The sequence below is a fragment of the Phalangium opilio genome, unplaced genomic scaffold, assembly GCF_054372755.1.
Source record: "Phalangium opilio isolate 3A_F unplaced genomic scaffold, DU_Popi_V2 ptg000037l_1, whole genome shotgun sequence".
NCBI classification, from domain to species: domain Eukaryota; kingdom Metazoa; phylum Arthropoda; class Arachnida; order Opiliones; family Phalangiidae; genus Phalangium; species Phalangium opilio.
In genome coordinates, this window is record NW_028324160.1 from 265,491 (window position 1) to 401,108 (window position 135,618).

The window sequence follows — 135,618 nt, forward strand, 5'->3', positions numbered from 1 at the left end:
GTCATATTCCTGCAGCTCGATGGCCCACCGAAGGAGCTTGCTTCTCTGATCCTTCAGGGTGAATAACCATGTTAGCGCCTTGTGGTCCGTGACAACAGTAAAATGACGACCTTCCAGATAAGGTCGGAATTTGCGTATGGATTCCACTACCGCCAAGCATTTCTTTTCCGGAATACCGTAGTTAGCCTCAGCTCCTTTAAAAGGCTTACTATAGTAAGCTAAGGGCACTTCCCGTCCCTCCTGGACCTGGGACAACATGGCTCCAAGAGCATAATCGCTGGCATCCGTCGTCAGTATGTAGGCCTGCCTATTTCAATGGCAGGTTCTATCGTCTGCTCGAGGGTCGGCTACAATATTGAATTCCAATTTTACTATGCAGTGAAAATATTTTAATAATAAAATGTCAAATAGGAACTTCATAATTAATACTATTTGATGCATTTAAAAAGGATAATGATCTTGTTAATATTTAAAATATTTTATGGAATGTTATCACATACTATTTAGGAAACAGGTCGGGAAATTCATATCACATATTTAGGTTAAATGTTAAAATATCGCAAACAGTTGACTAGATAATTAATTCACCATTTTTTACATGTTTTCTTAAGTCAAACGGCATCAATTTCCTTGGTATGCGTTGCTCGAAAAACTCGGGGATTAATATGCCGGGATGAAACTCTATCAGTTTAGTTGAAATTTCTTGCCATAAGTTTTCATCAAAACTAACCCTTTCAATTGAAATACCTTTAGGGCTCCACACAACAAAGTCACACCATTCCCTCTCTGTAATGGCCATTTGCATTTGCATTTGGTAATAGTATCTATTATTTTGCTTTAGAACCAACTTATTATTTTTAAGTGAACAACCAAGGATGATGGGGGGGGTGGATACGAATTCTGAGAGAAATACGCGCCGTAACTTCGGACGCGATTGGGTCTGGTGGGACGCTAAATATGGGGGAGGAATACTCGGGACGAAAGGCAGGTGAGCTACCTCAGAACTAGACCCTATTTAGCGCCATCGTGTAGGCCTAATTTTGCATGTATATTACCAAAGTTATTTTAAACCTTTTTCTCATAAATAAAATTTGCAATTGAAACATTAAATTTTATATAGAGTTAATATTTAATAATTATTGTTTCGAAGTTGTTGCTAAAATAATAGTGCTCATAGATGACGCTGCAATAGGGAAACGCCGGTAGGAATTTCTTTGACGGCGCTAAACGCGTCTGATAGCGTTCTTTGTTCCGCTTTCAAGGGGATTGAAAGGATTATAAGATGAAATATTTTATTAAATAATGTTTTTAACTTCTAACTACGGTGTAAAATGATCATTTTTATGCGCGAAAGAAGAAAAGGTTTAATAATCAATGTAAGTTTTTTCAAACATAGTAAAATCATGTTTTGTTTCATCACAATGCGTTAGTAGTTAAATTCCATTTTTTTCATCAAATGACTAATCTTTTCAATCGTCCTTGAAATAGGAATTAACAACTCTAGGTGACGCCCAGCGCGTTCAAATAAATCCCTACCGGCGTTTCCCTATTGCAGCGTCATCTACGTACACTATTATTTTTGGAACAATTTCGAAGCAATAATTATTAAATATTAAGTCTATATGAAATTTAGTGTATCAATTGCAAATTTTATTTATGAGGAAAAGGTTTAAAATAACTTTGGCAATATGCATGCAAAATTAGGCCAACACGATGGCGCTAAATAGGGTCTAGTTCTGAGGTAGCTCACCTGCCTTTCGTCCCGAGTATTCCTCCCCCATATTTAGCGTCCCACCAGACCCAATCGCGTCCGAAGTTACGGCGCGTATTTCTCTCAGAATTCGTATCCACTCCCCCATCATCCTTGGAACAACAAAAGCTATTTTTTTGGGATGGTTTCAATTGATCAATTTCTTCAGGCTTAATTTTTCGAGGATTTTGGAACATTTAATTTCAACTATGCCTTCATTTGGTTGAGCAACGGGATCTTTTACTAAGCCATCCGGCGATGCAGCGAGACCTGGATATTTTGGATTTTCCCACAAACCTGTCTTTTCAATAGTTACGCCAAGGGGCGAGGTTTTCTCTTTCAGCCATTTTTCATATTCTTTGAGAGCCTTGTCTTCGTTTTTGATTTCATAAGTCATTTGCTCTTGTTTGAATGAACTTTTCCGGCCACAGAATGCCTTTAACCAAATTGAATGTGGGCTTAAAATTTATGCCAGTGCAAATCATTCGTGAATAAACGTCTCTACATTTTGAGTAGGGATGCACCGATATGGGTACAGCCGATATATCGGCCGATATTATCGGCCCATAAAAAAATAATATTTCTCCATGAATATAGCAAGAAGTTATATCAGTATCTCAGAGAGAAGATATAAGATGCCTTTGTATTCGCGCGCCATAGTCCCAGTCCCCCTTTCAAAATACAAGGGGGCGACGTAAAAGGAGGCGCCGGGCTATTTCGCTCTCGTCAGTCGGAAATTTTCCTCACTCGCGTCGTCGCGCTGACGTGAGTTTTCAAGAACCAATGAGATGCTGGTTGTAATTTAGAGACGGGGATTGACTGCGGACCTACGTTAGGACTGGAGATAAAGCTGGAAATCTGGCGAATTTATATCTTCTCTCTGAGATACTGATATAACTTCTTGAATATAGTTTCCAAGAGTAGAATCAGCATTATTTAGGACCATTTACGTTTTTACTTCATTTTATTAGAGATATTGTTTAATGTGGTACCGCTACATATTTTAGCCTTAACCCCCTAACTTAAAAATGGTATGGCCAATCCTTGCTTGGTTTTTAGTAAAAATGCAGCTCCTTTCTTTGTTTAACAAGAAGTAGCGTAATAAGCAAACTTGTGGACCACAAGTGAAAAGTTCAAACAGTACATAAGTGACACCAAAAGCATTAGAGGGCCTCAGTGCTGATTTCGATTGTTTGTGGGAGGTGTGGGAAACTAGAGAAATTACTTTCTCATAGTCGTAAACAACGGAATAAAACTGAGATTGTCTATCCTTTCCCTATTGGATTCCCCTCGCTGGTGTGTTCTTTCTTGTCGTGTTTTTACTTCGAATCGCATTGATATATTAGTTTAAAAAGACTTTACGAAAACTCTCACTATGGCGAGTGCTATATGGAAATATTTTACGAAAACTGTCGATGTATCGAAATCGAAATGTAATTCATGTGATCGGCTTGTTTCCAGAGGCGGACTGACTGCAAAATCTGCTACTACTTCAAATATGATTTCGCATTTGAAATTAAACCATATAGAGGAGCATTCCAAATTTTTAGAAGAAACTCAAAAGTTGGCCCAAGTAACCAACCGTAAGCAACCAAATATTCACGCTGCAGCATCATGTTCTTCCCAACTCACACTAAGTGAAGCAATTGAAAGAAAAAGAACGTTTGATCCTGATCATCCTCGCGCTAAAGAAATTACGAAATTAATTTCAGAGTTAATTGCCACAGATTATCAACCGTTTTCTGTGGTTGAAAACATCGGCTTTCGGAAGTTGATTTCAAATTTGGAACCACGGTATAACTTGCCTTCTCGGCGATATTTTAGAGATACAGCACATCCACAACTGATGCAAACAGTGGAACAAAAAGTAAGAAACCTACTGGAAGAAATAACCATGCTAAGTTGAACTTCCGATTTGTGGACATCAAACGCCAACAATGAGGCTTTTATAAGCTTGACGGCACATTTCATCGGTCCTGATTTTGTCAAAAATGATGTAGTGTTGGCGGTGAAAAATGCACCTGGCCAGCACACATCTGCATTCATAAGCGAATTGTTCAACTCAATTTTTGCACACTGGAACATCACAGATACGAAAATTCACGCTGTTGTAATTGATAATGGTAGTAACATAGTTCGAGCCGTAAAAGATAGCTCTTTCCACCATCTTCCCTGTATGGCGCATTCCTTACAATTGGTAGTTCAAAAGGGCGTATTAGTTCAAAGGAGTGTTTCGGACCTATTGGGCATGGGCAGAAAGTTAGTCGGCCACTTTAAACATTCGCAACTGGCTTGTAACCGCCTAAAACAAATTCAATCGGATTTGGGAGTGGTTCGGCACGCGCTTATTCAAGATGTTCCTACCAGGTGGAACAGCAGTTTTTATATGCTAGAAAGATGTCTAGAACAAAAAGATTCGTTGACAACCTACTGCACCGAAAACAAGCTTAAATGTTTCAGTCCATATCAGTGGTCGTTAATCGAAAAAATTGTTAAATTACTGCAACCTTTCGAAGAATTAACAAGAACTGTGTCTCAGATAGACGTTACCGCTTCTGTGAACATTCCAGCGATATACGCTTTGGCGAAATTTTTGTCAAGTGACGATAACAACTTTAGCGGCGTTCTGACTATGAAATCTGAACTTTTGTAAAAACCCCATCACCCATTTGACTAGAAAGGTATCGGGAACATGCTTGACAATCACATCTGAATGCTTAGCTGGTCATGTAGACAATTGGGAAAGCCAACCAAGATTCGGATTAGGGATTAACTGCTTGGAGAAATTACTTTCTGGCAGCATCTATGTATTTTTCCGGCGAAATACCTTCCAAGTTTCTGCGAGTTTTTAAAAATTTAAATATTAGAGTTTTCTCATCCAGAATGTATTTTGTTTATCAACGGATGTTTCATCCTGTAATTGAAAAGGTATTGCTTGGATATTCGCAGAAAGTTAGAGCTCATTTAAAATAAATTGTATCATAGCTGTGGGTCAGCGAACAAGAAAAAATGCTCCTATCAGATCCTTCGAAGAAATACACCTTGTGTGGTGATGGGCGTGCTGATAGCCCTGGTTTTTCTGCTAAGTATGGGACATATACGTTCATGGATGCAGAAACTAACAAAATAGTTCATATTGAACTCGTTCAAGTACTAAAATACCTGGTTACTTTTATTGAATTTTTATTCAATTACAATCTCTGGTATTTCAGTCAACTGACTTAACTGCTTCGAACCAGATGGAACTCGAGGGTTTGAAAAGAGGCTTGGAATTTTTCTTTAACATGATGATTGGCGTTGCCAAAATTGTCTCCGACCGTAATCAGGGAGTAATTGCTTTTTTGAGAAAGATGCACCCTGAAATTGTGCATGAATTTGACAACTGGCACTGTGCCAAAAGTAAGAGTTAATGCAAAACTTAAAATCCTGGGAGTTTTTTTATTAAAGAATTGATTTGGGAAAGAAGTGTAGCAACGCTTTATATTTAGAGAATAACTATTTGGTTTTATGTTTAGACATAAAGAAGAAATTAGTTGCAATTGGGAAAGTGAAAAAATACAATGCCATAAATTGGTGGATACCTGCAATTAGTAATCATGTTTATTGGGTTGGGGCAACATCGACGACCAAAGAAGAAAGAAATGCTAAGTGGACCTCTCTACTTAACCACATTACTAATGTTCACGAAGGCCATGGCGAAGAATACCCAAAATGTTTGCATGGGCTAATTGTAGAGCAAGATACGAGAGTATGGCTTTCAAGAGGTGAGAAGTTCTAATACAAGCATCATGTTGACAAACCTAAATGTTTTTCTTTTACTTATTTAGGAACTAAACTATTTGACGAGCTCAGCAAAGTCATAAATTCTCCATACACACTTGCAGCTATTTATCAGCATTCAAGCAAATATCAGACATACTCGGTGGAAGTATTTCACTCTGTGCTGAATTCTTTCTGCCCTAAAATGTATCATTTTACAAAAGATTCCATGTGGTCAAGGTTTGTCTCCTCCCAATTATTTTTAGGTGCCAAGTATATATAAATGTGAAGATAATTTCGAAAAACAGGGTATGTCTTGCTGCGCTTCATTACAACGAAAATGGGCAAAAAAAACAAGCTGTGACAGCTGAAGGAGACGAACGTTATTACATAAGCTATCCGAAAGCTAAAGCTGGTGCTCCTACCGTGAAAAAAGTCTTAGAGGAAAGCACCTATGGTAAATTGAACTTCTGTGTTTCTCAAGTTGTCAGTGTGTATACGAAGCTATTGCACTTGCAGAATATGCCCAAAAATTAATGGATATGGCTTATGAACAAGCTGTTACCCTGCCAGTGGCAAGTCATTTGGTCAGTTCTCCTTCAGTTGTAGCAACTCTATCATCTCTGTATAAGAAGGATGTCAGCAAAGCTGATTTTGTTGCAAAATTCAGAACAAGATTTCAAATAAAATGATTTACTTATTTTTCCCAAATTATTATCCTAACTGACTGACTGATAATCAACGCCCAGCCCAAACCGCTTGCCCTAGAAGGCTGAAACTTTGCAGGAACGTTACTCATAAGTAGTAGGCGCGTACTAAGAAAGATTTTTCCAATCCGACGCCATCTTAAAAAATGGCGCCCAGAAATGTAAAAAATATTCTCTTTGCAATAAAGTACGCACGTTTCAAGCGATTTCGCAAATATTTAATACACTGGTTTACTTTAACCTTAAGACGGGCTAAATGGTCTTTCGGGTTCGATTTGTCGCCATCTTTTAAAATGGCGCCCAGAAATGTAAGAAAATATTCTCATTGCAATAAAGTCCGCGCGTTTCAACCGATTTCACAAATATTTAGTACAATGGTTTCCTTTAACCTATAGACAGGCTGAATGGTCTTTCGGGTTCGATTTGTTGCCATCTGTTTAAATGGTGGCCTAAAATTTAAAAACCCTTCTATATGGAATAATGTCCGCATGAAAAGAAATGAAAACTGTCCCGATGGGCTGACGGGCAACGCCGAGTGCCTTCGCTCCTAGGGTGCTACAAAAATATTAGCCATCACTAAAATCTCCCCATTCTTTACATCATTTTGATGGAAGTTCTTATTACACGCGAGCGACGCCGCGGGTTAAAAGCTAGTTAAAACATAAAAGGAGACACACTTGTGTTAATAAAATACTTTATTTAAAAACAAAATGAAAGAAAAGTTGTAATTGTTCATCCTAGGATATTTGAACCCATCTTCTGAGGGCCATGTTTCCCGAATTTTTGCAATGGCACAGCTAGGGATAGGGGTGCGTCGCTTGCGGCCTAAGCGCTTAAAAACAATCCTGACAAACTGCCGATAAGCAACATATCTATAACGCCTAAAAATAAAATCGTCATCAGGCTTAGTTTTCGACTCGCTTGAAACAACAAAATCCTCGCAGTGGCCTGCCTATCTTATTAGAAAGCTGAATGCCTACTCATGTATCGTCTGCTTTAGCTTGTTTAAGCCGCGTTTTGTTTGCGCTCCTGTTTTTCTTGATATTTTTCGGGATTAACTTTGAGTTATTTCTGCGCGATTATTTTCTATAGTATTCCTTAACTCGTTTTTCAGTATTTTTGCGCCTTAAAGTGTTTCTGTCAGGGTTTCTGATTGATTTTCGGTCCCCCAATAGTTCCGCTTTACTAAGCCCGGCCGCCTCATGGGCTGTTATTTGTGTAAGTGTCGCTGTAATGCGCGATTAGGACGTTAAGGTGATAGACTGTGGCACTCTCTACCCGGACTACCGTCGTCATGGTTGTCTCGCATTCACCTATCGTACTCCTAGCAAAGTCCTTTAACGTCACTTCAGCCCTCTCAGACTCGTCAATAAATTCCCTGCACCCTCTCGGTTCTGAAGACCCTGAACTTCTAGCTACAAATCTTCAATTAACATGTGACAACTCATCTAAATCTCCGGTCATTCACTCAACCTCTCCCTAATCACAGCCTTCACCAAATGACCCTCCCGTTGAGATTGCCGCCTCCTCCATTTCGAATACCGGTCTTAATCATTCTGTGAAGAAACATCCCCGTTCAAAGCGTACTCGGTTATGTACTAAACTGAAAACCCCATGTCGAAAAGCCAACTCTTCTTTGCCTAAGCGCACTAAGAATCTGTGCACAGTGTGTCAACTGAAAGTGGAAGCCTCACACAAGGCTTTCCAATGCGAACTGTGTCTTACCTGGTCCCACATTACCTGTGTGGATGTCCCTGAGGAAATATACTCTTATCACATCAATACAACTAACTTTGTTTTTTTCTGCCCAGTCTGTGCTTTGAAAGGCCCCCCTGTACTACGTTCAGTTTCGAAAATTATGGTTGACCTTACTGATCTCAAGCTACGGCTGACCTCACTTCCAAAGGAAGTCTCGGACATTCGCGCCCAATGTGTGGCTCTTGCTACCCAACTACAAGATGTCACCGCTCTCCCTGTTGTCAAGCCTAACACTCAGCCCACTCTTGAAGACGATGTTCCTGACCACTTAGCTCTCTCTGACCTCTGCTCTCAGTTAGACACCCTTCAATCTCATATGGCAGCTAGTCAGTCTGAGATCGAAACTCTGAAGGAGGGTCTCGACCGCAATATAGCCATCTCGACGTCCTAGCGAAAAGATGTTATTCAAAACCGTGCCCACAATCTCATAATGGCTGACAAATTCTCAACCTTCTCTCAAAAGCTTGAAGAGGTCTGTCCATCCACCGACTTTGCCGATGCTCCAGCGGCCTTTAGCGTATGCAGGCTCACTAACCTCAATGCCCAAAAAGAGTCTGACACCACCCCCATAACCGGTCCGTCGACCTCTACCACCTCTACTGCGAGTCAAACGTCTCTCCAACTGGATCTCGGTGTTAGCCGTCACACTGCCCAGACTGTCAACTCTGACCTGCCTATACCGATTACTGGCGTCCCCACTCGCCCAACTGTGTCATTCACGCATCATCAAATGCCTCTTGTTGGTAACCTACCCCCTCCTCAAGCTCAACTGGATCTCAGTGTCAGCCGTCACGCTGCCCATACACAGACTGTCAACGCTGACCTGCCTATACCGGTTACTGGCGTTCCCGCTCGCCCCATTTGTCATTCAAGCATCATCAAACGCCTCTAGTTGGTAACCTACCCACTCATCAAGCTCCGCCTATTACCACTATGTTACCAACCGATAGTGGCACTACTCATGGCGCTCCTCCGCATTCAGTCTCTGGCCCCCAACCATTCCCTGCCCAGGGCCCAGGTTTCCCACCTCTACCTCCGTCGATTCGGGTACAAGGGGACTACGACTTCAACGCCAGGAAATTTAATGCTTTACTATTCAAAGTAACTGACAATGACAATCCCCATGAAGACATGAGCTTTGCCCGTACTATTTTTCAAGATATGGGCTTCAAACCGACTGAATACAATTCCGTCCGCATCTCCCGTATTGGCCTTTTCCGCTTGGGTCAGGCCCGCCCCATGCGCCTTTCCTTTCGGTCAGAGAGTCACCGCCAGTACTTTGTGCAATGTGTTCAGGATTGGCGCCACCTTGGTAACTTTGCCTATCTCGTCTCTCACGACCGTACTGTCGCCCAACGTCATCATCATCGCGCCCTCGTTGATGAAATCCGCCACTTGAAAGCTCAGGGTCATTCTGACCTATGTATTCGGCAAGGTCAGATCACTTCCTATTCTACAAATGCCCCGATTCCGGTACCGAAGCGTCAATCCTCGCGAGCCGCGCCTGCGTTAAACTACTCGAACCCCCCAGCGTTACTTACCACTCAAGTTTAATGATTTACTCCTTCAATGCTCAGCACCTGTACAATAAGCGCGATGAACTGTTAACCCTTGCCTCTACTAGTAACCCCGACTGTATCTGTATCACCTGGGCCTCTACTAAACTGGATGACGCTATATTTAACTTACCCCACTACTCTTTCCTCCGTAAAGACCGTCTCTCTCGTCCTGGAGGTGGAATTATCATCTATGTGAAGGACTTAATTCCATTCCATGAACTTACAATACCTGAGCAGTATCAAGAATCCCTCTGGATAGAACTGAAACCACCCAACTCAGCCGCGTGGCTTACTCTGGGTTGTGTGTACCCCCCCCCTAATACTCCAAGGGACCAAACCACTGAACTGTTCCAAAACATACAATCCATTTCATCAACGAAATTAGACCTTATTATAACTGGCGACTTCAACCTCCCACTTCTTAATTGGGACACCCTCACCACGCTAAAAGATGCCTCCTACGAACATGACCAACTCTTACAACTTCTTGTGACTTCGCCCTAACTCAACACGTCCGGTTTCCCACCCGGTATAGTCAATCGCGTGCCATTAGCGCCAATATTCTTGACCTTGTGATCACCCCGTCTTATATTATCCCGGAAATCGTGGAACTTCCGCCTCTTGGAGGTAGCGATCACGTAATACTTAGTACTACCTTCCCTCTACCGCGCTCTACACCCTTCCGGCGCCACTTCCGTCATGACTTTGACTATTCTCGGGCGGATTTTCTAGCACTCAATACCGCGTTGGGAAGGATTAATTGGAAGCCACTCGATAGCCTAAACATAGAAGAATCTTGGATGCAAAATCAGACCCCGCGAACTATAGACCCATTAGTCTGACCTGCTCAATTTGTAAGGTCCTTGAGAAATGTATTCGTGCAGCCATAATCCAACAGGTCAACCCTTACCTTAGTGACTATCAACATGGTTTTCTCCATAACCGCTCAGTTGAAACCAACCTGCTATCTGCTTTTCATTCTTGGACCGCAGCCCTTAACAATAGTAAGCGCGTAGACGTCATTTATTTAGATTTAGCAAAGGCTTTTGACTCTGTCCCCCATACTGCCCTCCTAGCCAAACTCACTACTTATGGTCTTCCGAAAAATATTCTGGGTTGGGTGTCCAGTTACTTACTCCATCGTACCCAGGCAGTTAGGGTGGCATCCTCCCTTAGTGACTTACTTCCGGTGTTGAGTGGAGTCCCGCAGGGAAGCGTTCCTGGCCCTCTACTATTTGTCCTTTATGTTAACGATCTTCCGCAAGTTCTTACCTCACATCCCCGCTTATACGCTGACGACCTCAAGATCTTTCGCGTTATTAATAATTATGATGATGTTGCATGCCTACAGTGGGATCTTAACTCTCTCGAAACCTGGACAGTCCAAAACGGCCTTGCATTCAATACCGATAAATCCTTAGTCCTGACGCTCCAACGTCGCCCCACAGACTTATCTACTCCCTCACCATATAACCTCCACGGTCATAACATAAAGAGGGTCAATGAATGCCGCGATCTTGGTTTAATTGTCACCCATAATTTATCTTCGCGATCTCACGTTATGCATACGTGTAAGCGTGCTAACAGTCTTATATCTGTGATTAAGGCCAATTTCCCCGGTATTTCCCTCCCTCTCTTAACGCGCTTATTCCAGTGTTATGTGCGTCCAATCCTAGAATTCGGAAGTCAAATATGGAACCCCAGTACCAACAGGGATACTGATATGCTCGAAAATGTTCTTGCGCGTGCTTCCCGCATTCCTTCTGCCCTGCGCTCTAAACCTCGGGTACTCCGTTTGTCCGCTCTTGGCTGGACTCCACTCTTTCTCCGTCGTACCTACCTAGTGAGCCTTTTTAAAATCCTATCCCACTCCTCCCAGAAATATTTTTTATTTGCTTCCCATAGTAAGGGTACTAGAGGCCACAGCCGTAAACTTTTTCTTCCCCCTTCCCGTACCAATATCTTACGTAACTCCTTTTTCCGCAGGACCATTCCCTTATTGAATGCTCTCCCTGATTACCTAGTTTCCATTACTTCAGTGAACCAATTTAAGAGTCATTTAAAATTATTCCTAAATATATAAACTTAAACTTCGCCCCAATTTCCTGTTATTATATTTCATATTGTTTAATTTGTTTAATTTAATTTTAATTAATGTTACTTTTGTATTATATTATCTTGTAATGTAAAGTGTACATAAGTATTTGCAAAAAGTTTCGGAGCTGTAAGACCTTTTCTTTGGTCCTAGCTCGACAATAAAAACGGAGCAAAAAAAAAATGAATGTTATTCTCATTTTCGTCACTAGTGTCGTCTACATACGCGTAGTAGGCTGGCCCAACCACATCTAAATCTAAACAATTTAGTTTAAATTTTCTCCAATCCACTACGCATTCCAAATGCGGTGTTAACTCTGTCACCTTGACCATTTCCCGACAACACAAACTTTCATGTACTGTATCCATTGGGATACAATTGTTACAAATACACCTAATATGAAACAAATTAATTTTCAAATCCATGAAGCGAAACTAACGTACAACTAACCAGTTTGTGTTTCCCACACGTTGCTGGGCATTACCAAGATCAATATTTTGGTCATTTTCATCGTTTTCACTATCATCATCGCTATTAACCAACAAGTTGGGAAAACCAAAATATTACCTCTCCGAGTCAAGAGGTCTACTACTACAAAGTTATTTACTTAGATATGGAATTATTTCTCTTTTTTGAAGTAAAAATTTACGAAATATTGAAGCAGTATTCCAAGCATAGCGAATATACAGTAAAGCAGACGACATTTTACATCCAATAAGGATAAATCTTGGACACATGGAAATCAGTTAATGGCAAAAAGAACAGGAAATGAAGTCTACGCTTCAGCTGTTTACCCTATATTCTGATAGCTACATTCACAACTGGTTAGCAGTGTAAACACTATCATCTCGTCTCACCTCAACAATATTCTTAGTTTGCCAACATGAGTGTTAACGTTAAATAATACCAAAGCTAAATTGTAGCTAGACGCACTGATAGTCAATGCGCACCATAAAGAGAATAAAAACTCTGTAGCTTAGCCCTACTAATTTAACTGCCACCATGATCTTTTCTTCTATTATAAAATCTTAACCTGATTATTTAAGAGTGTATTTAACTTTCGGCTCACTCTGAACCGTTGATGTCTCTTCATTTCAGACTCGAAAATCTAAACCCAAAGTTTACTTCACCTCAGGCCTCAATTATTTACTCTATATTTCATTAAGCTTATTGCAAGTAATACTAGATATACCCGCCGGAGTCTAGATCTTAGCTCTCTTCATGAAATTACTAAACCAAGGATTATTCTATATACAGATGTAGTATAGCTTAAGTAATATATAAACAGCCATTTCAAATAATAATATTAAAAAAATCTTTGGAATATCAAAATGAAACAGAGCTTTAAAGCTACAAAAGCACTAAATGCATCATAAATACGAAAAATATTTCATCATATTCACTTTATATTAAGGATAAAAAGAATATTATGGTTCTGTAGGATTTCTTTACACATCAAAACAAAACGAACTTCTAACGCAGCGCACTGCGGCACTAGTGTAATAACGGACGGACACACACATACAATAACATAGACTGCTTTTTAACTCTTTCCGTATTAATTTTGAATTGAGAAACAAGATTATCTTAAATATTAAAATAAATTTAATTAATATTTAATATTTTCTTCGTTAGTTATTCGCCTTATTGAACGTTACGTCGTTTTAAAAAAGAACAATTAAACATTCTTGAGAGACTTTACTAATATTGGCGTTCGAAATGAAGCATACGCCGGTTGCTTCGCCTTACTAAAATAGGTAGTATATAAGGGTTTCGAATCGCAGCTTTGGATAAGAACAGCGCAATTGCGTGAACCTTTGGTAAAAGCCCCACCTTAGGGAGGCCGGACGTTTCTCGTAACCCTGGCCGATCGCCGCGTATGTCTTAACCTTAAGGATGATGATGGAGTAGAAGCCAGGTGTGCAGACTGGTGTCCATGTGGGATGGACAAAAACAATGACCAGAAGATGGTGGTGTGTAGAAACCAGTGTGTACAGACTGGTGTTCCATGTGGGATGGACAAAAACAATGACCAGAAGATGGTGGTGTGTAGAAACCAGTGTGTACAGACTGGTGTTCCATGTGGGATGGACAAAGACCAGAAGATGGTGGTGTGTAGAAGCCAGTGTGTACAGACTGGTGTCCAAGTGGGATGGACAAAGACCAGAAAATGGTGGTGTGTAGAAGCCAGTGTGTACAGACTGGTGTCCATGTGGGATGGACAAAGAGCAGATGAAGGTGGATTATAGAAGTCAGTAAGATGGACAAATGGCCTGAGGATAGTGGTGTTAGATAGGCAATGGATAACAGCCATTGTAAGTGGAATACAATTTTCCAAATTTCCGGGAACTGTAAATGCGGTCCGGAATTTGGGAAAACGTTTGCTCCGATTTGAAAACTGCGAACGCGGTCCCCTGGGGTGTAAGTCAATAACAACAGACTGACACACAGACAGACAGACAGACACGTCGAAATTAGAACCTCTCCGTGACATCCGTCACTCGGAGAGGTAAAAACTCTGGGTGGTCAATCAATAACGGCTCAAAAGCGTATGGTAGGACACCCAAATCTTCAGTTGGTGGTTCCATACCCTAAATTATGTTCAAGACTTCATGGGGGATAAGATCATGAGACACCAACTTAACGCCTCCAAAACCCCCATTGCATAACATTGAAAATATTGTTCCTTTTGCCTTTCTAGATTATTATATCCGTATTATAGGTTCTTAAGAAAGATTAACCGATATATTTTCCAAAATATTTCCCTGATGTGTTGCCTACACATTGCAAATATTTGCCCCCATAATTTTAGCAGCAGCCATAAACTATAAAGGATGCAAGTGTTGTTAGCAAAAACCAGGCATATTTACACTAAGCCTTGGCCACTGGAGAATTCATTAGCATTTTTTTCGCGAAATATTCGACGATTATGTGATTATTATCAGATAATTTAGAATAAATGGCGTTCGCGGACGTAAAAACTTACCAGAAATTAGCTTTTTTTGAGCAGACGACAATGATAATGAATGATTTCCACAAAAAAAATGAAAAAAAATCCTCTCTCCATAAATGGCGGCCGATCACGTGATGATATTATTTCCAGCGGAAAACGCCGCTGACTTTGCTAGACATCTGCGGCGCTGAAATGAAAGCCCTAATTGTAGTTTTGGAGTCGGAGTCGGCGTCGGGAATCGGGATCGTCATTGAGTAGCCATTTTGCGCCCGGTTTGTGTGTTTGTACCGCGTTGCATTGATCTCGCGAAATAATACAAGTTTTCGGTGAAAAATTATTATAAATCTAGAAATAATTAAGAGAGTAGTTACGTAAAGCACTTACAGAATCGTCTTTAATAAAATGTAAGTGTATTTAATATGTTTAACCGAGTTTATTTTCAATCTTTTCGCCAGTAAACCGTTGTTCCTTTGTTATTCTAGGAGAGCGATAGCTCTCTTAGATAAGACTTCATACCGACTTTAATGTATAAGGATGGTTTTTTGATTGGTTATAACTTTTTTTGTATCGTATTAACTGCTTTGAAAAATTTCCACAGAACTACAATTCGGGCCCTCAATATGTGGTTAAAATTTCAAAAAGATCCACTAATTAGTTTATTTTATAAAAAATAAAGTTGCTAAGGGTGGTTTTCATTTGCATAAATTTGTCAGTGTTTTTGGTGAAAAAGTAAAATTTTCCCATAGAAATAACATGGAGTTTTTTTTCAAATTTAGCCATTTTGTGGCCACCCTTTTGAAATGAAATATTCGTTTGTTACGTTTGGGAACGGTTTTATATCAAAATTTAAACCTTTTTCTAGGACCATTTTTAAGGTTTTTGAGAAAAATTAATTTTAAGTATGTTTAATTTTAAATTTTAAAAACTACCCCAATCTGCGATATTTTAGCATAGATAATAGTCAGTTTATGATGTTAGCACGGTTAAGGCTATTTGGTCCAATTTTCGTAGTGGTAAAAAAACAAGAGAACCTAAGCTTGTGTTAGCTAACAAGTTAAGTTGGAAAAGTACCCCACACATATATATTAAGTTAACAAGATTACCTACGACTGGTAATTAAGCAAGAAAAACATGGCGTTTGAGCTCTTGTAGGTGCTTTGCCCGGGTGCTTGTAGGTACTTGTGGGTGCTTGTAGGTACTTGTGGGTGCTTGTAGGTGCTTGTAGGTACTTGTGGGTACTTGTGGGTACTTGTGGGTACTTGTGGGTGCTTGTGGGTACTTGTGGGTACTTGTGGGTGCTTGTAGGTACTTGTGGGTGCTTGTGGGTACTTGTGGTTACTTGTGGGGACTTGTAGGTACTTGTGGGTACTTGTAGGTACTTGTAGGTGCTTGTGGTTACTTGTGGGTACTTGTGGGTACTTGTAGGTACTTGTAGGTACTTGTGGTTACTTGTGGGTACTTGTGGGTACTTGTAGGTACTTGTGGGTACTTGTAGGTGCTTGTGGTTACTTGTGGGTACTTGTGGGTACTTGTAGGTACTTGTAGGTACTTGTGGTTACTTGTGGGTACTTGTAGGTACTTGTGGGTACTTGTGGGTACTTGTAGGTACTTGTGGGTACTTGTAGGTACTTGTGGGTACTTGTAGGTACTTGTGGGTACTTGTAGGTACTTGTGGGTGCTTGTGGGTACTTGTGGGTACTTGTAGGTACTTGTGGGTACTTGTAGGTACTTGTGGGTGCTTGTGGGTGCTTGTAGGTACTTGTGGGTGCTTGTGGGTGCTTGTGGGTACTTGTGGGTGCTTGTATGTACTTGTAGGTACTTTGCCTCCTCCATAGGATTAACATTACACTAAGTTTTGGAAGCTCGTAACTCTGGTTATATTAGTATACAGACATATCCTTTGATTATGTAATAGTCCTATTTGCCCCTTCCCTCCTTCGTAAACATTTGCTCCATAGGATACTCCATATACACCTACGGCACCATAGTCCTCCCAGCATCCTCAGCGGTTAGGTAGGGTCGTACTGGACGAAATTGTAAAGGGCGCTCCCTCTATCTTCTAAATAGAAGCTAGTTCTCATACAAATAAAATGGCGCTACGCGGCAGCACTTAGCAATCGCCTACCAAGGTGTGGCGAGGTATCGCTACATAAGTTTTTATCGGGGAAATAAGGTGAAACGTTTTTACAAGAACATCTTTATTCGATACAATCCAAAACTTTTTCCTCTCTTTTTACCGAACACTCCTTTGACTCCAAAAAACCCCAAGAAACCCCAAATCCTCTCCGGTGGTCGAGCGAAAGGGGTGAATCATCTTTACGGAAAGTTTTCCAAATAAGGGCATGAAGTTCATAAAGGGACCTTCCCTAAAGTCACAGTGAGTAACGTAGGGACATTCACCGAAGTCCCCGTTACAACACCCCCCCCCCCTACCAAAATTGGAGCACAACTGCGACAACACTCTTCATTATCTTCATTATACAATAGCAAGAAAAATTTTAAACAATGACAAAAATTGGCCAAACCAGAAAATAAAACAAAACAAAAATACAGTATATTGAAAATCCAAATACTAATTGAACAAACACAGTAACTTATGGTAACAAAAAAAATTAAGAAAAGCAATTTATACAACAAAAAACGAGTTAAGCTAGAACACTGATTGTAATATTTAATCTTATGTTTTACTACGTTTGTATGGCCCAGATGACCCGAAAAAACATCCTGGGGTTCATCTACCAATTCCTGAATAACAGAAAGGATATCTCTCTTTTCTTTACTCGTTATTTGACTATCCCAATTGTGGGCTTCTTGTTCTACTGAAGCGACAGTACTAATCATCCCATTTCTATTTTTTAGTGGGTAAAGCGTTTCGTCTGAACCAAAACAATAAGACGAAAGATGGGGTTTGACATACAACCCGGTATATAAACAAAAATCCCATCCGAGTATAAACTCACTTTCTAACATTGGCGTAACTATTACGTCAAACCTCCAAGATTTATCTTGTATCTTAACAACAATCCTAGCTTTTCCAATGATTTCCAAATTTCCTTTATTTGCTACCTGCACCGTACCACCATTCCAAGGTTTCAATTTGTTATTACCCTTCGCCTTGTCCCACACTTCTTTGGGTAACACCGTTACATCCGAACCACTATCAAGAACCGCAAAACCATCCCAGGATCCCACTGAAACGGGAATTTTTGGTCTACCTTGCTCTTTTATAAGTTTTCTCACTGCTAGAATATTTAGGTCAATCTCATCTGAAGGCTTTAACGCCGCAAATGGTGACATTTCATCCCATGTTAGGTCAGCCATTTCTTTACCTATTCTAATTTCATTCGGGGAATCTTTAACGACTCCTATTAAGCTAGAGTGAAATTGAGGACGCTCGTAATCCCCCTCCTCCAAACCCATTTGATTATTCACAAAACTTAACTCTCCATAAGCTACTTCTACCGCATTATCCGGCTGAAAGTCAGGGTCCCGCCCCTGACCGATAGCCGATACTTTGGGCATAGACGGTCTTTGGTTATCGTTCACACCAGGACAACTAAAAGATCTATGACCGAACCTGTTACACTTGTAACACTGTAAACCCGAATCTGGTTTTCTCGGTAAATAATTATTGGCTTGAATTTGGTTATTTCGAGTAACCGGATTAGGGGGCTTCCCATAATTACCCCAATTTTCGCTTCCACCCAAATTTTTCCTATTTACGTTATACCTTTGATTTGTTTGAGCGTTAGGTCTAAAATTTTGACTGTTCCTATATGTTGAGCTATTGTCACTACCAGACAACGAGGGAGGTCTAGAATAGAAAACTCTATCATATTCTGTAATTTGTTCATTTAGACTTTGTGCCCTTTGAGCTGCCTCCTGCACTTCCGAAATTGATGGGCTAGGCGATAAACGCATAATTTGCAATAGATGCGGGTTCATTCCGCTTAATATTTTACTAGCGATGCTAGTTGAACTCATTTTCGGTTCAATTTGGCGACATAGGCGCTCCTTTTCTAACATATACGTTAGAACGCATTCATTTGGCTTTTGCCTCCTACACGCTAATTTGTCTTCAAGTTGATATCGGTAGTCGATACCAACAAACGCCCGGCAAAAACGGTCCCGAAATTCCTCCCATGTACCTAAATCGACATTTGCCCTGTCCCACCAAAGAACTAGATCACCCTCTAACATGCATTCCATTTTTTCAAATAGTTCCTTATCATTTAATCGCGATAATCTTCGGTACCTTTCCACGTCGTTTAGAAAACCCAGGGCATCTTGTCCAATGGCAAACCTTGGCATCGTTATATTGGCACTAGATGGACTCGTACTTGGACAGTGTCCAGCTACATCAGGACTAGATCTAGTTTGGGGAAATGGCTCCACAATAGATCCCGCAGTGTCGAATGGTTCGGCACCAGCGTTCAGGTCACTATGAACTTCATAGATTTGAGTATCCGAATTTGACGAGCCCTGGGCTCCGCGTAACTTCTCGAAGTTTGGTGCTTCCAAATCCGCGGCCGCGTCCTTTTGAATCGAGGTTGCGAAACTTTCCAATGCCGCGGTGTTTAAATCTACGAGCTTTCTTTGCTCATTCAACAATTCTTTCATCATATCGCCCATTTGTTTGGTGACCTGGGTAGTTACTGCAGTCAGTATACTATTCAATTCATTTGGAGTAAAACTCGAATTTGACTGGTTTCTCGCCGTACTCAGCCCTTCACTATTAGTCTGACTGCTGTTTTGGTCGGTCACGCTAGGTTCATCACCCATTTTTGAAGATTGGTTACGCGTCATCATTATTCTTTTGTTCTTCCTATGGTCCTCGACTTTAATATATTTAAATATACTTTTGGGTCGTGCAAATTTTCTTATAGCGACTTCAATTGTTTATATCCTTTGACTGTTCTTAACCAACGTCCTATTTCTTTGTCTTTAATTACCGTCCGATTTAATTTACCGTCCTATTTCTTTGTCTTCCAATTACCGTCCGATTTAATTTACCGTCCTATTTCTTTGTCTTCAATTACCGTCCTATTTCTTTGTCTTCAGTTACCGTCCTATTTCTTTGTCTTCAGTTACAGTCCTCTTTGTGGTCACTAGTCTTCAATTACCGTCCGATTTGTTTTCACTATTGTTTTCACTAACCGTCCTATTTGTCTCCACTAACCGTCCTATTTATTATTTACGTCCTATTTATTAATCTTCATTACCGTCCTATTTTTTTAATCTTCATTACCGTCCTATTTATTAATCTGCCCCGCGCCTCCACCAAGTTATGTGGCGAGGTATCGCTACATAAGTTTTTATCGGGGAAATAAGGTGAAACGTTTTTACAAGAACATCTTTATTCGATACAATCCAAAACTGAAGTGAAGTCTTTTTCCTCTCTTTTTACCGAACACTCCTTTGACTCCAAAAAACCCCAAGAAACCCCAAATCCTCTCCGGTGGTCGAGCGAAAGGGGTGAATCATCTTTACGGAAAGTTTTCCAAATAAGGGCATGAAGTTCATAAAGGGACCTTCCCTAAAGTCACAGTGAGTAACGTAGGGACATTCACCGAAGTCCCCGTTACAAAGGGTAGGGGTGTGCGCGAGGTACATTGGGAGATATACGGTTCTGCAGGTCGCCCATCATCATTTCCAATCCATCTCAACTCCCTTATCCCTGTCCCAACCCCAGCGATTTCCAACCACTAGCATAGCCCACTCGATCGCGCTCTCTTTTCCCCGGCTACATATTTTGAAGATGGCACTTTTTAGGGGTATTAACTTTCTTGGATCATCTTTGTGAACTTTTAGGGTAGCCCTGGCTATATTTTGTTTAAGGTTTTAAGCTTAATATCAAAGAGTTTATGCTACAAAAAAAGTTTGAAATTGACAATCTCGGATCGTCTTTGTGAAATTTTAAGGATATCCGAATTTCATATTGAGCTTATGACAATTTTGAGCTAAATGTTAAAAGGACATAAATCAGCATTTTTAAAAATTTTTAAAAATTGTCAATTTGGTCCTATTTCTGGAATTTTTAGGGGGGCGCCTCGCGTTTCAATAAATGATTGTAAAAAATTGTATTATGTTAATTACAATAAGAATACAAACTTTTAATGATATACGTTTTTTTTGAAGTATCATTATAAATAAATGTCTGATTGAGATAAAGTTATGGTCCCCTTTATACATGTTTCTGCTAAGTGCAGATTTTGAAAATGTAAAACAGTTTCTTAACATTCTTAATTAAAATGAAGACTGAAGGAACAGATATTAATCAAAAATGTCTTGATTAGAATCAAGACCTAAAAAGTATCGATAAGACTGAGGTTATCACTTGTCTGAAGGATCAGATATTAATTTTTCTTTTTAATTGAAACTTAAATGCATGCTTAAGAAAAAACAACGTTCCATTACCGTTTTCCGTTGAAATAAATTATTTTACTGCTAATCAATTTCAAAAATTTACTTATCTCGGCTTTTCGACCACAATTCCATTCCCCGAAAACATTTTATCATTACATTAATTAGTTTTGGGAGATAACGTGTCAAAATAACCTATAAAACAATAAAAAACTGTAATAGCGGTCTGTTTAGCCATGAAAACAACCTTTTAAAAGTTACAAGTACTATATAACCCTTTCGAGACTAACAGGACCTGAGCAAACTATAGCTTAACCTGCTACTAGTACGACCAGGGAGAATTGATGTAAACTGGAGTTGAAATTTCATCATGTGCGATCTGCGGCCCTGAAACTCTCCCATAGTCCCAGTGTGTGCAGAACATAATTTTTTCGCTGTTATCTGCCAAAATCAATCTTTCTAGGTAGTGTCGCCTCCTCACTTGAATTTTTCATGATATATTTAGGTTTGAACGAACAAAATTCTAGATTACTATTTTCACTACCATGTCCCTCTGCTAACTTGAAGCAAACTTTCCTCTCTTTTTGCTGCTCATTACCGGTGCCATTCCCTTGACTTTCTATTAGTTATAACTAATGAGTTTATTTATTTCAAACAAAAATATTAAAAAATGGATTCTTTTTCCTTTTGTGCTACTTTGAATTTACAAATGTATATAACGTTGTGCCGTGCCATGTCAAATAGTCTCTAACCATTGTTAGAAACTAGAGAGAGAAATTGGGCAGTAACACTGATCATGCCCTGAACTATGAGAAAGAACAATACGACGGTTGACTAAAGTACACTTGATATTACATCATTTTGCAAAAACCGCGAGTAAAAATCTTACTGTCCCTATTGAATTTGGCGCCATTGGTTTTAGAATAATTAAAATGTTCCACTGCGAAGCGTGCCGGTCTCGAATGGGGATGTAACGTCTTTAGGAACCTTATAAAACGCTAAACCATACACGTACTCTCCCAAAAGTAATTAATGTAATGATAAAATGTTTTCGGGGAATGGAATTGTGGTCGAAAAGCCGAGATAAGTAAATTTTTGAAATTGATTAGCAGTAAAATAATTTATTTCAACGGAAAACGGCAATGGAACGGTGTTTTTTCTTAAGCATGCATTTAAGTTTCAATTAAAAAGAAAAATTAATATCTGATCCTTCAGACAAGTGATAACCTCAGTCTTATCGATACTTTTTAGGTCTTGATTCTAATCAAGACATTTTTGATTAATAAACTTAAGCCTTGGCTATTTAATGAGTCATTTCGTTGCATAAATTCAGGCGCAATTGTTTTATAGGGTGGTTTTTTGTTTTTGTTTTTTTTTCTTAGCAAATCATGGATACCAGACCACCATGTCCACCTGGTCCCCCAGGACCACCAGGTCCTCGTGGTAGACGCATGAGTGGCATTCCTAGAGGCGCTTTAAGAGGCAGAGGTTTTAAATTTGTTAATTTTATATAATTTAAATTATTATTATTAATTTTATATAATTATTATTTTTATTATTTAAATTTAATTAGTTTTAATAAACTTTAAAAAAACAAACATTTTAAATAGTCAAAGAAGTATAATCTTTGAAAAATTTAGTATTAACTTAAATGAATTAATTAACGCGTCTAGTTTTTTTAGTTTTTGTTACGTTTTCAATTTTTTTTTTCTGTATCATTTATTGTCATTTACCAAATTTTTTTATTAAATATTTTATTATCTATTTTTATTATTTCATTTTATTGTACATAAATTATAATTATATAGTTTACCCTTAATATAAGACCACACTCTGTAATACTATGAAAAGTGCTATAAGCATGTTGCATTATAGAGTTAATAAAAAGTATTTGAATTGAATTGAATTATTATTATTATTATTATTATTATTATTATTATTATTAAGTTTCTACCTTTATTCTGTGCGTTTCGTGACATTTTAATTGGCTGTGGCACCAGTTTGTCATAGTAGTAGTTAGCCAAATCCACTCCGGTTTATTCCGCCGTAACGGTTGCACAGAATATGCTATAGCCTAGTAGAACATTAAACTCTGAACCTCCTGTATCGTCTGCTACGGTATGCCTGCTTCTACATACTCTTTTTGTGTTTGTGATAATCAGTTTTATGGAATACAAAAGTGTCATTTTTGCACTGGACTATGCAAGCGCCGTGTACGTAAAGATTGTACCCCTAATTCATATATAAACAAGATGGCCCCGGCCATATTAACGTTTTGCCTTGGCTAGCTAAATTTATTGTAAGGTGACCCCGGCATATATACTTTACGGTTATTTTTTTTCTTTTAAATATCAAATATCATTCCAATTATGAATAAAAATAATCTAGCTTGATTTTGGGTTATAGATTATGAAACAAGTAAATAATCAACTTCTGTCCTATGAACTGGAACAATTTTCTTGATATTTTTGTTGCAAACCTAATATTTGTGGGATAATTGATGCGTTTGGGTACTAAAATTATTCATTGATTGCACGCTATTAGCAATATGCAACAAGCGCTTAGAATTAGCCCCGAGTCATGTTCTCTTGAAACTTGACGCAATAGAAATGAAGTAATTTGCATAAGCCCTAAAGAACAACGCTAGACGGGACACGGAAACGGATGGTGGAGATAAAGAACAGAGAAAATCGTACTGAATAGAAGGCAGGTCCGATATATATTACCGCCAAAAACAACCTCATTCCTTTTTGTTTATGACGTACTAAGCGTTAATTAAACAGAGAAGCTGGAACCGAAAAAACTTACAAAAATCTCATAATATTTGTGCCAAAAAAGTTAATTTAAAAACAATTTTATATATTTTAATTTAGTATAAAACAATTTTAGAACTAAAAATGGGGTTGAAGGGAGGCCCAGCTTGCCAGCTAGGGTCGGACCAATACTTTTCCGAACCTCTAAAACGCGCGAAAGTAAAAACTTAGTAAGGAAATAATTTATAAATAAAAATGTGGTTGAAGGGACGCCCAGCCTGCCAGGCAGGGTCGGACCAATACTTTTCCGAACCTCTAAAACTCGCGAAAGTAAAAACTTAGTGAGGAAATTTTTCTCAGGCGCACAGGATTGGCAACTCCCTATGTTCGACGGCAGCTTATTCAATATAAAATTTGTTCTAGCTTTGGTTCTCAGCACGACCCTGGTTCCTATTTTGCGGTAATCTATAACCTAGTTTTAAGCGTGCTGACAACACACGAAAGAAATATTTCGAGACAAAAGACGAAAAAATACTGATATTTAGGATTTAAAATCTCGACGTTTTAAATCGGAATGAAAGAACTTTGACTGGTAGATGGGCCCTGATTAGTAGGAGATTCGAACACCAACTGCCTCTCTAGTAGAGGACTGCAAAGGCTTTGGGAAAACTCCAACTCCATAGAAAGCCAAGGGACTCCCTCATTTTTGGTCGGAGTTGGAGTTGGGTAAAATAAACCATTTGGCTTTGGGTGGCTTTGGGAATATTATCTCTGAAAGGGAACGGAGTCGGAAGGGAGTGGAAATATTTCGAAAACTTCTACGGGAGTCGGTCGGGACTGGATTATTGTTGAATTCAGATTCCGCGCCAAGAACGAAAAAAAAGATTCACTAGTGCTACCGTCCGGAGAAAACGCGAAGCTTGATCTAGGGGAAAAAAATGGCAGGCCTGAGGCCTGTAGTAGCATCAGCGGGAGTGTATGTGACGTTTAAACTTATAATTCAGTGCCAAATGAAAATTAGTACTCGAAATTTCTTGCAATGAATGAACCACAATTTTCAGAAGAGAATATTTTCAAAAATGGTAAGTGTTGAAAACCTAATCACCCTAATATTAACCAGATTAGTTATGTAAACTCTTAAGCCTTGGTGATAACATGAGTATAAAAATTGGTAATACTGTTTTGTTTTGTTTAGTACCTGTTGCTCTCTCTCTTGTCAAAATTGCTACGAGTATTACACATATTTTCCAAAAGATCCTACTGAAAAAATTCAAAAAGCTCTTCAGTCAAACTTTAATTGAAATGAATTCACACAGTATGGAATTACAAACGAAAAAAAAAACACTTGTTGCTTTAAAAAAAGTCTAATTTAAAAGTACCGAAGATTGGCTTTGAAGTCAACCCTTCTTATCCATTCTTGGGGTGTTCCCCTGACGGTCTAGTCAACGATAATTTGGTCGAAATGAAGTGTCCAGTCATTGGTGAAAAAGGAAACTTAGAAACAGTCCTCAAGAAAACTCCTTACGTAATCAAGAAGGACGGAACATTTTCTTTGAAACCCTAACAAATGTATTATGGGCACGTGCAACTTAGTTTGGCCCCTTTAGGACTTCAAAGTTGTCATTTTGGAATTTATTCCAAACTGGAAGATGACTGTTTTGTTATTGATGTGCCTAAAGACCAAAAATTTACTAACAATCTTTTACCAAGATTATAAATTACTTATTTTAAAAGGTTTTTTTGCTTATTTTAATTACTACATTCCAAATTATTCGAAATGGAATAAAAAGGACGGAATGTAATGGCGCAAATAAGGCTGAAGAGATATTTTTAAGTTCCTTAAAATGTGATAGAATCTTACAAATTTATTAAATAAAATTGTTTTACAAAATGTCAGGAGTCTTGGTTCATTATTTATTTGCATTTTTTTTCACGGGTTTTAACAAGCTTGGGAACTGCGTAAGAGTTAATTTAAAATGATTTGAGGTCTGAACTTTACTTATTCCAAACAAAGCTGATAGAGCGGTGAATGAAATCAAATGCCAAGTTTTAGTTTCATGAGTGTCAAAAATACCCTATCTCGAGACTCGTACTTTCCCCCATTCTAGGCCCTCTCTACCTTATTTGTCCATGAAAAAGGGGTATGAACTTACTGTTAATATTTTTAATGATCGCATCAAATAGACCAGTACTTTGTAATCCTGTTAATGAAATTATAGAGGTGGCATTCAATATTCCATTAGAAGCATTAACATAACATGTATGATTTTCCAAGGTGTTGACCATAATGCATTTACAGGGTTGCCACGGAATATTCAAAACCAAATTCCCTGACCTTTTTCTGAGATTTTCCCTGACCTTTTAGGCCGAAAGTGTAAATGTTTACAGCACGTTTTAAGTGCTTATAATTAAATAAAGTCTCTACATTTAAGTTTTCCAATGTATTTTTCACACCAAAACGATTAAGAAACATTTTAACTATAAATAACAGTCTGGTAGATTTCTTTAGAGAGCATTAACTTTAGAAAAACAATTCTAGACATTTTTAAGGATTGCTCTAGAGTTTTCTGTGTTAAGAGAGGATGAGAAACTTTCATTACTCTTTCAATAAAGACTTATCCCCAGAAATTTTACCTACTAAAATAAAATTCCCTGACTTTTCCCTGACCTTTTTGGCCCATTTTCAAATTCCCTGACTTTTCCAGGTTTTCTAGGTTCTCCCTGACCCGTGGCAACCCTGATTTATCATTGGGGTTTGGAGTGGTGCATTTGTCGGTCGTAGTTTCCTCGGTAGTTTGTTGAACCGCATCAATCCCCAATCTTTCAGCTAGAATTTCTGGGTCTGCTGGTCCATTTATTTCAGCTGTTTCACTTGCATGCAAAGTTGGAGATTGTGAGAGCTGATTCCTTTTTTTTCAGTCTTTCCAATCTCCCATTAGCCTTGAACTTTTGTTGATCATGTTTCCTTAACGGGAGTTTTTTGGAAGGAACAGCCAAGGGTCTAAGCCTGGGAGGGTAACTTAACTTATCTACAATAATAACTCTTATTATAATTAGTTTTAAATTAATATTATACGCTTAAAACATACCTGAATGTTCATATTTCGGTTGAAGGCGGTAATCCTCTAATTTAAAATGAAGGGAGCAGACAACCATGGACTTGGTGTGTGGCTTACCCATTTTTAAAGCTATATCCCATTGTTTCGACAATTTAACGTCGCGTGGAAATTTACACCCATACACGCTGCAGTATTTAACCATTGTTTAATTACGTTTAAATAAACAGCATAACTGACAAAAACTAGCCAAATTATCGTTGAGCAGATAGTTGAGTTGTTGATTTAATTTTATAATTATCTTTGAGCAATTCAATTTAATTAACTTTAATTAAACCATGAGTATGTTGATTGCGTTTGTCATTAATCATGGTATCGCCGGGATTAAGTTACATTTAAACACCTGATTAAACTATCTAATCATCGATCATCCGTTAAGCCTTGGACCTTGCAATAGGAGCCTGGAGGCAGAGAGACAACAAACTAATATTTATGACATCTCATGTTGCCCTCTATTTGGATCTTTCAGCAACTATCGTTAAATTTATTACTTAAAAAATATAATTTTTTTTAAATATAATAATCATATTAGCTAATTATAATTATCTAACTTTAAATGAGTATGTTTCATTGATATAAATTACATTGCAAAAAATAATTTGGCGGGCGCTACGCAAGCCTCCGGAAAATTCTCTCTACTCTCTCTCCTCTCCCACTTACAAAATCCAGTTGCAGCTGGTTGGCGCGCGCCGGGAAGGGGAGGGTGGGTGGGTAGGGGATCCACATCCTTCTACCCGCTCGCTTCTACCTCTCTCTACTCTACAGTCTAACTTAACTCGGGTTTTGTACTAAGCGAGCGTGGGTCAGTTGGTTGAGTCACGGATTCAGGCGCCTTCACTGGCGTCTAGTATGGATCGGCACATCGCAGGTTCGAGGCCCCGTACCAACGGAAAAATAATTTCAATTGAAATAAAATACGTCACGCCACCTATGAGGCGTAACGTGAACTTCAGGTGAATTTTCAGTTAAAAATCGCGGGAATTTCAAAATATTTATGACGAAACTCCTCAGGTCACAGCAAAAAAAAGCCAGCCAGCCAGCCAGCAGCGGTCAGAACAATAGTTTTCCAGCTCTAAAGAGCGGCAAAACTAAAAAGGACTTGGTTTGCCCAAGCTTAAAAAACAAAACGATAAGAGTTTTTTCCAGTTGACTGAAGCTAAGATATTTTATTTTTCTATATAATTTTAAAGACAATCCGTATTTTACTACTCTTTAGAATTTAATTCAATCTCCTGGTGTTACTGGTAATGGATTTTTTTCCTAAAAATTAATTGAAATAAAAAATTACTTATCTCAGATTTTTCATGATAAAAGTTTACGAAAATGGAATTGTTGTTGAAAAATCTGAGATAAGTAATTTTTTATTTCAATTAATTTTTAGGAAATAAATCCATTACCAGTAACATCAGGAGATTGAATTAAATTCTAAAGAGTAGTAAAATACGGATTGTCTTTAAAATTATATAGAAAAATAAAATATCCGAGCTTCAGTCAACTGGAAAAAACTCTTATCGTTTTGTTTTTTAGGCTTGGGCAAACCAAGTCCTTGCATAGACTCACTCAATAGTCTGCCTAAGCATGGATTTATAATAGAAGCTTACGCTTCGTTGATATTTAACTCACCTTAAAACGCGCACAACATTTATTCCTCGTCTGAAATAGTACCAGCCTGGCACGCGCGTTTGTGACGTAGAATTTGAGGCAAATTCAGAGGGGGGTGGAAGTTTTTCACGTGATCGAGTTCTAATTTTTAATAGCTCGCGCGAAATTATTTTTGGAAAAGCGCGCGCGCGCGCACGCGCGCCGAAAGAAAAAAGTTTGCCTCAATTTCTACGTAATCAGCCCCCCAGTCCCCATCCGCGCGAATTTTTATGACATAAATGTTGTAACCCTCGGTAGCAATTAACTAAAATAATAGGGGGATTTTACCGAGCGCCATAAAAAGAATCAAAGAAAACTCACATTTTTGAATCCAAAGTAGAAGAAGAGTCTTCAAAAATTTTATTAATATAAAGAGAAAGGGATAAACCCAACTAGACCGTACACTTAACAGTTTATATAACAAAAAGATCAACCGCTCTGTCCGAGAGCTGACTAGTGACTGAATTAACAGAAAAAAATCACAGAGATTCTGAGGAGGAGGAGCATGTAACATGGAGGCATATATACCCTTCCAGACCCAAGGAGTAGAAACTCCAAGGAATCTGGCAGCCATGTTACAATGTGTTTAAAATCAAAAGGCTACAGCGAAATATCCATGAAGCGTAAGCTTCTATTATAAATCCATGGCCTAAGTAAGGCAACTTAAGCCTTGGTCGAAACTAACATCTAAAATATAAATTAAAATGGTATCTTAAGTATAGAATTTCAACCGAGACACATAATTAAAAGAAAATTAGACCCGCCAGAGAAATTTTTAATAAATATAGTGTTATATTTATTGAAAAATATCAAGTTAAAGTTTCAAGGCGGTGAAATGGCAAATTAGCGTCGTCTGCTGTAGAATAATCTTTTGAGGTACTTACATTTTTAATTAAATTAAAATACTTAGACTTAATTAATTTTGATGAAACTTGAAAAAGGCACACCTTGAATAGTTACTTGTTAATTTGAAAGTATTCCGAAACGTAACTTCGCTTTAGGTTTTAAATGATTCGATGTACAGGAGCACCAAAAACCCCATGTTATTCCTATGGGAAAATCGGCGAAAATCTGTGAATTTTCATTTAACATTACGGGAGGGTGTGGGATCTTATCTAGAAGGGCCTACCGGCCCTCTAGAATACTTTACCTGTACGGAATGCAAAGCCACTACTCGCAAATCAACGTTTTAAATTTTCCTATGAACTTTCAAAGTTTAGTTTTGTTAAAATGTTTAATTCTTCGTAAGTAACTTTTCATCACCACGGGACACCAGATTAAATAATTTACCTTAAAATTAAATTTAACACACATGTATCAAAATAGAGACTCGAAGTAGTACGATCAGAAGTTTATGACTTCTTATCCAGGGAAGTATTGGACTCTAACCATATCCGGAACCATCTCTGTTAGCCAACTTCTTATTAGGTCCGATCACCGCGCCACCTACGGCATTTCCCTCATTTTGAGTTGGCAGGCTGATTTGCGCGCCAGCAGCGGGCAAGAAACGAAACTTTAAGGTGTATCCTGTGGTTTGAGGTAACGAATCGGAAACGGTGACAAGAACAGCTGTTTTAATAGACTGCTAGAAATTCCGGTCAAACTAGTGTGGGGTCCTAGGCCCACGGATTGTTATGGATTTTCACCGAGTTCTAGCCAGACGGCTTTTCAACGATTGGCGCTGAAGAAGTTTTGAACACGCCCCACAGTTTGAGTGCCACAGCCTCTCGGCGTGGGACTTTTTTCAGTAGATTAGATAGTTTTTCTAGTGGGGAGGAAACTTTCGACCCTCTTTTACGATTGCCATAGGCAATTTTGACTTGCAGGGATGGATACTATATAATGCCTTAGTGTCCAATACTTCCCAGGATAAAAAGTCATCAACTTCTGGTACGATCAAAGCATTTAATTAAACTTAAGTTCAGTTAATAGATAATCGATACTTTCAAATTAATTTCTTATCTAAACAGTACTTAACCTCTGTTGGTCACAGAAAAATCGCCCACTATTATCCATTTTAATTCGTAAATATTCCTGTTTAATTAATCATTATGTTTTCGACTCAATATTTTTTTGTCTCGCAAATTTACTTTATAAAATGATCGCAATGTTAACTATTTATCAGTAGCAAATTGTTTAAAAATTGTAGTATTTAAATTGCTTTCAATGTTACTAATTATTTTGACTGATTAAAAAAGGGTGCCAAGGTCGACTGATATATATGATTATTAAATATGATCCCTATTTTTTGAGAAAAATAATTAAATTCAAGTTTTTTAAAAATTCAATTTTGAAAGAGTAATTAACGTTTTAGGACTGATTACAATTGTAAAATGAAAGTGGTGCTTTAGTAGGAAACTGATGTGGTAGGTAAAAGATTCCTGTGTTTAAAAATTATTACGTATAGGCCTAAATTTAATGTATATACTTGAACTTTGCGTTCAATTATTTTGATCTCTTAACTATTTAAGTATTTTTGTCATGGGTCTAAAATTTTGAAATTTGTAATTCAGTTCTTGCGTAATTATTTCAAAGTCGCATCTCTGATTTTCTTTTTCTTTCTTATCTGTATATACTATGTTACAACATCGGTTGTCAGCACGCGCAAAGCTAGGTCTCTATGTAACCCAGCTTTGTGCGTGCTGACAAGAGACGAAAAACTTCAGGATTTAAAATATCCGCGAGTTTTTTAGCTCGAGTGCACGGACCTCTAGGCCTTAGTTTCAAATACGTGTGAAATACACCCTTAAAGAAAATCGTTCAAATTTCCTAACCGTTTTTTGAGGATTGACAGAGCATTCTGGGTAATCAGTATATTAATCTGATTCGTTTAGACGGCTATGGGCCGATTTTGCGCAGTAGTGGCTAGGAAGTATTTAATGGCGGAAGTCGGGATCTGAAGTTTCGAGTTAAAATAATTTAGGAACTGGTTTAGAGCTTTACCACAAGCTCACAACTTAATTACCTTGTTGTTTTTGAAATGGAGTCTGAAATCGTAGAAAGGTAAGGAGATTTCCTAAGCTTGTCATTGAAAATTTTGAAATTACACAGTTTTAGATTTTGGCAAAGGCTTAGTAAAGTTTTTATAATTTCAGACCTGCTTTGGCAAACCTTTCAAATGAAGTTTACGCCATTCCAAAAGGAAACTGGACGAAACTTCTCAAGAATATCCCTAATACTTTCAATGATCAAACTATTCATAGGCACCATTTTTCAAGAAAGAGCGGGAAGCATAAACTAAAAGGCTATCGAATGTTCAAAGCGCAAAAAGTAACCAACGTTTTAATATCTCACGAGAAGAGTAGATCAATCTCTCATGTCAAATCTAAAGTCCACGCTTCATATACTGCTAAATCCATTTATTCTGTTCATATTGTAATGGATTCTGTTAGTGGCAATATAAAGAAAGGGGCTTGTGAATGTAAATCAGGACAAGGAGGGGTTTGTTCTCATGTGGCTGCAACATTGTGGTTTCTCTGGGACTGTATCATGCAAGGTTTGACATTCATTCCGAACGATGTTTCACGAACTGACATTGCCCAAAAATGGGGGAAGCTGAACGTGAAGAATAATTTGTCCACAACGAACTTCAGTATTTTAAATTTTACAAAGCATACTCCTGGGAAAGAAGTTAGTAAAAGAAGCTCAAGGAAGCTGTGTGTGTCAAATTACGTTTCTTTGCCTGTTAACCCTTCTTTCGAAGAAAACAAGTCTCAACTAGAGAAGTTGGAAGTGGATTTTAAATCTCAAAACAAAAGGAGAATGTGGCAGGTGATCTTAAGACAGGAAAATCATATGCCATCAGAATTCATTCCAATCACCTATGGTCATATTGTTAACCAAAATGAATTTGTATTGACGAGTCTTTGAACAGCGAAATAGAGAGGCTAAAACTACCTACGCAGCTTATACATAGAAGTTCAGAATTGGATTTTCCAGAATCAGTTAAAGTGACTGTAGAAGAATCAAGGAAAATAGAAGAATACACAAGAGAGCAGTCTTCATGCCAATTATGGAAAACTGAAAAGAAATCTAGGGTGACTACATCACATTTTGGGTCAATCATTAAAAGAAAAGCGAAAGTGACCCCACAATTTGTTGCGACAGTTCGTGGCGGTGTAGATATAAGCAAATTAAAGTATGTAAGAGAAGGCTTAGACAATGAATCAACTGCTCTTCAAAAATATTGTGCAATGAAAAACAACAAGGTTAAAACCTTCAAAGTTGGGTTAATTATTAATCCAGGTATGCCTGCGTTAGGTACGTCTCCAGATGGGCTCATTTATGATGAAGATATTAAAGAGTTTGGCCTCATAGAAATTAAGACCCTAGCAAAGGCTAAAGAACTCGGACTCAGTATTGACGAAGCTATTGCTGGAAACAATCTGAAAACCAAAATATGTTTGAAAAGAGACGTAACAGGAAAAGTCATTTTGAACCGCACTCATAATTATTTTTATCAAGTGCAAGGCCAGTTAGGCATAACTGGTTTGTCATGGTGCGATTTCTTTGTCGACACAGGAGTGGACTGTTTTTGTGAAAGAATCCAGTTTAACCAGGAATTATTTTTTGAATCAATGTTGCCAAAACTTGAATCCTTTTACTTTGATCATTTTTTAATTAATGTTTAGCTAAATTGTGATTAACATTTGTGATAAAGGTACAAAGCTTTAAAGAAACTGTTCCTATTTACATTTAACAAAGCTAGTTGTGATAAAAACACAAAGTACAAATTCCTTCGTTGCTCAATAAAAACTTTTAAAATTCCATATCCACTTGAATTGGGCATTCTTTTCTGTCTAAAAGTGGTTCATTTATAAAATTTTGCAGGTAGCAACAAATGTACCAAATTTTTTCTAAACTTGCATGCATTGAATTGGGAAACGTAAATTTAAGAATACGGAAACTTTTAATCTCTTTGATAACTCTTTCTATGTGAATTCTTACATTCGCAATTTCTCGAGTTCTAACTTCATCTGATAATGATAATAGTTTCCTACCACCTAAGAATGGGGGAATGTTTAGATCTACTCCTTTGGCAGCTAATAGATCATGTATTAAAAATCCTCGGTCCGCAAGAACCATGTCACCTTTTTCCAATTTTTCCAGAAGACCACTTTTGGCAGTTATTTCCACATCACTTTCTCTACCTGGAGCTAAGGGGGAGATAAATGATATAAAACCATTTGGCGTAGCTCCTATAAGAGCTTTTGCTGTCGTATGCCGCTTGTAATTTGAGTAGGTATCGCACTGAGTACCATAGTCAGAGGGCCTTTCAATAAAAAACTCTGTGCAATCAATGATAACCCTGGTTGTTGGAAATTTTTCCTTAAATTCATTTGGCATGTACTCGTTTATAACTTGTCTTGATGGCCAGATAGGGATGATGGTTAGCTTTCTGTATAATAAATCTAACCATGTAGTTATGTAATTACTAACACTAGTCAGAGATATTTGAAAGCGGTAAGCCAAGTCTTGGTTTAGAAGCCCAACTCTCAGTTTACATAATGTTAAAAATAACTGGTCCTTAAATTCTATAACCATAGGCCTTCCTCGAGAAGATTCATTCCTTTCCGTTGACCTTATATAGCCACCTCCTTTACTATAGAGTGAAACATTAGGTAACGCTGGTTCAATTTGTCGGTATAGAATATTCAGATCTTCAAGGCATGAAAATCCGGTATAAAATCTTAACATCTTATCACTTTTCGAGACATTTTCCAAACGAAATTTATTATTTTGACTTTCGGACTCTTTTTTCTTAACATCCTCTTGTAATCGCTGAAGTTGTATTTTCAACTGGGCGTTCTCTGTTCTTAAACAAACAATGGATTTTTCTGATTCCTTCAAATCCTGCTGCAACTTTTTCTCGTTGATCCTAATCAAATCCAACTGTTTTCGAAGTTCATTAACTTGGATATTAATACCAGAAGAATATGGGTGTTCTGTAATGAAATTACAAATGTAATAACCACTTATGTATTTTACTATTCTTGCCTTAATAAGCGGAAGATATCAATGTCGCAGCTGAGGAAAGCTATACTTCTCAAGCTCTAACAGTGGCATCTTTGCTCATGGCTAGAGGAATACCTAAATGAAACATTTGCAGATTATTTTTATTGTTTACAATGGTTTTGACAGGGCTTGTTTCTTGCATGGACACTTTAGAACCCAGCTCTACTTCCGCTCCTATCTCCATAAGAATTCCTTTCGGATCGCTATCCAACACAACTATGTCCGAGATGAAAATGTTTTTTGGCAGTACATAATTGCCGATATATATTGGAACTTTGTCTTCATACTTCCGTTTTCCATCGTGATTAAAATGAAGGCCACAAACAGCACTATATTTTTTTGGTTGCCATCTTAGTTTTTTCGACGATCTAGGTTGATTATCACCATCCATATCAAAACTAAGCTGAATTCTGGCGATCCATTCTTCCTTAAGGGCAACATCATTAGGAAAAACAGAAAAACTTATCTTTTTATCAACTAGGTCACGGTGAACACGTGAATAACTCTTGCAGTTGTGTACACAACATGCTGTACCACGGTGACTAGTCATTGTTAATAATTTGTTTGTAACCACTTAAGTTCTAATACACTAACAGTTCACTAAGCCTTGAACTTTTTTGAAATTGAAAGAGCAGACGAATAAATTTATTCAACGAAACCTTTCGCCACTAGATGGCGTTGGTACTCTATTCGAAAAAATCCCGACTCGGCGATATAAGGTGTCCAGCTTGTTTATTTTCTTTAAGGGTCTATTGCCTACAGCCTCCTAAACCAGGGTTTATACAACGTTTGGAAAACAAATTTCCCTGAGATTTCCAGGTTTTTCCCCTATATGGAGTATCCTATGGAGCAAATGTTAACGAAGGAGGGGGGACGGGGGCAAATATGACTATTATCAGAAGAAAATGAGCAGAAGTTTACAGTCGGAGAGAAAACGGGGATACGCGTTTTTGTTATAATTCGGTTACCGTATCTCTCTCTCTCTCTTTCAAGGACAGAAATTTGCGAGGCACGACGAGTTGCGCGTGGTGCCATCTATGAAAATACAAGATTCAAGAAAAATATTTTTCGATCGTTTCCAACTCGCGGCAAAGACTAAATAAAAGGTTTTAGCTTAGCTATCACGTCTATGGGTTTTACAGATTTCAAGGTATTGGGGCAATTTTTTTATTTTGTCGTCCGCTATTCTGCTTCGACGTTGTGTGATGATAGTCATTTCCGATTTTTTAACACTCGGTTTTCACTGGGCGAATTCCTTTTCGGAAAAAAATTCGCAGAAAAAGCAAAAAAGGTAAAAACCGCCACGGAAATTTTTATCCTGTGTGGTCGGTTTCCACTGGACGAAACCGTGGCGGAAATAAATATCTGATAAGCCCCGTGTCCGAACTGAGCGATTGAGCTCATTCGATTTCCTTCATATTAACATGTTTGTAACTTTTTAATTTTTTTTATCCCAAAGATAAAGGATACATCCTTGCTCTTCAACCAAAATTTTCGATTCTTTTCATTTTAATATTTAAATAACATCATAGTTATCTAAATCAAATGATGGTAAACAGGTTAAGCCTCGGTTAAACACCGCAAATTTCAAAATGGAGGCTCCCTAGTAACACGCGCTCAATGTTAAACACGTGACTAGCATACCCTCAATGATTGGTTTGTGCCTACGGAAAAAAACGCGGCTCGGGAAAATTCGCAAAAATAGAAATAGGACCCGCAACCAGGCTTGGAAATAAGGTTTATTTCTGAACTAGTCCTCCGGACCAGTGACCCCTGATGTCTTAAATATGAAACTGGTCCCGGGACCAGTGACCCTTCCCCAATTTATTTTTCTACTGGTCCCAGGACTTGTGGTCGTTCTCTCTTTTAAAAAAATCTCTCTCGGCTTAGGGTTGTGTACACAACTGGACTCCTGGAGTCGAAATTTATGTTAAAATTAAAATAATTAACGAGGTCCTCATATCAATTTTTAATAAAAGTAGGAATTAATAAACTAGTCATTGGGACCAGTGACCCTCGCGTTTTGAATAAAAAAAGTGGTCCAAGCTATTAATAAACTGGTTTTTGACCTGTAAACCTGTCTTGATGGACCCTAAAAGGCACACCTTACACACTAGCACACTTTACACACTCTTCTGAAAAACGCTAATTCGTACATTGAATATCATTTTTCACACTGCAAACTCGTACTATACATCCTAGCTGTCAGAACGATGCACAAAAGCTTAGTATACAGCATTTAAATTAATATCAATTGAAATAATAACGTTGTTCAGAGTAATTAGAGAATATTAAAGAATTTTGGTATCTGTACGAACTACGAGGACTTCTATCAACCTTAGTGCGAAGAATCCTGAGTCGACGGAGGTGTGCCTTTTCCATGCCGTGCACACCTCTCTTCTCCTCGGCGGTGTATTTTGCACACCTCGTCGACGACCAAGGCGAAGAATCTTGGGCCGTCGAGTTTTAAGGATGTGTGCCTTTTCCATGCCGTTGCACACCTCTCTTCTCATCGGCGGTATATTTTACACACCCCGTTGAGAAGTCCGATGACTAAAGTTATGTTCGAAGGCATAAGAAAAGAAAAAAATGTTTGCGAATTTTATAAGTACTAACAATCTATGAAACTTGTAATCATTTATTTGGAGTGTGATATTCGGCAGAAGCCACAAAACTAATGTAATTAAAGAATTTTGCTGCGAAGAATCCTGAGTCGACGGAGGTGTGCCTTTTCCATGCCGTGCACACCTCTCTTCTCCTCGGCGGTGTATTTTGCACACCTCGTCGACGACCAAGGCGAAGAATCCTGGGCCGTCGAGTTTTAAGGAGGTGAGCCTTTTCCATGTCGTTGCACACCTCTCTTCTCATCGGCGGTATATTTTACACACCCCGTTGAGAAGTCCGATGACTAAAGTTATGTTCGAAGGTATAAGAAAAGAAAAAAAATGTTTGCGAATTTTATAAGTACTAACAATCTATGAAACTTGTAATCATATATTTGGAGCGTGATATTCCGCAGAAGCCACAAAACTGATGTACTTAAAGAATTTTGCTTTTTGTACGAGGTGTGCTATCATTCATGCCCTTGCACACCTCTCTTCCGACCGGCCGTGTATTGCACACCTCGTCGACGACCAAGGCTTAGTGCGAAGAATCCCGGGCCGTCGAGTTTTAAGGAGGTGTGCCTTTTCCATGCCGCGCAAACCTCTCTTCACATCGGCGGTATATTTTACACACCCCGTCGAGGACCAAGTACGATGGTATTTTGATTTTAAAGACCAAAATCAAATTTCTTGATTTTGATACATTTTGAGATTTTATTTTTTTAACATTGGCAACAATGGCAATAAAAATATCTGAAATTGAGGTAGTTAGAAGAGCGCACGAGACACGCAATTCGCAAAAAAACAAATAATTTCACCCCCCCTTCAAATGAAAGGCATTTGTATTTTAAGAAGAAATATTTGGCTCTGAGGTCGAAAATTTGAATTAAGGGTCTTGTGGAAAATATCGTCTCTTTTCACAGGGAAATTATTTTATTTCGAAAAAGGGTGCAGTACCAAGCCGATGTACTAGTTTCGATCATAAATGCCTCCAATATATTGAGCAACTGATACGCTAAAATTAGAGAGTTCTTCCTTACAAACGAAGGTGCTCTTCCAGCACGAATTGAGCTTGCAAGAAAAACACATGAGGAAGCGAGCTCTCACATCTCGAGGAGCAAGTTTAGTACTTTCCTTCCATTTATCACCGAAATACAAATGGACAATAATGGTATCTCATACTACGCCACGTACCTATCTAACCAAAACTAGCACTATCCGTAATAAGAACAAAGTAAACTTTTTAATGATAACGCCATTTATTTCTAATGTGCTGAAGTTAATTAACGGGCAGTTTCACTCTAGATTTTTATTTTCATTCGAAAGACCACATAATAAGATGTTATATATGTATTGACAACAACGCAGTCAGATACCAAATATTACATGCTACGATCAATTAAGTTAATTTAGCATAAGCCTACTACTAATATAAAATAGAATAACCAGACAATGAGGTACTGTAGTGTATGAAATCCTTTCGTATTGCAAAGTATGATTTTCAAGATTTCGTATTGCAAAGTATGATTTTCAAGATTTCGTATTGCAAAGTATGATTTTCAAGATTTCGTATTGCAAAGTATGATTTTCAAGATTTCGTATTGCAATTTAATTCGCCTTGCTCTCGAATTCACGCTTTTATTAGTACGAGAGTTTTTCCCTACTACACTGCCGAGTGGGGGGGTTGAAATTATTTGTTTTTTGCGAATTGCGTGTCTCGTGCGCTCTTCTAACTACACAGAAAAAAATGTGTTAGGAAATTGAACACAATCCCTGAACATCTTCATGCAACACTCTCCTATACATGTTCAAAAATGAGAACATGTTCAAATAGAAATCTGTTCTTTTTTCTAATGCATTCAAGCCATTTTGTGTTTGATTTTGAACGTGTTTTTATTTAAGTGTTCTGCCTCTGAACATGTTAATTATGCAGAAAATGTGTTCAGGAGCTGAACACAATCCCTGAACACCTTCATGCGACTCTTTCTACTATACATGTTCAAAAATGAGCACATGTTCAAGTGAAAATATGTTCACTTTCTAATGTGTTCAAGACGATTTTTGTTTCGGTTTTGAACGTCTTTTACGTGTTAAGCATACACTCTAAGAAAATGGGGCGCGTTTTAACACCTTTAAAAGTAGTTTGGGGCCAAATTTGACATCATTACAGGTGTTCATTTGCACCCCTGAAAGGGTTTAATAACACTTATGGAGCAATTGGTGCTATAAAATGGTGCAACAGAGGTGCAGTTTAACACCTTTTTAACTCTTATATCGAACTAAAACTTAATTTTTACTCTCACATGAGTGTTGTGCAATTCTTTAAAGGGTGCGGCATAGCACCTTTCAGAGTGTCGCATAACACCTTTCAGAGTGTCGCATAACACCTTTCAAAGTGTCGCATATCACCTTTCAGAGTGTCTCATAACACCTTAAAGAGTGGGTGGTTTATTAGCAATCAGTGGTATATTCACAGCAAGGTTCCACTTTGAGTTAAATTAAGAGGAAAGTTCTTACATGCAGAACTATACCGCTTTAAGCAATGCTTGCAGGGCCGGATTAAGAGGGGGGCGAGGGGGCACTGGCCCCCGGGCGCAAGTCTTGTTGGGGGCGCATAGAGTTAAACTATTCCCTCTTAGGGACATTTGCTGTTCTGTTTTTTTCGACTAAAGGGGGCGGCCCCCGGTGCAAAATTGCTTAATCCGGCCCTGAATGCTAGTTCTAGCATTCAGTGTGAAACTGCATAAAAGTTGGTAATTTTTACCGACTTAATAGCCTCTGAAAAAGGCAGAAAGTTTTTAATTACTATAATTTCATCGGGTATTAAGTTGGTTTTGGAGGCCATAATATCCAAGCAGTAGATATAAACGTTCTTGTTAAATTTAATAATCTCTTTTCACTAAGAATTTTTCGAGCACCAGAAACGCGTTTGACCTAATCTACTCTACAATATTTAAAAAAAAATTTCATTTTCTACTCTAATGATTCTCAAAATAAAGATAAGACATGTCACAAAAGTTGGCGTCTGTAGTCGCCCTACTAACATAGTCTCGTTTTTTTGTGTCGCACAATACTTTTAAGAGTATCGCTTAACACTTTCAAGAGTGCAGTAGCGTTGCTAGGGTTTGAAATTTGGGGGGGTGGGGGGGGTTTAAGTTTATTATTCGTATATTAAAGATTTACAAACTTTTATTAATAAAGAGTACGGAACCGATCAGTTAGTGACTATGAGACAATTGTGGATGAAAGAATTTCACTCGTCTTTTATAAGTTCAGTTTCCGTTTGCTTTTAGTCCCCACTACTGTTTGATATTGAAATTCATCTCTACAAAGATGAAACTGAACGAAATTATCATAATAATTTTTTACACTATATTGCTACAAAATTTTAGGGGATACGAGCAATTTTTTAGTAGAATTTACGGATTATTTTAAGGGGGCTAACTTTGAAATTTTAGGGGCGCTAAAGCCCCCAAAAAGACTTAGCGACCCCACTGCAAGAGTGTCGCATGACGCTTTTAAGAGTGTCACCTAACACGTTTCAGAGTGTCGCCTAACACGTTTAGCAGTGTTTTACAAAAGTACAATACCCTCTGATTACGAATTTCTTTGTTAATTTTATTTAAAGGATAAAAATATATTCTTTCATGAATATCATCTTTAAAAAATGCTTAACAATCAAGTTTTTCAATAATTTTTTACTGTTTGTATTGACTTTAATATTAAAACATTAATGAAAATGAAAGACCTTATTTAAGAAACCCGCAGTACTATAATTTTCCATTTTTAATTTCAAAACGGTTTTAAAAAGTTTTATTTTACACCGAATTTACACCTTAAATTGGCCCCACAAAAACTCAAGGTAATAAAACTCTCTTTGGGTGTTTTTAAGGTGTAAAAAAAGTGTTTTCTTAAATTACACTTCCCTTTCTTAGAGTGTACGAACATGTTAAGTACAGTCGCCGCAATTAAAAACTTTCTCTCTCGCGACGTCTTGTTTCAACAATAAGCCGCAAATTATTGATCTGATACAATTGATAAAAAAACTTATCGTATATTGTTGTTTTAATAAAGATTTGCGGCTTATTGTTGAAACAAGACGTCGCGAGAAAAAAAGGTTTTAATTGCGGCGACTGTACCTCTCTCATTCTAGAGTCCAAGAGAGATATGTACGAGAATTTCTTACTTGTAATTAATAATTAATAGGTATTACTGTACTGAGGTTTAAGTTATTTTGCTAGTAAAAGGACTATTAAGTATTGAAATATATATTTGTCTTGTAATAGTTACTTAAAACTTACCCACAAAAAGGATTACACCTTTAATATTCTGAAGGGCCAAGGCTTAAAAATCCTGCCCAAAACTTATGTGCTGTTACTTTCGGGATCGGTTTTCTTATTAGCACATTAGCAGCAGTAAAGGTTGCAGACGAATTTTAGGGAATATTAAAATTTCCCAAACATAAGTAAATGCAATTGCAAAAATGCTTTGTCAGAGAGTTCGTCTCATCGTCTGCGCTTTGCCAAGAAACGTTTTCAAGGCGTATAGTTAAATTAAATTCGCATTCCAAATATTTATTATTTAAAAATATGCTTACCAGTCTGGTGATTATTTTAGAGGGGTCTAAGTTTGAAATTTGGGGGGGGGGGAATAGGGGGCTTTACCCCCCCCCCCCCCCCGAAAAAAAGGCCTAGCGACGCCACTGAATCATTGAATTGTATAATTACTTCAAGTTTAAATTCATTCCTGGGCGACAAAGAAAAACCATGGATATAAAGAATGCGCGTGAGGAAATAGGTTTTCACGCTATATGATAAGCAACTTCCTATCTCCGACGGGACCTTATTCGGTGTATACTCTGTTCCAGCTTTAGTCGTCAGCACGCACAAAGCTACGTTACATAGAGATCTAGCTTAGAGTGTGCTGAGAACCAAAGCTGGAACAGAGTATATATCGAATAAGCTTCGACGAAGTACGCCTTCAACTACAAGGTTTACAGAACATGAAAACAAATGATCGCGTTCGCTGTTCCTAAATTTTTAATGCGTTCATTGTGAAAGTGTTAAGATTTTGTGTTCAACTGTTACAATTTTTCCAAATAGAAACAAAAATTAGAAGTTGAACGCCAAAATTAAGCGAAGTGTTCAATAAATTACACTTTTTCATCACTTAAACATATCAAGAAACCAAAATCTGATTTTTGAACACAAAAATGTGTTCAAATCATTAACACACTTTTTTCTGTGTACCTCAGTTTCAGATATTTTTATTGCCATTGTTGCCAATGTTAAAAAAATAAAATCTCAAAATGTATCAAAATCAAGAAATTTGATTTTGGTCTTTAAAATCAAAACTAAGAAAAACCATATTTTTTTTATGATCTCATTTTAAAGATCTCTCCAAGAGGTATCTAACGATGGTAAAATATTCCAATATATCACTTGTCCACATGACCAAAACCCGCCTGGAATGGAACCCCCCGAAATAATAATTTTCATTTTATATTTTTAATAACTTGACAATGCTTCGTGATAGAACCTCGCTGATTTCACCGCTGAATAGCCCTTGCTTTACTGTGCAAGGCGGCAAAATTGTGTTAAGAAAAAATCAAAAGAACAGAAGTTATGGCTCCTTAAGTAAAAGGGTCCAGAAATGAAAGAATATTTTTTAAAAATAGTGGGTTTTTGAAAAATTGGCATTATTCAAAAAGTTCTCAAAATTTTAAGCTAAAAACTTGGAAACCTTAGTTTCTTAATGGTATCTAATGGTGTACCAAATTTGAAAAAAATCGATTGACCCATGGTGACATCACTGGTCGAAATCGCATGGAATGCCCCAGAAGTTTCGCGTGAACTTCTCCAGAAATGAGTTTTTCTCGATGGAAATGGTACTTATTGGCGAGTAAAACTAATTAACAATTAGTTCTAATTATTGTTCATCATTTTGATAGGATTTAATGGGGAAAAAGATAAAATCAATTTTGCAGATTTTAAATTTTCTGAAACTTCTCCAGAAATGCGTTTTTTCTCCATGGAAATGGTACTTATTGGTCTCTAAATTTAGTTAATAATTATTTCGAATTACTGATCCCGACTATAAGTCTAATTAAAGTTTCCAATTATGTAAACTTGGATTTCGACCCTTTGGCTACGTAAAACAAGTTGAAAATATTCTTCAACTATTATCACCTTAATAATTATTATAAGAAATTTGACAAACACCTTATGAGACACGATATTAATCCTAAGTAAAACTACACAGAAAAAAGTGTGTTAATGATTTGAACACATTTTTGTGTTCAAAAATCAGATTTTGGTTTCTTGATATGTTTAAGTGATGAAAAAGTGTAATTTATTGAACACTTCGCTTAATTTTGGCGTTCAACTTCTAATTTTTGTTTCTATTTGGAAAAATTGTAACAGTTGAACACAAAATCTTAACACTTTCACAATGAACGCATTAAAAATTTAGGAACAGCGAACGCGATCATTTGTTTTCATGTTCTGTAAACCTTGTAGTTGAAGGCGTACTTCGTCGAAGCTTATTCGATATATACTCTGTTCCAGCTTTGGTTCTCAGCACACTCTAAGCTAGATCTCTATGTAACGTAGCTTTGTGCGTGCTGACGACTAAAGCTGGAACAGAGTATACACCGAATAAGGTCCCGTCGGAGATAGGAAGTTGCTTATCATATAGCGTGAAAACCTATTTCCTCACGCGCATTCTTTATATCCATGGTTTTTCTTTGTCGCCCAGGAATGAATTTAAACTTGAAGTAATTATACAATTCAATGATTCAGTGGCGTCGCTAGGCCTTTTTTTCGGGGGGGGGGGGGGTAAAGCCCCCTATTCCCCCCCCCCCAAATTTCAAACTTAGACCCCTCTAAAATAATCACCAGACTGGTAAGCATATTTTTAAATAATAAATATTTGGAATGCGAATTTAATTTAACTATACGCCTTGAAAACGTTTCTTGGCAAAGCGCAGACGATGAGACGAACTCTCTGACAAAGCATTTTTGCAATTGCATTTACTTATGTTTGGGAAATTTTAATATTCCCTAAAATTCGTCTGCAACCTTTACTGCTGCTAATGTGCTAATAAGAAAACCGATCCCGAAAGTAACAGCACATAAGTTTTGGGCAGGATTTTTAAGCCTTGGCCCTTCAGAATATTAAAGGTGTAATCCTTTTTGTGGGTAAGTTTTAAGTAACTATTACAAGACAAATATATATTTCAATACTTAATAGTCCTTTTACTAGCAAAATAACTTAAACCTCAGTACAGTAATACCTATTAATTATTAATTACAAGTAAGAAATTCTCGTACATATCTCTCTTGGACTCTAGAATGAGAGAGGTACAGTCGCCGCAATTAAAACCTTTTTTTCTCGCGACGTCTTGTTTCAACAATAAGCCGCAAATCTTTATTAAAACAACAATATACGATAAGTTTTTTTATCAATTGTATCAGATCAATAATTTGCGGCTTATTGTTGAAACAAGACGTCGCGAGAGAGAAAGTTTTTAATTGCGGCGACTGTACTTAACATGTTCGTACACTCTAAGAAAGGGAAGTGTAATTTAAGAAAACACTTTTTTTACACCTTAAAAACACCCAAAGAGAGTTTTATTACCTTGAGTTTTTGTGGGGCCAATTTAAGGTGTAAATTCGGTGTAAAATAAAACTTTTTAAAACCGTTTTGAAATTAAAAATGGAAAATTATAGTACTGCGGGTTTCTTAAATAAGGTCTTTCATTTTCATTAATGTTTTAATATTAAAGTCAATACAAACAGTAAAAAATTATTGAAAAACTTGATTGTTAAGCATTTTTTAAAGATGATATTCATGAAAGAATATATTTTTATCCTTTAAATAAAATTAACAAAGAAATTCGTAATCAGAGGGTATTGTACTTTTGTAAAACACTGCTAAACGTGTTAGGCGACACTCTGAAACGTGTTAGGTGACACTCTTAAAAGCGTCATGCGACACTCTTGCAGTGGGGTCGCTAAGTCTTTTTGGGGGCTTTAGCGCCCCTAAAATTTCAAAGTTAGCCCCCTTAAAATAATCCGTAAATTCTACTAAAAAATTGCTCGTATCCCCTAAAATTTTGTAGCAATATAGTGTAAAAAATTATTATGATAATTTCGTTCAGTTTCATCTTTGTAGAGATGAATTTCAATATCAAACAGTAGTGGGGACTAAAAGCAAACGGAAACTGAACTTATAAAAGACGAGTGAAATTCTTTCATCCACAATTGTCTCATAGTCACTAACTGATCGGTTCCGTACTCTTTATTAATAAAAGTTTGTAAATCTTTAATATACGAATAATAAACTTAAACCCCCCCACCCCCCCAAATTTCAAACCCTAGCAACGCTACTGCACTCTTGAAAGTGTTAAGCGATACTCTTTAAAAGTATTGTGCGACACAAAAAAACGAGACTATGTTAGTAGGGCGACTACAGACGCCAACTTTTGTGACATGTCTTATCTTTATTTTGAGAATCATTAGAGTAGAAAATGAAATTTTTTTTTAAATATTGTAGAGTAGATTAGGTCAAACGCGTTTCTGGTGCTCGAAAAATTCTTAGTGAAAAGAGATTATTAAATTTAACAAGAACGTTTATATCTACTGCTTGGATATTATGGCCTCCCGACCCGATGAAATTATAGTAATTAAAAACTTTCTGCCTTTTTCAGAGGCTATTAAGTCGGTAAAAATTACCAACTTTTATGCAGTTTCACACTGAATGCTAGAACTAGCATTCAGGGCCGGATTAAGCAATTTTGCACCGGGGGCCGCCCCCTTTAGTCGAAAAAAACAGAACAGCAAATGTCCCTAAGAGGGAATAGTTTAACTCTATGCGCCCCCAACAAGACTTGCGCCCGGGGGCCAGTGCCCCCTCGCCCCCCTCTTAATCCGGCCCTGCAAGCATTGCTTAAAGCGGTATAGTTCTGCATGTAAGAACTTTCCTCTTAATTTAACTCAAAGTGGAACCTTGCTGTGAATATACCACTGATTGCTAATAAACCACCCACTCTTTAAGGTGTTATGAGACACTCTGAAAGGTGATATGCGACACTTTGAAAGGTGTTATGCGACACTCTGAAAGGTGTTATGCGACACTCTGAAAGGTGCTATGCCGCACCCTTTAAAGAATTGCACAACACTCATGTGAGAGTAAAAATTAAGTTTTAGTTCGATATAAGAGTTAAAAAGGTGTTAAACTGCACCTCTGTTGCACCATTTTATAGCACCAATTGCTCCATAAGTGTTATTAAACCCTTTCAGGGGTGCAAATGAACACCTGTAATGATGTCAAATTTGGCCCCAAACTACTTTTAAAGGTGTTAAAACGCGCCCCATTTTCTTAGAGTGTATGCTTAACACGTAAAAGACGTTCAAAACCGAAACAAAAATCGTCTTGAACACATTAGAAAGTGAACATATTTTCACTTGAACATGTGCTCATTTTTGAACATGTATAGTAGAAAGAGTCGCATGAAGGTGTTCAGGGATTGTGTTCAGCTCCTGAACACATTTTCTGCATAATTAACATGTTCAGAGGCAGAACACTTAAATAAAAACACGTTCAAAATCAAACACAAAATGGCTTGAATGCATTAGAAAAAAGAACAGATTTCTATTTGAACATGTTCTCATTTTTGAACATGTATAGGAGAGTGTTGCATGAAGATGTTCAGGGATTGTGTTCAATTTCCTAACACATTTTTTTCTGTGTATTTATTAAAATTTTAAGGATTTGTTGTAAATGATAATTACAAGATAATTATAAAACTTCTTCAGGTGTTTAATTGTGATAATCTAACCTTAGGTTTAGCAAGATAAAATGTAGGCCCAAAAAGTTTAAAAAAAAGTTTTGTTTTTGAAACCTATTCAAATTTGTTATCTTATCTTCACACTACCTTTCAGCCTTTGCTAGTGCTGTAAAGTTATGTTGTGAAAAAGTGCACCCCTTGGTTGGGAAACCTTGGGTCTAACTCGCAAAAAATTATCCACCTCGTAATGTTAAACTCCATATAGATTAAAATTACGAGATTGGATTGAGTATAAATAGAAAATCCCTGATGTGATTTATTTAATGGGTATGAAATTATGAATATAAAATACATGACTGGAATTTCTTAATAAAATTATAGAGATTTAAGTAGTAAACTACACTTCCTTAAGGATGTCCAAGGGTGAAACATTTTTAAATATCGTGGAATAATTATTAGAGTGGTTGAATAGATCGGTTTTTATCCTGATTAGTTTTTTCAACTCAAATTTCTTATAATAATTATTAAGGTGATAAGAGTTGAAGAATATTTTCAACTTGTTTTTACGTAGCCAAAGGGTCGAAATCCAAGTTTACATAATTGGAAACTTTAATTAGACTTATAGTCGGGATCAGTAATTCGAAATAATTATTAACTAAATTTAGAGACCAATAAGTACCATTTCCATGGAGAAAAAACGCATTTCTGGAGAAGTTTCAGAAAATTTAAAATCTGCAAAATTGATTTTATCTTTTTCCCCATTAAATCCTATCAAAATGATGAACAATAATTAGAACTAATTGTTAATTAGTTTTACTCGCCAATAAGTACCATTTCCATCGAGAAAAACTCATTTCTGGAGAAGTTCACTTGAAACTTCTTCTACACTTCTAAGGAATCTCAGGCATCCAAAGAATGATGAAGTTTCGAAGATTTTTAATATAGAAAAAAAGGTTTCAGTTTTTTTTACTGTGTCAAATTATCGGTACTTATATTTCATGTTATATACTTCGCCAAGAAGTTTCTTTACAAATACCATCGTACTTGGTCCTCGACGGGGTGTGTAAAATATACCGCCGATGTGAAGAGAGGTTTGCGCGGCATGGAAAAGGCACACCTCCTTAAAACTCGACGGCCCGGGATTCTTCGCACTAAGCCTTGGTCGTCGACGAGGTGTGCAATACACGGCCGGTCGGAAGAGAGGTGTGCAAGGGCATGAATGATAGCACACCTCGTACAAAAAGCAAAATTCTTTAAGTACATCAGTTTTGTGGCTTCTGCGGAATATCACGCTCCAAATATATGATTACAAGTTTCATAGATTGTTAGTACTTATAAAATTCGCAAACATTTTTTTTCTTTTCTTATACCTTCGAACATAACTTTAGTCATCGGACTTCTCAACGGGGTGTGTAAAATATACCGCCGATGAGAAGAGAGGTGTGCAACGACATGGAAAAGGCACACCTCCTTAAAACTCGACGGCCCAGGATTCTTCGCCTTGGTCGTCGACGAGGTGTGCAAAATACACCGCCGAGGAGAAGAGAGGTGTGCACGGCATGGAAAAGGCACACCTCCGTCGACTCAGGATTCTTCGCAGCACAATTCTTTAATTACATTAGTTTTGTGGCTTCTGCCGAATATCACACTCCAAATAAATGATTACAAGTTTCATAGATTGTTAGTACTTATAAAATTCGCAAACATTTTTTTCTTTTCTTATGCCTTCGAACATAACTTTAGTCATCGGACTTCTCAACGGGGTGTGTAAAATATACCGCCGATGAGAAGAGAGGTGTGCAACGGCATGGAAAAGGCACACATCCTTAAAACTCGACGGCCCAAGATTCTTCGCCTTGGTCGTCGACGAGGTGTGCAAAATACACCGCCGAGGAGAAGAGAGGTGTGCACGGCATGGAAAAGGCACACCTCCGTCGACTCAGGATTCTTCGCACTAAGGTTGATAGAAGTCCTCGTAGTTCGTACAGATACCAAAATTCTTTAATATTCTCTAATTACTCTGAACAACGTTATTATTTCAATTGATATTAATTTAAATGCTGTATACTAAGCTTTTGTGCATCGTTCTGACAGCTAGGATGTATAGTACGAGTTTGCAGTGTGAAAAATGATATTCAATGTACGAATTAGCGTTTTTCAGAAGAGTGTGTAAAGTGTGCTAGTGTGTAAGGTGTGCCTTTTAGGGTCCATCCCTGTCTTATTTCCTAGCCTGCCCGCAACGCAAAATCGCAAAATTCGCCAAAAAAAGAGGAAAGAAAAATTTCCTTTTCCGCAAAATTTTGCGAAAAACGCACGAAAAACGCCCAGTGAAAACCGATTGTAAGGTATGCTTAACATTTTATAATGATTTAGTTGTAAAAATTATTATTTTTGAAGTTTCTAGTGTTTAATTAATATTTATTTTATTTCTTTATCTGTTGGTAGATTATCCCGAATTTATTTAGTCCAACAATGAATGAAGCGAATAAGCCTAGGCTTAAGGTGTTCCTAATGACAAATGTCAGTAATTTTATAAAATCATCAGAGGATAGACTTAATTTTCATGCAACAATGTTTAAGTCAGAGAGTGTTAATGCGTTTATTTGTAAATTAACGGCGCTTTTTGATAAATTGAAAGAAGAATTTAAGCCAGCAGAGCCAAAAACAAGAAAAAGGAAGATAAATCAAGAAAAAGAAGGGGAAAATGTAGAGAATGAAGAACAATTATCAAAACTGCGTACGAATAAAGCTATGGCCAGTTTAACAGTTTCTTATTTTAAAGAAGCAATAAATCTCAAGAAAGAAGTAGAATTAACCCAGTTTGACCATGTCGATGCTTTTAAGGTCCTTAATACTATCACATCCAACACATTCATTTTTTGCAAAATTCTCTCAAAATCTCCGGAAAAGCTGCAAAATCTTGATGACATTGAGAATACCCAATTAAAGAAGAGTCAATATGAAGTTCCAATACCAGAACACCTACATGAAAACTGGGGTAACGAACCTGATACTGGATTATATTTACTTGGAGGAGGTGCCATGGGCGAGATTTATAGACGAACGTTATGCCACTAAAACAAAAAAAGAAACTTAAAACAACAATTAGCAGACAATGCATTGAACAAGTGCACGGCTTTGTTGAGAACGACAGCTTCTGAAAAAGAAAAAGATCTGCCAATAGAACTCAAGAATAGAGACAACGGCAATATGTGTTACCCAAAAACCAGTTTTTTGCCATTTATCAAAAGTCTAAACAAAATAGTGGCTAGTTTGCTAATAAACATTCTTTACTCAAGTATGGGACAAAAATGATAAAGGTATTGTCATTTTGAAAATGGTAGTTAAACTAGGGCAGGTCACTTCTGGTTAGGGTGTGTTGTAATCAAAGTAAAACCATTTAATCAATCTTAACATGATTTATTCAATATAAACACGATTAAAACCATCTAAGCGCAATTAAATCAATTTAAACATGAATTAATAGGATTAAGTCCGTTGAGGACGTTAAACAAGGAAGTGATCTGCATGTTTAATGAGTTTTTTGGGATCTTAATTACAGTTTTAATTTTGACGCGGGTGTGTGCGGAAGAAAGTTTTGCCTTTTTAAAATCTGAGCAGCAAAGGAAACTATTTTATCAAGCTCTTCCAGAAAACTTTATAGACAAAGAAGTTTTGGAGCATTTTTACCAAGAATGGAGTCGTAAAATGGTACATACAAGAATTCAGGAGTTCGTTTCCAGTAACCGCAAAAACAAAAAAGGCGGGCAAACTTTGAGGGACCAGCTTTTTCGAGGGGTCGGACGTTCGGCATTTTAGTGTACGGGATTTTGAGATTTCAAGATTTTGACAAAGATTTTGAGATTTTGCCGCAGATTTTGAGATTCTGACTCAGATTTTAGAAATCTGGAAATCTAGTCCAAGATTTTAAGATTTCGGGATTTTAAAGGAGATTTTCAGATTTTGAACGCGATTTTCAGATTTCGAAGAAGATTTCGGGATTTTGTTCAGGATTTTCAGATTTTGAAGGAGATTTCGGGCTTTGGAACAAGATTTTCAGACTTTGAAAGAGATTTTCAGATTTCGAGGAGATTTTCAGATTTCGAGGAGATTTTCGGATTTCGAGGAGATTTTCGGATTTCGAGGAGATTTTCTGATTTTGATATTTTAGGATGAGATTTCGCGATTTTACGTTAAGATTTCGGGATTTCTAGATTTTAATGTGAGATTTCGGGATTTTAGGTGAAGATTTCGGGATATTCAGACTTTAAAATGGGGATTTCGGGATTTTCAGATTTTAAGGTAGGGATTTTGGGATTTCTAGATTTTGACGTGAGACTTTAAAATTTTCAGATTTTGACGTGAGATTTTAAGATTTTTAGATTTTGACGTGAGATTTTAAGATTTTTAGATTTTGACGTGAGATTTCGGGATTTCGAGATTTTCGAGAGAGATTTTAAACAGATTTCAAACGAAGTGTACGGGATTTTGACAAACGCCCGACCCCTCGAGCTTTTTGCTCTAAAAGAACGGGGAAAACAAGAACGCAAACCAAAAATTAAACAAGCTAGAAAAACCAAAGAGAAACAAGGAAAATCAGTTGCTTGCGAATCTCAATCAAAACTTCAAATGTTGCAATCCATGAAGAAAAAAAGAACCTCAAATAACGGCGCTAAACAGACTGATTCCATTAAAACTATTAACACGGTATGTTTTCCACTAATAAAGGAAGGAAGAAAGCCAAGAAAGGCAGCTAAAGAAAAATCAGATGGAAAATTGTCCCAAACCAAAAGTACAAAAATAAATACACGTAGAAAACCAAAAACGGATGTAATTAGTCAGAAATGTGATACTAAAAACTCTCTTAAGGTGGAAGTCAAAGGTTTTAGCTTCAAAAAGGGTCATTTTTTTGTCAGTAGTTTAAGTGAATGGTTTTTCATAGAGCTTCACGGTTTTTTTAAAAATTACTTTGAAATCTTTTCTATCAGTGGAGCTTAAAGAAAAAATTTAGCATTATTTTAAAATTAGTTACAAACATTTATTTCAAGTAGTATTTTTCTATGTCGTTTGTCGATACCTCTCATCAACCCGTAAAGCTATTTCTTCCAAATAAATTGCATTTTATAGCTAATCTAAATATCTATCCACACAGTTTCTAGAAATGTTTAATTCTAAGTGGTTATTTTTTAATCTTAAATAAACCTAAAATAGCGATAGTTCGGCTAAAATCCAGAGGATGTCGCTACCCTAAAGATTTTTTTTTCTATTCGCTATCTTCATTGGGATCTTCGAAACCTGAAGAAAGGATGTGTCTTACCCTTTGAAACCCCTTTTATCGTAGAGAAACACCTTCCTTTATCTATGCTCTTATCACCTCAAACATCGCTGACGGATCCGCTAAACTCTGTCCACTATAAAATTGAGTTGTCCCAACACAATGGCGAAACGTGTAAAGATGGCACCATAACGCGTTAGCACCAGCATCATTCTTGTACCGTGTACTTCGATTACAAGAAGAGGATAGACCCTTTCGACGAGAAAAAACCGGTTGCGGGGGAGTGGGGTCAAAAAGCGAGATGAAAGGCAGAGTTTTACCCCGCGCGTTTCTCTCTTAGAATTATCAAAATGGTGTATAGACCATTTCGATGTAACTGAAAGGGAAAGACATCGAGATAAAACTTTGCATTCTCCCCTTTTACGGCCGATACAGAGGGTTGCCTACCCCTATTTTTTACGTCGAAATGGTCTATTCTTTGAAAACGCCAAATTTTCCCCAGGGAATTTTAGGGAAATTTTTCGGGTATTTGTATGTTTTAGCAGCGTGTAAAGCGATCATTTTGAGAGGTTTCTTTCGCGGCGTACGATACTTTTATGGGATAGTGAATAGTCTAGTTTTGTACTTGTTGAAGGCAAAATGGGTAGTAAAGGTAGAAAGACTTGTCGGAAAGAACGTTCCCGTAAGCCTCGTTATCAAAAGTTGAGGAAGAAGCTCGCTTTGACTTCTAATTTACAACAACAGTCCCAAACGTAAGAATATATATTCAACCCAATAACCAAAATTTAATTAGAGTAATATATATTGAACTTTGTTGCATTGAAATTAGGCAATCGGAGGTGGTGGCTGAAGAAGCCTCGCTATCGCGAGAACCTGAAAATATAGAACAGTCAAGTTTTAGCAACTCTTTTGAAAACAATGAAACTGTTGAAGAAGTCTCTATGTCGCAACATTCTCAAAATATAGACCAGCAGTCGAGTTCTAGCAACTTGTTTGTAAACAATGATATTGCAGTTTCCGAGGAGTCAACTGCGGTGGATTCTTCAGAGGAAATAATTTCAGAGAATTTCGAGTCTTATATTGGAATTGATGAGAGAACCCTCCCAAATTTACTATATGAACCATACACACCTCCACAACGGAAATTTATACTGCCAGAAAATTCCAAAACGTTCACGGAACTAAATGGAAATCGAATAGTGGACATCAAGCACTTTATACAATCGGTTAGGTCATTGGACGTACACCGGTGTGAAGCCAGCAAAAACGGCGCCTTCGTTTTTCATATAGAAACTAGAAAAGGGCTAATCTCCGAGCTGACTTTCAAGTGTGACAAGTGTAAGGAAGTCAAAATTATAACGACGACGAAACTTCACGACTCAATTAGTGGCAGGCCCAAAATTCACCATCATGGAGCCAGTCAATCCTCAAATGATGAAAAGAAAATTCTGTCTTTGAACGCCTTATCAGTTTGGGGTTTCGTTTCTATCGGTAGTGGTTACGAAAATATGGATGAAGTGTTGTCGGTAATGGGTATTCCGAATATGTCAAAGCCAACGTACCTAAAAAAAGAGGCAGAACTCGGACAGGTAAATTATTTATATAATTCATCAATATGCATCTAAAAGCTTTAGGCTACAAGGGCTCTTTTACACGAAGTCACTGAGGCGCACCAATATTTGTCTCGATCTAGTAACGGGGATGCTTGCATATAAATACTTTATTATATTTCAAGCCCATTCCATTGGCACGCGTAAAGTGACCTCGTGTAAATGAGATGTGCCGAATTCCCGAAAAAAAAAATAGTCGAATGTCCGACCTCTCGTTCAAATTTTCAAAACACCGCTCCAACATATATGCTTATTTAATTTTAAAAATTTTATAGTTATGGGATTCCGCCTTGGCAAAAGAAATGATTGAAACAGGAAAACTACACAGAAAAAAATGTGTTAGGAAATTGAACACAATCCCTGAACATCTTCATGCAACACTCTCCTATACATGTTCAAAAATGAGAACATGTTCAAATAGAAATCTGTTCTTTTTTCTAATGCATTCAAGCCATTTTGTGTTTGATTTTGAACGTGTTTTTATTTAAGTGTTCTGCCTCTGAACATGTTAATTATGCAGAAAATGTGTTCAGGAGCTGAACACAATCCCTGAACACCTTCATGCGACTCTTTCTACTATACATGTTCAAAAATGAGCACATGTTCAAGTGAAAATATGTTCACTTTCTAATGTGTTCAAGACGATTTTTGTTTCGGTTTTGAACGTCTTTTACGTGTTAAGCATACACTCTAAGAAAATGGGGCGCGTTTTAACACCTTTAAAAGTAGTTTGGGGCCAAATTTGACATCATTACAGGTGTTCATTTGCACCCCTGAAAGGGTTTAATAACACTTATGGAGCAATTGGTGCTATAAAATGGTGCAACAGAGGTGCAGTTTAACACCTTTTTAACTCTTATATCGAACTAAAACTTAATTTTTACTCTCACATGAGTGTTGTGCAATTCTTTAAAGGGTGCGGCATAGCACCTTTCAGAGTGTCGCATAACACCTTTCAGAGTGTCGCATAACACCTTTCAAAGTGTCGCATATCACCTTTCAGAGTGTCTCATAACACCTTAAAGAGTGGGTGGTTTATTAGCAATCAGTGGTATATTCACAGCAAGGTTCCACTTTGAGTTAAATTAAGAGGAAAGTTCTTACATGCAGAACTATACCGCTTTAAGCAATGCTTGCAGGGCCGGATTAAGAGGGGGGCGAGGGGGCACTGGCCCCCGGGCGCAAGTCTTGTTGGGGGCGCATAGAGTTAAACTATTCCCTCTTAGGGACATTTGCTGTTCTGTTTTTTTCGACTAAAGGGGGCGGCCCCCGGTGCAAAATTGCTTAATCCGGCCCTGAATGCTAGTTCTAGCATTCAGTGTGAAACTGCATAAAAGTTGGTAATTTTTACCGACTTAATAGCCTCTGAAAAAGGCAGAAAGTTTTTAATTACTATAATTTCATCGGGTATTAAGTTGGTTTTGGAGGCCATAATATCCAAGCAGTAGATATAAACGTTCTTGTTAAATTTAATAATCTCTTTTCACTAAGAATTTTTCGAGCACCAGAAACGCGTTTGACCTAATCTACTCTACAATATTTAAAAAAAAATTTCATTTTCTACTCTAATGATTCTCAAAATAAAGATAAGACATGTCACAAAAGTTGGCGTCTGTAGTCGCCCTACTAACATAGTCTCGTTTTTTTGTGTCGCACAATACTTTTAAGAGTATCGCTTAACACTTTCAAGAGTGCAGTAGCGTTGCTAGGGTTTGAAATTTGGGGGGGTGGGGGGGTTTAAGTTTATTATTCGTATATTAAAGATTTACAAACTTTTATTAATAAAGAGTACGGAACCGATCAGTTAGTGACTATGAGACAATTGTGGATGAAAGAATTTCACTCGTCTTTTATAAGTTCAGTTTCCGTTTGCTTTTAGTCCCCACTACTGTTTGATATTGAAATTCATCTCTACAAAGATGAAACTGAACGAAATTATCATAATAATTTTTTACACTATATTGCTACAAAATTTTAGGGGATACGAGCAATTTTTTAGTAGAATTTACGGATTATTTTAAGGGGGCTAACTTTGAAATTTTAGGGGCGCTAAAGCCCCCAAAAAGACTTAGCGACCCCACTGCAAGAGTGTCGCATGACGCTTTTAAGAGTGTCACCTAACACGTTTCAGAGTGTCGCCTAACACGTTTAGCAGTGTTTTACAAAAGTACAATACCCTCTGATTACGAATTTCTTTGTTAATTTTATTTAAAGGATAAAAATATATTCTTTCATGAATATCATCTTTAAAAAATGCTTAACAATCAAGTTTTTCAATAATTTTTTACTGTTTGTATTGACTTTAATATTAAAACATTAATGAAAATGAAAGACCTTATTTAAGAAACCCGCAGTACTATAATTTTCCATTTTTAATTTCAAAACGGTTTTAAAAAGTTTTATTTTACACCGAATTTACACCTTAAATTGGCCCCACAAAAACTCAAGGTAATAAAACTCTCTTTGGGTGTTTTTAAGGTGTAAAAAAAGTGTTTTCTTAAATTACACTTCCCTTTCTTAGAGTGTACGAACATGTTAAGTACAGTCGCCGCAATTAAAAACTTTCTCTCTCGCGACGTCTTGTTTCAACAATAAGCCGCAAATTATTGATCTGATACAATTGATAAAAAAACTTATCGTATATTGTTGTTTTAATAAAGATTTGCGGCTTATTGTTGAAACAAGACGTCGCGAGAAAAAAAGGTTTTAATTGCGGCGACTGTACCTCTCTCATTCTAGAGTCCAAGAGAGATATGTACGAGAATTTCTTACTTGTAATTAATAATTAATAGGTATTACTGTACTGAGGTTTAAGTTATTTTGCTAGTAAAAGGACTATTAAGTATTGAAATATATATTTGTCTTGTAATAGTTACTTAAAACTTACCCACAAAAAGGATTACACCTTTAATATTCTGAAGGGCCAAGGCTTAAAAATCCTGCCCAAAACTTATGTGCTGTTACTTTCGGGATCGGTTTTCTTATTAGCACATTAGCAGCAGTAAAGGTTGCAGACGAATTTTAGGGAATATTAAAATTTCCCAAACATAAGTAAATGCAATTGCAAAAATGCTTTGTCAGAGAGTTCGTCTCATCGTCTGCGCTTTGCCAAGAAACGTTTTCAAGGCGTATAGTTAAATTAAATTCGCATTCCAAATATTTATTATTTAAAAATATGCTTACCAGTCTGGTGATTATTTTAGAGGGGTCTAAGTTTGAAATTTGGGGGGGGGGGGGAATAGGGGGCTTTACCCCCCCCCCCCCCGAAAAAAAGGCCTAGCGACGCCACTGAATCATTGAATTGTATAATTACTTCAAGTTTAAATTCATTCCTGGGCGACAAAGAAAAACCATGGATATAAAGAATGCGCGTGAGGAAATAGGTTTTCACGCTATATGATAAGCAACTTCCTATCTCCGACGGGACCTTATTCGGTGTATACTCTGTTCCAGCTTTAGTCGTCAGCACGCACAAAGCTACGTTACATAGAGATCTAGCTTAGAGTGTGCTGAGAACCAAAGCTGGAACAGAGTATATATCGAATAAGCTTCGACGAAGTACGCCTTCAACTACAAGGTTTACAGAACATGAAAACAAATGATCGCGTTCGCTGTTCCTAAATTTTTAATGCGTTCATTGTGAAAGTGTTAAGATTTTGTGTTCAACTGTTACAATTTTTCCAAATAGAAACAAAAATTAGAAGTTGAACGCCAAAATTAAGCGAAGTGTTCAATAAATTACACTTTTTCATCACTTAAACATATCAAGAAACCAAAATCTGATTTTTGAACACAAAAATGTGTTCAAATCATTAACACACTTTTTTCTGTGTAGAGCGACAACTGGCTATCGACAACGGCGATTTAGAAGATGGAATACCGTTTATTACGGTGATTATTGACGGTGGCTGGTCGCAACGAAGCCTCGGACACAGATATTCAGCAAAATGTGGCGTGGCTTGCGTAATTGGCGCCAAAACGAAAAAACTATTATTTATTGGGGTAAGAAACAAGTATTGTTGCGTTTGCTCCATGTACAAAGAAAATCCAAACCCACCCCATCACAAGTGCTTTAAAAATTATGAGGGATCGTCTCCCGCTATGGAATCTGATATTTTGATTGAAGGTTTTCAAAAGAGCAAAGATATTCACGGCGTGGAATACAGAACAATTATTGGCGACGGTGATTCTTCAGTGCACAAGAAATTGAAAGAGTCCGTTTCTTACGGCGCAAAGATAAAAAAAAGTGAATGCGCGAATCACGTTGTAAGAAATTATCGATCCAAGTTATATAATTTGGCGAAATCAACTAAAGAGCTTTCTCAGGTTAGAATAGTGAAGATGGGGAAGGGTGTAAGAGGCGCTATTGCTAATGTGGCGAAAGAAATGAAAAAAGAAATATTTGAGAACAAAAACAGTACAGAGAAAACCTTGGACCTCGCTACAACTTTTAAAAAATTCGCGGACCAGCTAAGAATGGACGTGAGAAATGTTCATTGTCACGTGTTTGGGCGCCACACATGGTGTAGGGCTTACTATTGCAAAAATGTTGGAAAAGACAACTCGAAGCATTTATCCAAAGTCATAGACATGAAATTGTTAGAAGCGTCCCAACGGGTTCAAGATCTGGCTTCTTCTCTTCTGGACAACGAAACAAACAACTTGGCCGAGAACTACATGTCCCTGGTCGCAAAGGCCGTCGGTGGGAAACAGATTTGTTTCAACAGAAGGGGGTCTTATTTTACCAGGTGTACGGCGGCTGCCTTGCAATTCCATTTAGGAAGAGAGTGGCATGTAAAAACAGTCAGAGCTATAAATAATGCCAGCCCTTACCAAACAATTAAAAATCACGCCTCCAGAATTGAAAAACAGAAGAAGTTGAAGAAGAGGTCACTAGCGAAAGAAATGGATGAAATGGAAGAATCAGTGAAAACTAGCAATGTCGACCCGAAGAATTATGGTCCACATTCAGAGAAGCCAGACATGGATACGGAAAATATGGAAAGAAGAAGAAATGAAATTTTGAAGGAATTGTCAGTGACCCCGGAGGAAAGAAATGTCATAGAAAGAAGTACAGTAGACCAGGCTGCATGTGACGAATGGAAAATGCAAAGGTCAAAGCGCCTTACCGCTTCAAATTTCGGGAAGGTTGCTAAGAGAAAGCCAGATACTGGTTATGGTACGCTAGTGCAACAATTAGTTCATCCGAAGACATTTTCAAGCTATGCTATTGAATGGGGCAAATCGAAAGAAAAGGATGCCATAGAAGAGTACCAGACAATGAAGAATGTATCGGTAAAGCCAAGCGGATTGTTTGTTGATTTGAAAAATGGGTACTTAGCCGCTTCTCCGGATGGCCTAGTTGGAAATGATGGCATTATTGAAGTAAAATGTCCTCACTCAGCTCGACATATCCATCCACGTGACGCACCATCAAAACTACCAGCATTTTGCTCAAAGCTGTTAAATGGACATCTTCAATTAAAGAAAACCCACGATTATTATATTCAAATCCAAGGCCAACTTCACATTGCAGAAAAAAACTATTGTGACTTCATAATTTGGACCCCTCGGGGCATGGAAGTAGAAAGAATTTTCAAAGACAATAAATTCTGGGAACAGAAGCTAGAAAAACTAAAAGAATTTTATCTAAAATGCATGCTGCCCGAGATAATAGATTCACGGTATTTGCGATCAATGCCAATACGTGAACCCGAAAATCTACTCGGAAATAAAGAAAAAATAAAAGCCAAGGTACATACTGAAACCAAAAAAGTGACGAAAGGGAAAGTTTCAAACAAATGTCAAAAAGTGGAGAAGGATTCTTCGAAACCAAAAACAAAAAAGGGTGTTTCTTGCAAACCAGAAACAAAAAAGGTAGTTTCTACCAAACTAAAAACAAAAAAGGGCGTTTCTTGCAAACCAGAAACAAAAAAGGTAGTTTCTACCAAACTAAAAACAAAAAAGGGCGTTTCTTGCAAACCAGAAACAAAAAAGGTAGTTTCTACCAAACTAAAAACAAAAAAGGGCGTTTCTTGCAAACCAGAAACAAAAAAGGTAGTTTCTACCAAACTAAAAACAAAAAAGGTGGTTTCTTCCAAACCAAAAACAAAAAAGGCGATTTCTTCAAAACCAAAAATCAAGGCGAAGGTGTGTGTTAATTCACAAAACAAGGCGAAACCACTAAATGAAACAAAACCCCAAAAATTTGAAACTATTCGGAAATCATGGAAACGTAAATCCAATCAGCCAAAGGATGTGGGTAGGATAAAGCGCGCCAAAAATAACCATTTCTGTAAAGGAAACTTTTTTTTTCCCACGTTATGCTGAAAATTCCAAATTTTTTAAAAGTCTTGTCCCAAATTTATTTCTACTTTTGAAACCGATTTGAAAATGAATTAAAAATTATTTCGTCACCATACGCAAGTATATTTATTGTACTTTCTTAGCCTCATCGTATGATGTATATAAACGATTGTGCTCTTAGTTGACTAGAGATGTTTCCAGAAAAAGGGGCTCAGGAAGGTTTTGGTAACCGAAGGGAATATGGAGTTTACGAAATAAGGTCGGGAACACCAAGGTGATAGGTGAAATCCTAAAACACCTGTCAAAGCTACTAAAAGATAACATAGTTCACTCTAAATTTCCATGGTCACTAAGTAGGTGGGTAAGCTTTATGCCTATGACAGAAAGAGCTAACATGAAGAGTAGATTACTATAATCGTACACACAGAAGTATCATAGTGAGACGTACAAAAATTCCCTGGGCTCACGAATTATTAGAATCCACATTTTGATGTAAAAAGGAACATTTGCGAAGGTCACAAAATAACCATTCTGGTTTTTAAAACGAAAACTAGATTATAAGGGAAGCTCTCCGACTTTATGATACCCTTGCTAGTGCTGAAATGATGAATCTCAACCGGAAATTTGACTGTAATTAGCTCCTCGAGGTTTGATAGTTAAATGAAATTTGAGTGACTAGCTCCTTGTACTTCTAGTTATGAACTTCTAATACTAAGCAAAGGAAACTGGTTTATCTAGAGAGTTTTCTTTCGTCCTTTTATAATCCTCAACTCGCCGAGCGACCCCCTGTGTTGAAGTGTCTCGGCTGGTCCGGCGCCTCCCGCCAATGTCGCCAGTGCTGTATTGTTATGCCTTGTCAATCACGGCTTAGGATTGTAAATTCCAGTGTTTTCGCGCGTAGAATTCAAACAAAAATATATTCTGGCAACACCGTCAAGAGACGAGTTTCAGCGCCATCTAGTATTTTTTTCTCGAAACACGAAATTATTTACTTCCACCTTAAGTCGCCCCAAGGTTGTAAAACAAGGTTCACAAGGTAGTGAGTGTTGTGTGTTAGGGGAGTCTCCAAAAAAGAGTAGCATAAACCACTAAAAAGGGCAAGAATTTACTATTCCAAAACTAGTGAAATGTGATATTGAAATGAAAAAAAAAATTAAAATTATTTGACTGTTAATAAGATTGTGATATATGCCAACCAAATAAAGGGCGACCCATTCCTAATAACAAAATCAGTATAAAAACTTTCAATTTATTGTGACTAGTCCCTTGAATCAAATAAAACAATTTACTGTTGAAATATGAAAAATGTCATTTTATACAGATATTAGCTCAATTATTTTAGAAGTCCAGTGCATTAAAAAAAAATTACATAAATTAAATCAGAATTTCCATATTTATAATTGCCAGGTGTCTTAGATTAAATTTTAGATTCTCGAACACATAGTGGTTGATCCCTGTACTGCCTATTGCCGCGATGGCTGCCATGCACATTCACTAATGTAAAAATAGCTTTGCACGAAGTTGGATAGTTTGATGACAATTTTCCATTAGAGGAGTATTTTAATTGAGAAAACAGACTTTCGACTGAGCTCCCGTTGATTCGAATAGGCGAAAGAAAGTTTTTTGGGTAAAGTTTAAAAAAATCTTTCACAAATCCTTTTTAACCAAAAACTGACACTCTTAACAAGTCCCAAGTTTGCCAAGAAAGAAAAACTTCTTGTCTTGTGTTGTTTAAATTGATTTCTGGATTTTCTGTTAATATTTCTACAGCCCATTTTTCAAAGTAATTTTAACCCTCTCTGATAGATTTCATTACACTAGAATCTTCACAATTAATCCTCATATGTGATAAACATCCATTTTCAAAAAGTTGATTACAAGCTAGGAGATATTTATAGGCTTCAAGGGCACTTTGTTTACTTTCTGTAGAACCAACCGATCCATTGGCGTATCCAAAAAGTTCGCGCAAAACATCCTCTTGTTGCATTACTTTGGATGGGGAAACGTTTAGTCTGGTCCGTCAGTCTCGTATTAGGTAACTATCTAGTAAATAGCGAGCTCTTCGTAATTGACCATTTTTTACTCTTTCCTTATCTCTCTCTGAAACTTCTTCCAAATGGCGCCATCCAAATTGTGTGCCATTACGTGAAAACGCTTTAGGGCCATCATTTCTAGAAGCGAACAGCTGACCAATCATATTTTTTAATTGATGTGAGGGACAAATGATCCAATATATATACAGGGTGATTCAGAGATGTATGCGTTCCTTGCAACAGTAGATTCCTTGCAAAATTTGGAGTCGAATTTTCCTGAGCGGTTTTGGTCTAAACCGAACCGTTACAGAGTTACAAGCCCTTAAACTCCGGGCCCATTTGGGCCCTAATACCCCCTTCAGACGGTTCGTAAAATCTTGGTCTAATAGGAAAGCTTGTTTAATACTCTTGTTACTTTTGAAAAAAAAACAAACAAACAGGTCGTAAAGCGATTTTGGTTAAACGAAATTCAGGTTTTCTGAAGAAACATGCGATATCTAACATTGCCCCTTACTATCTTTCTCAAGCAAGCGTTTAGTTTTAACGTGTCGTCTGAAGAGGGTATTAAACAAGAAGTGAAGAAAGAAGTTTAAAATGAGATATTATCGGTGATTGCCAATTTGAGAAGTTCTTAATTTCAAATTCACATTTTTGCCTCCAAGCTTCGGCTAGAGCTTTCCACCCTCTTCAGACGACGCATAAAAAGTACTTTCAATAATGTTTTTTGGATATTTCTTTATTTCGATGTAACAAACGAATTAAATTGAAACAAAAGAATTAAATTGCAAAAAAAGGTCTTCAACGACTTATGAAAGAAGTTGCTCAAAATGAGCACCATTGGCGTTGATGCATGCCTGAGCCCGACGTCTAAAAGACCCTTGCACACTGTTTATCATTTCCGGATGTTCTCGAATGTTCACCGCAGCATGTTGAATGCGCTCCCAAAGAACGTCTCTTGTTGGCACTGGTAGTAAACCATGGCTTTCATGGTTCCCCACAAGAAAAAATCCAGTGGATTTAAATCTGGAGAACGGGGAGGCCACAGCACTGGTCCAGCGCGTCCTATCCATCTTCCTGGGTATTGTTCGTTTAGAAATTCCCGAACCGCACGACTGTAGTGCGCGGGAGCACCATCCTGCAGGATCCACATGCGTGCTCGGGTAGCCAAAGGGACGTCTTCCAATAGTAAAGGTAGATCTTGACGAAGAAATTCCAAATACGCTTCACCAGTTAAACGTGGTGGAAGCATAAACGGACCAACAAGATGGTTGCCAACAAGTCCGGCCCAGACATTTATGGAAAACTGGTGCTGATGACTTCCTTCTCGAGTTAGATGAGGGTTTTCTGCAGTCCAGTAGTGCAAATTGTGAAGGTTTATTATGCCTGTTCTGGAAAAATTCGCTTAATCCATGGAAAGAATGCTTGACAATTAGTAAACGAGACGTTGGTTTCGTTTACTAATTGGTGAAAATACAAATTTCCCATGGCGTAGATTACGGATTTAGAGGACTCTCAAACGCAATGAAATAGGCCAGTTATTTTTTATTGCAATTTTTCCTTATGAATCCGGTTTCTATTAGACCAAAATACCTATTAAAAGTCATTTTGGGCTTATTTTGAAGTATTTAAACGCCTTTAGTTTCCCTGCTGAAGCAGTGAAAATTTATTTGTACTCGATAAATTATTCTGAATAGATAGAACTTATTAAAGTCCGCAATGGCGAACCGAGCATTTAATAACTTTACGAATAACGAATACGCGGACATGCATTTGTTGTTAGGGGAATGTCGTGGTAACGCGAACGAAGCTGCGCTAAGGTACGCTGGACGATTTCCTAGGAGACGAGCACCAGACCCTCGCACGTTCCTCAATGTTGATCGACGATTACGGGAAACTGGCGCGGTTAATCGTGGCCTAGGCGTTAGGGATCGCGGTATTGTTCGTGATCGCCAAGAAGACGAGATAATAAACTACGTCATTGAGGACCCAACGGTAAACACCCGGCAAATCGCTCATTTCACGGGTATACCAAAATCCCGCGTCTGGAGAGTTATTAGATCGAACGGACTAAGGCCTTATCATTACCAGCGAGTTCAGGAGTTAACACCAAATGACTATCCACAGCGAGTTAATTTCAGCCGTTGGTTATTACAACGCGACGCAATCGATCCGAACTTCCTGTCAAGCATTCTCTCCATGGATGAAGCGAATTTTTCCAGAACAGGCATAATAAACCTTCACAATTTGCACTACTGGACTGCAGAAAACCCTCATCTAACTCGAGAAGGAAGTCATCAGCACCAGTTTTCCATAAATGTCTGGGCCGGACTTGTTGGCAACCATCTTGTTGGTCCGTTTATGCTTCCACCACGTTTAACTGGTGAAGCGTATTTGGAATTTCTTCGTCAAGATCTACCTTTACTATTGGAAGACGTCCCTTTGGCTACCCGAGCACGCATGTGGATCCTGCAGGATGGTGCTCCCGCGCACTACAGTCGTGCGGTTCGGGAATTTCTAAACGAACAATACCCAGGAAGATGGATAGGACGCGCTGGACCAGTGCTTTGGCCTCCCCGTTCTCCAGATTTAAATCCACTGGATTTTTTTCTTGTGGGGAACCATGAAAGCCATGGTTTACTTTTCACCAGTGCCAACAAGAGACGTTCTTTGGGAGCGCATTCAACATGCTGCGGTGAACATTCGAGAACATGCGGAAATGATAAACAGTGTGCAAGGGTCTTTTAGACGTCGGGCTCAGGCATGCATCAACGCCAATGGTGCTCATTTTGAGCAACTTCTTTCATAAGTCGTTGAAGACCTTTTGTTGCAATTTAATTCTTTTGTTTCAATTTAATTCGTTTGTTACATCGAAATAAAGAAATATCCAAAAAACATTTATTGAAAGTACTTTTTATGCGTCGTCTGAAGAGGGTGGAAAGCTCTAGCGGAAGCTTGGAGGCAAAAATGTGAATTTGAAATTAAGAACTTCTCAAATTGGCAATCACCGATAATAGCTCATTTTAAACTTCTTTCTTCACCTCTTGTTTAATACCCTCTTCAGACGACACGTTAAAACTAAACGCTTGCTTGAGAAAGATAGTAAGGGGCAATGTTAGATATAGCATGTTTCTTCAGAAAACCTGAATTTCGTTTAACCAAAATCGCTTTACGACGTGTTTGTTTGTATTTTTTTTCAAAAGTAACAAGAGTATTAAACAAGCTTTCTTATTAGACCAAGATTTTACGAACCGTCTGAAGGGGGTATTAGGGCCCAAATGGGCCCGGAGTTTAAGGGCTTGTAACTCTGTAACGTTTCGGTTTAGACCAAAACCGCTCAGGAAAATCCTACTCCAAATTTTGCAAGGAATCTACTGTTGCAAGGAACGCATACATCTCTGAATCACCCTCCAAATGCTCCATTAACACCCATAGTTAGTTTCATTAATGCCAAATTTTCACTAGCTCCGTCGCAGACCAATCCCAAGGTTTTGAAACCGTATGCATGCAAAGCTTCAATACTTTGATAAAGACAGGCTACTAGTAGTTTTTGTTGGAAAGGGAAACTTGATGCGAAGTAAGGGCCAATAACATCATATCCTGATGTCATATCCCGCCATAGGAATTGAAGGACATACTGTGCTGGTGCTATTGTTCTCTGAGTAGTTTTGTAGATATCAGTCAGCTGTGGGTAGTCTTCTTCGTCCATTGCATAGCCAACAAATTCATGGGATTTCGAATTCCATTTGACTTTGTCAATGACCTTTACCTCATCAAATACTAATATACCCAGTTGTACCTTTTCTTCTTTCCAACTATTATACTTAATTTCTTGTTCAGCTAGGTATTTTTCAACCACTCCTGGAGGATGGTAAAATTTCTTTGTTTTATCTCTTAGAGTTGATTCGCTAGGGAGGTTGAGGATTTTGAAACCTCTCAATGCTCTGTAAGCAGCCTTGCTTCTGCTAGCTACAGCTAGAGCGATTCTCAGAGTGATCGAAGACCATTGCCCTCTTTTCTTACTGTTCAATGATTTTGCCTGATCGGAAAGAAATTCAGTTTGGTCTTGGATATGTTTTAATTCAGATTCACGCTCCCAGGAAGCTTTAAGTAAGCTTTTACTGAATCCACTGGTGGTATTCAGAGTTTCTTCTAGATCCTCGCTGTAGCTATCATTTATTTTGGAAATTATTTCAGATAGTTGTTTTGAATCAGAACATCTCAAGTCAAGTTGTCTCTTTTCAATCTCTTGGCTTAGTATTGCAATTTTACGCCTCATCATAAATCTGGCCTTTGGAACTCTAGAGTTACGTTTTTTTTAACTGCTAGGCGTTAAGAATTTAACAAGAAAATTGCTGCGAATACACTGTCTTTTAAAAATTCTTGTTGGGGTTTCTTCAGCTTTTCTCTTCTTGGCTCTATATATTTAATTGGTCAATACTGCACAAAATTTGCATTGTTTACTTTTAATTTTGGGTTTTTCCTCAAGTCCTTTATCGCCCTGACTGTAGAAAATCTCACACCTTATTGACTGGTATCGAGTATGAGGATACTTATAAGACACTAAACTTTTAGGTAAAGTACAGGTTGCATACTTGACTTTAGTTTCATTCACACCAGGACAAAAAACATGGCCTAAGTAACCACTAATCATAAGTAAAACATTTCGTATGCTTTTTTCTTCAAGTATCTTATAGTCATTTTTAAGTTCAATTATTTTCATTGGTTTGAAAATAACGTACAAATAACATAGTCCATCTTCATGCGCGACTAACTCAATCGGATCTTGATAGTAATGAGAATTTATCAAACCAATATTTTTCATCCTTTTAATGGATAATAGTCCCGTTTTGTTATGGCATTCTTTAATCTGTAATTACAATTATGGAAAAGACTATTATTTTCTTAACTTTCTATTAATAATATATAATATATAACTTATACCTCATATTGTAATTCGGAGGAAAAATCTTTTTCCACAATTTGCCGTACTTCCTCTATAAACGGTGCAAGCGGCTTAAGTTGACCAGTCCGAGTGTACAAATCAAATACTGGTATTTGTACGGTGTTCGCAGATTTATTTAACTTCGTTAAATTTGATTTAATTGCAAAATTAATTTCTTCTAATTCCACATAACATTGAGTAGAAGAATCTTTCAATGGTTTACTAGCATCAACCTTTGTTTTTGTACAAGTATCGCGAGGTTTTGCTTCTTTTAAAATATTGCAATTTACTGATTTGTGTTTTATTTTTGGCCTATTCATTAAATAAAAATTACACTGAGTGGCTGCATCACTAACTTTACTTAAATCCGAAATAACACCACTGGTAGACGCCATCTTTAACCGAACCAGCCGCGAAAAGATGCTCGAGCTTTTAAACTTGGTTTTCCGTGTCTGCCGCTAGGTAGCGTAATTTTAACCATCGAGGAGACACACCGAGGGAGGGGTAGGGGAGAAAATATTTCCTCTCTTAAAGGACTTGCATGCACAAAGGGCTCTACGGGACACTGTAAACTTCTGCTCATTTTCTTCTGCTATTATATAATCAAAAGACATCCCCGTATCTCTAATATAACCAGAGTTATGAGCCTCCAAAGTAGTGTAATAATTTGGTGGGAATATTCACGAACATTTTGCTCAATTACTCGGCCCCTAATTGACGAAATCCCAAGTTTATAGTATTGTTGGATTGGGGACAAATAGGACTATAACATACTATAAGGACATCCCCCTATCTCTAATATAACCAGAGTTATGAGCGGCCAAAGTTTAGTGTAATGTTAATCCTATGGAGGGTATTTTTACAAACTTTGTGCTTAATTTCCCGGCCTCTGTTTGACGCAAATTTCCCCGATTTCCCTGAATTTTACTAAATTTTCGAAATTACCCTTAATTTTCGCCGAGGTTTTGTCAACTATTTATTTCCCTGATTTTACCAGGTTTTCCAGGTTTGTATGAACCCTGAACACGTATTTAAAACTAAGGCCCAGAGGTCCGTGCACTCGAGCTAAAAAAACTCGCGGATATTTATAATCCTTTTTTTCTTTGTCACTTGTCAGCACGCGCAAAGCTAGGTTACATAGAGACCTAGCTTTGCGCGTGCTGACAACCGATGTTGTAACATAGTATATACAGATAAGCTGTCGTTCGAGATAGGGAGTTGCCTATCCTATAGCGTGAAAACATATTTCAATCTCACGCGTATCCTTTATCCATGCCTATCTATATGGCGTACATTATAGGCATGGATAAAGGATATAGTAGTACGTCACACCCTTCCAAGTCTTACCCCTGTTCTGGTAACCATATTGAGTACATGGTCTCAGCTTCATTCCTGCTTTACACATACCAGTATGGCAGCGTCAATTATGTCACGAGACTCAACTCCTCCTCCAACTGAAAGCTCTCTATGGGACCTAGTGCATTAGGTCTGATTGGTTCCTGCCTTTGATTTCTTTTTGGAGAAATTTTAAATTTCCCGACTTTGTACCCCACGGTCCCCACCTCTTGCCTTAACACTAAGCCTCCTTTGACAGCAGCGCCTCACCAGGCCTCCCTCGCTTTACCTCCTCGAATCTATGACCTACCTCACTCACTTCATGACAAGCTCCAGTTTGTAACCAGTGACAAACTTATGGTGAACATATCTCATGAACTTATGGTAATATGGTATGTCTATATTGTCTAGGAACCCTATTCTAGATTTTCTAAGTCAAAATTTAGAAGTTGATTTGAAATTCCGAAGACACGGTTTTCAAAATCCCGAAACGAAAGAGCGCGCGTTTGGGAAATACTGGTGTATCCTTATTTGACGCATGCGTCGTGGTACATTTTTCATTATTTTTAATATGATTGGTCAAAATGTACATAACATTTTATCCGGTGGTGCTCGTATATCGTAATGCTGAATGCGTTTTGAACGTGACGTGATTACTTAAGGGTTGCATTTTGTTTTGTTTGCTCTTTCCGTTCTGTCATGTAGCGAAGATTTACAACGAAACGTTCTTTATATCTAGTCTCTGATTTGCCAATATCGACCGCCTTTGAATAAGATGATCTCTACGTCTTTCTAGTGCATCTCGCATAGCGTTGACTTTTTCTGAAATGAACCAAAGACATATGGTTCAACCAATTACATTAAACAGAATTGAAGTGATCACAAATCAATAAGATCTATCACAACTACTCATATAACTGTAAGTCTCTCGCATAATACCTCCATACTAGGGGAAGTAGCAATACCAAAAACGTATTGATGTAAGAAGAACATTGAATCAAAGAGAGTATAGAGGAGGAGTGGAAAGTGGGGCAAAACTTGTAGCCATTTTTTATCGCCCATCTTCAGAGCGCAGTAACGAGGAGTTTCCGTTTAGAACGATAACCTGACGCGACGGCAGACCAATCAAAATCGGGCAAGCCCGAAACTCTCTCGTACCTCTAGTTATATTTAGTGGCAACATGAATTTTAGGCTTGTGGAGCGGAGGAGCTTCCACTCCTCCCCTTTAATATCTCTGGTTGAATATAGCAAATTCCCTAACCGTCCTCGACTACTTTGAATGTTTCCATGGGAGTGGCTTATAATTTCAAAACCCGAGCTTGCCATCTATCGGCCATATTCTCTTATATTTTGGGATAAAAAGGTGGTTAAGTAAATAATATTTTAACACAAAGCTAGAAAAACGACATACCTAAAGAAAGATCAATTAAATAAATACATTCGTAACTTTAAAAACTTAATTCCACTAAATTAAAGGGGAAAAAATGAATGACAAATTTAAGGTAAAAATACGAGCTTTCAATATCTTACAGCATTAACTTCTATATAACCCATACCCTAAAGCCCAAGATTAACCAATCAGTTTCATGCATCTGTTAAATTATCAGGTAAGGATTATAAGTATAAAAATACTAACCTAAAGATTCTTTTACCTTGGTGGTGTACATCTTAAGATGCTTCTCCAGCTTCTTCACTTGCTCAGAGAGGCTATCGTTCTTTTCACGTAAATCCTATTACGTTAAGGAGAAATAATCAAGCATGGTATGAAGTTGTCAAAAGTAGAGCATAACATAAGTATTAACTTACATTGTTTTCATCAGTTAAACGATTGATTTCTTGTTGTAGAGTGGCTTCAGTTTGAGCTTGGGGTGGCCCCTTCAAGTTCTAAAAAAAAAACCGTTTTTAAGAAAAACAAATCGTAATATAGAATATTATGCATAACTAACTTGGCTTATCAGTTTTTGTTGCCTTTCATTATCTTCTTGCAGCCTTGAAATTTCCGCTCTTAAATCCTTAGCTAAACCATTTTTGCTCAACTTTTCGCCTTCCAGTTCACTCTCAAGATGACGTATTAGGCGTTTTTGGGATTCGAAAGCCACCAGAAGCTCGCCATCTTCATTTAAGTCTCCCTTCAGAATGGAATGATATATATCGCTTTAAAATGAGACAAGGCTATATCATATTAATAAAAACTTACTTTGTTCGCGTAAGCTTCTTCAAAAACGTTCTTTATATCTAGTCTCTGATTTGCCAATATCGACCGCCTTTGAATAAGATGATCTCTACGTCATTCTAGTGCATCTCGCATAGCGTTGACTTTTTCTGAAATGAACCAAAGACATATGGTTCAACCAATTACATTAAACAGAATTGAAGTGATCACAAATCAATAAGATCTATCACAACTACTCATATAACTGTAAGTCTCTCGCATAATACCTACATACTAGGGGAAGTAGCAATACCAAAAACGTACTGATGTAAGAAGAACATTGAATCAAAGAGAGTATAGGGGAGGAGTGGAAAGTGGGGCAAAACTTGTAGCCATTTTTTATCGCCCATCTTCAGAGCGCAGTAACGAGGAGTTTCCGTTTATAACGATAACCTGACGCGATGGCAGACCAATCAAAGCCAGAAACTCTCTCGTACCTCTAGTTATATTTAGTGGCAACATGTATTTTAGGCTTGTGGAGCGGAGGAGCTTCCACTCCTCCCCTTTTTACCTCTCCGTGTGACGTAGTCCAGGAGAGGTTCTGTAACGGCCGTGTCTGTCTGTCTGTGTGTGTGTGTGTGGGGGGGTGTGGTTGTGTGTGTCCGTCTGTCCGTTGTTACACCCACGTGACCGCGTTCGCAGTTTGCGTATCGGAGCAAACGTGTTCCCAATTTCCGGACCGCATTGACAGTTCACAGAAATTTGTATTTCTCTCCGTTGGCTACTCTATACCTGAGTTCTCACACCACCATGTTTGGTCTTCGTCCATCCCATATGAAGACCAGTCTGGTACTTTTCTGGCTTCCACCACCACCATCTTCTATTCTTTGTCAATCCCACATTGACAATAGTCTGCACTTACACTGGCTTCTAACACCATCATCCACTGGTCTTCCGTCTATTCCACATAGACACCAATCTGTATCATTGGCTTCTAACACCACCATCCACTGGTCTTCCGCCTATTTCACATAGACACCAATCTGTATCATTGGCTTCTACTCCATTATCATCGTTTGGTTTTAGGATATACGCGGCGATCAGCTAGGGTTACGAGAAACGTCTAGCCTCCCTAAGGTGGGATCGGCCACCAAAGGTTTTCGCAATTGCGCTTTTTCCTTACTATTATAATGGAAACGAATCGTATATATACCCCAAAATTTGAAGAAAGTGGGCAAGAGGGGTACCCTTCACTTTAAACGTCAATATTAGTAAAGTTTGAGATGATAATAGGTATAACGTTATTTTAAACGATTTAACTATTATTAATGTTAATTATTGAAGATTAAAATAATTAAAAATAATTATATTTATTTAAATATTAAAGATAATCTTGTTTCTCAACTCAAAATTAATACGGAAAGAGTTAAAAAGCAGTCTATTTTTTTGTCTGTGTGTGTCTGTCCGTTGTCACACTAGTGCACCGATTTAGCAGTTCGCTTTGTTTTGATGTGTTAAGAAATCCTACAGAACCTTTTTTTTCACTTTTTCCATAATATAAAGTGAATATGTGGAAATCTTTTTCGTAATTACGATGCATTTAGTATTTTTGTAGCTTTAAAGCTCTGTTTCATTTTGATATTCCAAAGATATTTTTTAATATTTTTATTTGAAATGGCTGTTTATATATTGCGTAAGCTATACTACATCTGTATATAGAATAATCCTTGGTTTAGTGATTTCATGAAGAAAACTAAGACATAGACTTCGGCGCGTATAACAAGTATTATCCGCAATAGGCTTAGTGAAACAAAGAGTAAATAATTGAGGCCTGAGGTGAAGTAAACTTTTGGCTTTGATTTTCGTGTCTGAAATGAACAGACATCAACGGTTCAGAGTGAGCCGAAAGTTAAATACACTCTTAAATAATAATAATAAGGTTAGTAAAAGGGCTAATGGTAAACGGGTAGTAACTACAGACTTATTATTCTCTTTATGGTGCGCATTGACTATTAGTGCGTCTAGCTACAATTTAGCTTTGGTGTTATTTAACGTTAACATTCATGTTGGCAAACTAAGAATATTGTTGAGGTGAGACGAGACGATAGTGTTTACACTGCAAACCGGTTGTGAATGTAGGTTTCAGAATATAGGGTAAACAGCTGGAGCGTAGACTTCATTTCCTCTTCTTTTCCCCATTGACTGATTTCCATGTGTCCAAGATTTATCCTTATTGGATGTAAAATGTCGTCTGCTTTACTGTACATTCGCTATGTTTGGAATACTGCTTCAATATTTCGTAAATTTTTACTTCAAAAAAAAGTGAAATAATTGCATATCTAGGTAAATACGTTTGTAGTAGTAGACCTCTTGACACGGAGAGGTAATATTTTGGTTTTCCCAACTTGTATATCTCTGGTTGAGTATAGCAAATTCCCTAACCGTTCTCGACTACTTTGAATGTTTCCATGGGAGTGGCTTATAATTTCAAAACCCGAGCTTGCCATCTATCGGCCATATTCTCTTATATTTTGGGCTAAAAAGGTGGTTAAGTAAATAATATTTTAACACAAAGCTAGAAAAACGATATACCTAAAGAAAGATCAATTAAATAAATACATTCGTAACTTAAAAACTTAATTCCACTAAATCGGGAGGTACATCGCATTGTTGTCCGCTTTGCTTTTTTACCACTACAAGTCGCTATAAAACATTTTATTGGTCGGAGTCAAAATAAATGCAGACGAAGTTTCTCAATGAAGTATAGTGCGAGGATGGTACCATAGACTAAAGCTATCATTCGTCGTTCTTAATAACATTAACCCGATTTTGTCAATACTGATTCCATAACTAAAAAAGAGAGACATACCCATAATTTTTTTCGCATTCTCCTTAGCTAGCTCGCGCAACTACAATTAAAAACAAATTAAACAAAATCTTTTCTTGAAAACAGTCACTGCAATATCAATTTATACCCTAATGGAGTCTTGCGCCAGCTTTTCCTCCTTAGGCGTATCAAATTCCTGTCCATTCTGCATAGTCTTGATTTTATACAGAAGTCTTTCATTTTCAGTCATCGGTTCCTTCAACATTGCATTTTGTCTCGCTACTTGCTCACCATCCCCAGATAAAAGCACTTTCTCTAACATAGCCTAAGTACAGTACTTGAATATTAACTCCAAATGAAGTTGGTTACCATTTTACAAAATTTCACTTTTAAAACAGAGTATGAAATTTTCGGACTTAAAAGCCAAGTTCAATATCCATGACCTATTTAAGTACGTGTTCACCACAGCCTACTTGATAACTTTCAGTCCATACTTCGCATTGAGTCACAACTAAGAGCATTAAACACAGATGGACAGGAATGGAGATACGGCGCGTGGTTCCTTTAGGGCAGCGCGTCTCTAGAACTCGACCAATGTTGAAAACTTTTCGACTCAAAACCAAAGCCAAACATGATTTATGAGTCGAAGAGTTACTGGACTCTCCCGCTAGGGGCGAGGACAGGCGATGCCATTAGAAGAACGGGGGGTTTTAGCTTATCATTCCAGTACATCCGTGCTTAATGGTCTTAGGTCCCAAGAAATGATAGACTTTTTCAAAACATTATCCAATTTCCCTGACTTTTCCAGGTTTTCCAGGTCGTGCACGAACCCTGTTCTAGCACCATCGGGATGTTACAAGACCCCGCTCAAATTACGATAAAAATAACTTGATTGCTTCTATTATAAAACTATAAGATCAAGGCGACAGCACCATCTTATTTCTTTCTTACAATATCCTGAATACTTTCTGGCTATAACTGCAATTAATACCTCGGAATCCATGGTATCGGAGACATCATCAAGAATAACTTCCGTAGCATCCGTCTGAATACTGAGTAGGCTGAAATCCACCGCTGTTCTCTTGTGAGTTTGATAAGGAAGATCCAGATTTCCCCCTCCCACTTTAACACGTGACATTTCATTCTGCATGCTTTCGCAACGTTGTTCCATACGCGCGTACTCCCGCATTAATTTTTGGTAAGCCTTGCGTTCCGATTCAAATTCATCCAAGAGCATTTTTTTCTCATTTTCAATTTTAGATTTCAGTATTTCTGAAAATTAGAAATGTGTGATGTCTATTAAGATAAAAAAGACAACTGGTCAGTGGTGTGCGTGTACCATGAATTTATTCATTAACATGAATATACATCTGCATTGACTAGTTAAACTACATATTCAGGGATGGGAGGGGCTTAGTTTGAGTGACGTCAGAGAATTGCCGGCGGTTTGTTTTTAAAGCTAAAGCTCTTGTCATTCGAAAGGCTAATTATGCTTGTAAATTGATCAACTACCGCGTTAATTTTACCTCCAAAACCAGGGAAAAACCCAGCAAGATCACCATTTCAGATGTTGGTAGTTAATTTTCAAACGTTTCATTTTCTTTATAGCCAAGGCTTAGCACTTTACCACCAGTTTTCAGTTTTAGATTAGGATAAACATTGCACGCACTTAATATAATTTCCTTTAAAAGATCAATATCACCTTTGGACATCGTGTTGAGATATTTATTTACGTATCGGCGATCATTTTAAATATTCACTTGTCAGTTGACGCAGTTTGGTAAACCTGACCGAGTCTCGATTTTGATTGGCTACCGCGATGACGTTAAACGCGTTTGTAATAGAAAGGTCCCTCCCATCCCTGAATAACATGATAGAAAGGCTAATGATACACATATATATTCATGTTAATGAATAAATTCATGCGTGTACTCGTTAAGTTCGAGCACCGAGCCGAGTACTCGATTCGATACTAGATAACAACCGGAGCCTCCGGGATGAACTAGGCCCATGCGTGTGGCGAAGCGAGAATATTTTTTTAACTAATTTAGTTCACCGTGTTTTCCCGTTTGGGGGCGCTGATACGACCGAAAAATAAACAAAGTTCAACCCCGTGACCCTGTCGGCTGCTTAAGTATTTGAGCCAAGGTCTCGGATTGTAAGTATACGTTTTTATAACTCTTACTGAATTATTTTAATTGAAATAATTTATTTTGTTGTCATCAATACCATCTAACCAAAATATTCAGTAAAAAGTGAATAGCCCCAAAAACATTTACGTTAATTTTAGGATGAAACTTTTCTCTATCATAAAAATTTTATGACTGACCCCTAAAATATCAACGATAATTTAAGGAAGACCCCTATCACAACGGAAAAATAAGCGCCATCTATGGTGAAAATATTTTTCCTAACAAACTGGATATTTGCCCACATAAAATTTGACATGCATGGGCCTAGTTCATCCCGGAGGCTCCGTAACAACATATTGAAATACTCGAGGACAGTCTGGGCAGTAAGGATATTTTTTAAACTAGTCCTTGGGACCAGTGACCCCCTAGTGTCCTCCTAAATAATAAACTGGTCTTAGAAAGAAATGGTCCCCAGCCTTTGTTCTCCTATAGATTTGCAATTAATAAACTGCTCCCTTGGACCACCAACCCCCACTTCTTGAATTTAAAAACTAGTCCAAGCAAGGAAGTGTGCTATTTCCCAGACTACTCGAGGAAGGTTTGAGTAGCTTTTAAACTTCTTAAACAGTCTACAAATATGCAAATCCAAGGCTTTGAACTTTAGCAGACGATGTGCTCATGAGCATTTATGTTGAAAAGAACATTATTAATGTTTAATCGTTCACTAACAATCTTTAAAACCTGTTAATTGAATATATTCGTTATTTTAAGAAATTTACTCGATTAATACTCGACAAGTAAATACTTGGGACTCGATAAGTACTCAAAAAACATAAATATGACCTAAATACTTGTTCGTGCTCGCGTATAAAAGGTATAGAAATTTTGTTCACTAGTAAGATTATCAAAAAACAAACTTTATTTCGATTTAAAACAAACAACACGCTTATCTTTCAGGTGTGGTCGAATGGGCCGCTACCTTTACCTCAACGTTTTCGCGACTGACTATTTTTCAAAACATGTTTTCAACTTTTCGTAGGGGTTTTGGTCCAATAAATTGGGGGAATCAAGAGGGGAATCAAGGAATAATTCGGAACATGTAGCTGGCGATATTAATAAATGGGGAAACACTGTTAGTGAACAATCCCTAGCGTTAGTTAATCCATGCCTTAATTGCCTGTCTTGTCAAAATCTACATTGGTTGGTAACATACCGTGCTTAAAAAATTTTGCTTTAGGGCTATGAGGAGTGTCATACGCATGGTAATTTTTTCTTATTAGGTAATTAATGCTTTAACGGTAAACAAATTGTGCATAACGTTCATAAAACAGCAGTCAGTATAACCAAATGTGGATGAGAGGGAAAGTATGACAATGGCCATAGAGCCTGTGTTAAAAAACGCGGACATCAAAGTTTCGCCAATAACTATTTAGTTTACTAGTGACTGATGGACTTGCAAACTCGCGACTGAAAGTAGTTCAGACATTTATGCTCCTTGGTTTAACCATAACCCACTCGATCACGCGAATCACGATGCAAGCTGATCGCGCTATAGCTAAATTACCGAGATTTATTTTAAACGTATCTAGTTTTATGTGCTCTTCTATTGCTTCGATAACCTTACTTAAATCCATATTATACCTTCAAATACCTTTTAAAACCTTACCAGCTACTCTAACTGTGTCCTGACTACAAACACAAATCGAGGAAGTTCTAGCATACAAAATAGCAGACGACGGTAACCTTGTAACCACGAATTAACACAAGACCTATTTTAAGGGAGTGTACAGGCCCAGTATAGCTACGCCAATAAAACGGTCAACTACGGCGAAACTCTGATGACTCGCGACTTTTGGCCATTTTCATACTTTTCCTCTCATCCACTTTTGGTATAACATACCGGTTTCCAATGCATGGACTACAAAATTTTATAATTATGAGCATATATAGGCCCGCATTTGACGACATTATCTAATTAACAATGGTTAATGGTAGAAAAGACTTACTTTTATAACCTTTTTAAGTATTTTTTGACAAGAGAGCTTTAAGTCATTTCTATTGACATCCTTCCATCGACTAAGTACTCCATACCGATTTAAGAAGTCCAAATAAGTCCATCTAAACAAGATGGCCCAAGGGCTGGGCCTTAATAGTAATTTTACACGGCTCACGTGACCCCCCGTATAGTTGATTTCCAATAAATCGTACAACTAAAAACATTTCTGAAACACAATCGTGTATCCCTTTAATTTCTAATAACGTCACATTTCAAATAATATTAATGAAACTAAATTGTGCACCCCACTAAAGTATAATTTTTAAAAACCATACGAATCAAATAATGTATTTAAACAAAATCCTGGATCCCCTAAACCAGAAATCACTATGACCGTAAAGCGTCCCCTCTGTTTTACGAAACCTAACCTAACCATCCAGCATAATCTCTGATGAATCACGCGCACAAAGTGCAGTAGTGCACGAAAATTATCATCTTGTTTCCCTTCACTCAAAAAAGCCCGCGAGATTTAAACTACCTTTCTTTCCTCTCTCTCCGAGCGGGATGCCCCCTCTCCCTCTTCCCCCTCTCACTAATATACCAGGCAGGCAGTTCTCTCTCTACGCGGAGCTTCGTATCGCCACCGCGTACGCTAGCGATCTCTCTCTCTCATCGTAAGCGTACGTTTCGCGGACGCGACCGGTTTCCCTCTCTTATCGTAAGCGTTCGTTTCGCGGACGCGTCCGGCACAGGGACAGGGACAGGGGTTTTGGTGCAGTTTCTTAAATTTTACCGGAATTAAAATTCCGTGTAAAATTAAAAAGTGAGAATATAAAAATATACCATTTGAACCATTTTGGTAAGTTTCGTCATCAGCAGGGCTGTATTGAAACATGCGCGGTAACGTCATAAACTGGACCCGACAGATTCGGCGGGTACTGGCAAAGGCTTAAAAAATTGGGACTCGGGCACCCGTTAGTGTCCTAAAAAATGTGTACCTAGTTCGAGAAAAACAAATGAGTATTGAAGTACTGTATTCGGATAATTTTCAAGTCCATCTTCTTATTCAATCTGCATTACTAAGCCTTTGACAGCGCCTCACCAGGCGTCGCTTTACGAGAATCTATCACCTACGAGCTCCAAGTGACAAACTTATGGGGAACATATCTTATAATAAACTTATGGTTTCGTTAATGATTCTGATGTTATTTTAATATTTTATTAATCTAAAAATGGGTGTCTATTCTGACCATTCTATTCTAAATTGACACATGAAGATCTTTAAATACCTGGATGGAAATCCAGCCGCGCTTATTCTGACAGTTTCCAATACACCAAAAGCCCTGAGTTGTTGAACAGCTCGTTTAGGATCAAATTTAAAAGCTTATTTATCGTCATTGGGTTTAATACATCTGACATAGTGAGGCGTAGTTGCGTTCAAAGTTGCCATAAGAAGACCCAATGATTCTTTAAACTGAAAAGTTAAAAAACCATTCAAATTAATACAAGATTCTTAGATAAATGAAGGCAAATAAGAGAGAACAGCAGTAAGGAAATAAATCATAGACTATGTAAGAGTTAAGCCACGAAAAGATTTTTTTATATAATTCATTTTGATTGGCTGAAGATATGAAATCATAAACTTGAGTCAGTAAAAACTGGATCACAGATCCAAATTTTCCTAGCCAATTTTTTATGGTGACTCAACTCAAAGCTTCAATTCACACGATCCAACTGCTTCATTCAACTCGAGTTGACTCAACAGGTTCAGTCAAAAAGTTGGATCGTCTGAAAGAGTCTTAATATTGACTCAAGGATTCAAACACAGTTATAACCAACTGACCTGCGAGCCCACTGTCATTTTATTCTGTTTTTGGGATTTTCCAGACCCTTGAGCGGCTGCCTTGACAGAAACTGTTTTCAAACCTTTAGTGGCTTTTGTCGGATCAACTTCTTCAAACAGCTCCGCAACTAACTGAACCTACGCAAATTGAAATATAAAAACGGTATTACTTCAATTTTAACACTATCAAGTTATAATTAACAGTTGAAAATAGCGCATTCTCAGAGTTGACTATCACATTAGAAGATTTAAAGGGACTGGCTGGAGCTGTTGGGGTGAAGGGTAGTTCAAACTGTTTGTGTAGCATATTGCTACACGCCACCGCGACGGTGGCACCATTCCTTGTGGCCAAAGAGTAGGGTGTTTTTTTAAGGCGGACTTCACCAAAACCGCTACGTAGAGCCCCTTTAAGTAGGAATGAGAAAGCCACAAACCTGACTAGCTTTCAATATATTAATTTGTTCTTCCATAACAGTATCACGATTTTTCTCTAGGAATCCGGAACAGTCGTACGTCACTTTGTCGGCAAAATGGCGAATTAGGAATGACGTTTGTGAGAGTCTAGGTTTCTCAAAATGCTCCCATTTTTTACACTGCTCAAATAGTTTCTGGCACCAAGTTTTGTCACTGCCTTTAGGCATCTATCACAAGAAAATTAAGTTAAACAATTAAGACTTTCTAGGCTAATTTAATGGACTTCTGATAGTAATTATTGCCCGCTATGACACTGCTTTTAAAGAAGACACACGACAAATAAAGTTCTTGAGCGTTACACCTGCCCAGCAGTTGCAGGGCAGAGATTTGACGAAAAACTCGTCAATAAGTAATGAATAACAATGAAACAATGAAAAAATACTATAAGGTCATTTCATTTCTGTGACATAGCACGCAACAGGGTTAAAAAAGTGTCCACGAAAGACCACAAGTTCGCCGAAAAGTTTTAGTGAGCGGTTTCTTACCCTGCATTCTTCATCCAGAAGTCCAAGAATGCCAAGTTTACTTTCAATGAGATCAATACATGGCTGATTATCGTAATATTCAATTAATTTCCATTCAATTTGGTCTCGTAAATATTCTTCTTGTTCGAGTTTAAAGACATGCTGAAGAAAAATGATCGTAATTTAAATTTTTACATACTAGAGTACGAGCCAAAGTTTTTAAGGTATGTTCCGTAAGTTTGTCACTGGTTACAAACTGGAGCTTGTCATGAAGTGACGTAGGCCATAGATTCGAGGTAAACCGACCCCTGGTGAGGCGCTGTCAAAGACTAAATAGCCTAGGAAGATGGACTGCAAAATTAACCACCGAGTGTAGTAATTCTCGCTTGTCGTTCTCGAACAAGCTCTCAATTCGAGGGGTCGGACGTTCGGCATTTCAGTGTACGTGATTTTGAGATTTCAAGATTTTGAGATTTTCCCCAGATTTTGAGATTCTGACTTAGATTTTAGAAATCTTGAAATGTAGTCCAAGATTTTAAGATTTCTGGATTTTCAATGAGATTTTCAGATTTTGAACGCGATTTCCAGATTTCGAAGGAGATTTCGATATTTTCTTCAGGATTTTCAGATTTTGAAGGAGATTACGGATTTTGAACGCGATTTCCAGATTTCGAAGGAGATTTCGGGATTTTGTACAGGATTTTCAGATTTTGAAGGAGATTTCGGGATTTTGAAGGAGATTTTCAGATTTTGAAGGAGATTTCGGGATTTTGAAGGAGATTTCGGGATTTTGTAGGAGATTTTCAGATTTTGAAGGAGATTTCGGGATTTTGAAGGAGATTTTCAGATTTTGAAGGAGTTTTCGAGATTTTGAAGGAGATTTTCAGATTTTGAAGGAGATTTCGGGATTTTGTACAGGATTTTCAGATTTTGAAGGAGATTTCGGGATTTTGTACAGGATTTTCAGATTTTGAAGGAGATTTCGGGATTTTGTACAGGATTTTCAGATTTTGAAGGAGATTTCGGGATTTTGTACAGGATTTTCAGATTTTGAAGGAGATTTCGGGATTTTGTACAGGATTTTCAGATTTTGAAGGAGATTTTCAGATTTTGAAGGATATTTCGGGATTTTGAAGGAGATTTTCAGATTTTGAAGGAGATTTTCGGATTTTTGATGAATTTTTTTACAAGTTCAGCAAGCTAATTGGACCAAGTCATCTCGCGACTTATTGCCACTTATCTAACGCCTTTACAATGCATAGAGGGGTGGTGGCTAGCCCCTATGCCTCAGCTAACCTACAGCGCCCTATACTAACTATTACCGTTAACCTCTGCAAGTTTTGATGGTAAGGAGAAACCGGATTAGACCGCGGAGGAAAACTCCTTTAACAAGCGGGGAGAGAACTTGCAAACTCTACGCAGAAGGATTTCTTCCCATATTTTTCACCCGGTGCCACAGCCCGGGATCGAACCCGGGATCCTCTGGCTGCGAGGCAAAAGCGCTAACCGCTACGGCACCCCACGGCACCCCACCTTTGAGTATTTGCAGGGGATATCAAGATTTACTATTAACTTCCGGTGTTCAAAGGATATTGCGAGATTTTGAAATATAGACTATAAATTTGTTTTAATTTACCGTAATGAATGCCGGAGAAAAATCGACAAAAATAGTCTAATTTGTAATACAGTACTCTTATATAGCGCAGGCGCCAAAAAGCGAGATGGAAGGCAGAGTTTTACCCCCGTGTCTTACCCTCTTAAAGAGTTAGTGCCATAATTTTCGTCATCCACAAACTTAAAATGCGAAAAAATCCTTGAAAAATCTAGTTTATTATGATATGTTTACTTTTGTATTTGGTTTCGTAGAAATTTATAAAATTGCAATCAAAGTTTTGTGTTTGGAAAAGGTCTAGTTAAATTTTGTTTCGCTTGATGACGTAGAAAGGAGAAATTTTCTCTCTTGATGTCACTCACGTGACGCCTGTTAGTGTCTCAGCCCCGCGTTAAGCCTATTTTATTCAGATTCGCGTGGCAGGAGTCTCGGGCGCTCGCGCTTGACTTTTCCGCGAGATGCCGTGAGTGACGTAGCAAGGAGAAAAATCCGCCAAAAATCTTCTCCGCAAATTTGCTTTTGCCCCCAAATTTCAAGTTTTTTCTGTGTTTTCCCTCATATTTAAATATTTATTAAGCATATTTTTGGAATCAGAAGAGTTTAAACTCTCAAAAAAGTAAGGTTTTCTTAAGATTTGAGATAATTTTTAAATCAGTTCGCTGTTCCTTTAAATAGATGCAAAACGTGTATTGTAAGCGTGGGGATTTTTAGATTTTGATATTTTAGGGTGAGATTTCGGGATTTTACGTTCAGATTTCGGGATTTCTAGATTTTAATGTGAGATTTCGGGATTTTAGGTGAAGATTTCGGGATTTCCAGATTTTGACTTGAGATTTTGGGATTTTTCGATTTTGACGTGAGATTTCGGTATTTTGAGATTTTAAGGGTAAGATTTCGGGATTTCGAGAGAGATTTTAAAAGATTTCAAACGAACTGTACAGGATTTTGACAAACGTCCGACCCCTCGTCTCAATTAGTTTCTAGCAAAACGAAGCACTACCAACGAGATATACAAGGCCCATGCACGCTCACTTCGAAGGGGGAGTCACTCACCCATATATATTTGACTTGTGTGGTTGATAGATGGCGCTTCTTAGTCTCTTTAATACACTTAATTATTAGGCTTAATTCACATGAAATCCCACCGTGCGCTTCTTCGCTCGAGGTTCGAAACTTAGAGCAGGCAGCTGGTCACGTGAGGTTTACGTAAATTTTTAGACTTAAACGCGCCTCTAGCGGGAAAATCGTGGCGATTTAAAAGGTCCGGAAAAAAATAAAAAAAATTGGCGCCCGCATGGGCCTTGTATATCTCATTGTTAGTGTACGAAGCATAGGAAGTTTCATACTTATGAAACATATCACTTATAAACGTATTCAGATCTAAAGTACCGTTTCCTAACCTGATTGAACTGCTGCTGTGATTTTTCATTAGCATAATTAATACAAAACTGTTCGAAACTATTGGTTTCAAACGTTTCAAACCTTCAGGAATTTACAATTGTTATTTCAATTTGAAATTAGCTTAAGAAAGTGGCCATTTTACCCGTAAATGTCTAAAACTCCTATGAAATTGTGGATCTTGTCATCAGAAACGAGAGATTTATTTATTTGGCTTACAATCCAATCAAAGAGTTTGGCGTAAATATGTTTGGCTAAAGCATCTCTAGAAAAAGAAGCCTATGGGATAAAAATTTCATATTGAACAACTTCAGTTTTCATTTGAGCATGCGCGCTGCAAAGTCTTTATTATAACAACTGCGTACCTGTTCAACAGGCATGGGTTTTGTGATTACTTCCTTCATGCTCTGTAGTTCTCTATGACACAGGCATCTACTCATGTTTGTAGCATCAACACCAAGGAGTTCAGAGAGCACCACAAGATGAAGATCATTTTTCTACCGTTAAATAATTCCCAAAAATTATTATTTAACCCATGATAAAGAGTTCTTTCAATTCATTCGAACTTCCTTACCGATACGAATGAGCTTTCGGTATCTTCTTCACCAGGTAGAAACTGTACGTTTCCAAGATGCAAAATAGCAGCCAATATTCTTAAAATGGTGATCCTCTGGAGGTCAGAGAAGCCTGTATAATTATGTTAGTAAGTACATGCAATGCAACATCATGTCGTTAACCTCCGACCAATCACGTAACTCCCTGACCTCTATTTAAAGGGAATGAGAAGCTTCGTTTGAAAAACCTCTGATTTATATAACAAAAGATAGAATTAATTTCTGTGAGTTCAAAAATATCAAGCTTTTAATTCCCCGATTTCTGCTTATTTGGCCGCAATATGCATTTGAAAATGATTCATATGAAATTATATGAAATCCACTTTTTATGAAAGGCCAAAACGTTTCCCGTACTCCGACGTCAAAGATATTTTTTTCACGTCAGATGGTGCCATCAGACGCAGCGTTTTAGACTAGCGAGAAGCTCGAGACGCGTATAGGATTCCCGCGTTTTTCTTCCTCACGTCATAGTGATGTCATCAAACGGGCGAACAAGCTCGACAAGACAAAATTATTGATATATCGAAACTGAGTTTTCGTGATTTTTCAATGGATTTTAAAAATATAAACTTTGGTTCAATTATATTAAAAACTTGATATTTTGAAAGTAAAAACTCGAAAGTGTAACATAATACCACTTTCGTGGTAAAATATGATGTGGAATTGTAAATTCGCATTCCCTTTTAGCAAAGATTTTCATATTAACACGTCGGTTTAATGTAAGATTGGCATGAATGGTTACTAATCGAACTGTTTATAACCAGGTGGTTTTAATAATAAAATGGGAAAAAGCCGTTTCTTTTTAAAGCCACATCGTTTAAACATAATTTTCAGGCTTGAAGGATTGATACCATTTACGCCAAGACTCCAGGCTACTTTCCAGACAAAGTGCAGTACAAAGTAGTCTGGTCTCCTGGTGTAAATAGGTATCAATCCGCCTAGTCTGAAAACTATTCAGATACGATGGGCTATTAGTTTGACCTGGTGTTCGTTAATTTTAAATAGTACTTCGCAGAACCACCTCTAGGTGGCACTGGCTCATCTTCAATAATTTTTTTTGTCAAGCATTTTTAAACGGGTTAGGTTTGATCAAGTAAAGTTAAAAGAGGTTTTGTTTACAGTAGGCCTTGTTAAAGTTTAAAATAGCTTAGGTTAAGTTCAATAGGGGCAGAGGTTAAGGTGCTGTTAGTTAAGTTCAATAGGGGCAGAGGTTAAGGTGCTGTTAGTTAAGTTTAATATCACATGGGAATACCAAGTTCAGTGATATCACTGAAATTATTCCCTTCTGGTGATATTTCTGTACATGTTGGCTATTTCTAATGTCTGTCTCAAATTGAATTATACCTTGGCACCTAAATTTATGAAGTTTTTTAAATCACACGTAATTCTTATTAGAGAACCAGAAACACTGGCGTAGTTTTAAGGCGAATACACTTTACTGAACCTTATGGCCTACTCAAACATGTTTTTTGTGCTATAGTCATGAAAGCACTCTGCAATCTGCATGGGGAGGCGAGTCGAAACTATGGAGTAAAAGGGGTTCTTACATTACAATGTGTTAGAAACTTTGATGAAGTACACTTTCTTGGTGTATATTTTTGGCGTGACATTATCATGGTAAAGACAATCATAATTAATTAATGGTATCAAAGATTGTCACTCACCGCCAAAATACACCAGTTACGCAAACAGGGTTGCTACTGAATTTTCAGAACCAAATTCCCTCACTTTCCCAGGTTTTCCCTGACCTTTTTAGGCCGAAATCGTAATGTTTACAGCACGTTTTAAGTGCTTATAATTAAATAAACTCTCTACATTAAGTTTTCCAATGTATTTGTTGCACCAAAATGATTAAGAAACATTTTAACTATAAATAACAGTCTAAGAGATTTTTTTAGAGAGCATTTACTTTGTAAAAACAATTCTAGACATTTTTAAGGATTGCTCTAGAGTTTTCTGTGTTAAGAGAGGGTGAGGAGAAACTTTCATTACTCTTTCAATAAATACTTATCCCCAGAAATTTTACCCACTAAATCAAATTCCCTGACTTTGCTAACAGATTTTAAAATTCCCTGACCTCTCGGCCCATTTTTAAATTCCCTGACTTTTCCAAGATTTCCAGGTACTGTGGCAACCCTGGCAAAACAAATGAGATGGCACAATAAATATTTTTGAGATTTTCAGCAATTAAAAATGATGTTTGTTCACATTATGATTATTTTCTCTTTTTCTTGTTGACCAGTAACTCTAAACATAAATGTTTATTATTTTGAACTTATAGCGTTGAATTTACAATGATCTTCAAATAATTCTTAAGACCAAAGTCCAGTGTGGTAGAAATTGTCCAGTTTACAGGGAGAATAGGGTAAATATTGGCTTTACAATAAAAATTACTTCTATTGATTTTTTTTATAGTGTTAATTAATTTATTTGTTTATTTATTTAGGAACCATGTTCTACAGGCTTATGCCTCTGTGATTGCCAGTAACATTGGTTTCAAAGTATTATTATTATTATAATTATAATAACACCAAGAGCGGATTATGCTTCACACATAAAGTACGTAAGTCCCACTTTTCCATAGCTTTGGCCATGGATTTCATGATATTCCCGAAGTAAAAACTAAGTAGACGAACAAAAATGCTTTTAACCAATCATTAGCCCCCTAACCAGAGATAACCTCTTTAATACCAGACCAATCGGCGACGGCTATTACTATTTTCTTGCATGAGACCTCGACTTCACCTCGCCGTCGACTCGACATAACCGGGAAGCCCGGAAGGCGAATTTGCTGTATCGTTCGGTAGTCGTTATAAAATATTTAACGTTTTAAAGCTCAAATTCCGAACATTTCCGAGTTACTTAATAAGTCTTCAACTAAATATAATAAGAATTTTTCAAACTGCAAAAGAAAAATAGCTCTGCGAATAATAGTAGACTCGAAAACTACACTAAGCCTTGTCTAGGTATCGGCGGACGGAGGTATCCCGATTCCGAGCCGCCGACGGCTGGGCTTGCTGTAGCCGCGAGAACAGAAAACATTCCTCGTAAAAAAACAGATGCACGGCGTCTTAAATAGTCCAAGCAAAAGCTACCAAGTTTTATAACATTTTAACGCCTTACTCCCAAATAATCTTTGGTATTGTGAATAGTTTTATCTAAAGAATATTTTAGACACCCTACTTATTCTTTAAAGTAGTTCTCGAATTTAGGTGCGTGGTAAATCGGTTCTTTAGGCGGAAGGATTGGATGGACCCGAAGAAGCCGCGTTACTGAACTATTTCCCTCCGCGTAAGGGGAGGTTCTTTCCTAGAAGCTCAGAGAATATCGTGTAGCTCCCTCAGGCACATGTTACGTACTTCATGTGTAAAGCCTAATCGGCTTCTGATAACACCCCCTTTCCAAACCTAGCCTAAAACCACTTCATTAGATTGCTTATTCTTTAACCTATAAAACGAGAAATTTCCGTTTTCTCTCGGGGTAAGAAATGGCAAGCTAACAAATAAATCATTAAAGAAAATCTCTTACATCAATTTCAGCTATCTGAGTGGGTGTTTTTGGGTGTGATTTTTACTATATGGTGAATCACATAACCCTTCTACAACGTCAATATTAGTAATTTGGACTATTGTTCATCATAAGCAATAAATTAAATGTTAAACTAAAGAAAAATAAAGGATTTTACTAACCTTAGCATATAGTTCCAAAGTTGACATGGTTTATGAAATTTGACAAGTCAAAATATCAGGCTTTTCAAAGGCCTACAGCGCGCGTAAGGGAATTACAAATAAATTCAATAGAACATGATGAATTAAAATTTTCAACCATATTTTGAAAGGTCGATTTAAAGTTTCTCTGACTCCTCAAGCCCAACAATCAAACTAAAATACTAAACTATAATTATATTGAGGTTTAATTAATTGAAGTAATGACATTGACATTTCGGTTACTACTACACCCCGTCACCCGTGTCGAGCAACCAGTGAAGATACCCAGCAGTTTTTGGTTTATTTTATTTATGATATTTTTTAATTTGCTAGTAAAAATCCGAATTTTATTTATCGCCGATTTTATATTGTTTTTTTTATTTATTTATTTTTTACTCTGGGAGAGACTTTAATTATTAGTAGATCGCCCGACTGAAAAAGCTGACTACTTGGTTTTTTCTTTCTATTATTTCTTTTAATTTTGTTTAGGTGGAATGACATTATTTCCGCAAGATCTTTTAAGTTTTTTAAATTTTTCATTATTTTTTGGGATGACCCTTCCCTTTCGAATCAGGAGAGCGAGTGCCAAATATTTTCTTTCGAAAACCAGTGGTTTTGTACAGTTTATTTTTTGTGATTGAAAAGGTGAGATAAGGGGTTTCTTTAACCTCCGCCACTCTCTGGCTTCGGTTTTACAAATTTTTTCTTAGGGGTGGTCTTAGCAGAGAGGTCTTAGTGCATACAAATAAAAAGGGGTAAATTTTGGCCTGAGCCACAGAACATTTCGTTGAAAACCCATGACGTACCTGTTTTTTTTTCTTTTTAACCATTTTGTCCATGAGGGTACAGTTTTTGGGGTCTTAGATATATTTTTCAACAAAAAAGGGGGGGGGGGAATTTTTCGCTTTTATCGGAGTATTTTTATTTTTAATTTTATTTTGATTAAAGGGGAATTTGAGGAGATGAAATTTAGCGAACAAATTTAAAGTATTTACAACCAGTGGAGCGCAATCAGAAAACATAGCCTTAGGCCCCTGTAAGCAAAGCCTCTTGGATCACGCGATTAGCGGACAAAGGGCTGCTCCCCTAGCAACCTGCGCCTTCGAGTCGCGTGATCCAGAGGGCTATAATGATAGCAACGGCTAGCAACTTAGCAAGTAGCAACCGTTTCGGGTGCCTATCATTACTTCCAAAGCCCGTTGCTTCCAAAGATCGTTGCTTCCAAAGGTCGTTTCTTCCAAAATATAGTAGGAAACATAGAATTTGTAGTAGGTTGCTACTTGCTCCCCTTTTACTCCATAGTTTCGACTCGCCTCCCCATGCAGAGTGCTTTCATGACTATAGCACAAAAACATGTTTGAGTAGGCCATAAGGTTCAGTAAAGTGTATTCGCCTTAAAACTACGCCAGTGTTTCTGGTTCTCTAAAAGGAATTACGTGTGATTTGAAAAAACTTCATAAATTTGGGTGCCAAGGTATCATTCAGTTAGAGACAGACATTAGAAATAGCCAACATGTACAGAAATATCACCAGAAGGGAATAATTTCAGTGATATCACTGAACTTGGTATTCCCATGTGATGTTAAACTTAACTAACAGCACCTTAACCTCTGCCCCTATTGAACTTAACCTAAGCTATTTTAAACTTTAACAAGGCCTACTGTAAACAAAACCTCTTTTAACTTTACTTGATCAAACCTAACCCGTTTAAAAATGCTTGATAAAAAAATTATTGAAGATGAGCCAGTGCCACCTAGAAGTGGTTCTGCGAAGTACTATTTAAAATTAACGAACACCAGGTCAAACTAATAGCCCATCGTATCTGCATAGTTTTCAGACTAGGCGGATTCATACCTATTTACACCAGGAGACCAGACTACTTTGTACTGCACTTTGTCTGGAAAGTAGCCTGGAGTCTTGGTGTAAATGGTATCAATCCTTCAAGCCTGAAAATTATGTTTAAACGATGTGGCTTTAAAAAGAAACGGATTTTTCCCATTTTATTATTAAAACCAACTGGTTATAAACAGTTTGATTAGTAACCATTCTTGCCAATCTTACATTAAACCGACGTGTTAATATGAAAATCTTTGCTAAAAGGGAATGCGAATTTACAATTTCACATCATATTTTACCACGAAAGTGGTATTGTGTTACAATTTCGAGTTTCTACCTTTCTACGCCGTATATGGAGCACCCTATGGTGCAAATGTTAACGAAGGAGGAGGGGTGAATAGGACTATTACAAAATCAAAGGAATGTTTTCACGAACAGTTTGAATAATTACCCGGCCCCTGTTTGATGAAATTCCCAAGTTTTTAGTATGGTTGGATGGGGGGGGGCAAATAGTGCTATATCATACTCAAAGGACATCCCCGTAGCTCTAGTAGAACCAGAGTTATGAGCCTCCAAAGTTTGGTGTAATGTTAATCCTATGGAGGGTACGTTTACGAACATTTTGCTTAATCACTCTGCCCCTGTTTGAAGCAAATTTCCCTGAATTTTACTAAAAATTCTAAAGTTCCCTGAGGTTTTTGTCTACTATTTATTTCCCTGATTTTTCCAGGTTTGTACGAACCCTGGTATACGGTGATATTCGAAAAATGCTTTCATTTCTCCTAACAAACACTTTCGGAATTTATTTAGCCCCAACCTCGCATCGCATCGCCACTTCAACGAAGAAACGCGCGTCATCTAGGGCCTAGATTGTTTTCCTTATTTTTGTCGACGTAACATTTTTCTGGTGCCTTTCGAAGTTTTATTGAAAACAATTAATATTAAGTATTACTTTTTGTACTTTTAAGCACATACTTAAACTTACGACCTTTTATTCTGTTGGACTTACGTGGTATAATCCTAGCTAAAATCATAGAGAAACGTACTGTTGGACTTACGCTGTTTTACCGCTAATATAGCGAAGTTTTTTGTTTACTAAATGCGTCGTCCGCTCTGTTTATGGCGAATTTTTCCACTTTTCATCTAAAAGAAGGGGGTAGGATTGCACTTTACGTGACCCACCCAACTAACAATGGTTTCTAGTTAATTCGACCATGAGGAGTCCGAAAAAAATAGTTAAAAAATTATTTGGCCGCCGCAAGTTGGTCAAAAAATTTTTTGAAAATTTTAAAATCCATGCACTTACCGCCATTGAAGTCGCTATCCCCTTAACGCATTCTGCACTCAATCTTGCAAAATAATCCCAGGGTGACTGTGAAAAATTGACGTACTCGCGCCGGAGTTATAGCTATGGAATTTTTTAAGCTTACGGAAACCTTTTATTTCTGATAAAAGGACGGAAATATAAATGCGAGAAAAACTGAAATGTTTTGGGAAAATCGTTGAATTTTTTGGGAATTCGATAATTGATAACGGTAAATTTTGGAAAAAGCCGTCAAATTATTCGGGGATTTTTTTTTTAATTCACTCAACATTATTTTGTAAAATGTGTCAAATCCTTGGGATATTTGTCAAATGTGAATGGGAGTACAACTATATTTTGGAAAAGGCGCCAATTTATTTCAACAATATTTTGGAAAAGGCGACAAACTATTGGTCAATTAACAATCCTTGGTAAATTTGATTTTTTTGTAAAAAAATTTGAAATAAAAGGCGTAGAGCTATTGCAACTATGTTTTAGAAAAGGTGTTAAATTATAGGGAAATTAGCAAATGTCAACGTCAATATTTCTGAAAAGGAGTCTAGTTTTTTTGTAACTATATTTTGGGAAAGGCGACAAATTATTGAGAAAGTACCAAATGTCAACATCAATATTTCGGAAAAGGCGTCAATTTATTTCAACAATATTTCGGAAAAGGCGACAAATTATTGGGCAGTTAGCAAATGTCAACATCAATATATTGGAAAAGGCTTCAATTTATTTCAGCTATATTTTGGAAAAGGCACCAATTTATTTCAATTATATTTTGGAAATGGCGTCAATTTATTTCAATTATATTTTGGAAAAGGCGTCAATTTACTTCAACCATATTTTGGAAAAGGCATCAATTTATTTCAACTATATTTTGGAAAAGGCGCCAATTTATTTCGACTATATTTTGGAAAAGGCGCCAATTTATTTCGACTATATTTTGGAAAAGGCGCCAATTTATTTCAACTATATTTTGGAAAAGGCGCCAATTTATTTCAACTATATTTTGGAAAAGGCGCCAATTTATTTCAATATTTTGGAAAAGGCGCCAATTTATTTCAACTATATTTTGGAAAAGGCGTCAATTTATTTCAACTATATTTTGGAAAAGGCGTCAATTTATTTCAACTATATTTTGGAAAAGGCGTCAATTTATTTCAACTATATTTTGGAAAAGGCGCCAATTTATTTCAACTACATTTTGGAAAAGGCGACAAACTATTGGTCAATTAACAAACGTCAACATCAATATATTGGAAAAGGCTTCAATTTATTTCAGCTATATTTTGGAAAAGGCACCAATTTATTTCAATTATATTTTGGAAATGGCGTCAATTTATTTCAATTATATTTTGGAAAAGGCGTCAATTTACTTCAACCATATTTTGGAAAAGGCATCAATTTATTTCAACTATATTTTGGAAAAGGCGCCAATTTATTTCGACTATATTTTTTATAAGAAATGAACGGTTTCCGTAAGCCTAAAAAATTCCATAGCTATAACTCCGGCGCGAGTACGTCAATTTTTTTTGACCAACTTGCGGCGGCCAAATAATTTTTTAACTATTTTTTTCGGACTCCTCAGGGTCCAATTAACTAGAACCCATTGTTAGTTGGGTGGGTCACGTAAAGTGCAATCCTACCAAGAAGGGGTTAATCAGTCCCAATTTTATTTTATTCTCGTAAGTTAAACTTCATTATAATTTAATACAAAAGAATTTAAAGTTAAGATTTAGCCGATAATTTTTAAATTCACTGATTTCACTAAGCCTCGGTCAAAAGTTCAAGACAGGCTGATTGTACTATTGTAGACTAGAGACCAATTGGCCCTGTTGCGTTCGTTTTAAGGTGTTTCACCTGGTGCCATTGGCCAACGATAGCCGCTAATTAGGTAATTTGTTTAAATTAAATCAATTTTTGTTGTTTAAAGTAGATCAATGCAAACTACGCACAAGGGTTCGTTCCCTGGTTTCTCGACTGGTGCCGTCAGGCAACGGTTACCGCTACGAAGATACGTTTTGGTAAAATAAATGATAGATTCAATCACACTATCACTAAACCCTGTCACCAAATCAACCAATATTTTTAATTCAGGTTCTTCCAATCATTTGTACTAGGTAACAATTGAATTATTAATTATTTTGCGCCCATTCTAACGTTACCTAAGAAAACAATAAACAATGGCCAGATTGCCAACGATAAACGCTACAGAGATTATGTCTGGTGCAACCGCCAACGGTAACCAGCCTAACCACTGCGTAGATCATTTTGTTTGTTCAAATAAGTGGTAAAATAATTGATAGATTAAATCACACGATCACTAAACCCTGTCAACAAACCAACCAATGTTTTTATCCCGGCTCTTGCAATCATTTTTACTAGGTAACAGTTACGTTTTTAATTACCATTTATAACCGCTATTTAGAATAAACCCTTTGGTTTAAATTAGATACATTTTTGATGTTTAAAGTAGATTAATTCAAACTACGCAGAAGGGTTCATTCCCTGGTTTCTAGACTGGTGCCAGCAGCCAACGGTTACCGCTACGAAGATACGTTTTTTGCTGGTAAAATAAATGATAGATTCAATCACACTATCACCATCACTAATTCCATTAAAGGGATGTACAGTGTGTTAATTAATTAATATAAATTTTGGATAAATATGTAACACACTATCATTATTAAATTTCTGAAGAGAGGGAAAAAAGGTTGAAATTAATTTTTTTTAAATTTAAAAAGCAAATTTGGCGCAGAAAAAACCCAGCACCTGAAGCCTGTCTTATAAAATTGTCACAAGATGATTCGTTCAAGAATGTCTAGAATTAAGTCGCAATAATAGAAGTAATAAATATTTCACCTAAGTCAGCTGATTTGGCCAGGCAGGGCATAGCCCACTCGATCCATGCTCACGGACGCAGCTCTGCATCTTGCGTCGTATTACGCGTGATCGAGTGGGCTATGGGCAGGGTAAACAAATACGGGGCTGCCAGGCTGTCTCTTATACCACAATGATGGTCATTATCCTTTACGAGAAATGCTTCCTTGTCCGGTGTGGGAAATAAGGCGGTGGCACAGGGCAAATGACCAGTTTGAAAATTAAACCACGGGACCACTAAGAAAATTCAAGGGTAACCAGAGTCCAGACATTAACTGAAAAAGTTTAATTGTCCAATTCCTAAGTTTAGCATACGACGTGACCAGGTCAATTATTATTATATACATAGTTTACAGGCGTGGAGGATTCCTACCACTAACACAGGGAGACCAAGCAACAAAGAGTGTAAAATCGTCTGCTATTTTACACTCTAAGTTGCCAGGTCTCCTTGTGCAAATGGTATGAATCCTCCACGCCTGTAAACTATGTATAGCGCGAGCAGCTTTCGTCCATGAGCGCGGATCGAGTGGGCTATGCTTGCAGGCAGAAACTTTGTCTCAGTTAGACCAAAGAGGGTAGAAAGAGGGGGAGTAGAAGCTAGCGGCTTTGGCAAGGCATTTTGGGTGTTCTCGCTTTTCTTTTTTATTTATTTGTTATATTTTCCTCCTAATATCCGGTTCACCGTATTTCAACCAATAAGAGGGCAGAGAAAGATGCGCGCGCACACCGGAAGCTTAGAGGTAAACTTTCAAAGCGAGAACACTCCAGCCAAGCCTTCTACTCCCCCTCTTTCTACCCTCTTTGGTTAGACTGCTACACCGAAAACCGAAAACTAGTAACATAAGTCCAAGCCAGTCATCTGAAAGACTCAAAACGATGACTCTGATTCTTCTGAATTTGAAATATCAGTAGAAATCATTCTAGATAATCCTCAGAGTTATTTTAAATATTTTAATACTCAAAGTCAGGGGATAAAGAAAGGCCAAAATAATTTTAGTATGGAAATTTGATGTTTTCAGTGATAAATTAATCTCATTGGTGATAACTGATTAACTGGTACCTGAAACCATTAGTAACTAACTAGCAATATTAGGTCCCTTATGCTTACGCTCCCCTATATTTATGTTTGTGCTTAGTGCAGATTTTGAAAATGCAACAGTTTCTTAACAATCTTAATTAAAATGAAGACTGAAGGAACAGATATTAATAAAAAAATGTCTTCGTGGACAAAGACTTGAAAAAGTAAATGATAAGAGAACAAAATGGAATGACCGAAGTAACAGATATTAAATTTTTCAGTTTAAAGACATGATTATAAAGCATCAATTATTTGAAAAAAAATACTTATCTTCGTTTTTTTCACCAAAATTACATTTCTTCAAAAATTTTGTATCATGAAATTTTCCATTCTTTTCAAAATGGTTCGTGTCAAAGCTTTACTATATAACAGATACATGCGACATCGTTTATATTTACAGCTAGATTTCCAGTGTGGTCCATGATAGAAACAGTTCCTCGTTAGTGATATTTAAAAGGATTGCAGCTTTTAATTTGAACTACGATACGTTTTAATACTGGAAACTAAACCCAATAGTGAAATAAATACACAGCCCACCATTTTGTCGGTGTCCATTTACGTGTTTCGTGTTATACGTTTGCTCTACAATGTGTTCCTCATAAATAGCAAGTCGAAGTCGTACCAAACTAATTCAATCACAACTTTTAAAACAGTTCTCATGCACTCAAGTTTCTTGTTAATAATATCTTTTATCCAAATTTTGATGATTGATTTATAAAACATTTTAAATCGTCGACCCAAAAAATGGGACCCAATCGAATCGTGGTCGTATAAATGCAGGCGCAAAACCAAAGCACCCTAATGCGACGTTTAAAATGTCAATCATGATGAAAGATAAAATTTCTTCCTTCGGTTGCATTTAGTCGTTTTAATTTCGAAAAGAGGAACCTTTAAAAATAAACCATATCCATACTCGGATATTTATTCTAATCCTTTTCATTCGAAAACTGTTAATACCAAAAAGGATATATCGAATGAATCTTTCTTTCGAAAACAATGCTGCCAATGTAATTTTGGTGAAAAAAACGAAGATAAGTATTTTTTTTTTCAAATAATTGATGCTTTATAATCATGTCTTTAAACTGAAAAATTTAATATCTGTTACTTCGGTCATTCCATTTTGTTCTCTTATCATTTACTTTTTCAAGTCTTTGTCCACGAAGACATTTTTTATTAATAACTTTTTGCTTTGCGCCATCTATCGGATGGTGCAAAGGTTTAGTCCGACTATTTGATTACGGCTGGGCGCGCCTTTTCCCCCCATTTCCCCCCTCTTTTTCCGTGCGGAATTCGGAAATTTTTAAAAAGTACTCAGAATCACACTTAGGTGGCTCTGCAACGTGGAAAAATTTTATTTATTTATGAAATTATTTTCCTCTTCGACCGGGTTTCGATCCCGCACCATACACAGAGCTCTCACTCCACGGATTGACGCCTTTACGCTCTCGGCCGTCTAGTCATATTAACAAGTTTGAGTTATGTTGCTTAAACCTAGCATCTCTCTCACGTCGGCGGCCGGCGCGTTCCTCTCGCGTCTTGCTTAGTTGGGGCAGGGAGGAGGGAACTTTGTACGAGGCGGCGAGTCTCGCGTTTCCATGGTACAGTCGTGTCCAAAAAAAACTTTCTCTCGCGCGACGGCTTGTTTAACAATTAGCTACACCAAAATTCGTTCTTACTGAGTACCCATTAAAAATGAATACGTATTAGGTTTAATAAAAAACATAGGTCGTGAAAATAACAGAATTAATCTACTAAACGTAGGGTTATTCATACTGGAGGGGATTTGAACACCGCATAAAGGGTTAGTGTCACTAAGAATGTTTAATATCAAATAAGACGTTAATGCCCTGGAATCTCTAAACCGCTGTCACTGTATTACTTTGAAGATTTATCGAACGTTTTCACCGGAGGTGCCAGACAATTTTACCCTTTGGTGGCTCCAAAAAGCCAATCTATTTATGGCATCAAGACCAAAGTCACATTGAAGGTTACAGAATGAAAGCTCACTCAACCACGTTTATTTTGTCATTATGGGCCCCATGACAGGCTTCAATTGTTTACTATTCAGGCAACTATACTTCAACGCGAACCTTGTAGGGTATCAGGCCATAGAATGGGGGAACCATGGAATTTGTGGTTGATTTCATGGCACCTTCTTCCCCGAAATGCTCTTCTGTTTCGTTCGTGCATTGTGGCACTTAATGGGAGGGTGAAGAGGAAAAACCAAGTCATTCGTTTCATCCATTCTTTTACTAATTATAAGACCTATATGCATAGTTAATCATTCAGGAAATATCTCCGAGCTATTATAAAGATCAAAAGAGTTTCACATTTCACTGTTAAACGCAGCGCCTCCAACCAAGCGAACAAAATACTCCTAGCATACTCTTTGTCGCGCGTTACGTTTTTGACATCCCGCGCATTGTTTATCACTTCTCGCGTTATAATTGCTCTCGAAAATAGCGCGTGCCACATGTGTTTGGTTCGCAGTAAGGCAGGGCGTGACAAGATATTATTGATGCGCAGCTATTTAACCATGAAATCTGAATCTACAACTTAGAATTTTGTAATAAGTCGGAGATATTTTCTGAACGGTTGACTATTTAGATTGGTCTTATAATTAATGGAAGATTCGATAAAAATGCACTTGATCTTCCTCTTTACCCTCCTGTTAACACCCTTGATCTGAAAGTTGGTGCGCTGGAAAGTTCAGAAGTATAACGCATTTGATTAGAATTTATGTCTTCACGATGACTAAGAAATTGGTGGCTCTATAATAATAGAGAGAGAGCACACCATATCTTGCAACGTCACGGGTCTCTATCTCTTACGTCGGTGTCATCCCCTCTACCGAGGGAGCACAGTACTCGCTCATGAAAACGCTCCACCAGTAGAGGGGTTGCACGACGGCGCTTGTTCTTTCCCTCCCTAGCCATTGCTGTCTCCCTATATGTCGTGTTAACAATACATTCTAGGTGTTCAGTTATGGCCTATAATTCAATCGCCTAAGAGATTTGTAACGGATTAGTTACCCTTCTTCAGTAATTCATATTATTGTCACGCATACCAGTTTATTTTATGTTTTTGCATATCAATTCAATTTAATTGAAAACCTTTTTTGTTTACCCCTTTAAAATATCATTTGAAATCTTGTTTACATCCATGGCTGGATTACCCCAAAAGAGCTGGTTACCCTTTGCGCGAGCCGGAACGAATGCCCTGTGTCAACCAGAACGACCCGCCACTCTTTTAACGGCAAATTAAACCAGAACCTCCTGCGACCCCTGTAAACCGAATCGAATCACGAGCTCTCTGAGTGCCAGGTGAATACGAGCTCAGACGAATACTAAGAACAACATCACCTGACCCGGCTCAAACGATGAGAGGTTTTAAGAGGAAGAAAGGTTACCAGATAGGAGATTCTAGTATTTTTACCCTCTGAGGGACCAGGCTGGACAACGACGGATGCGCGCCTAAGACTTCGTGCCCGCTAGATCTATCTATGATAGACGTTGAACAAACTTAAGTGCCGAGAAATCTAACTCCACCACCCGAAGACCGTGCCCAGGACATTACCGTCTCATATAAACTATACGGAAACGACTTCTAAGACCGCGCCGAGAAACCCCTGTCTTCGTGGGCCAAGATTTGCCACCCAAGATAAACTATATGTGCGCAAATGGTTCGAGCAGTGCCGTCCGCGAGATTACGCTCTAAACAATTTAATCTATAACAATGTGCGCGTAGGACCACCTACCACAAGTTCCGTAAAAGCCGGCGTCATTAACGTAGCTCCCGTAAAACAAGGGTATCCAGCCATTCCCCCTTCTATGTAATGTGTATTATAGTCATTTAACATATGATGCATAATTATCTAATCATTAATTGCGTTTTATTATTAGTATCGCGTTACCATTAAGTCTTGTCCTAAAAGGATTGTCTTAATAAATACAGTATAAAGTCATATCGGCCCGTTGTCCATATTATTAACCAATGATGACACTCTTCAATTATTCCCCTAGACAACTTAACCAACATTAAACTAAATTCTAAAACCCTCTAAAGAAAAGTCTCTCAGATCACACATGCAAGTTCCCTAAGAGATGTTACACTTCTGTTACAGCTATTGTGTTCAACAATCCTCAAGTCACGAGTTGAAGTTTCCACACCTTTGACTGTTTTCTTCCAAACCGTTTTAATGGGTCACATATCTGGATAACGTTCAGAAAGGTAGGCCATTGTGAAACGTAAATCCGGAGAATAGTTGTCAATGATATGTGTAAATAATCGTAGTCAATGATGTTCTACGTATATATTTGTCCGATTTAAAACGCCATTAATGCAATGCCAACTATACCTCTACCTCTACGGAAGTATTACGTATCCTCGAATTACGTCGTTTTTGAGAATAAACGTCTTGTGGTTAACACCTGCAGCATCTCTACCTCGAAAACCTTACATTAGTGATTAGGAATTGAGGAGCAAGTATAGATTCGCCACGTATGACGACTTGACTCCATTTATTCCACCAGTGGAATATCCGGCAAAATGACGACGTTTCTGCTCTTGTTTAAGCTTGAGGAAAGTGTTGGTTTCGGTTCCATGTCCTTGATAATAAATTACTCTTAACACGTATACACGTATTTGAGAAAGTTAAATTTAAAGGCGGATTTACGGCGAAAAGGGTTCTAGTCACACTGAAAACCGAGCATCGAACTAACAATGGGCGACCGTGCTGCAAAATTTGAGGGGTTCTAGGCAAACTGAAAAGCATGCAAAGCGGTTCTAGTCAAACTGAACAATCGTTTTTCATCGAGACTGAGGGAAAAATTCGGGACGGGACCAAGTTACGCTCTATTGTTCTTCTTCAGAATGACTAATACCCCTCAAATTTTGCAGCACGGTCGCCCATTGTTAGTTCGATGCTCGGTTTTCAGTGTGATTAGAACCCTTTTCGCCGTAACTCGGCCTTTAACGAATTTAAACTACGGAACATCTAGGGCGCTACACGCTTTACTATCGTTTTCTTATAACTATTCCCACTAGAATATATAAATAAAAAAAAGGTTTAAGGTGCAAATGATGCAACTCCAAAGGTTATTAAACAGCGGTTGTTTTTACTATTGCCAGGCTTACTATAAAAGCTACAGCTGATGAAAGTGATATAACATTCATAATGCCACGTCTAAGTAGCCAAGATCGAGCGAGGTTGATCGCGCTGCATGAAACCGGTCGAAGTGTCCCACAAATAGCTGATCTACTTAATTGTTCTCAACCAACTGTTCGATATTGGATAGCCGCTCATGCTGAAGATGGACGTTTAACTGATAAACCACGAGAAGGGGCGCCAAGAGTGACTACCCAGTAAGATGATGAAATCATTTCAGCTATTGTGTTCAACAATCCTCAAGTCACGAGTCGTCCTATTAAGGTTCTCCTGGACTTGGAAGCATCAGAACAAACCATAAGAAGAAGAATTCGTATGTCCGGTCTACGAAGTCGTATTGCTGCCAACAAACCTTTCCTTAAGCCTGAACATGAGCGTCAACGTCTTCATTTTGCGCAAACGTATCAACATTGGGGTAATGAATGGAATCAAGTAGTCATAAGTGATGAGTCTACCTTTTGCTCGAGTCTTGATCATCAGTGTCGGGTTTGGAGGGAAAGAGGTTGCAGATATGAACCGCAAAACGTTAATTCGCAGAAAATGAGTGGCCGCTTTTCGGTTCCCGTTTGGGGATACATAACTTCCGAAGGACTTGGGAGTTTGACTCGCATTGATGGACATCTGAACTCTGCAAAATATATAGAGATCATAGAGCATAGTTTTTTCCCTCATGTCCTAGACCATTATTTTCCGGATGGCCTCTTTACGTTCCAGCAAGATAATTCCAGGATACATACTTCACGCGCAACGATTGCATACTTTTCTGATCGGCATCCTGAATTGGAACTTTTACAATGGCCAACTTGTTCACCAGATATGTCACCCATTGAAAACGTATGGGCGGAAATGAAAAAAGGTGTGGCCGCTATGGATATTACTCCAAACGATCCCGATCAGCTATGGGACATGGTGCGGGCTACGTGGGACGAAATAGGAGAAAGGCCAAATTATTCCGAAGAACTGTTTGCGTCCATGCCAAGGAGATTGCAAAAGGTGATAGACGTCAATGGAAAGATGACGAAATATTAAATTAAATACAGTTAATAAAACGTAATTGAATAATAACGTAAAAATAATAACAAAAAGTCTTCGATACATTTATCTGTATTAAATAAATGTCAAGGCAAATGTGAGAAATTAAAATAGCTTCGAGATGTGTCACTGGTATTTCTTTGGTTTCTTTTATGTTAATTTAAATTATACATCAATGCCTTTGTGTCAAGTCGCGTTTAACTTCAATTAGCGAAGCCATTTTACCATTGACGTCTATCACCTTTTGCAATCTCCTTGGCATGGACGAGAACAGGTCTTCGTAACAATTTGACCTTTCTCCTATTTCGTCCCACGGAACCAACACCATGGCCCATAGATATTATAAAAAACCGTCTTGGTTTGGACCAAGGCCGAAAAAACAAACGATATGTTTGAGGTTTATCAATTGACTGAAGTTTCAGATATTGAAATTTTTTTCTAGTTATTTTTATCCACTCAATCCTTAATCAATATTTAATTCAATCAACTGATTTTACTGTTAATCGATCTAGTCCCTCTAAATTAATTGAAAAAATTACATATCTACGCTTTTTCAAGAACAATTACATTTTCCGAAAACATTTTATCATGAAATTAATTATTTTGAAGGGAGTACGTGTTGAGGCATCAGTATTGAATATTTGAAATGTTCTACGGGATGTCTAAAAAGAGCAAGTGAACTTTGGCATAACTCGAATGGAAAATGTAAATATTTAATTGATACCAAACCAGGGTGTTGCGCGAATTTATACATTAAATTTCGTATATCGAAATGCTACATTTCTATTGTCGCCTCTATGAAGGTAAAGTTGCACTGGAACTTCCATTTCCATACTTTAGAATTTCTTGGTCATAACTCAGTCTTCATTTGAAACGTCACCCCCTACTTTACACTTAATATAAACAAGATGTCCCAATGGCTGGGACTAAATAGTAGCCACATCGTTATCTATTTAATTTGCACATAAATAAAAAGAAAAAAATTCAAAGACCCTAAACAAAAAATTAGAAGTGTCCGACCCCACAGTGGTAGCGTGTCTTACTGCTGCGCCAGCCAGCCAGACTCAATTCCCGGGTGCGGTGTGAAAATTTTTTTAATTAAAATAAAATCTCTAACTGAGCTCAGCTACCACTATTGGTTCCATTTAAGCTAAAATCTGACGATAACGAAAGCGAAAACCCCGGCCATATACTACGGCTCGGGTCAAACTAAGAGCCTATCGTATACTACAATGTGGCTAAAAATTGCATAATTGGTTCTTTGGAAAATGTGTAGGCCTTTAAAACTATCCGTAAATTTGTGTTAACATGAAATTTTTCGTATTTTAAAGATGTACAACCTTTTATTAATAAGGACTACGGAACCGATTATGAAGCGTTTTCACTCGTCTTAGGTTTATTTTTAGTTTTGGCTAGCTTTTAGTCCACACTATTGGGACTCCCTTCGAAAGAACATGAAACATTTTACTTGTCTCCATCTGTTTTTATCTTCAAAATTTTACTGTTTCATATTGAAATTTTTTTATATATTGCTACAGAATTTTAGGTTGCTAACAGCAATTTTTTGGTAGGGTTTACGGATTATTTTGGGGGGGGGCTAAGTTTGGAATTTGGGGGGCTATAGCCCCCCCCCCAAAAAGGCCTAGCGACGCCACTGAGCGTAAAGATCATTTCGGAAAACACAGGGGCGAGGCCACCATTGGGGTGTACTCTCCCTCGCACCAAGGGTCATCGCCAGACGGTGCCAGAGTTCACTACGGGCAGGAGGCTAGTCAACTAGCACTGCCTATAGCGGTGCTTCTAAGCGAGCGAGAAAATGAAAGAGAGAAAACACCCCAATGGCGGGATCACACCTGTGTTTCAGTTTCTCTGTATGTAATTTCCGAACTCACAAATGTACTGTACACCGATTACACTGAGTGATCGGTCGTTCGGGCGCTAGCGAGTGTCAAGCCATAACCATAACCATTCATGTACACGAATGTTTTATAGTGTTAGGTTAATAAGGTTGGCGGGCAAGTCCGGAGTGTCATGTACCGTTTACTAATGTGAAAAGGTTTCGATCTATATGGTAATATAATATAGTGTGTTGCGACGGCTCAGATGACCCATACACTGGAACCACTGGTGATTATAAAATGCAATATATTGGGAAAATAGAGGAAAGGAGGGGGTGTCGGAGTTAAATGTGACCTTCTTGGCATAACTAGTAATGAATGATGTGTTTAACCATATTATCTCCGCGGGAAATGAATATAAAAAGTCATGGATACTGAGAAGTATTTCTGTTTATGTGATCTTTACCCTTAACCATGCAGGATAAACTTTGTTGCTTTGTCTTAAGTAGACGACATTCACTGTAAACGACAGTCTTATAACAACTTAAAACAGATTTAAACTTCTTTTGGTGCAAACTTGAAAATTTGTCAAGCCAGCAACAATTAAAACTATGTTTGTCAAGGTGCTTACAAGTTAGTGAGCATCGACACGAAATCCCTTCAAAATAATTAATTTCATGATAAAATGTTTTCGGAAAATGTAATTGTTCTTGAAAAAGCGTAGATATGTAATTTTTTCAATTAATTTAGAGGGACTAGATCGATTAACAGTAAAATCAGTTGATTGAATTAAATATTGATTAAGGATTGAGTGGATAAAAATAACTAGAAAAAAATTTCAATATCTGAAACTTCAGTCAATTGATAAACCTCAAACATATCGTTTGTTTTTTCGGCCTTGGTCCAAACCAAGACGGTTTTTTATAATATCTGTCACTTCAGTCTTAATGTAATTAAATTTTGAATAATCATGTTTGCTTCACCGTCATACATTTGCACTCTATAATATAACGGTGCATTCAAACACCATATATGCTGTTTTTTCCGGTGCCAAAAAAGACATAATTTAGGGTGTACTTTAACCCCATTTTTATGATCAATTCACGCCATTTGCTAATATTATTTGCAAGTATTAAGGAAATATTAGGCATTAATGCACCATTTACAGGGGGTTTTTAACATCTTTGTTAGGCAATCTGTTGAACTTCTAATATTACTTAGTTTAATGGTGTTAAAAGTATGGAAAAAGTACGCTACCTCTGTCACATTATTAAACCAAGTGAAGTGAAATAGTTGTAAAATATTTATTTTTTTCATATTTAGCACCACGTTTATGGTGTAAAACAAATCGGTCAATACACCATTTCAAGTCCCTGTTTACCCATTTAAAGACCTGTTTACCCATTTAAAGACCCTATTTTCCCCGTTTTAACTTTTAAGGCCCTATTGACCCATTTCAAGTTAATTGTACTATGGTAATTAACCGCTTGCCTGCCTTACGACCGAATTCCAATTCGGCTGAAAACTACCGCAATTTGGCGGTTTTGGATTTGGTCTAATGGGACAAACATCTTGGCTTAAATTAAAATTCTATCTACGCCCGTTAACATCTGATTAACTTGAGTGGTTATGTAAAATGAGCAATAATCCCATCTATTTTGTAAAACATTAAGCAAAATTTATAGTTTAGAAGAATGAAATATTTTTAAATCGCAGAAATGCACCGTTATAAAGCGATTGGCCTATTTTAATTTTTAAGTCAAATTACGTAACACTGTAACGAACGTAAACGAAGTTTGAACATAGAATGAGTTCCCAAAAATAATTTTCTAACGTAATATAGTGCCTATGAAAAACCACATATTATTAAAAGAAAATATTTTTATTTTTAAACGCTGTCAACGATAAAACGTTTGTTATTATTGAACTTTTTTTTTATTAAATTTATAACATTTATAGGATAAATACGTCTACTATTAAGAGGTACAATGCTTGAAATTTGTGTCTCAATGGCACGTAACCTAACTAACATATGCCTTACCTAACCCGACGGCATTAACATTTTTTCTTAAAATCGTGTTCAGTCAGGATTGATATAATAAGAGAGCCTTCAACGTGTACAAACACAATAGGAAAGGTAGTGAAGTCCCACTGAACAAGACTATAAATATTCCTGTAAATCAGGCGCATGGTCCTGAAATGGGGTGAACAGGGGTTTCATATGAGATTAATAGGGGTTTTAAATTGGGACATGAAATGGGGATAAATTGCGACATGAAATGGGTGTAAATTGGGACATGAAATGGGTGTGTAAATTGGGACATGAAATGGGGGTAAATATGGACATGAAATGGGGGTAAATATGGACTTAAAATGGGGCTAAATATGGACATGAAATGGGGTAAATATGGACATGAAATGGAGGTAAATATGGACTTGAAATGGAGGTAAATATGGACTTGAAATGGAGGTAAATATGGACTTGAAATGGGGTAAATATGGACTTGAAATGGGGTAAATATGGACTTGAAATGGGGGTAAATATGGACTTGAAATGGGGGTAAATATGGACTTGAAATGGGGTAAATATGGACATGAAATGGAGGTAAATATGGACTTGAAATGGGGGTAAATATGGACTTGAAATGGGGGTAAATATGGACATGAAATGGAGGTAAATATGGACATGAAATGGAGGTAAATATGGACTTGAAATGGGGGTAAATATGGACATGAAATGGAGGTAAATATGGACTTGAAATGGGGTAAATATGGACATGAAATGGAGGTAAATATGGACTTGAAATGGGGGTAAATATGGACTTGAAATGGGGGTAAATATGGACATGAAATGGGGTAAATATGGACATGAAATGGAGGTAAATATGGACTTGAAATGGGTCTAAATATGGACTTGAAATGGGTCTAATAATGGACTTGAAATGGGTCTAATAATGGACTTGAAATGGGTCTAAATATGGACTTGAAATGGGTCTAAATATGGACTTGAAATGGGTCTAAATATCGACTTGAAATGGGTCTAAATATCGACTTGAAATGGGTCTAAATATGGACTTGAAATGGGTCTAAATAAGGACTTGAAATGCGTCTAAATATGGACTTGAAATGCGTCTAAATATGGACTTGAAATGGGTCTAAATATGGACTTGAAATGGGTCTAAATATCGACTTGAAATGGGACTAAATATGGACTTGAAATGGGTCTAATTGAAATGGGTCTAAATATGGACTTGAAATGCGGGTAAATATGGACTTAAGTGCTCATTTAATTGTAAAGATTAAATAGGAAAATTGAGACTGGGTGAAAGATAAGTATAGTTTTAATTTTAATTAAATAAGGTATCCATGAATTTAACCAAAAAAATCGTGTTTTGCGTTAATTTCACCTTAATTTTACTTACGTTTAAAGGTTTATCTCGATTAAGTTTAGTTTAAAGGTTTATCTCGATTAAGTTTAGTTTAAAGGCTTATCTCGATTAAGTTTAGTTTAAAGGCTTATCTCGATTAAGTCTAATTTAAAGGCTTATCTCGATTAAGTCTAATTTAAAGGCTTATCTCGATTAAGTTTAGTTTAAAGGCTTATCTCGATTAAGTTTAGTTTAAAGGCTTATCTCGATTAAGTTTAGTTTAAAGGTTTAACTCGATTAAGTTTGGTTTAAAGGCTTATCTCGATTAAGTTTAGTTTAAAGGCTTATCTAGATTAAGTTTAGTTTAAAGGTTTAACTCGATTATGCTTAGTTTAAATTTTTAACTCGATTAAGTTTGGTTTAAAGGCTTATCTCGATTAAGTTTGGTTTAAAGGCTTATTTCGATTAAGTTTGGTTTAGAGGCTTATCTCGATTAAGTTTGGTTTAGAGGCTTATCTCGATTAAGTTTGGTTTAAAGGCATATCTCGATTAAGTTTGGTTTAAAGGCTTATCTCGATTAAGTCTAATTTAAAGGCTTATCTCGATTAAGTCTAATTTAAAGGCTTCTCTCGATTAAGTTTAGTTTAAAGGCTTATCTCGATTAAGTTTAGTTTAAAGGCTTATCTCGATTAAGTTTAGTTTAAAGGTTTAACTCGATTAAGTTTGGTTTAAAGGATTATCTCGATTAAGTTTAATTAAAGGTTTATCTTGATTAAGTGTGAAATAGAAATACGAGGCTTTATCAACAGCTATACAGTTTAAATATTAATTAAGTAGTCCATTTAAAATTTATTCGAGTTTTTATCCAAAATATGTATATTTTATGTTTAAATTCACCCTAATTATACTTAATTATGTTGAAATTAATGAAGGATTGTGGTTTGGAAGTATTGACTTAGCTTATAAATTGAGCTTCAAAAAATTATTAACCTTAATTTTAATGTTTAGATGAGTTTTTGATTAGTTCCAACACATTGCGTTCAATTTTTATCATGCCCCATCCTAAATTTGCGGTAATGTGAAGATTAACAATTAAATATGTTGTACCGGGGAGCCCGTTACAACAACTACAAAGGTTACAATGTTAATGAATGATGTGATTCCATAGTTTCTCTTAAATACCAGTAATTAAATCAAATACCTAAACAATTCATAGCAATTCTGACATATAAACAAACGGCAATGAGGACTGTGGAAATAGCGAACGTAACCCTCTGTTTCCCACGTGTTTACGTTGAAAAAATCTGCACATGGAATTTATTTGACTAATTACGTAAAGACAATGTTCTCCTGGATTAATCAGCACCACTGTTACTTATATTTCTAAATTAAACAATCCACTCTTGGTAACAAATAATTTATAAAACGTAACATCATATACGGACTGTTTCACCAGGAAAAAAATTGTTTTAACGAATCGTTTCCAACGTGGTTACGTTGAGAGAATCTGTGCTGATGTAAACATGGAAATTCCTCTACATTGGTTTAGTTTAAGGAAATATATCACACATCTTCACAATTAGTAGCATTTTAGTGAGATTAACAAATAATGAAACCCTGTATACCTGCTATATTTGTTGGTAGCAGAAAACGAAGCAGACTGCGTATTTTTATAATACAGAGCTGGAAATTAGCTTTTTTATCTTTAAAGGGGAAAGACACTATAAAGACTATATTACATAGACAAACTAAAATACAACTTAAGCCTTGGCCGTAAAGAACGTTCAAAAACTTACTTTAAATGATATAAAAACCTCTGTTAACTGTAATTATTTACCTGAATTACTTTTCTAGACGAAAATTCGACCTGATAACGACGTATTTCTTATTAAGGGTGCTACAGTTAATTAGAAAATACATATAAAGGTGCTCAAGCTCGGATGAAATACCAAAGTAATTTGTCAGCGTCTACTGCTAGATAGTCTGACCCAAAAGTAATTTTTGACGTACTTTCAGAATTAACTAAAATTAACATACTTAGAGTTAATTGATTTAAATTAAACTAGCCGATAGCACACCTTGAATACTTAATTGTTAATTCAAGAGTATTCCGAAAAGTAACTTCGTTGTAGTTTTTCTGTTCGCGGTGGGGGTAAATCACGAAAAACGCCATGTTAATCTCCATAGGAAATTAAGTAAAAGCATGTGAATTTTGCTTTAACGTTACAAAAGGGTGTCAAGTCATATCTACAAGGGCCTACCGGCCCTGTAGAATTCTGGATCTTTTGGAGTAATATCCATAGCGGCCAAACCTATTTTCATATTCGCCAATAAGTTTTCAATAGGTGACATATCTGGGGAACTCGTTGGCCATGGTAAAATCTCCAATTCAGGATGCCTGACAGAAAAGTATGCCACCGTTGCGCGTGACGTATATATCCTGGAAGTATCTTGCTGGAACTTGCTGGAACGTGAAGAGACAATCCGAAAAATAATTGTCTACGACATGAGGGACAAACTATGCTCTAAAATATCTATATATTATTCACAGTTCAGATGTCCATCAAAGTGAGTCAAACTCCCAAGTCCTTTGGAAGTGTTGTATCCCCAAACGGGACCCGAAAAGCGGCAGAGCATTTTCTGCGAATTATCGTGTTGCGGTTAATATCTGCAACATCTCCCTCCAAATCCGACACTGGTGAAGAAGACTCGAGAAAAAGTTAGACTCCTTACTTATGTCTACCTGATTTGGTCAAAATGAAGACGATGACGCTCAAGTTAAGGCTTGAGAAAGGTTTGATGGCAACAATACACTTCAAAGACCGGACCATTTATTCTTATTGTTTGTTCTGATGTTTCCAAGTCCAGGAGAACCTTAATGGGATGACTCGTGACTTGAGGATTGTAGAACACAATACCAGTGTAAATTCTCTTAGGGAACTTGCATGTGTGATCTGAGAGACTTTTCTTTAGAGGGTTTATGAATTTAGTTTAATGTTGGTTAAGTTGTCTAGGGGAATAATTAAAGAGTGTCATCATTGGTAAAGAATATGGACAACGGGCCGATATGACTTTATACTGTATTTATTAAGACAATCCCTTTAGAACAAGAATTAATCGCAACGCGATACTAATAATAAAACGCAATTAATGATAAGATAATTATGCATCATATGTTAAATGACTATAATACACATTACATAGAAGGGGGAATGGCTGGATACCCTTGTTTTACGGGAGTTACGTTAATGACGCCGGCTTTTACGGAACTTGTGGTAGGTGGTCCTACGCGCACATTGTTTTAGATTAAATTGTTTAGAGCGTAATCTCGCGGACGGCACTGCTCGAACCATTTGCGCACATATAGTTTATCTTGGGTGGCAAATCTTGGCCCACGAAGACAGGGGTTTCTCGGTGCGGTCTTAGAAGTCGTTTCCGTATAGTTTATATGAGACGGTAATGTCCTGGGCACGGTCTTCAGGTGGTGGAGTTAGATTTCTCGGCACTTAAGTTTGTTCAACGTCTATCATAGATAGATCTAGCGGGCACGAAGTCTTAGGCACGCATCCGTCGTTGACCAGCCTGGTCCCTCAGAGGGTAAAAATACTAGAATCAAAAGTAGATAGGGGGAAAGTAAAGCTCGAGGATGGTCCCCCACCTTTGACTGTGGGTTTCCTCTAAGTTTAGAAGCTCTCTCTCCTCTCCCTTACCCCCTATGCGAGTTAGCCAATGACGTTTGAGAAAACACCCCAACCCCTTATCGATTTTTTTTGAGAGGTAGTTCATAGCGACGGCAGCGCCCCGGGACAGTAGCCGGTGAAATTGTCTGCTCTAAAGGAAAATTCAAATCGACCAAGTGTTACATCGTTTAAAAATTCGGGGCGCTGATTTTTATCCTTTAATAGTCCAGCAAAAAGAAATGCAGAATAACCACCACTATCTTCTTCATGTTTTGACTTAAGAAGATCACAAATCATATCATATAACAGTTCATTCATGGATCCATTACCTTTCATACAGTTAAATATTCTAATTCTACTTCCAGTATCGTCCGTGGTAAAAAGATCATTTATTAATTTTAACGTATCCACTCACAGATGTTGCTTTACCGTATATCCGTATGCAATCTTGTTAAGCCTTGGCTAGTAGGAGTCCTTTTAAAACTGTTTACAGAACTATTTTTCAGTTGCAAATAGGCACTGGCAATGTGCAATGCCTCTCCTACGCGAGGGGGTAGGAACTGTGAGAGAGAGGAAAGGGGGTTTCTAGGTTTTCATGGCGCGGGGGATCTTCCAAGTTCTTTACTTTCCCCCCTATCTACTTTTGCTAGAATCTCCTATCTGGTAACCTTTCTTCCTCTTAAAACCTCTCATCGTTTGAGCCGGGTCAGGTGATGTTGTTCTTAGTATTCGTCTGAGCTCGTATTCACCTGGCACTCAGAGAGCTCGTGATTCGATTCGGTTTACAGGGGTCGCAGGAGGTTCTGGTTTAATTTGCCGTTAAAAGAGTGGCGGGTCGTTCTGGTTGACACAGGGCATTCGTTCCGGCTCGCGCAAAGGGTAACCAGCTCTTTTGGGGTAATCCAGCCATGGATGTAAACAAGATTTCAAATGATATTTTAAAGGGGTAAACAAAAAAGGTTTTCAATTAAATTGAATTGATATGCAAAAACATAAAATAAACTGGTATGCGTGACAATAATATGAATTTCTGAAGAAGGGTAACTAATCCGTTACAAATCTCTTAGGCGATTGAATTATAGGCCATAACTGAACACCTAGAATGTATTGTTAACACGACATATAGGGAGACAGCAATGGCTAGGGGGGGAAAGAACAAGCGCCGTCGTGCAACCCCTCTACTGGTGGAGCGTTTTCATGAGCGAGTACTGTGCTCCCTCGGTAGAGGGGATGACACCGACGTAAGAGATAGAGACCCGTGACGTTGCAAGATATGGTGTGCTCTCTCTCTATTATTATAGAGCCACCAATTTCTTAGTCATCGTGAAGACATAAATTCTAATCAAATGCGTTTTACTTCTGAACTTTCCAGCGCACCAACTTTCAGATCAAGGGTGTTAACAGGAGGGTAAAGAGGAAGATCAAGTGCATTTTTATCGAATCTTCCATTAATTATAAGACCAATCTAAATAGTCAACCGTTCAGAAAATATCTCCGACTTATTACAAAATTCTAAGTTGTAGATTCAGATTTCATGGTTAAATAGCTGCACATCAATAATATCTTGTCACGCCCTGCCTTACTGCGAACCAAACACATGTGGCACGCGCTATTTTCGAGAGCAATTATAACGCGAGAAGTGATAAACAATGCGCGGGATGTCAAAAACGTAACGCGCGACAAAGAGTATGCTAGGAGTATTTTGTTCGCTTGGTTGGAGGCGCTGCGTTTAACAGTGAAATGTGAAACTCTTTTGATCTTTATAATAGCTCGGAGATATTTCCTGAATGATTAACTATGCATATAGGTCTTATAATTAGTAAAAGAATGGATGAAACGAATGACTTGGTTTTTCCTCTTCACCCTCCCATTAAGTGCCACAATGCACGAACGAAACAGAAGAGCATTTCGGGGAAGAAGGTGCCATGAAATCAACCACAAATTCCATGGTTCCCCCATTCTATGGCCTGATACCCTACAAGGTTCGCGTTGAAGTATAGTTGCCTGAATAGTAAACAATTGAAGCCTGTCATGGGGCCCATAATGACAAAATAAACGTGGTTGAGTGAGCTTTCATTCTGTAACCTTCAATGTGACTTTGGTCTTGATGCCATAAATAGATTGGCTTTTTGGAGCCACCAAAGGGTAAAATTGTCTGGCACCTCCGGTGAAAACGTTCGATAAATCTTCAAAGTAATACAGTGACAGCGGTTTAGAGATTCCAGGGCATTAACGTCTTATTTGATATTAAACATTCTTAGTGACACTAACCCTTTATGCGGTGTTCAAATCCCCTCAAGTATGAATAACCCTACGTTTAGTAGATTAATTCTGTTATTTTCACGACCTATGTTTTTTATTAAACCTAATACGTATTGATTTTTAATGGGTACTCAGTAAGAACGAATTTTGGTGTAGCTAATTGTTAAACAAGCCGTCGCGCGAGAGAAAGTTTTTTTGGACACGACTGTACATGCCGAGAATTGAAATCTCTTGGCGGGAAATTCGCGAATGGTAGATAGGCAGTTTAAAACGGGTAGCGCTACAATTATAAAATACGTCGCGTTTTTAGCATTAGAAGGTTTACAAAATTATTTTAGGAATTGTACTCGTCGGAAAGTCTGAAATATAATAAAAACTAAACACATTATTAAAGTAAGAGATATTTGATTTGTAAACCAAAAGAAATTAATACCGTAGTCTCTGAAGAGTGTATCAGGGAAACCTCTGTAACTAAGCAAGTTTATGATATTACCATCTCTGTAAGTGTTCGAATAAAATAAATATATATTTCTATTGTAAATTAATTAAATGAACTTGCAAGTGCTTCTAGACAGACACATTTTTAAGGTTAACTATACCTGTACGTACATTTAATTTGGGATTAGATAAGCTAAAGTCTAAAAACTTATTTTTTCTCTTTAAGCGCGTTACAATTTTGGACAAACAAAAATGATAATTTGATGTTTAATTTTAAGTATTGGCATTCGCAATAAAATCTTTCTATTAACGTTTGATTACTCAAATAATCCTAATAATAAATTTTACGAAGCACAAGCACTTTCTAAGGTTCTTTTCACTTTTCAGTAACAAATTTTGACAAAGAAAAATTATCATTTCAAGTTTAAATTTGCCTAAAAACGATAATGATAATTTATTTAATTAACTCTCAATTGGGTTCTTTTCAGTTACATATTTGCCAAAGACAAAATATCGTTTCAAGTTTAAATTTACCTATAAACGTTAATGATAATTTATTTAATAAACTATTAATTTTAACTAATAAGAGTAATCAATTACTAATCATCACTTATGATCACTAACTTTAAGAAAAAAAGTTCAATATTATTTTTATAAACGTAATCAAAATAAGCATTGTTAACATGATAATTCAAAACCTAATACTACAACTTCACATTAAGTAATGAGTTTAGAAATAAATGTACATGTTTCTCTCACCAGAAGGAAAACCATTATCTAGACATCAAGAAACAATATCAATATCATCATCCCATTCGTAAACGCAAAAGTTATGAACCAAATTTCAAAATTTGCAAAAAATTATCTTCGAAATCAATTCCTTGCAGATTGCAGACGCTTTTCTATGCCTAGCAGCCTACCGGCGTTTCCCTATTGTAGCGTCATCTACGTACAATACTATTTTAGCAATTTGGAAGAAATAATTATTCATTTTTAACTATCTATTAAATTTAGTTTTTTAATTGTAAATTTTATGTATGAGCAAAACAGTTTAAAATTACTTTGGCATATGTATTAAAATTAGGCCGACATGATGGCGCTAAATAGAGCCTAGATCTGACTTAGATAACCAGCCTTCATTCCGACTCTCAGAGTATTCCACCCCCATTTTTGCTTATAACTACTCCCCCAGTTCAAAGAATTCGATTTACATGTATAAGCGCGACTTTTGAAGAAAATTCGAAGGAACCGAAAATTAACATTAAGTTTTATGGGAGGAGGTAGGTATTTTTGCCAGATCCTTCCTTTGACCTCTTGATTCAAATGACCTTAAATTGTAGTGAGACGTGTGTTTCAATGTGTTTTATTATACTAAGAAAGATTAAAGCTTTTTTGTGTAAAAATTATTTCCAAGGCCAAACTGATGATATCTTCGGATCTACTGATCCAAATGTCCTGAAATTTTACCCTGAGGTGTGTTTCAATCTATTCTATTATATTAAATAGGATAAATATTTGAATAAAAATGAATTTCTAATGTAAAAATTGTAAATTCAGTATTTCTAATTTAAAAATTGTAAATTCTGTATTTCTAATGTAAAAATTGTAAATTCAGTATTTCTAATGTAAAAATTGTAAATTCAGTATTTAATCCATTATTCAGTACTTACAACCATTTTCCAAGAAAGAAACGCATCCCCATCCTTGTCCAAAACAGGCCTTTTAGAGAGTAATAGATTATAAAACCAAGACCTCTTGAACCAATATTCTTAGATTTGTAAACGTGCAGAGGGGCTGGTCTCGCGAAACCAGATCAGTTGAATAACACATATAATGAGAACGTTTTGCGTTCGTTACCAAATGATACTGATAAAAAATTATTGCATTGAAATGTAAGGTCTACCTCGCAAGAAGCTTCAGAATGTCATCGAAAAAGTAGAGTACCGCTGCGAGGAAGCTTTTTTCTTCTTGGACCTCCTTGACAACTAACTATATCTCAAGTAAATCCTGTTTTTTTTTACCAACAGTAACTGATATTGTGATACTTTTCCCCCACCCTTTCAGTTAGTTTCTTAATCATGATTTTTCTACTCTTCATTGTTTTTCAAAATATTTAATATTTCCAATAAATACAGTTTTCAACTAAAATTGCGTTTACATAGTAACGTTTACTTGGTAGAAACACAAGGGCTCTTCTCAACTTTCCCATTTAGATGTGTTGTAAGCTTTATGGCGTGTAATTTGGTTTAGTTACAGGATTTTTAGTGCCATGTGTAAGCGATATGTTTAATCTTGGAAAGGGCCTGAAAGTACTAAATTTATCATTTTGACAAAGCTAATTAATTTGAATGTTTTTAACCATTTTTAGATATAATAGATAGTAGCACATCTCTCATTAAAGTTTAGGGTTGTAAGTCGGAAAATTTTCCGCGGAAAATTTTCCGCTCGGAAAATTTTCCGGAAAATGACCGAGCTATATTTTTCCGGAAAATTTTCCGTATTTTTCCGCTACCTGTTTTTCAATTAAAAAGTTAAAACTTTAAAACTTTTCAATTGCCTTTCTTTTCAAAACATTCATTATTTGGTTTTAGGTGAATTCGGAGGGGTAAAAAATTGTCCAAGGGCACAGAGTCTAGTGACCCCTATTCTCTATAGGAAAAGCTCACTCATTTGCTATCGCTTGCATGCATAGGGTTACTGTTTGCTCTTATGACGGTATAAGGCGTTAGAGAGTCGAGACCTAACCGTTAAGAGACCCAAGTGAAACTAAAATTATCAGGCATAAAGGATAGTGATCGTCTGCGTCATTGTAAGGGAAACGAGGTGTTATGTTGTTAATGTTATTAAGTTTGTTAACCCTGTTTTAAGTCACAAATTATGGGAAAATCAACCACTAATATTTGGTGGTACTTTAATAGATCTACTAAAGATGGCAAAATAACTGGAGAATGTTTTAAATCTTTAAAAGTTAGATAAACTGACTCAAAGCTCACATAATTGCTAGTTTTATATTTTTCCGATTAGCGGAAAATTTTCCGCTAAGAGGAAAATTTTCCGGAAAAGTTTCCGGAAAATTTTCCGCGTTTTATTTTTCCGGAAAATTTACAACCCTATTAAAGTTTCATTACATTTGGACCATTAGACCTAAATATTTTGTGGATTGAATACTGAATTTACAATTTTGGCATTGGATATTATTTATCAACAAGCGGAAAAAAATGATACTTGAACTTCATATGATATTATTTGTGTTTTTGCTTTTGCGCTTCGAGTTGCAAAACTATTGGCCTGACCCTTGCTGGCAGGCTGGCTGGGTGCCTTTCCGCCCTTTTTCGCGCGCGGAATTAGATTTAAATTTATTAATAGCATTTAGAACTATACTTATGTGGCTTTGGAACGTCAACGTATTTTATTTATTTAAGAAACTATTAAGATTAGTCATGGTAAGTAATTGACTACAATTACTATAGGTTAAAATCAACAGATAATTAAATAAATTATTAAGAAAGCTTACAGGCAAATTTAAACTTCAAATAATAAGTTTGGTTTGTCAAAAATTTTATGTGAAAAGAACCTTACAAACTGCCTGGTCCAATTTATTATTAAGGGTTATTTGAGTAATCAGACGTTAATAGAACGATTTTGTTGCGATAATTTAATCTACAAATTATCATGTTTGTTTATAAAAAATTGTAACTGAAAATAACCATTGAAAGTGCTTTGTCGAAACTATCATTAAGTTTATCAAACCGCACTAGAAAGATTTTATTGTGAATACTAATTCAAAAAAGTTTGTATAATATAAAAACAACTGTATTTGTTTTAGTTAAAGAATTTATTTTAAGGTCAATGATTATATTAAACCAAAGTCATACTAAATTGATTTTGTTCATAATCGAAAGGATATTTGATAAAGAAAAAGAGAATACCGCCAAAAATATTTGCCGAAATCACACCAGTTCTAGCCAAACTACTAAAAATACTTAAAGAAAAATCTCAATATCTGAACTTCAGTCAATTGATAAACCTCACTCATATCGATGGTTTTTTCGGTCTTAGTCCAAACAAAGACGTTTTTGTATAATATCTGTCACGTAGTTATCGTGTCCAGACAGAGACCGTTTAACGGTTGTAGATCGGTGTGTTTGTTAGCTGTACGCAGGGATTCGTGTAATTTTGGAAGCAGGAATGGAGAACCGTTAGCTTTCACTTCAGTCCGGTTTAAAAGGTTTGGTCACAAATATTTAACTATCTTTATCTATATATAAAAAAATCATAGTCCTGACTGACTGATAATGAAAGCCCAGCCCAAACCGCTTACCCTAGATGGCTGGAAATTTGCAGTAACGTTACTCGTAAGTAGTAGGCGCCTAATAAGAAAGATTTCCCCCCAATCCACCTCCGCCATCTTAATAAAAGGCGCCCAGAAATGGAAAAAATCCCTTCTCTACGCGGCAAAGTCAGCGCGTTTCAACCGATTTCGCAAATATTTAGAACACTGGTTTCCTTTAATCTTATGAACCTATAGACGGGCTGAATGGTCTTTCGGGTTCGATTTGTCGCCATCTTTTTAAATGGCGGCCAGAAATATAAAACCCTTCTTTATGGAAGATAATGTCCGCGTGAAAAGTAATCAAAAAAATGCGTGTCCCTAGGAGCTGACGGGCAACGTCGAGTGCCTTAATTAGCTCCTAGAGTACGGCTACAAAAATATTAGTCGAATCAGTAAAATCTCCCACCCATTCTTTATAGTATTTTGATGGAAGTTCTTATTACACGCGAGCGACGCCGCGGGAATAACAGCTATGGTCGATTATATTTTCAGTGTTAGCAAGGTAACGATTTACTATTTATATCGATGCCAAAATATCTTTCAGATGGTAGACTAAAAAAAGGTTCGTTATTAATATTATTTTATATTAACTCTTCTGGTCTACTTCGGGTTTACGCTGCGAGAAACTCTTTTTATTCAAACATAGCTAGGCCTAGGCTATCACTTCTAGGCCTAGCCTAGAATAACTAAGTTCGGTAGTCGTCGTTTGGAAATGCAAATACATAAATTCTAAGGATCCAAACTCTTACCGTGCCCGCCATTCTTGAGCTGATTTATCACTTTTTCGTCTGTTGACATAACGAGTATTATGGCGGATTTATACGTAATGTTAAGCGTAAAAGTCTGAAGAAAGTAGTCTGGGCCGGCCAAGATATATGTCTTGATAAAGACTGAACGTAACTTTCAGACTTGAGCAGAAATAATTCATAAACGAAGATGAAGTGGAACTCGTTTGAGTATGGAATGCAAGCGTCTCGTCTAGATTCTGTTTATAGAAAAATCCATTTTCCATAAAATATATTACCTTGCCTAATATGGCAATGATTAGTTATCATCCGAATGTTGCTACTACGGAAAACGGGGCTTCTTTACAGCTCGAACTAATTCGAGGGAGAACGACTGAAGCGAGAATTGAAGTCCTACACTCGGTGGATATTTTTGCAGTTCATCTTCCTATATTTAGTCTGTACTAAGCCTTTGACAAATTTGGGTGCCTTCTGACTCTTCTGAGACTGCAATATACTTTTCACTGTTGTACTGTTGGGGCAACGGAAGTTATCTCCCGCCCTCTCTCGGAGTTGAACTTTGGGGCAGTGTTGTCAGGCGCTTTATGAGTCAAGTTGGTCAAGTACCCAGTCAAACTGAACCAGCTCGAGCCTATCTCTCCTAAATATTAACTCCCTACACTGTGGGAACGGCAAAAAAACCTTTTAATGGAAGCTATCTCAGTTGTGACGTCAGTGCTTAGGTAAAACGTCATGGGCTTACCCTTGACAGTGGACGGCCATGTTTGGTACCACTTTGGTTCTATGGGCAAATAACATGGGTGACTAAGGCTTCTGAGATAGCTCTACGCGTACACAAGCCCAATGTTAGACATAAATTACATAAAGAGTGTTTCAAAAGCGTAATTTTGCGCTCCCAATTAACCTCTGGAGGCTCTGGTATAATAACATGACGTAAAAAAGGCTTAAACTGGTTCTATGATCAGGAAAAAAACCATTGTCATTCGAAATAAATGTCCTAGGCCTAGTCCCAAATCTAAAGCGTGTTAGTGATTTCCTTCGTTTGCCAACTCCGAATCCGTAAAGTTGTAGAGCTGCTTTTCGATCTAGCTACTGTTCTTGGCTTGATGAAAGTCATCTAGGCCATGACTTCGTGCGTACACAGAGTGGAAGCCTTAATAAACGGCCAACAGTCTAGACGCCTAGCTTTCTTAGCTAGCGTGTATACGTGTTATCCATTGATAGTTGGTTGGTCAAGAGATTTACAGACGCTATAGTAGAGAAATCAAATCAGTGGAGAAGAGAAGTATCTATATACTGGACATAAGTTCATAAGATATCTTCATTCCATAAGTTTGATAATCTCTGGTAACTTAGAAACTGGAGCATCATCCGAGCATGTCATGAAGCGAGTGACGTACTAGGTCATAGATTCAGGGTAAAACGACGTACGCCTCGTGAGGCTTATTAATGCAGACAAAATAGGAGCTAGATGGTAGTGCTGCAAAATTAACCACCAAATGTAGGACTTAAGTCGTTCTCCCTCGAACTAGCTCGAGCTGTAAGTCATTCAGTAGCATTACGAAGCGTATAAATACTTATTGAAGGAACATATCTTATAAACTTATGGACTGGTCCCCGGTAATTGGGTGATCGAAAAGGGGGGGCAAAAGTATTTTATATTTCCAATCGATTTATAGTATTGACCTTGGTTGACCTTTTGTTCAGTTTGGGGTCAAATCGTGATTTGCCGCTGTTTTATTTCATTTATTTACCATTCCCCACCCACTATTTTCTTTATTGAATGGTTTCACATTACTTGTTAATGCGCCTCAAACTTCTCTACAAAAGCGAGGGAAGAAGAAAACCATACTTCCGCGACAGGAGCGAGAGGCAATTCACTCTAGAAAATACAAAGATCCATACTATTCTCGTTCCTATCTCGTTTAACATTACGTAAATAGCTCGCTACAAATGCAAGTAAATACACCTCGTGGACGACTTGAGAGAGGGGCAATCCACTCTTTAAGTCATTTAAATAAATGTTTCTCAGTGATCTATTCCAAATACACTCGCTACGTGTCGACGTATGAAGTAGAAGCGAGGGGTTATTTACTCTTCAAATCAAGTTTACAAATAATTCTGGACTGTGATTTACCAGGGAAATTAAATGTTTTAAGAGGGATTGAAAGGGAGATTGAAATTGGAAGCGTTATCGGCGTGTCACGCGCAGTAGGACCGTCTACCGGATTTCTAGTTTTTAGTACCACTCAAAGCCAAATCAGGGATGTGAAATCTGAGAGAAATAGGGACGCTAACTGTGGAACGGCTTACGTCCGGTGGGACGCGACAAAATGGGGGAGGAATACTCGGAATACGACTTCAATTTGTCCTTGAAATGGGGGAAAAGTAGCTAGAGGGCGCGCGTTTTAGACTCCCTTTTAAGTTTAATTTGATGGACGGCTGTATCGAAGCCGCTTTATTGAAAAGCGTATATAGGGGAAATCAGAGATAGATTTAATTTTATAGTAGGAATGGAGAACAGAGTGATCTGGGCGCGCGTCAAAGTCCCGGACCCCTTCCACGGGACGAAGAGGGGGGTATGAAAGAAGAGGCGAGTCATAGCGGCAGAGGTAAAAAGGAAATACGTATTTTTCGCAACGTCATTAAAACGTAGTTTAAGTGAGCCAATAAGATAATTTAAACCATTCGTTACGTGTTGGAGGGAGGGGCTCTTTACTGGGCTATGAGTCGGACTGAAGTAAATACAAACCGTTCTCCATTCCTACTTCTAAAATTAATTCTATCCCTGGAGAAATAAATTCTTCATAAACCGGTTTTTTGGTTTGGCACCAGAAGGGAGGCTCTGGGCACGGATAGCTAGAATCAGAGATTTATTTTCAGGCGGAGAGGACACTATTTATAAAGGCTGGGCTGCTGTTATTTAATTATAGTTGTCGTTGAAAACTTCTATTGATCCTTCAATTTATATATAGATATACCTAGATGTAATAGGTTTTTAGCTTTGAGTATGAAAGACATACTGGTTTTTACGCTTATGCTCTGATAGTGGGTATGTTTGTGCATGGTTTGTGTGTGGATGTTAGATAATCTAAGATCTCTTTAGCTAGGTGTGGTAAGAACTTCATATAGCCCGCAACTGTTGGCCATCACGATTATTACCTTGGCGAGTAAGGAAACGTGAACGCTGCACAACATTAGCGCATACAAAACTAACACTCCCTCTACACACCAGCTAATACGGAATTTTCATTTACGTGACTTGTATATTTTTGTCAACCTGATCGTTTCAAATGATAATGGAAAATTAATGTGGCATCACGATATACTATTTCCTTTCCTACCAAAAATATTGCACGTTTTAAAATATAATTACATTTACAAATGATGTTTTGACGAAGAGCAATAGGTACTGAAAACAAAATGTCATTTCTACTAAAGTGCACTTGGCGTGCACCGTATTTATATTAAAGGGAATGCGAATTTACAATTTCATTTCATGGCTGCGTTCAGTAACGCTCAACGGAGACTCCGTTGAATGCGCATTCACCACTGAAAGATTTTCCGAACTTCCGGTTTGACGTCACGATTGTAAGAGACATCGAAGTCATCAGCTATAAGAGCCGATTACTTCGTTAAGCAACGCAATTTGTGACGTATCAGCAATGGCGGAAACTTATCTCCCTGAAGGATTTCGAGAAGTTAATTTGAGGGATAATTTCAAAAATGTTTATAAAATCGGTCTAGCAGCGACTGAATGCGAAAGAATAATGTCTGATAGTATTATATGAAATTTTTTCGATTATATCTTTGAAGCTTGAAGTTTGGCAAAGTTACTGGTCAGAGTTTTATCATATTTTGGTTAGCAGACCCTCGCATATCCATTTCCATGAACAGTAAGCAGATGACACAACGCAAAGTTTGCAAAAAACCATTCAGTAGCCAAATACGTCACATGACGTCACGTTGATCAACGGAACTCAACGCGTTTGGTCTCCGTTGAGCATTACTGAACGCACCCCATATTTTACCACGAAAGTGATATTTTGATACACTTTTAAGTCTCTACTTTCAAAATATCAAATTTTTAATATAATTGAACCAAAGTTTCTATTTTCAAAATCCATTGAAAAATCACGAAAGCTCAGTTTCGATATGTCAACAATTTTTCCTGTCGAGCTTCTTCGCCCGTTTGATGACATCACTATGACGTGAGGAAAAAAAGCGCGGGAATCCTAAACGCGTCTCGAGCTCGAGCTCAAACTTCTCGCCAGTCTAAACTCTGGGTCTGATAACGGAGAGAGTGGCACCATCTTACGTGAAAAATATATCTGTGACGTTACCCTACTGGAAATGTTTTAGCCTTTCATAAAAAGTGATTTCAAATAATTTCATACGAAGCATTTTCAAATGCATATTGCCAAAGAACTAGAAATCGGAGAAATAAAACCTTGATATTTTTGAATTCACAGAAATTAATTCTACCTTTTGTTATATAAATCAGAGGTTTTTCAAACGAAGCTTCTCATTCCCTTTAATGGTTTTTCTTCAAGCGAAATGAAAGCCAATGACAAAAGGTCGGCCAAGTCGAATTTTTGGTGTGCAAGCTGCGGTTTTAGGGGCACATAACGTAACTCATAAAATGTGACACGTCAGTGTATAGGGGTGTACCTCGTATGAATGTTTCTTGGTTTGACGTCCTTGAACACATGGGTAAAGTTTTTGATTTGTGTCGCCATTTTATGATCTACACTCTCTGAGCGTATGTGGTAAGCCTTGGTTGGTACTTGCTTCTGATTTAGAAATTATACAAATTAGAACCACGTGGCTTTGTTATTTTTATATGTCTAAATTCAATACGAAATTACTAATAGGAAAAATTACGAAGTATCCATATCTTTTGGTAAAAGGTAACAGAATAACTTGAATCGCCACAATGTTCGCATACTTTGCGGGTTTATTTTCTTGTTTTTCACCCAGTGAAACGCGAATAAAAATTAAAGTCGCTTGTCTCAAATGATAATTAAACTAATTAAGCTACATACGATCTAATAAAATAAACTACCACTGTTAAGGAATGGTGAAAATGGACGAATTAGGTTATTTTGTAGGTGATAAACTTTTGTCAGTTGTGTGTTACAGGTTGGGTGAGGTTATGTGGTTAGACATTTGAAGCGACAATTTCTTTTTATTTATAGGAAAACAATGTTCTAGGTATTGATTTGTGAAAAGCATTTATCGATTTAAGATATTATTTTACTTTCCCACATATATAAATACTAGCTGCATTACCCACGGTGTCACTCGCGTGTAATAAGAACTTCATTAAAATGATATAAAGAATGGGTATCTGATTAGTAATAGTTTTGTAGCACCCTTGGAGCGAAAACAATCGGCGTTGCCCGTCAGCCCGTCGGGACATTTATTATTACTTTTCATGCGGACATTATTCCATAAAGAAGGGTTTTTAAATTTCTGGCCGACATTTAAAAAGATGGCAACAAATCGAACCCAAAAGACCATTCAGCCCGTCTGGTTGAAACCAGTGTGAAATCGGTTGAAAAGATCGGACTTTGTTGCATAGAGAAGATTTTTCACATTTCCGGGCACCATTTCTTAAGATGGCGGCGGGTTGGAAAAATGTCTCGTAGTACGCGCTTACTACCATGAGTGAATCATATACTCATTTTACTACTTATGAGTAACGTTCCTGCAAATTTTTAGCCTTCTACAGGGCAAGCGGTTTGGGCTGGGCGTTGATTATCAGTCAGTGAGTCAGGACTAAACTGTCTATTGTTAGCGATTACTATTTATGTCTTTGCCATTTTCCAAATTTCACTGAAATAGTCTGCACAACCAATTTTAAATGAGAAAATGACAACTGTCCGATCATTCGTTGAAAACTATTACATTTGGTTATTAGTCTTTTGATGACTCTGTTGTTTTGAAAATGACCATATCGACCAGAAATATAAGTCGCGCGTGGAAAATTAAATTCCGTGAACCTAGCATAACACACTAATGCGAATTTTAAAAAATCATCATTCGGGTTTTGGAGAGATGTTTTCCGGACTCAAGTAGGCCTAGCTGTAAAACCAGTTGAAAAAGCATTATTAACTCAAGCTTTAATTAAGAATAATAATGTTCATTAAGCTTTTGTTACGTTAGTATGACAACTTGCGCTTTGTATCGTATGTGGTTCGTTCTTAAACTGAAACTAGGTTAGTTGTGTGCTCTACGGCTGGCCTGACTAATCAATATAGCCTTTCAAAACCTCCTGACTACGACGGACTTCCACAATACAATAAAACCATTTAAAAATGCATAGAAAGAGGCAAGAACGCGTGTCGGAGTTATATTTCAATTATAATTTAACAATTAACCGTCATTAGCCTCGATTATATTAGTGCAGACCTTTGTCTTTCTCAAATAAGAAAAAAACTCTTATGGCCACATTTTTTTTGAAACTTTGAATATCTATTTAAAATTAACGCAATATATTGGGTAAGTGTTATGTATGATTTTGATGGTACTTCATTTAAAACGCTGCTTCTCTGGAAATTTCAATCTCCCAATAAATTAAAGTTTCTCACCAGTTTTAACTACATCTTAATATTTTTACCTCTCCGAGTGACGAACCGAATAATTCGATCCGGTATTCGGTAAGCCTATTTTCACTATTCGATCGGTTAAAGTTTAAAATAAATTTAGGCCATTGGCACTAGAGAGACCCACCTTATTATAAAAAATGTCATCCCAATTTTATTTGTCTTCCATCAAAAACTACCAGCAAGTGCCTATGGATTTTTTTAGAAATACTAGGCCACCAATGAGGAGAGGTATTTTGAAATTTAGGAGCTTCTAAATGTTTTTCTTCTTGCTTTTATTAACTATTCGCGAATATTAGGGTTATTACCCGATTAATCACGAATAGTTAAGACTAGTATTCGCGAGTATTAGGGTTAACTATTCGTGATTAATACTATTCGGTATTCAATTTGGAATAAACTATTCTATTCGGTATTTTATGAGGAAAATATTTTGATATTCGGTAAACGGTACGATACCCAAAAAAAGGCATTCGCACACCCCTACATAACAGGGACCTAGCCATTACACATAGTGCCCTTTCCGTATGCAAATGATCTCTCATTGTAACTACCGTGGCCGCATTCCCCATCCCTCCGCGCCAACCCAAAAAACCGGTCTATAAAGAAAATATTTCCCTGCATTGGTGTTCCAAGGAATCGGCTTCGCAGCTGTCCATCAAATTAACCGCAAACTTTCAGTCTGCTGCAATCTCACTGGGTTAATTGTTTGACGATTCCAATTTTATTTCTTTCCCAATACTTCCAAGAGCCGAAAGAGGATGTTTTCTTAATAAGGCCCGCGCCAACTTGTTTTACCTCCATTCGAAGTCGGAAAATTGCCGTTTACTTATACAATAGAACTATTGTATTTCATTCACCAATACGATCTCTAAGTTGGTTGTGGATCTTGCCTTAATCGGTTTCGATCCACGCTTGTTTTTCGTGTGTTCGGTGCCACACCCTCACACACACAAAACACCATCGCAATGCTAGGTGTGATTACGTAACCTAGCAACAATGTACTAAGACTTTTTAAACTTTCCCCGACTGGCTCATTACTTCCTTACGGATAATAATATTACTTAAAGGGGATGAGAAGCTTCGTTTGGAAAACCTTTGATTTGTATAACTAAAGATAGAATTAATTTCTGTGAATTTAAAAATATCAAGCTTTTAATTCTCCAATTTCTGGTTATTTGGCAATATGCATTTGAAAATGCTTCATATGAAATTATTTGAAATCCACTTTTTATGAAAGGCTAAAACATTTCCAGTAGGATAACGTCACAGATATATTTTTCACGTCAGATGGTGCCACTCTCCCTCCGCTATCAGACCCAGAGTTTAGACTGGCGAGAAGCTCGAGACGCGTATAGGATTCCCGGGCTTTTTTTTCCTCACGTCATAGTGATGTGATCAAACTGGCGAACAAGCTCGACAAGACAGAATCGTTGATATATCGAAACTGAGTTTTCGTGATTTTTCTATGGATTTTAAAAATATAAACTTTGGTTCAATTATTTTAAAAAACTTGATATTTTGAAAGTAGAGACTTGAAAGTGTAACATAATAAAACTTTCGTGGTAAAATATGATATGAAATTGTAAATTCGCATTCCCTTTCAACTTATTTTGTAGCGAGGTTATTAAGCTAGGCTATGAGCCCCTCAACTTTAAAAAAAATTTCAAAACAATAAACTTAATACGAAAAAGTTACAACCAATCCAAAAACCGTCCTTATACATTAGAGCCATCATCAGGCCTCCGCTCCCTTAGAATTCCCCGCCACAAAATTGAAACTTTAATTTAAGTTCTAGTTTACCATATTTTAGAAACAAGTTACCAAAATGAACGTCAGCTCTGAGGTTGGAGTACTTTGTTTCGCTGTAACAAATTTCATTGGAGTTCTGGAAGTGGCGGATGTTGACACACAAACTCTGGAAGGAATTGGAGCCGACGTTTTTACTTCAATATATCAATACTTTAGAAAGATGTAAGACTATGTGAAAAGCACAAAGTAATAATACCACTCCAAGGCACGAACTTGCTTCTTTATGGTTTAGGTTGTAGTGTGTCAGATTATCCCAGTCGAATGTATCGTCTCGAGCATTTTGTATAGCCTAAAACCAGGGAGAAACGAGGTAAGATGGAGTGGAAATGATGATGGGCAACCTACGGCACTAAAACTCTCCCAGAGTATATTAAGCACACCCCTCCCCTTCGGTAGGTCATTGTCAAGTGCTGCCGCGTAGCGCCATTGTATTTGTACGAGAACGAGCTTCTATTTTTAAGACAGAGGGGGCGTCCTCGACTTAGGATGCTGGGAGGACTTCGGTGCCGTAGGTGAGGGTACAGAGGCAACGTTATAGGTTGTCACTCCATCCTTCTCTACTTAAAGTTAAAACGAATGTGAGGGCCTCAAGCGAATCAAGCTTTAAATTGAAACTAGAGTCTATCTTGAAAAGGAGCTGTTCTCTTGGAGTTGTGTTAATATCTTGTGTTATAATTAAATACATTTTTCTATACGGATGGTTATACCATGAATTTCTGGTCTCACTTGAAAAGTACCATAGTCAAGAACATTTACGTGTTATTACAGGGGCTTGCGAATCAAGCTGGATTTAGTCAAGCTTGGCTCAGGGCTTGATGTCACAAATTCTGAAGGTTTTGCTAATGGTATAGGCAAGTGGCTGTACGAAAATGTAAGTATTTTAGGGTGTAATGTAGTGTCAAAGCGGATATTTTTTTGTAAATTTGTGCCTGCGGACCAGCGACGGATTTAAAGTGATGGGTTGCCTCCTTACTCAAACTTTTATAAAGAATAATAATTTATTCATCTACCTATATCGGAAGTAGGATAAGGGACTAGAAGTATCGAGGTAACGAAATTCTTCACTTGGCCAAAGCATGGAGCCTGTATCAGATACAACCAAGATTTAGTTGAAACGTTCAAACTGGTTCATGGCCACTACGACGAGGATGCCACCACCTTCTTTTCCATTCGATGGGCTGGGCGCAAAGCGCCCACTCTTTCAAAGTTCCGTTGAACTTCCTTGATTCGGCGTGTCTTTTTCACGCAAAGGGTTATTAACTCGTGGAATGGCCTCCCCAGTGAGGTAAAGAGGAACTCGTCCGTCCACGCGTCCAAGGTTCCGTTGGACAAATTCCTTCACTGATTCGCGTGATTGATTTTTTGTTTTATGTTTTTTTTAAGGTTTCTTATTTCTTTTATTTTTTTGGTTTCTTATTTCTTTTTTCAAAACATACAAAGTAGTCGAGGATGGGTAGAGAATTTGCTACGTTCAATGTTCTTCTTACATAAATCCGTTTTTGATATAAAGTCCTGACTGACTGACTGATAATCAACGCCCAGCCCAAACTGCTTAACATAGAAGGCTGAAAATTTGCAGGAGCGTTACTCATAAGTAGTAGGCGCGTTATAAGAAAGATTTTGCCAATCCGCCGCCATCTTAATAAATGACGCCCAGAAATGTTAAAATCTTCTCTATGCAAGAAGGTCCGCGCGTTTCAACAGATTTCACAAAAATTTAGTACACTGGTTTCCTTTAACCTATAGACGGGCTAAGTGATCTTTTCGGTTCGATTTGTTGCCATCTTTTTAAATGGTGGCCAGAAACTCAAAAACCCTTCTTTATGGAATAATGTCCGCGTGAAAAGTAATAAAAAATGTCCCGACGGGCTGACGGGCAACGCCCGGTGCCTTCGCTCCTGGGGTGCTACAAAAATAGAAGTCCTCAGTAAAATCTATCCATTCTTTATATCATTTTGATGGAAGTTCTTATTACACGCGAGCGACGCCACGGGTAACCGCTAGTTAATAATAATTTGCTAATTTTTTAATCGAAAACCTTTATTCCAATATACATTCCCCTTAAGCAACGGTTTGGACAGGGATAGATTTAATTTTAGAGGTAGAAATGGAGAACAGAGTAATCTGGGCGCGCGTCAAAGTCCCGTACCCCCTAACACGAGACGGAGGGGTAGGAAAAAAGAGGGGGTCATAGTGACAGAGGTAAAAAGGAATTGCGTATTTTTTGCGTCCCCGTCAGCAACGTCATCAAAACGTAGTTTAAGTGAGCCAGTGAGATAATTTAAACTTTTCGTTACGTGTTGGAGGGAGGAGCTCTATACTGGTCTATGAGTCGGACTGAAGTAAATACTAACCGTTCTCCATTTCTACTTCTAAAATTAAGTCTATCCCTGGTTTGGATAAAGAGGCAACTCTTCGGTTTAACTACATCACGAGTCCGCATTCACACAATTTCCCTGATATAGTCATGAATACTATTTTTTTTACACACGTTCAATTCTTTTAAATTACAGAAGTCGGATATTGGACTTCCGTGGGTTCACTTACAGAATGATAAAGACTTAAAATTCGTCAACGTTGGTGGGCCATTGATGATTCAAAACATAAAAATTATTAGCGGTGGACCAACCGAAAGGAACTTTGGATATTCTGACATCGTATCAGTATTTGACTGCAGAGTACGTTTATATAAAAATAAAATTAATAAAGGTTTACACTACAATAGTAGCAAAGGTTCCCCGATTTGCCTAAGGAAAGCTACGGAAGTCATTTTGTACGAGGTTCACCTTAGTATACTGTGTATGGGGGGACATGTCTCATATGTGTCGTGTGTGACTCCCTACTATGTCATTTACCGTTATTTCCAGAGCTGTAGCAAGGATAGATTTAATTTTAGAAGTAGAAATGGAGAACAGAGTAGTCTGGGCGCGCGTCAATCCCGGACCCCCTTCCACGGGACAGGGGGGGTATGATAAAAGAGGCGGGTCATAGCGACATAGGTAAAAAGGAATAAAGTATTTTTCGCCGTCCCCACCAGCAACGTCATCAAAACGAAGTTTAAGGTCGAGCTAAAGCCAACTTGGGAAGGGAGGAGGGGTTTTTCATATGCCTTTAGTTTCTGCTCATTTCCAAGCAAGTGTTTCAAATAAAAAATTTCAAGACTTTACAAACCGAAAGACAACATTTCAAAGATTACATCAAAATTGTGAAAAACTTTTATTTTTGAAATTACATTAAGTTAAATGACATTAAATTTAAAGTTACTAATTCCAATATATCTTGTCTTTCCGTCGTTTAAATTGCATAACATTTTTCATACACGCCCATTTACACCTACGCTAGTGGTTAATCGAGACACTTTTGCAAAATGTCAATTATGTAACTAATTAAGTCACTAATTAAATTAATTTATTCGCATATGAAAAACCCCTCTCCCTTCCCAAGTTGGCTTTAGCTCGACCTTAAGTGAGCCAATAAGATAATTTTAAATATTTGTTTCGTGTGGGAGGGAGGGACTCTATACGGGACTGAAGTAAATACTAACCGTTCTCGATTCCTCCTTCTAAAATTAAATCTATCCCTGGTTGTACTAATTAGCTGACAATTAATTGAATTAGAATTAGCAATTAGATAAATATTTACAAACTAATTAATTAGCCAATTAGCATTTAGACATAGAAACTAATTAAGTTCAATTAGAAATTATGTATTTATTTATCGAACTAATTAATTATAATTTCTAATTTCTAATTAATTACTTGTCTAATTAAGGTAAAAAAGAAACCATAAGTAAACATTAAGTATAAAAGTGCCCAAGGATTTCCTACTTTGGTAATGCAAAGGTTAATGTTTTAATGCCCTCGAAAAACGGGTACGGAAACCGTGAATTATTCTCGAAAATGAGACAAGACCCGAGCCTTCCGTCATGCTGAATTTGCTGAAATTTGTTTTATTTCTTCATTTTCTTGCCACAGTTCCTATAATGAACACCTGAGTAGTAAATCCATGGACACTGCTAATAACTCAAGAAGGAAAAATAGTCGAAACTTCGAAATGGGGCAGTTACGGTTCACGAAAGTTTCCCAGACTTCGCTGGGGAGAAATTTCATTCACGAAGAGAAAGTACTAGTACTAGTACTAGTATTCTCTCGTTTTGTGGAGCTGAAAAGTTTAGAGTAGCACGAAGGTTTCCTCGTCGATATTATAAGGACTTTTTCAAATTCAAATAGATGAATCTTGATTAAATTTCCTTGATTTTTAGTTTTTACTACAAATTGGCGTAAAAGGTTAATTGAAAATCCAATTGGCTAATTAGTTAATCTTAAACCTAATAAAATTTTATTTTGATAAATGAATTTCCGATACATACTAATTAATTAGAATTACTTCTCAATTAGCAATAAGGTAATTAAATTTCAATTGCCATTTTAAATAAGTAAATGATGCTAATTTATCAGAATTTTAATTAGCTAGCTAACTTATTAATTTTCGCAGCTCTGGTTATTTCTAATTGCCTTTGCTTTAATATGAAAATATAGATGAATCTGTAATGCAATAATTAGTTTTAGGTGGGTTCTGAATACCAGTTTAAAATATATTTCATTTAATCGAAGATATGGATTGCTATTCTATTCTCTCTGGCTACATTTCCATTGTTGTCTTTCGTGATCAACGATTCAAAAGAAGAATTGAATTTTTCGACCATTACCAAAAGATCACATTCGGATTTTTCGCGCTTTTGCTAAGTCAAGGTAATAACATTAAGGTTCATCCTTAACGGGAATTTTTCGGCTGGAATTTTTCTCTTTTATTTGGAAGAGCATATAAAATAGTGCATTTTTAAAATTGGATCCGTGTAACCATCTATCAATATCTATATAAATCAAAGTCCTGACTGACTGACTGATAATCAATGCCCAGCCCAGACAGCTTGCTCAGAAGGCTGAAAATTTGCAGGAACGTTACTAATAAGTAGTAGGCGCGTACTAAGAAAGATTTCTCCAATCCAGCGCCATCTTAAAAAATGGCGCCTAGAAATGTAAAAAATCTTCTCTACGCAGCAAAGTCCGCGCGTTTCAACCGATTTCGCAAATATTTAGTACACTGGTTTCCTTTAACCTATAGACGGGCTGAATGGTCTTTCGTGGTCGATTTGTTGCCATCTTTTTAAATGGCGGCCAGAAATTTAAAACTCTTCTTTATCGAATAATGTCCGAATGAAAAGTAATAAAAAATTTCCCGAGGGGCTCACGGGCAACGCCGAGTGCCTTCGCTCCAAGGGTGCTACAAAAATATGTCATCAGTAAAATCTACCCATTCTTTATATCATTTTGATGGAAGTTCTTATTACACGCGAGCGACAACGAGGGTAACAGCTAGTATTTATATGTGGGAAAGTTAAATAATATCTCAAATCGATAAATCCCTTTCACTAATCAATACCTAGAACATTTTTCCTACGTCGCTCCAAATGTCTAACCACACAAACTGACCCAACCCCTCGCCACATATTAAATAAATAAATAAAGGGTACGATTTTAAAATATTCATTATTTTATGTGCTCATTTGAATCAAAAGAAAATTTCTAAAATTGAGTGTTCCTCAAATCAATTGATTTTTTTATGGATTCTTCTACTAATTAAAAGACCAATCTGGACAGTGAAACATCAAGAAAAGTCTCCGAATGATTTTTAAATTCAAATTAGGTTCAGATTTTATAGATAATTTGAAATAAGCTCCTCCGACCAATCGCGTAACGCCTTGCCTTTCTTCTTAACAAAATTCTTATGGCACGCTCCATGCCGAATAAAATTCACAGAGATTTTATAAAAATTGTGCTCGATGTGACAATCGTGGCGCGAGATGTAAAGCGTGCAACGGAAAGTTTTTAACAGGAAGGCAGGGCGTTACGCGATTGGTCGGAGGTCCTTATTTCAAATTATCCAAAAAGTCTAACACAAAGTTGAATTTTAAAATTATTAGGAGATATTTCCTCGATGTTTCACTATAGATGAATTATATATATATTATTATATATATATTATTATATATATAATTAGTAGAAGAATCCATAAAAAACTTTATTTTTCATTTCACAATTTACAATTTCATATCGTATTTTAGCACAAAAGCGGTATTATGTTACACTTTCAAGTCTCTACTTTCAAAATATCAAGTTTTTAATATAATTGAACCAAAGTTTCTTTTTTTAAAATCCATTGAAAATTCACGAAAACTCTGTTTCGATATATCAACAATTTTGTCTTGTCGAGCTTGTTTGCACGTTTGATAACATCACTATGACGTCAGGAGAAAAAGCGCGGGAGTCCTATAGGCGTATCGAGCTTCCCTCCAGTCTAAACTCTGGGTCTGAAAGCGGAGAAAGTGGCACCATCTCACGCGAAAAATAAATCTGTGACGTCGAACTACGGGAAACGTTTTAGACTTTCTTAAAAAGTGGATTTCAAATCATTTCATATGATTATGAATCATTTTCAAATGCATATTGCCAAATAACCAGAAATCGGAGAATTGAAAGCTAGATATTTTTGAATTATTTTGTTATATAAATAAGAGGTTTTTCAAACGAAGATTCTATGTTTTAAAGTAGTATTTTGTTTAATAATCTAGGAGTAGCAGTGCAGATGTCTGGAAAGAATTTTCACACGTTCATATTCGGGTTAGCGTGTATGCAAGCAATTCCACTGCTAAAATGGTTTTTCCAAAGCATCTTGCTTTCGAAAATATCGGCACCAGCATTGCCACTGTTCATCAATAGTGTTCCCGACATTTTAAAAGTGCCGAGTTTAAATGTGAGAATTCTGAAAGGATCCGAAACATACGCCGCTTTAAAGGTTCGAAATTTGCCTTCTATTGTTCACGTAATAGAGTAATGGCAGTACAGTACTACGTATACAAACGTTTTACTCTTCTATCTAGAAATGGCCGATACTGATCGATACCGGTGCAAACATGAACCGATACCGATATTTATTCACTGTGATCCAAAACCCGATACTTCAACCGATACCGATATTTTTAGTAATACCACAAGTAGAATAATCTTACTCCAAGTTCCTATGTAAGATTTTTTACCGTAGCCTCTGGTTCTGAAAGTTCTGACGTTAAGCTTTTTAAAGTTCCCGACGGAGCTCGCGTGAATGGAGAGATAAAATTTCTAAAATATCGACCGAGAACGAGCTTTTGAAGCAGCGCTCCATAGCGGTGGAGAGTGAAGTAAAACAGGCGGGGTTAATTTTTTTATCCGAGTAAGTTCAAGCATCGAGGGTTCATCCAAGTGCACGGTGTTTGCGTTTTTTATGGCAACGGTGTATCGTGTGGAGTGCAAACGTTTTTAAAGAAAGCCGACGGAATTATATTTTTCTGGCGCGGAAATACTCTGAGTTTGTTTTGAGAGCCTTTTATCCATTTCTAAATTAATACATTTACACCCGATTCGATATTCGTAACTTGCTCCGCCATAACGTAAACTCCGATCGTCTTATAAGTTATCCGTCTCTCTATTGGCTGAGTAACTCACCACAAGCGGACCCAACCTCCAATCCAAAAATTGAAGTTTCGTACATTTTTTAAGGAGGGTGGAATTTTTTTAGTGAGACCCAGCTTTCCGCGGCTGATGTTAGTTGGCGCCGAGAAAAGATGTTAGTAGAGAAAAACTTTGGGTGTTCAACTACCATTAACAGTAAATACATTCGGCCTAGTCTTGGGATATCAAGTTTTAGGAACACTCGAGATGAGACGTTCGTAAGAGAGAACCTGACACACAATACCCTCATTTCTAGACTGGAAAGCTATGTCCTTTTAGATCATCTCCTTTTGATTATACTAAACCAAGTAAAATGTTTAGAGGTACTTCCAAAATAATATCACTATTTGTCTTTTTAGCCACATCGTAGTATACGATGAGGCTTTTAGTTTTTTAACTAGTATATGCTGAGAGGCCCTTTTATCCTTATACTTCTAATTCTAGTAATTATTAGTGATTTTTCATTGAATTATTGAAAGCAAAATGTTAAATTAATAAAATTAATTCAAAACTTGAAAAATATTTGCGAAACTAACTTTTAGTTTCAAAATATGGTGATATAAATTATATATTTCTATCAACAGTTTTATAGCTATTTTCGCTTATTAATTATTAGATAAACTAAATTCAGGTAGTTTTTTTTATATAAATGAGAACTCATCACGATCAACATTCGTGGAAATGAGATTTTATCACCACCAATGCATTACCAGAAGTACTGAGCTAACCAAATTCTTCACTCGGCGAAAGTGAATATTCTTGATAACACACCAACGGTTGGCCCTCTAGTAGTGGTTTCTGAATTTTCCCTCCAAAACGTGAGACGCTCGTGGTGGTAGACGGCCGAACTAGATTCAAGCACCCGCGTCCTTGTTACGCGGCTTTAGTTCGAGGAGAAGGGGGTAGGAAATTTTTTGGCACTCGACCAATTTTTTTCTCTGTAGTGTAGGCGCGATTGAAGCGGCATAAAATCCTCAAATTTGTTCACTAGTGCCAGGATCTACTACCAATGCTAGAGCCCTTCACTTCGAGTCTCATCTCACTTCTGATATTTCTGAAAGACCTAAAACTGTCACGCATTTTAAGCGAGTATCGGTTTAGTATCGTATTAAATCAACCGATCCGATACTATCGGTTTAGTATCGTATTAAATCAACCGATCCGATACTATCGGTTTAGTATCGTATTAAATCAACCGATCCGATACTATCGGGAAACCCCGAGTATCGGTGCTGATACCGATATGGTATCGTTACCGGTTCATCCCTACTTCAAAGTGTAATGATCGAAAGAGTGGACATTTTGAACAATACCTGTAAGTAACGATGTCATAGAAGAAACATTAACTACAAACTTCTGTGCTATTACACTTCGAACAACTTTACATTACCACTTTAGGCACACTTCTTCCTTTATAAGAACACTGCTCTCAACGTTATTAGATTGAAGGATATTGAAATTGTTTAAACAAGATGGCTACTCTGGTAGGTTTTAAACCCTATGTGTGACACTCCTTTTTAGGGGCCAATGTTTGAGCGCCCGTATCTCCGAAACTAAATGTTTTAGACCCCATATTCTTTGGCACCTTTTCCAAACAGCAGTTCTTTATGTTCCCTTGGGGACGATTTCTTGTTCATATGGAATCAAAATATCTATGATAGTTAATATTTCGATGTTTTATTTTTAGTGTTACGCAAACTTAGCTATTATTATTACAAAATCGAATTTACAATTTCATACCATATTTTACCGCGAAAGTGGTATTATGTTACACTTTCGAGTCTCTACTTTCAAAATATCAAGTTTCTAATATAATTGAACCAAAGTTTCTATTTTTAAAATCCTTTGAAAAATCACGAAAACTCAGTTTCGATATATCAACATTTTGTCTTGTCGAGCTTGTTCGCACGTTTGATGACATCACTATGACGTTTGAAAAAAAGCGCGGGAGTCCTATAGGCGTCTCGAGCTTCTCGCCAGCAGTCTAAAGTCTGGGTCTGATAGCGGAGAGAGTGGCACCATCTCACGTGAAAAAATATATCTGTGACGTCACCCAAAGGGAAACGTTTTTGCCTTTCATAAAAAAAGGATTTCAAATAAC

At 37.2% G+C, this 135,618-nt stretch overlaps 8 protein-coding genes and 4 long non-coding RNA genes across 17 annotated transcripts; 5 read left to right on the top strand and 7 right to left on the bottom strand.

The window, feature by feature from the left end:
* The first annotated feature begins 3,125 nt into the window (after positions 1-3,125).
* LOC149682828 (zinc finger BED domain-containing protein 4-like) lies at positions 3,126-4,403 on the top strand. Its single transcript, XM_089871173.1, has 2 exons — positions 3,126-3,544; positions 3,704-4,403. Exons 1-2 carry the CDS (start codon positions 3,126-3,128, stop codon positions 4,401-4,403), a joined length of 1,119 nt encoding a protein of 372 aa, XP_089727299.1.
* A 452-nt stretch (positions 4,404-4,855) lies between these two features.
* LOC149682829 (uncharacterized) lies at positions 4,856-5,880 on the top strand. Its single transcript, XM_089871174.1, has 5 exons — positions 4,856-4,900; positions 4,963-5,149; positions 5,266-5,514; positions 5,578-5,678; positions 5,776-5,880. Exons 1-5 carry the CDS (start codon positions 4,856-4,858, stop codon positions 5,878-5,880), a joined length of 687 nt encoding a protein of 228 aa, XP_089727300.1.
* Positions 5,881-24,156: 18,276 nt separating this feature from the next.
* On the top strand, positions 24,157-25,588 carry LOC149682830 (uncharacterized). The gene is made up of 3 exons (XM_089871198.1): positions 24,157-24,779; positions 24,893-25,012; positions 25,074-25,588. Exons 1-3 carry the CDS (start codon positions 24,737-24,739, stop codon positions 25,259-25,261), a joined length of 351 nt encoding a protein of 116 aa, XP_089727324.1. The 5' UTR covers positions 24,157-24,736; the 3' UTR covers positions 25,262-25,588.
* LOC149682831 (uncharacterized) lies at positions 25,543-27,706 on the bottom strand. The gene is made up of 2 exons (XM_089871199.1): positions 26,787-27,706; positions 25,543-26,726 (listed from the first exon to the last, which is right to left on the bottom strand). Exons 1-2 carry the CDS (start codon positions 26,956-26,958, stop codon positions 26,566-26,568), a joined length of 333 nt encoding a protein of 110 aa, XP_089727325.1. The 5' UTR covers positions 26,959-27,706; the 3' UTR covers positions 25,543-26,565.
* A 3,494-nt stretch (positions 27,707-31,200) lies between these two features.
* On the top strand, positions 31,201-33,029 carry LOC149682832 (uncharacterized). 2 transcript variants are annotated; one of them, XR_016384132.1, is made up of 3 exons: positions 31,201-31,457; positions 31,550-32,491; positions 32,562-33,029. XR_016384132.1 is itself a non-coding variant. In XM_089871200.1 (2 exons), exons 1-2 carry the CDS (start codon positions 31,435-31,437, stop codon positions 32,322-32,324), a joined length of 798 nt encoding a protein of 265 aa, XP_089727326.1. In that variant the 5' UTR covers positions 31,201-31,434; the 3' UTR covers positions 32,325-33,029. The 2 variants fall into 2 exon arrangements, 1 of the variants encoding a protein (XP_089727326.1); XM_089871200.1 differs by having other exon boundaries at positions 31,550-33,029.
* Positions 33,030-33,049: 20 nt separating this feature from the next.
* Positions 33,050-35,019, bottom strand: LOC149682833 (uncharacterized). The gene is made up of 2 exons (XM_089871175.1): positions 34,545-35,019; positions 33,050-34,399 (listed from the first exon to the last, which is right to left on the bottom strand). Exons 1-2 carry the CDS (start codon positions 35,017-35,019, stop codon positions 33,213-33,215), a joined length of 1,662 nt encoding a protein of 553 aa, XP_089727301.1. The 3' UTR covers positions 33,050-33,212.
* A 5,654-nt stretch (positions 35,020-40,673) lies between these two features.
* Positions 40,674-42,308, bottom strand: LOC149682834 (uncharacterized). Of its 2 annotated transcripts, none has more exons than XR_016384133.1 (2): positions 41,670-42,308; positions 40,674-41,584 (listed from the first exon to the last, which is right to left on the bottom strand). It is a non-coding gene; the product is annotated as an uncharacterized LOC149682834 (long non-coding RNA). The 2 variants fall into 2 exon arrangements; XR_016384134.1 differs by having other exon boundaries at positions 40,674-41,589.
* A 1,595-nt stretch (positions 42,309-43,903) lies between these two features.
* Positions 43,904-44,971, top strand: LOC149682835 (uncharacterized). Of its 2 annotated transcripts, none has more exons than XR_016384136.1 (2): positions 43,904-43,975; positions 44,056-44,971. It is a non-coding gene; the product is annotated as an uncharacterized LOC149682835 (long non-coding RNA). The 2 variants fall into 2 exon arrangements; XR_016384135.1 differs by having other exon boundaries at positions 43,914-43,975; positions 44,061-44,971.
* Positions 44,972-55,483: 10,512 nt separating this feature from the next.
* Positions 55,484-57,571, bottom strand: LOC149682836 (uncharacterized). Of its 2 annotated transcripts, none has more exons than XR_016384137.1 (2): positions 56,931-57,571; positions 55,484-56,845 (listed from the first exon to the last, which is right to left on the bottom strand). It is a non-coding gene; the product is annotated as an uncharacterized LOC149682836 (long non-coding RNA). The 2 variants fall into 2 exon arrangements; XR_016384138.1 differs by having other exon boundaries at positions 55,484-56,850; positions 56,931-56,977.
* A 15,698-nt stretch (positions 57,572-73,269) lies between these two features.
* On the bottom strand, positions 73,270-78,381 carry LOC149682837 (uncharacterized). The gene is made up of 4 exons (XM_089871322.1): positions 78,315-78,381; positions 74,335-74,615; positions 73,492-73,668; positions 73,270-73,425 (listed from the first exon to the last, which is right to left on the bottom strand). The coding sequence occupies exons 1-4, from the start codon at positions 78,379-78,381 to the stop codon at positions 73,270-73,272; spliced, it is 681 nt and encodes a 226-aa protein (XP_089727448.1).
* LOC149682838 (unconventional myosin-Vb-like) lies at positions 77,371-86,640 on the bottom strand. Its single transcript, XM_089871164.1, has 10 exons — positions 86,568-86,640; positions 83,837-83,949; positions 83,628-83,759; positions 83,408-83,541; positions 83,265-83,346; positions 80,274-80,414; positions 79,749-79,955; positions 79,315-79,452; positions 78,761-78,945; positions 77,371-77,593 (listed from the first exon to the last, which is right to left on the bottom strand). The coding sequence occupies exons 1-9, from the start codon at positions 86,638-86,640 to the stop codon at positions 78,856-78,858; spliced, it is 1,110 nt and encodes a 369-aa protein (XP_089727290.1). The 3' UTR covers positions 77,371-77,593; positions 78,761-78,855.
* A 20,204-nt stretch (positions 86,641-106,844) lies between these two features.
* LOC149682839 (uncharacterized) lies at positions 106,845-108,051 on the bottom strand. 2 transcript variants are annotated; one of them, XR_016384195.1, is made up of 4 exons: positions 107,929-108,051; positions 107,717-107,794; positions 107,537-107,626; positions 106,845-107,474 (listed from the first exon to the last, which is right to left on the bottom strand). It is a non-coding gene; the product is annotated as an uncharacterized LOC149682839 (long non-coding RNA). The 2 variants fall into 2 exon arrangements; XR_016384194.1 differs by having other exon boundaries at positions 107,537-107,794.
* Between the last annotated feature and the right edge of the window lie 27,567 nt (positions 108,052-135,618).

Excerpts from the sequence above, each read along its gene's own strand:
- LOC149682828 (XM_089871173.1), top strand. The coding sequence starts at position 3,126 with ATGGCGAGTGCTATATGGAAATATTTTACGAAAACTGTCGATGTATCG. Across the intron at positions 3,545-3,703 it reads ATTTCAAATTTGGAACCACG|CTTGACGGCACATTTCATCG; the intron begins GTATAACTTGCC and ends GGCTTTTATAAG.
- LOC149682829 (XM_089871174.1), top strand. The coding sequence starts at position 4,856 with ATGGATGCAGAAACTAACAAAATAGTTCATATTGAACTCGTTCAA. Across the intron at positions 4,901-4,962 it reads TTCATATTGAACTCGTTCAA|TCAACTGACTTAACTGCTTC; the intron begins GTACTAAAATAC and ends CTGGTATTTCAG. Across the intron at positions 5,679-5,775 it reads ATCAGACATACTCGGTGGAA|GTGCCAAGTATATATAAATG; the intron begins GTATTTCACTCT and ends AATTATTTTTAG.
- LOC149682830 (XM_089871198.1), top strand. The coding sequence starts at position 24,737 with ATGAATGAACCACAATTTTCAGAAGAGAATATTTTCAAAAATG. Across the intron at positions 24,780-24,892 it reads AGAGAATATTTTCAAAAATG|TACCTGTTGCTCTCTCTCTT; the intron begins GTAAGTGTTGAA and ends TGTTTTGTTTAG. Across the intron at positions 25,013-25,073 it reads AATTGAAATGAATTCACACA|TACCGAAGATTGGCTTTGAA; the intron begins GTATGGAATTAC and ends CTAATTTAAAAG.
- LOC149682831 (XM_089871199.1), bottom strand. The coding sequence starts at position 26,958 with ATGGTTAAATACTGCAGCGTGTATGGGTGTAAATTTCCACGCGACGTT. Across the intron at positions 26,727-26,786 it reads ACCGAAATATGAACATTCAG|ATAAGTTAAGTTACCCTCCC; the intron begins GTATGTTTTAAG and ends TTATTATTGTAG.
- LOC149682832 (XM_089871200.1), top strand. The coding sequence starts at position 31,435 with ATGGAGTCTGAAATCGTAGAAAG. Across the intron at positions 31,458-31,549 it reads GAGTCTGAAATCGTAGAAAG|ACCTGCTTTGGCAAACCTTT; the intron begins GTAAGGAGATTT and ends TTATAATTTCAG.
- LOC149682833 (XM_089871175.1), bottom strand. The coding sequence starts at position 35,019 with ATGACTAGTCACCGTGGTACAGCATGTTGTGTACACAACTGCAAGAGT. Across the intron at positions 34,400-34,544 it reads TCTGCAAATGTTTCATTTAG|AACACCCATATTCTTCTGGT; the intron begins GTATTCCTCTAG and ends ATTTCATTACAG.
- LOC149682837 (XM_089871322.1), bottom strand. The coding sequence starts at position 78,381 with ATGACGTTACCGCGCATGTTTCAATACAGCCCTGCTGATGACGAAACT. Across the intron at positions 73,669-74,334 it reads CCGATACCATGGATTCCGAG|GCTATGTTAGAGAAAGTGCT; the intron begins GTATTAATTGCA and ends TACTGTACTTAG. Across the intron at positions 73,426-73,491 it reads TGGCGCAAGACTCCATTAGG|TTGCGCGAGCTAGCTAAGGA; the intron begins GTATAAATTGAT and ends TTTTAATTGTAG.
- LOC149682838 (XM_089871164.1), bottom strand. The coding sequence starts at position 86,640 with ATGTCGAGTCGACGGCGAGGTGAAGTCGAGGTCTCATGCAAGAAAATA. Across the intron at positions 83,760-83,836 it reads CCGAAAGCTCATTCGTATCG|AAAAATGATCTTCATCTTGT; the intron begins GTAAGGAAGTTC and ends ATTTAACGGTAG. Across the intron at positions 79,453-79,748 it reads ATATATTGAAAGCTAGTCAG|GTTCAGTTAGTTGCGGAGCT; the intron begins GTTTGTGGCTTT and ends CAATTTGCGTAG.